This window comes from Chionomys nivalis, chromosome 15, assembly GCF_950005125.1.
Source record: "Chionomys nivalis chromosome 15, mChiNiv1.1, whole genome shotgun sequence".
Lineage (NCBI taxonomy): Eukaryota > Metazoa > Chordata > Mammalia > Rodentia > Cricetidae > Chionomys > Chionomys nivalis.
Genome location: NC_080100.1, coordinates 27,149,877 through 27,294,055, shown reverse-complemented (window position 1 = coordinate 27,294,055; position 144,179 = coordinate 27,149,877). Strand labels below are relative to the sequence as shown.

General features: G+C 41.7%; 1 protein-coding gene across 1 annotated transcript; it reads left to right on the top strand.

Moving 5' to 3' along the window:
• The first annotated feature begins 27,628 nt into the window (after positions 1 to 27,628).
• On the top strand, positions 27,629 to 139,544 carry Oxct1 (3-oxoacid CoA-transferase 1). Its single transcript, XM_057789948.1, has 17 exons — positions 27,629 to 27,889; positions 36,287 to 36,395; positions 37,735 to 37,825; positions 48,683 to 48,818; positions 51,209 to 51,358; positions 54,216 to 54,322; positions 56,945 to 57,005; positions 82,037 to 82,144; positions 83,520 to 83,634; positions 85,527 to 85,621; positions 88,178 to 88,226; positions 95,458 to 95,530; positions 96,121 to 96,196; positions 118,136 to 118,225; positions 127,269 to 127,349; positions 133,290 to 133,391; positions 137,828 to 139,544. Exons 1-17 carry the CDS (start codon positions 27,812 to 27,814, stop codon positions 137,867 to 137,869), a joined length of 1,563 nt encoding a protein of 520 aa, XP_057645931.1. The 5' UTR covers positions 27,629 to 27,811; the 3' UTR covers positions 137,870 to 139,544.
• The last annotated feature ends 4,635 nt before the right edge of the window (positions 139,545 to 144,179 follow it).

Here is a 144,179-nt window from a genome sequence, read left to right as displayed (position 1 = left end):
GTCTCACTTACCAGTGAGTAATCATCCCCTCCAGTCCTGGAGTGTCCTGACTGCTCTTTTCTCTGAGCCCACCTCACTGGGCGCCACATGTCAGTGTTCTGAGTCACATGGGCAAGTTGAAGAAAGAGAGACACTGCAGAATGAATGTAGGCTTAGCAAAAGCAGCAGGGGAGTCTGTTCTCTGGGACTAACTGGGTAGGAGTGCTGCAGCTCTTCTTAGCCTTTAGGCAAGTCAGTTCCCTCATAGCAAAATATCTGAACTAGGAGTTGTCTTAAAGAACCATTAACTAAGAAAACACCGAACCTATAAAAATTCCAGCTTTGCTGAAAATGTCTTACAACTGAGGTTATGCTAAGGTTCTAAAATCCCCAAGAAAAAGCAGCCTTATAAATCTCAGATAACGATTAACAATTATTTATAAGAGATTATTTCAAGGCCTAAGTGACCATCACTCCAGAGTAAATTCCAAGTACAATGGCCCTTTTAATTTTCCACTACAACCTGTTACATATTTATTAACTCATGAGCTATGATTGACACTGAAACTTCTGGCTTAATCCCTGCCCTCTTGCAATTTATTACTTAGTAAACTACTATAGAGATAATAACAATATACAAATGAATGTACAAATGTAGAATTGTGGAAGGATTCCTCAGGAAATGATATGAGCACCTAAATGATGATAAAATTATCCAAAGAAGAGCAATAACTGCTCAGTCAAAAGCCAATCAAGAGAGAGAAAACACAAGGTGTTGAGCATGGTGATACACACCTCTAATCCAGGTCAAATAGTCCTGAGCCTTTCTCAGGGTGAACTTTTAAGCTTAAAAACCATGTCCTCGGTTGGCACACTTCAGTTAACAAGAACAGTTAGCCAGAAGCAGAACCACAGAAGCCTAAAAGCAAGGTTAGACATGTAGAGACTATCCCAGAACTATGGACTTTGGTGGATTAGGTCTTTGTTTAGTTTTGGCAGGTGGTACGGTCCATATGTTGGCATTTCTAGCCTGATTGGTATGTCTTCCACCATGGAATCAGTCCTGCTAAGGTCTCAGAGCCATTAAGTCTGGTCTTAGTGGACAAGTCAAATCTTGGATTCATCCTGCTCGAAAGAGATGTGGTTGGTCCTAAGGACCTTTAATTTTACTGAACTGACAAATAATTGGCCATGTAGTTTAAGATGCAGCAGCCCACTCTTAACCCTATCAGAATGGAAATTAAAGGCCCAGTCAGTGCTTACAGAGTACTTAACCAGAGGGACCAAGAGAACAGTGACAAAATAAAATAAAAAGAGAACAGTGACTGGTATCAATTATCTGACTTAAAAAAAAAATATTGAGTTGAATAGCAAGGCCTTACTGAGAAAAAGGGGATTGGGAAGGAGGTGAGGCCACTTGGTATTTTAAACATGAAAGTTCAACATAAGGAATTGCAAAGTATAAAAATTAGATTGACTGTAGCCAGCCTTTCATGTTGGACTTTTCTTTGGGACCATCAGCCTCCCAATGATGACATGGAGACTTATTATAATAAAAGCTTGGCCTTTAGCTTAGGCTTGTTCCTAACTAGCTCTTATAACTTAAATTACCTGCTTTTATTAATCTACGCTCTGCCATGTGGCTTTTTAACCTCTTTTTCACTCTGTATGTCTGTCTTCCCCCTGGCATCCTCCCACCTCCCTTCTTCCCAGAGTTCTTCTCTCTCCCCGGAAGTACTGCCTATTCTCTTCTGCCTAGCTATTGACCATTCAGCTTTTTATTAAACCAATCACAACAACATATCTTTATGTACTGTAAATAAATATCCTGTAACAAATGACAGTGTATTGTTCAATAAAAATTAAGAAAGCTCTAAAGAGTAAAAGAGTCACAGGTAGAAGAACTGGCTGTACTGGTGGCACAAAAATTCCGATCTTGCTGGAGAGCTCATGTCCATAGTTCACTGGGTGGCAATAAGTCACTGGTTCACTTCAACAAAATGCTTGGAACTCTGTTTTCTGAAATTTACTTTATAGAAAAAAAAACCCTCTAAGGCAAGGGTTTTAAATCTTAATAACACTGCAGCCCTTTAAAACAGTTCCTTATGTTATGGTGATCCCAACTATAAGATTATTTTTATAATTTTGCTACTGTAATAATCGTAATGTAAATATCTGATATGCAGGGTAGCTAACATGTGATTCCTCTGAATGGGTCATTCGATGGCCCACAGGTTGAGAACCATTCCTCTAAAGCTTCTCTGTTCCTGGAGAAGTATGTCACACCAGGCTGGCTAGTGGAGAACGTCCTGGGCGACTGTGAGTTCAGGCTGGCACCTGTGCTGTATAACAATCCATAGCCCAGATAACTTGTGTTATCCTTGGTAGGAGCCTTGTACCAACAAGGATTGTATGCTTCAGGAGACTGCCAGGAAAAGGACACTAAAACCCAGCAAGGACCTTTTGCCTCCTGTAATGTCTCCCCATTTCCTTCTGTAATCAAAGTTTAGTGTCGTATCTGCTGACAAAGAAATTTTAAAGGGCACAGATATGCTTGCATAAGTAGGCCAAGAGGTTAAGTTGGAGCTGAGAGGCAGAAATCTGTGATTGCATGAAATGGAAAAAACATACAAGATACAGGAGATACCATATGCAAGAGGTCTGGAGTTGGGAAAGAGCTCAGTGCCTTGGAAGAATGAAAGAAAGCCGGGCAACATGGAGGAGAGCTGACAGGACATCTAGACATCTAGTCATTTAGAACACACGACTCCCTCTTAGCCACAGGGATGGACTCCAAAGTCACTGTGTGAGCCCCGCGTTGGCCATGGCTGTTAACTCTCCTCTGACCCTTCATTTCAATATTTAATGACCGCTGGTTTTTCATGTCATCCTAGTTGAACCCAAAGGGGGCATCAATTTATATGAACCTAAATCCAAATAGTATCTCTGCCCTTTTACTGTATGACAACCAGAAAGTGAATTAAAACTTCTAGGCCTCAGGTTCTTCATTTATAGGATGAGGGTTAAGATAAGTATCTACTCAGTGAGTTGCTATGAAGGTTAAATTAATGAACTGATGTAAGGTGCCAGTGTATTTCCCAATATATATTAACACTGTGTAAGAAAGAATAAATGGTATTTAACTCGTGGTCAATTTCAGACACTATCTATGGGGTCATATCTTCTCTTGTTATATTTCATGGCTGACAAGTTCTGTTCTTAAAAGAGTACAACTGAGCAGATCGGTTCTCTGTAAAGTAAGACCTTTTTTCTCAATGTAGTCAGCAATGCTTTTTTAGATCCATAATCAGTTCTTCTTGTGCCCACAAACACATCTAAAAATTTCACCACTTCCTTCATGCTATGGGTTTAGCAATGAAAAAAAAGTGACTAGATGTTTGCAATAGCTTGACTGAATCTCAACAGAATGTAAGAGAAAAAATACAAAGCCTGGAAAGCATAGCCCATGTGAGTCCATGTATTGTTATTAAAGCGACACTGCTAGACAATGCGAACATTAACGGATAGAGGAGTGTGGAGGGGGGAGCACGCGAGGGTGCTGAGAAAAGAACAGCAGGTGCTGTGCTGTCCTGTTCCCCTTGACTGTGGCAATAGGCATGAGACTACGAGCTCAGATTTCACAGAGCTAAATGCCCATGCAAACTGGTGACACACGAAGTTGGTAAAAACCTGCCAAATGTCCTCAGATTATATCAGTGTCAGTTTCCTGGCCAAGATATACTAATATAGTTTTTGCAATATCCTTCTTTGCAAAGGAATGAATATAATGAGATTTTTTTCTACTATTTCTTCTAAACATACACAAATCTACGGCTATTGAAAATAGCTTAACTACACAAAACAGCAAAACACTGATGCTCCCCTGGTATAATGCAGCATTTGAAATAGGTCTTGACAGATAAACGGAAGTGGAGTGTTAAGCAGAACAATACAGGAAGGTTAAGTGAAGAATATATTTAAGGAAAAAGCTGGAACTGAGTTTAGTGGAGGTCTAGGAAACAGATGGGGAAGTACTATGAAGTACAATGAGGAAAGAACATAAACTGGAGAAGCAGAAAGTGATGGCTTCAGAGCACAGGAAAAACCATTCTCCCAAGATTGATGATCTGATGTGACACTGGGTCCTTCTGTTTTAATAGGACATCATTTGTCACCATCCTCTCAGCAGCTGAATGTCTGAAAATCCCAATCTTCAGTCAACCACTAGATTAGAAACCTAACAATCTAGATGACAAGGAAACAGAGTATGGCTTATGAATTGTTCAGTACTCTGAGAAGCTAATTGTTAAATATAAACTAGAAGTTGTGGTGCAGGAAGGTGATCACAACAGTTGTTGAAGAGTTAGGTCTGGAGGGTAGGGAAGAGACATATATATGTCTGTGGAAAAGTTCATAAGGAAACATTTAAATGGCTGATATAGAGCTAATAATAGACAGAAAGAACAGGGTTATCCAGATGCCTTCTGAATCACCAGTAATTTAGAATTTAATAAACCCTAAATCATATCAAGAGTTGATCAGAGAATAACTTTTGAAAAATAATGAACATTTGACTTAGAAATTTTGTTCTCCCTAAAAATTTATAACTGCCTACCTTCTAAGCTCCCTAAAAGTGTGCCTGGCAAGGTAGCTCAAAGAAAAAGGAAAAACTTATAGTCTAGGTTCTTTCTCCATAAGTAGCTAACTTTCAGTTCCACTATTCTCAACTTGTAAGCCTTACAAAAGATATGCTAGGATGTACATAACTGGATGATGCTTTTCCTAGCCCTGGAGTTTGCTGGAGAACTTGCTCATTATCTATTCATCACCTTCGATTGACATTTGAATCAAAGAAGAGTTCCTAGATAAAATAGAGCCAAATATTTGATAGAGTCTTTGATTATGCCTTTGCTTTTATCTGTTTACTTCCCTGAATGCCATTAAAGTTTAATGCAGAGTGTTCCTAATCACTAGTTAGCCTTCTTTTTGCCTTCATGCTATCTTTCCTCACTTGGTGGTATGGACCAATATAAGGACCTCCTGATTGCCATTGCATTTGTGTAGTGCAGAGTTTACACACATTTTCAAATATCAAAACCTATTGATGCCATCTTCCCTTCCACCACTTCTCCCATGCCATTGTTTCTCAGTTCCCGAAGACCATGTTGCATCTCCTCTGGCCCTCTCTAGGGGAGTTAGTCATCTCTGGTTAAATTTAAACTCCTTAAGGAGCCCTGACATCAGTACTCTTTCAAATTTTCTAAACACCAAAATTCTCTCAGATAGCTTGTAAAACCACTTTTCCCCCTCTGTCAATAAGCATGACTGTGATTTTTTAGACCTTTCCAAAGTAAACAGTAAACTTTGCAAAAACAAAGAACAAGCCTAGATAGAGTAAAAATACGATGATTATATTGCAAAAACCCTCACATGGTACACATGCAAGCATGAAGGCAAAATACCCATATATATATATTAAAGTATTTTTTAAAAGGCAGAGCACTGGAGAATTAGATCAGCCATGAAGGACTCTTTCTGCTATTGTAGAGTACTGGGGTTCCATTTTTAGCACCCACATGGTCCTCCCAATCATCTCTACTTACAGTTCCAGGGGATCCAGTGTCCTCTTCAAGCCTTCACAAGCATCAGAAATGTATACAATACACACACACACATACATGTGGGCAAAACACTAATACATATATTTTTGTTATTTTAATTTTTATTTTTTGAGATTATAACATAATAACATAATTCTCTTTCCTACCTCCAAACCCTCTCATATACTCCCTTTTCTTTCAAAGTCATGGCCTCCATTTTTATTATTTGTTGTTGTTGGTGGTGGTGGGGTGTGTGTGTGTGTGTGTGTGTGTACTTCTAAAAACAACCTTCTCAGTCTGTTCTATTACTTGTGTATATATGTTTCCAGGTCTGATCATTTGGTATTGGATAACCAACTGGTATGCTCTTCCCTGGGGAAGACTATTTCTCTCGCTCTCAGCACTCCTAAACTGACTCTAGTGTTTTTGTGTAGGGTGAGGTCTCAGGGGCTTTCCTGCATCCACATTATCATGTCCATTGGTGCTGCCTTTGTTCAGGTCACATTTAAGCCATCATGTTGATGAGACTTTAGGGGTGTAGTGTCTGACATTCATGGGAGACACTGTGTCACAGCACATCCCCATTCCATGATCCCCGAGCTTCAGGTGCAAGGGTTGTGTTGTGGATGCATCAGTTGGAACTGGGCTCCACAGCTCTGCTTCTGTTGCAATGGTCTCTGTCTGTTGCAATAAGAAGTTTCTCTGGCCGGGCGGTGGTGGCGCACGCCTTTAATCCCAGCACTCGGGAGGCAGAGGCAGGCGGATCTCTGTGAGTTCGAGACCAGCCTGGTCTACAAGAGCTAGTTCCAGGACAGGCTCCACAACCACAGAGAAACCCTGTCTCGAAAAACCAAAAAAAAAAAAAAAAAAAAAAAAAGTTTCTCTGATGAAGGATGAGGATTACATTTATCTGTAGGTATAAGGACAGAAATTTATAATATAATTAAGGATTATGATGGTTTAACAAAGTGGCAATTGCAGGTTCTCCTCCAAGATCCATGGATTAACTATCCCTGGGTAGTTTGCTAAATTTCTGTCATGCTGAGCAGGTCTTAGGTCCAATTAGAAAGCTATTGGTAACCAACTCTATTGCATACAGTGTTACCTTCCATGCTGGTCGTTACTGTGGTTCACAGGCATCAGCTCTGGGTAGGGCTGTTGGTGGCTTCTCTCCTTTGGAAGCTTGCAGGACACCTTCTGGTACCCTGAAAGCCAGTCCTTAGGCAGGTCATTTCCAGCTTTATCCTTTAAAGGCCCTGCTTCTAACCATGTTAGCTATGATCCCAGTGCATTCATCCCTGAGTGAAGTCAGTGCTATCAGTTCAACTACTTTTCCGTAGTGCCACCTAGTGCATCAAACTGTGAACATGTGAGCCTTGTGGAGTGGCATCGTATATACATATGGCAGCAGTTATTTAGACTTAATATGGATTTATCATTTTAAATTTTCAGAGACTATAAGTTATAAAAAGTAAACTTATAATATCGATGGATTCATGAGTAGAAAAACCAGTTGCAAAGCCTGTGTCTATTAGGAGGTAAGTGTCCATGATGTGTAAGGGATTCTGTTGTAGTGAGATGAGATGCCTGTTGCTGCAGGCAGCTAGCACCTTCGAAAGTCAACTTAAATATGGAAAGTTTATTTTGGTTTATGATTTCAGACGACTCACTCCATGATTACTCAGTTCCATAGATCTGGCTTTGTTATGTTATTTATAATGGACTAAAATCAGAAACAACCTGAATGCTTTTGAGTTGATTAATGAAATCTGGCTTAATCATATACTAGAACATCACTCAGGCAAAAGAAGAAATAATGTCGCTGTACATGCTAGAAAATAGACCCTAAAATTATTATGTATGACAGAATTTAGACATAAAAGACAAGTTACGTGATTGTATTTTTGCTAAATGCCCAATTTATGTAAATCCAGGGACAAGGCATAACTAATGCTCCCTTGTGTTGGGGTAGGTGGGAATCTGGAGAGATTCCTCAAGAGCAAAAGGCACCTTTCTGAGGTGATGAGGAAGTGGTGAGGTGAAACTGTATTTACTTGTGACTTTCCTAAAAATGGTGGAAATCAATACTTGAATGAATTGCATGGTGTGTGAGTAATACTTCACTAAAACATTTTAAAACACTGTCCAAGTTGATTCCATAGCAGTTCAGGCTGTGGCTCTGATGATTCTGATAGAATTCCGCAGATATCTCAGTGCTCAGAGCAGGTTCTGAGGCTACACTTAGAATTTGTGAAGCACAGAACAGACATGTGTTAGCTAGGTATTGAGTAAGTGTTAGAAAATATAATTCCCCCCCACACACATGGGTGTGAATTTATTTAAATGCAGCCATGAATGAAAAAATAAAATAAAACAACCTTGAGAAGCTGACAGAGGAGAGATTTTGAAACTCTTTCTATGTCAGAGGATAGATTGATACAGGCCTTGGAGAGATCTGAAACAGCTCCTAGCTAGACAGAGACAAGATAAAGCTTCTGGCAGACACACAGGTAGCACACAGGGAAGATTTGGAGGTGTAAGTATAGAGAGGGAGGCTGCTGGAAAAACAGACTAGAAGGCTCGAACAAGGATATTAGCATGTGTGGAAGAGGAAGTAGGCGTGCTCAGATAAATATGTAAAAGTGAAAGTAAGCAATCACTAACGTAGCATAAAACTAACACCCCAGAATATTTCTGCCGATGAAAAAAATCCATCATTTAATCTATTAAACTTCCTGATTATGTAATTTTATGTTAATTTTGGAGATGAGAAATTATTTTAGCATACTTGGACCAGGCACAAGTCTCAGTAGCTTTTTTTATTTGTGTCGCCAATACAATGAGAAAATGAATATATCATAAATATAGTGTCAGATAGCAGCCTGAATAAATACACTTACCTTTCTTATACTTGATCCAGAAAGCACTCCCTTTGCCTTTATTGCCTACAATAACATAATCAGCTCTGGCAAATGCAATTTAATTTCCCTGCTTTAAAACAACTTTATGCTCTGTTAAGTGGTTTGAAGCCTGCCACTTCCAGCTGTACACCCTAGCCCTCAGGAATGGGATCACTACAATCTCAAATCTGCATCTATGCCCTTATCTCCTTCCACTCTTAGCTTCTTTCCCCAGGATTTCCTAACAACCGCTCCCAGCTTTTCACTGTACCCCCGGGGGCTCTTGCTCTTGTGTCCATCAGTACCTTCATTTCCTGGAATCATCCCCGGCACTGCAAACTTGACAGTTCTTTTGTGGTTCCTCTTCTCAAGGTCAGGCTTCCTTGATGCTCCTCTCACCCCATCTACCAATCTCTGGATCCTTCTCCCACCCTAGGTAAAGACACTGAATGTCTGTCTCTGCTTTAACTACCTAACCTCACTCTAAATCCTGCCACCAGTGTAACATAATCGGACATCAGGGTACACCAGAAAATGTCTCGAACCCCGAAAGGGAATCTCTGACTTTATTCCACACATCCTGTGCATGTCTCTCACAGTTACTGATCATTACCCTTTAGTTCCCTCCTGCATTTTAGCTTTCTTTATGTCGCCTGGGACACTTGTTCATTTGAACAAGCACTGTCAATTACCAGCCGACTTTTTGCCCTATGAAACCCTGCCTTCCATCCCCGGCCAATTGTCTCTTGAGAGTCATCCACTCCCCTGGTGTCAGTTGTCTTTCAGTGTCTACTCAAAGGAAAGGCTCAGAATTTTTCTTTCAACTCAGTAAACCCTTGATGGAGTCATAACTGATAGAACCACAGGAAAAGAAATTGTTATAAGCTATTAAAAGTAGCTGCTCGTCACCACAGTGGGGAAGAAATACACTCCTTTCCTGGTTTGCTTCTGAACTGGACAGAGCTATCTCTGTGAGTGAAGACTTAGATCCCAGAGTCTCACTTAGGGCTAGGCTGGGGACTTAGCTCAGTCATAGAGTACTTGCCTGGTACATACGGGTCCTGGGTTCAATACCCAGTAACCTCCAAAATACTCCAGTGTTAGATTCTCTTCTAATAATCCAACTTCTAATCCTTTCTGCTAATTCTTAAGAGGATTGGTCAGAAACTGCTAATATCTAAGAACTTTCCTAATGCTCTGACCCTTTAATACAGTTCCTCATGTTGTGGTGACCCCGGTCATAAAAATATTTTCCTTACTACTTCATAACTATATTGCTGCTACTGCTATAAATCATAATGTAAGCATCTGTTTTTTGATGGTCTTAGGTGACCCCATGAAAGGGCAGTTGGACCCCCAAAGGGGTCGGGACTCTCAGGTTGAGAACCACTGATACAAATTCTAGTCAGTTCTTCCATTCCTGTTACCCATCCCAGCACTGTCTACTACAATCTCTGTGCTAATAGAAATGGCCTGAATTTTAAATTACCAAAAGTTAATATTCTATGTGACTATCTGCAATTAGCATTTTTCACTTAATTTTTTGTACTGTTGTTTGGTAACTTTTTTAAACAAGTGAACTTCACACGTAATAAGCAATGCATCTTCATCACTCCTGCCCCTTCTTCTATGTCTGACACCTCCCCTCCGAAATTCGTGGTCTCCTCTTTGTTACTCACACATACACACTCACATACACTCACAAATACACACACACATGTACACGTGCATATTCAGCCTAGGGAATCTGTTTAATGGTGCTTTTATGTACTTTTGTCCAGGGATTTCCCCTTGAAACTGAAAAACCTGTGAGGGAGCTCTTCCCTGGAGATCTTGATTCTTCATCTCATGAGCCATTGGCCACCTGTAGCTCTTCGTCAAGGTGTGTGGCTTGCCCACATCACAGAGGACAAGAAGCAGAGAGAAAGACGGGGAGATCTGAGTCATGATTCAAATCCCCAGAATATGACCTACTTCTTCCAGCTATGTCCCATCTCCTAATGTTTCCAGAACTCTCAAAATAGCATCACAAGCTGAGGACAAACCTATTAATGCATGGTCTTTTTTGGGTGACTCATCATATTCAAACCATTACATGATTCGAGAAGAAAAAACAAAGGCTTCCAAATATGCTGGATGAATAACTGCACCCAATACACAGGGACCTGGGCCTCTTGTCCCTCTCAACACCTGCCATTTATCTGAGCTCCCCAAGACTTTGGGGGTGGGGGAGTCAGAGTAGGAAGGAGAAGATAACTCCATCTCTACATTCCAGCTCTTTAATAAAACTTGTTTTCATCTTACCACTTCTTTGCAAATGCTAACGGTCAAGCAGCCAGACCTCTGTCCAGTAACATTCCTGGTAATGAGGCAGGCTAGTGACCAAATCCCTAACACATGGTCTTTGAGGGATATTGAAGATCCACAGCATAACAAAGGTTACCCTATTGTTCCTTCCCATGCACTGATAGACAAAGGGAATACTAATGTGCATTATGGGGCAGAGCTAATCTCCTGAAATTATTCCTGGATTCCCAAATTAAGAATAAAGCAGGTAGCAGTGCTGTGGTGGTGGCACACTCCTTTAATCCCAGCACTTGGGAGGCAGAGACAGATGGATCTCTGCAAGTTCGAGGCCAGCCTGGTCTACAGAGTGAGTTCCAGGACAGGCTCCAAAGTTGCAGAGAAACCCTGTCTCAAAAAACAAAACAGAAAAACAAAACAAAGCAAAACAAAAAACCCTAAAACAACAAAGCAAGTAGAAGTTGGTAACCAAGTAGTATTTATATTACTATGGCCAGGACACACAAGCACACACACACACACACACACACACACACAATGCCTACCTTCTTCATGAGGAAATCAGAGTTGTCTTTTGGGTTCTTAATAACATTGATAAAATAGTTTAAGAACAGACCAGAAGGATCAGTTTATTAGAGTTTGAATTAAAAAAAAAACACAACAGGCAAACTGTAAATGTTGGCAGTTGGTAGGATGAGAGAAGCAAAGAAAAGGAAATCATGTCTTCTGAATTAGGCTTCACAAAGAGAACCTGTTCAGCAATGGAAATATCAAGCACCTACATGATGGAGAGGGAGGGAGGCTTCAGAGCAAGCACGAGACAGTCCTGAGTGTAGAAGTCAGGGTTAGGCTTTGGGCTGGGGTCTGAAAGAAAATGATAGAAGGAAAAGTCAGAGTTATTTTGTTGTCGTTGTTCCCCTTTGTTTAGAATGAAGAGAAGCAGACATGCTGAGAACTGGTGCAGGCTGAAGGTGCTGTGGGCAGCTGCAGCTGAGGAGAGGCTTCTGGGAGGGCTAAACACATTATCTCATTAAGGGCTGATTAGTTCTCCCATCTTCTAGCTAGGCGGTTTACAAGCCCAGTTGAATTAACTCTTAAAGAAGACAACAGTATATAATGATCTAATTTTTGTTTGTTTTGTTTTTATTGAGCTATATATTTTTCTCCACTCTCCTCCCTTCCTCCTCTTTCCCCTTTTGCCCTCTCCCATGGTTCCCATGCTCCCAATTTATTCAGGAGATCTTGTCTTTTTCTACTTCCCATGTAGATTAGATCCATGTATGTCTCTCTTAGGGTTCTCTTTGTTGTTTAGGTTCTCTGGGATTGAGAATTGTAGGCTGGTTTTTCTTTGTTTTTTGTTTAAAAGGCACTTGTAAGTGAGTACATATGTTATTTGTCTTTCTGGGTCTGGGTTACCTCACACAATATGATGTTTTCTAGATCCACCCATTTGCCTGCAAATTTCAAGATGTCATTATTTTTTTCTGCTGTGTAGTACTCCATTGTATAAATGTACCACATTTTCCTTATCCATTCTTTAGTTGAGGGTCATTTAGGTTGTTTCCATGTTCTGGTTATGATAATGCTGCTATTAACATAGTTGAGCACATGTCCTTGTGGTACAATTGTGCATCCTTTGGGTATATACCCAAAAGTGGTATTTCTGGGTCTTGAGGTAGGTTGTCTCCTAATTTTGTGAGAAATTGCCATACTGATATCCAAAGTGGCTGTATCAGTTTGAACTCCCACCAACAAGAGAGGAGTGTTTCTTTTACCCCCCCATCCTCTCCAGCATAAGTTGTCATCAGTGTTTTTTTTGTTTGTTTGTTTGTTTTTTTATTTTTTTGGTTTTTTGAGACAGGGTTTCTCTGTGGTTTTGGAGCCTGTCCTGGAACTAGCTCTTGTAGACCAGGCTGGTCTCGAACTCACAGAGATCCGCCTGCCTCTGCCTCCCAAGTGCTGGGATTAAAGGCATGCGCCACCACCGCCCGGCTGTCATCAGTGTTTTTGATCTTGGCCATTCTTACAGGTGTAAGATAGAATCTCAGAGTTGTTTTGATTTGCATTTCTCTGATGGCTAAGGATATTGAGCATTTCCTTAAGTGTCTTTCAGCCATTTTAGATTCCTCTGTTGAGAGTTCTCTGTTTAGGTCTGTACCCCCCTTTTTTTATTGGATTATTTGTTCCTTTGATGGCCAATTTATTGAGACTTTGTATAATGTGGAGATCAATCCCTCTGTCTGATGTGGGGTTGGTGAAGATTTTTTTCCCATTCTGTAGACTGACATTTTGTCTTGTTGACCATGAATGATCTAACTTTTGGAACGAATCAGAATGTCGTATCTCTAGCTAGGGCTGGAAACAGAATCCATTCCTTCAACCAGGAAGTCCTTTTTCTTAATGGCCCTCAATAGAGCCCTGATATCGCAATCCTTTCATACAGTATTTGTAAATCCTAAGAAGGGTTACTTGTGAAGTTTACCTTTCTAGTATTACAAGGGAAACAGGAGGTGGTATACAATGTCAACCATATCTCTGGAACTTGTTTTTGTATAGTTCAAATGCATACTTCTTCAAGAGCAGTTCTGTTGTAGGGTAGACACCAGAGAAGACTGTTCGGACATGGGTTTAAGCCAATGGAAAGTCTTTATTAGCTGGCCAGTGATTACATTAGATGTTTGGGATCCCAGTGTTGCCCTGAGCCTTTCTCAAAATTCGTGTTCTGGGTTAACATCCTTCAGTTAACAAGAATAGTTAGCCAGAAGTGGAACTACAGAAGTCAGAAGGGAAGGGTATTACATTTAGAGACTTTCCCATAACTATGAACTTGATGGATCTGGTCTTTGTTTATTTTGGCAGGTGGTGTTGTCTACTTGCTGAGTTTTACAGCCTAAATGGTATTTTCATCATGGAGTCGGTTGTGCTAAGGTCTGGGGTTCTACTGAGGTCTGCAGTCCTGTCACAGTTCCTCATTTTTCTCCCATCGCACTCCTGGAAAGAAGTATTTGCTGCATTTCACAAAATTTGACTATTCTGTAACCTAATTTACATAACATAATTTGAATTTTACTATTATATATGGTATAAATCTATATTGTATATATATACATATATAATTATAGTATTTGTCCTCTTTTGAGAAATATTTTTTCTCTCAATGCTAGCTAACTCACCAAAAGCCAATATTTATAAAGCTCCCCAGCCTTTAATATCCCACACTTTGTAAAACTTTTGTTTCTACAAAGCCCTATTTCCCCAACCCCCACCCCCTACAACTCCTGGAACCTGATGGTCTGGAGCTGCCTACTCTATCCCCCTTTCCTTTGCATCAGTTTTTTTTAAGTATCTAACTATATATGCAAACCATTATTTATTTATCCATCCATACAGAAGTGAATATTTGGGGTGTACCTATATATTGACTGCTGTATATAATACTATAATAAACATGAAAGTGCAAATATCTTTTTATGACTGTTTTTGAAAATGTGTGTGTGTGTGTGTGTGTGTGTGTGTATACACCACAGTAAATGTGTGACAGTCAAAAGACAACTTGGTGGAGCTGATTCTCTCCTTTCATCATGTGGGAGTGCACTCAGCTCAGCAGGCTTGGTGGCAAGAGCCTCTATACACAGATACGTCTCCTTTGCCTCTATACACAGACCGTCTCCTTTGCCTCTATACACAGACCGTCTCCTTTGCCTCTATACACAGACACGTCTCCTTTGCCTCTATACACAGACACGTCTCCTTTGCCTCTATACACAGACCGTCTCCTTTGCCTCTATACACAGACACGTCTCCTTTGCCTCTATACACAGACACGTCTCCTTTGCCTCTATACACAGACACGTCTCCTTTGCCTCTATACACAGACACGTCTCCTTTGCCCCCAAATACTTGTCTTTGAAAGAAGAACTTTTAGATCAAAGCTATATATCTAGTGATCTAAAGTTATGTGTAAGCATTTGAGAAACTATTCGGTTTAGATCTTACCTCTCCCCTCATTTTTAGATGTCCCTTTTCAGTTCTTATGTGACACTATATAAATACAGTTGTTTTTGTTATATAATAGAATTTGAATCCTGACTGTTATGTTTATCTTAGACATTTCTGCACACATTTTTTACTTCTTTATGTGGCAAAATAGGGTCTCAGGATTCCAATACTCATAAGGGACTCTGACCTGGATTATACTGGGCAGCTATGGTAATATATACAGAACATGATATGGAAGTAAATACAGGCCATTATACCACCTTGTGTTGTTGTAGGCATTAATAGTTGTCTTGGAACATAACCAGTGGGAGGTGGTTGCCAGCCTTTACCCATGGTTTTACTTTTTTCCTCATGAAAAAGAGTAGGTCAGTTATGTGTTTTCAAATGGGAGTAGGAAATAACAATGAAAAAAGCAGAGGAAACTGTGTAAGAAAATAAAGAAGTATAAAATAATGTATAACTCATTGAATGACTGTTGAGTTCCTGTTCTGTAGTGGAAGGTTATCTGTGGGGAAAGGGCAGTTAGCGGTCCTGGATCCAGACATGAACTATCCGAGAGGAGAAAGGCCGAGAGCATGGTGGTCAGCAGAAGGAGAATGCATGTGGGGATAATCATTACGTTCACATCATGGTTAGGGAAGAAAAGCCCCATCTAGAGAGGTAAGCTGAGTGGCACAGATTAAGGCTCATGGCTTGTGTTAGGATAGAGAAAAGGGCAACTCAAATCAGCAAAACCGAAATATGCTGAGCATCTGCTCTAAACTCAGTGTTAACCCCATGACACAATGAACAACAACAAATATAAAAGTCAACAATGACATTCTTGAAAAGATCATAATCCAGGTGACAAAAGGCCCTGAGAGCTTGGTGTAAAGGATTATTATTATTTTTTTTTTTTGGAAGTGAACTCTGGTGTAATTAGTCAAGATTCATGGAGGCATGGTATGTGATATTGGTCCTAAAAGAGCAGGAGCTTGCTCAGTTGATAAAGGCAACGTCATTAGTAAAGATTCCATGTCATAAAGTCTCTGTTATGGACAAGAAGCAGAAAGGCTGATTAGTTAAAGCCATTGTGTTCAAAGATATGTTATAGTAAGAGTGATCCTTTTCAAATAAATTCAAACAGAACTTCAACATATAAGATGATAATTTTTAGAGTAAATTCATGACATTCTTTTAGTTGAAGAACATTTTCCTGTTGTAAATGGAACCATTAAGAATAACAAATCTGATAATTATTGCAACTACTGGTTTATATCCAGTGGCTTATTATTACTATCTTTGTGTTCGGCTATATAATGTCAACAAAGTTCTGATCATACTACAGCTTGCCCTGGACTCTTAGTACCTGCTTTAAGTAAAAAATCTTCATTAGTCAACAGCTACATATATCAGTGCCCCATGTTGCTATATATAAATGTCAAATAAGAAGCAGTCACATTGAAATAAGCCTCTGAAACTATATATAGTGCATTATCATGGTCTTTTTTAATATTTATTTACTTATTTATTATGTATACAATATTCTGTCTGTGTGTATGTCTGCAGGCCAGAAGAGGGCAATAGACCTCATTACAGATGGTTGTGAGCCACCATGTGGCTGCCGGGAATTGAACTCAGGACCTTTGGAAGAGTAGGCAATGCTCTTAACCACTGAGCCATCTCTCCAGCCCCTATCATGCCCATGGTCTTTTAAAAAACTTTTTATTGATTCTTTGTGAATTTCACATCATGCACCCCAATTCCACTCATCTCCCTGTCCCTCCATATCTGCCCTCTGCCCTTGCAACTTTCCCCCACCCTAAAAAACAAAACAATAAAAGATTTTTTAAAAATCTCGCCCAGAAAGCTGTAGTATGTCCCCGTATGCCACACAGTAGACCCCTTGCCCAAACAGCTTTACTGGCAAATGTTCATCCTGATGAATCAATCATTGCTCTGGCTTAAGGCATCTGGCTTCTGACACCATCAGTTCTGGATCCTGCTGGGACAGGACTCCTCTCAGATATCCTATTCTGTGTCATGGAGATCCTGCCGCTTTGCATCTGCAGGCCCGGTCCTTCCATGCACTCCAGCAGGTCATACATAGATAGGGTAGATGCTGGGGCAGGCCAACTCAAAGCCCTGGATCTGGGCCTGAGTGTTAGCTGACTTGGTCAGCGGGCCCGCTCTTCTGCAACGGTGCAACAAGGTCGGCTTTTCTGTTTTGTCCAGGTGAGGGGTGGGGCCGGCTCTCCTGCCTGTGGCGGCTGGCAAGGGAACTCCACCAGAGTTCCGCCATGCTATAACCAGCAAAGGGCAGGGAGGGGTCAACTCTCTCACACCACCCTGGCAAGGGGTGGAACCAGCTCTCCCACATCCATGCCACCAGGGCCAGCTCTCCCACACTGCCCAGGAGAGGGTAGAACCACCTCTCCAGGTATCAAGTCCTCAGGGCTGGCTCACTTGTGTCCATGCCACCAGGGCCAGCTCTACTATGATGCCCAGATGAAGTGTGGGGCCCTGCTCTCCCAAGTCCTGTAGCTGGCAAGGGGCAGAGTTTTCTCTCCGGCTCTCAGGGCCAGCTCTCCTGCTAGCAACAGGTGAGGTGTGGAGAGGGGTGGAGCTGGCCCTGCCAGCTGGCTTTGGCACTCCACTCAGGAGAGCTGGCTCCACCCCTCCCCTGGGCAGGGTGGGAGAGCTAGCCTTAAGGAATTAAGAAAGGAGAAAAGCAACTGAAAAGGGCATAGGGGTTGAAAAATAGCTCGATGATTAAGAGCACTGGTTGTTCTTCCAAATGACCCAGGTTCAATTCCTAGTACATGGCAGCTCACAACTCTAGTTCAGGGATCTTAGTCAGATCCTAGAGGATCTGACACCCTCTCTGGCCTTTTTGGGTATTGTATGCACATGGTGCACAGCCACTGGCAAGACATCCCCCATACACACAATAAATAACAAATGCATAAAAATAAAATATTTTAGGCTGGGTGGTGGTGGCGCACGCCTTTAATCCCAGCACTCGGGAGGCAGAGGCAGACGGATCTCTGTGAGTTCGAGACCAGCCTGGTCTACAGAGCTAGTTCCAGGACAGGAACCAAAAGCTATGGAGAAACCCTGTCTCGAAAAATCAAAAAAATAAAATAAAATATTTCAAGAAGCAACTTAAGGGAGAAAGGGTTTATTTTGGCTCACAGTTTGAAAGTTAAGCTCATTATAGCAAGAAAGATCATGGCAGCCGGTCACATTGTCTCCGCAGTCTGGAAGGAAAGAACTTTGAATGCATGCGCTTAGCTAGCTTTCTCTTTTTCATTTTTTTTGCAGTCTAGGGCCCAACCCCAGGGAATGATGGCATCTCATTTTAATATAGGTCTTCTCTCCTTAATTAGCCCAGTCAAGCAGGTGCTCACTAGACTGCCCAGAGGCTGGTATCCTGGATGATTCTCCACCCTATCAAGTCAATAAACAGCATTAAATGTCACAGGCAGTATGTATGCCTGGTCAGAGCATTCATTATACACAAAAGTATTATACACACCAATTCAAACAAGCCAATATTCAGAGAGCTAAGAGATAAAACAGGGCATACAAATAGACAGCTCTAAGTATGATGTTTTAGTTTCGAACACAGAAATTGAGATGATAGAAAAACTATCCTGGTGTCTCTTTCCAGACTGTACAATGCTTATCATTAATATGCTAAAAAAAAAAAAAAGATACATCACAACTGAGTATACAAGTGACTTAGGTTGTAGTTGCTATAATAGTTAAGATAAAAAATTCCATTTCAAATGTCAAGCAGTAGCTCTGTTGAGTCCTTGGAATTAGATGGTCTTTTATAGCTGCACACTCTTTTGGGGAGGTACACTGTATTTTATTTAAGCATATCTTTTAAATGTTTTTAATTGAAATGGGATAACATCACTTTCCCGCCCTCCCTTTCCTCCTTCTAGGCCCTCCCAGCTACCCTCATTAGAACCCCTGCTCAAATGACTATTATTGTTACAGACATGCAGTCATTAGCTGCTTGTAGTTGTATTTCAGGGGTGTGACCCAGAGAAAATTCCCCCCTCCATGTTAACAGGTTCGATGATATCACCATTGTTCTGGTCTTGCTTATGCAGACATTTCTTGTAGGGCCCATGGGTCTACCCCACTTCTGGGGTTCATCTTGAGGACAGTTTCTGGTCAGCCAGCTAAAACATCCTGTTTGTTTCTGTGCTCCCTATGCCCCGCCTGGTGATTAGCTGTAGGGCCTTGTTTACTCCTCTTGGGTGTGGCAATTTCCCACCTGCCTGAGGGGAATTCCTTGTGCAGCAGCTATATTTAAGGGTTTTCCCAAGGTTTTCCTCTCGAATGATCCAAGTCTCTTGTGTGATCTTTCAATCTCCAGGCCCTTGCCCGGCTCGTGCACAGTACAGTGACTTGGTACGCGAACTGTACCGAGAGGGTAACACAGACGCAGGTGTTACAATTGGAGACACCGCTGGAATATCAGGAATTACAATTTCTAGGAGATACCGTTTTGTGTAATTCCTAAAACTCATTGCCTAATTAAAGTCTCAAAGTCCGTGCCTAGTTTTCCTAAGAGTATTATAGGTTTCGCTCTTACTTTAGGCTTTTGATCCAATGTGAATTAATTATTATACCCTTGACAACTTGAGGGTCAGGGGACACCAACCCTCCTTGCTGTAGAAAATCAGCATTTAACTTTTGGCTCCCAAAATACTGCTAATAGCCTGCTCTTGTCCCAATTATCAAGTAGTTCTACTGTATGTATTTTGTGCACAATATGTACGGTTAAAAATAAACGAAGCCCACACTTCTAACTGACCACCTTCCCAGAGATGACAGCATGGAACAGTGTGGGGCATTGCAGATGTTCAGCCGAACAGGTTGTAAAATGATCACACCAGTGTAACACACTGTAAATCGCAGGTGTCAATCTTCTGCCATCACGACTCAACACAGCATCTGTGCATCTGCTCACATTTTCAAGGGCTGGAAGAGCGGAACTGCTGCACGCGGCAGTCTCTAAGTAGCTGCACGCTTTAAATCTGGCTCCGACCAGATGCTCGACTTTACCTTTGATATGGGAAATAAATCTGAAGCAGAGTAGGAGGACTGAAGCAAAGCTTCAAGCGGTGAAGTGGGGTGAGCAGCACTGACAGAAACAGACAGCTGTCTATCTCAGAATTGAAAGCAGGATGCTATTTTTATGAGACTGCTGGAGTAGCCTACGGTCTGGTGGTTTTACAGTTATGTTTCTCTTTAAAACAAAAGATTTCTTCATTTTTACTTTGTGTGTATGAATGTTTTACTTACATGTATGGAAGTGTACTTTGTGCATGCCTGGTGCCTGTGAAGGTCAGAAGAGAGTACAATATTCCCTGGAAATGGAGTTATAGAGAAATATAAGCTTCCATGAGGGTGATGGGATCCAAACCTAGGTCCTCTGGAAGAGTAGCAAGTGCTCTTAATTGCTGAGCCACCTCTCCAGCTGCCACAGTTACTGTTTTCCAAGAAATATCTTCACCTTGTAAGATAAAGGTCAGTAACCAGCTCATCCTTGGGGTCTCTGAGACATTGAGCCACTACTTTGATCACAGACTTTTTCCTGCCTCTTGTGTCCATCACAGTACCTGTGAAGAGCTCTTGAAATATTTTAGGAAAGATTTTAAAAACACGGGGTATGTGCATTTGAAATGTGTCTTGCAAGAACGCTTAAATGAAAAAAAGAAGCAATGTTTACCTGGCAGGGATTCACAATAATCTATATGAATGAAACAGACGGAAACCCGGAAATAACAGGTTTAGGCAGACTGGAGACCTGGGGTCAAATCCAAGGACATCTCGGCAAGTGGGAGACACAAGGGTAGCAGTAATTAATATCAGAAAGCACAGAGTCTGAATCCTGCCTGATGTTTCCCAGAGTGTGAGGAAAGAGGAAACATCAGGTATGGTCTAAATATGTACTCTGTACACTTCTTTACCTTGTAAGTTAATCACAAATGTGGGGTGTGGCCTTTCACAAAGTGATTAAGTCATGAAGGTGGCGTCCTTATGAAATGGGACTGTTGCTAGTATAGAAACTATAACATAGCTTTCTGCTGTAAGGATTTAAAGAGGGTAAACGAGACTGCATAAGAAACCTGCTATAAGAAAAAAATAACATTAAACCCACCCAGCAGTTTATTTGAACAAAGAGTCATTACGAGGCAGCATTCTGAGTGACTAGTGTTTCAGGGAGCTCTACTCACTAACATGGGCAGTCATTAAGGAAAACAAAAAGAAATCCCTGATTAATCACAACTCAGTATTTGCCTTTGCGGGGGGGGGGGGCATGGTATCACGAGTTATTTGCTTCATAGGAAAGCGGCCAGCTCAGCCTAGGATTGGCTGAAGCACAACTGTTAAGATCGGCTGCCATTCAGCTGTTTGTTATAGGAATATATTCTTAAATTAGGTTGCAGTTTTCTGCACAGGAATGCAAAGCACAGAATCAGTAGTCATTCAGAGTCTTAGGCTCTCTAGCATCCAGAGCTGTGTGAGACAAATTTCTATTTACATTACATAGGATAAGATATACTGTTGTTGCAAAAGTATGGACAGACGGCACTGAGACATAAATCCACAAGGTATAGGTTTTATCGCCCCTCCAGTATAAATAGACGCTGGTTGGTATATTCTCACATATCTCAGCAATTTGCACAGGTATCGTTAGCTATTACACCACAGGGGCTACACGTTTAGGGAACTACAGTGTTGAGATGGCTTTGCACTCAATCCGCCTGCTTAGAATTCACACGTGTCTTGGTTTGTCTGTTGTCAGTTTCTGTGTGAGTTCATCATATAAAATTCAAAGGTACGTGTAATTTGGAATAAAAACGTGTGTATAAGAGGAAGGTCAAGAAAGACCATTCATTTGCATGTCTCCAAGAAGTGTGAACTTTTGTTCCTCAAAGGCATGGGGGAGGATGTATGTACTAGCTACCTTTTATTGTTGTGCTAAAATACCAAGGCAATTTACGAAAGGAAGAAGCGTTTATTTTGGCATGTGGTTCCAGGGGCATGAGAGTCTGTTGTGTGGAGAGGCACGGCAGCGAGTACCCGGCAGCAGGAACAGGAAGGAGAGCTATCACATCTTAACCACAGCATGAAATGAATCAGAGAGCATGGTGGAAGTAGAAAGGGCTACATCCTCTCAAATCTTGTCCCATGTAACAAACTTCCTCCAATAAGACCACACCTCCTAAACCTCCCCAAACAACGCTACCAACGCTACCACCTGGGGAAACAAGTGTTCAAATTCCTTTGTTAATGGGGAATGTTTCTCATTTAAACCACCACATTCCACTCCTCCAGAAACTCAGGACCACACTGTAACACAAAATGTACTTAATATAATTTCAGAATCCCCCATTGCCTCTCACAGCCTCAAGAGTATTTAAAACTCAAAAGTTCAAAGTCTCTTCTGAGACTCAAGGGATGCCATCTCTTAATTGTAAACCTTATAAAATCAAAACACAAATTACTTACATTTAATGTATAATAACGCAGAATACACACTACTCTTCCAAATGGGAATTCTGTAACAAGATCAGAACTCAGCAGGGCAAACACAGTATCCTGTGGTCCCACATCTGACAATAAGGGCTTAGTTGCCTCTATTCCTTGATTTTGCTCCCTATAATATACACCTTTCTCCTGGACTAGTTCCATCCGCTATATGTAGTTCTCCCCTGGCTATGGAATCACCAAAATGTTGGTATCTTTGCTGCAATTTAACCTTCACTTTCGTAGCTTAATGCAATGCATCTAAGAGCCTCTTGCCTTCCCAAAGCCCTCATGCTGGGACGCCTCTCCCATAGCTTTCCTGGCCTCAGTAGCTCTCTGAAGCCATGGAAGAATTCATGACCCTTTCAGCCTTGCCTCTTCTATGTGTCTAAGACAGCACCATGTTGAGAAACCTGTTAAGTCTGGCTAAAACCTGGAATGGATCCTGCCTGGGGAGTCACATTAGGAGCTGCCTCGTTTGCTGTTGCCTTCCAAAAGCAAAATATCATAGGCCCGTTCATTTCAGAATCTGGGAGCTTAGCTGGGTGGGGCCTCACCCTGTTCCAGGGCAGATTAGGCCTCTCCTTAATGGTGCTTAACTCCTTACCAAAGTAGCCTCTGTGGGGCATGCCTTGGCTGTAACATTCTGAATGCTCTGTGTCTTGCCAAACGGTATTATTTTGTTTTTTTCTATCTGACTTGTTCTCTTTCATTGTACACCTGAAGAAACATTAGCAATAAAAACCAAGCCACAGTCTCAACTTAATGTAGTTCTGAATTTCTCTTCACCATAGAAATTAATCTGTCACTTTTAAATTTAGCCTCAGCCAAATTCTTAGGATAAAAACAGAAGGTGGTCAGATCCTTTGTCCAAACATCACAACAATGGCTTCCAGCCCAATCGCTCATATTCTTTCCCTCTGAAACCTCTGGAGCTGGGTCTCCACAGTCCTCATTGCTCTCTGTCTTTCAGGCCTTATTAGGATCACCCAATTAAAGTGTCCATCTGCTTTTCTAGTCCAGACTTCCACAGCCTTCCACATTCCTCCTCAAAGCAATGTGATCAAGTGCTTCACAGCAACAGCCTACTCTCTGGTGCCAGATTCTGTGTTAGTCACTTATCTGTTGCTGTAACCAAAAACATGATCAAAAGAACTTGTTTTGGCTTATAGTTCCAGAGGAATAAAAGTCAATTACGACAGCTTCTTCCTCCCATTGAAGAGGCTGAGGATGAAGTTGGGTGCATTAGATTGCTGGGGTTTTCTGTTTTACTTTTTTTTCTTTTTTGAGACAGGGTTTCTCTATAGCTTTGGTGCCTGTCCTGGAAGACCAGGCTGGCCTCGAACTCACAGAGATCTGCCTGCCTTTGCCTTCCCAGTGCTGGGATTAAAGGCATGTGCTGCCACCACCCCGTTCCTGAAGTTTTCTTAGTCCCTTAACATGCCTCTCATTTTTATCCCTGGGAGCGAGCTATTTCTGACTGTGTAGCTTATATATTTTCATTTTCTTCTGTGAAAAATAAAATAGGGAAAAACCCATTTTTTGTTTGCAGGGAGGGGGTTTCAAGACAGGCTTTCTTTGTGTAGCTCTGGCTGTCCTTGAACTCACTCTGGAGATCAGGCTGACTTCATACTTAGAGATAGTTGCCTACCTCTGCCTCCCTGAGTGCTGGGGTTAAAGGCATACGCCACCACTGCTCAGCAGAATCCAATTCCTTTTAATGTTTTAGTTAAACAAAACCAAGTAAAAAGTATTGATTCAAGGGAACTATGAGAACATCAAGCAGGGCTGGAGAGATGGCTCAGAGGTTAAGAGCACTGGCTGCTCTTCCAGAGGTCCTGAGTTCAATTCCCAGCGACCACATGGTGGCTCACAACCATCTGTGCTGAGATCTGGCGCCCTCCTCTGGCGTGTGGGCATATATTGAGGCAGAATGTTGTATACATAATAAATAAATCTATTTTTTTTTTTTTTTTTTGGTTTTTCGAGACAGGGTTTCTCTGTGGTTTTGGAGCCTGTCCTGGAACTAGCTCTTGTAGACCAGGCTGGTCTCGAACTCACAGAGATCCACCTGCCTCTGCCTCCCAAGTGCTGGGATTAAAGGCGTGCGCCACCACCGCCCGGCATAATAAATAAATCTTTTAAAAAAAAGAGAACATCAAGCTAACAAAATAGACAAATCAAGGCATAATGATTTACAAAATGAACCAATACTTAGGTTTGCAAATTTATATGTAACTTCAGAGGATTTTGTTTTTATGTTTTCTTACTTGAGGACACAAGTGTTTAGAAGACTTTTTTCTTTATTGCTAAAGGTTCATTACGTAAAATGAGGCACTTATGCACTTTTGTAGCTGCTTCACACCACATAGATAAAACTCCCACTACTAGTTAAGCCAGTCAGACAACATTTGAGAACCAGTCTTCAGAAGCCCTTCATTTTCCTCCTGGAGGAAGAGGCTGCTAACTAGGGAACGGTGTCTTATCTTTCTGTAAAAGGAGGAGCTGTCACGCTGCATTTCAGGAGAAGTCAAATGAAATCTCTCAGGCAGAAACACGGTGCCTACAATCTAACTCGCAATCCAAAAGACTGCACTTACCTGGTGGAAGACCCCTCAACCCACAACCTCAGAACACGAATTTTCCTGTTAGCTGTGTGGGACCTTTTATTTAAAGTCTTTCCAGTCTTTAAGAATGTAAAAGTTAAGTGGTACGATATTTCGTAGGAAAAACTTCATGGAGTGGAATATTTGTCATAAACTGCCTTTAGAGTACTGGCCCTGCTACCACAGGCCTATAATCCTAGCTACTTGGGAGGCTGAGGCAGAAGGGTCAGGAGTTCAAGTCCAGCCCTGGACTACAAGGTACATTTAAGGCTCAGCTGGGCAATTTAAAAATAGAGCAGGGGATATATTTCAGTGCTCGTGCAGGGGGTCTTAGGTTCAGTCGCCAGTACCCATCCCCACACAAAGGCAAGAGGGAAATGTTCCTACTAATTAGAAACTTAAAAGAATCAGGATTTTTATAAGCAACTAAAATTAAAATGGCTTTTGCAGAATCAGGAAAAAGATTTGTACAAAATCAATATTCCTTTCATGTTGAATTGATGGCCTACACATTGTTGAGAAGGTGAAAAATGAAGCCGTGGAGTTATCAAAAACATAGCACTCTGTCTTCTGACTCTGCAGCAGGGACACTGATTTTTTTGTTTTGTTTTTGGTTTTTTTTGCCCCCAGGAACAGAAGTTCCACAGAATTACAAGATTTAGAATACCTTTCTTCCTCAGCTAGGAGCAACAAAATGAGTCTAGCCAGCCAGGAATGAGTCAGATGACTACACACACATAGTTGCCAGTGGTTTTGTTATTTTTTCCTTTTCACGTGGCCCTGGAAGGGCAAAAGTGGAGAAGCAACTGCAGCACTAGGTTTTGTTCCTTCTATAAACGGCAATACAACAGCTGCCGCAGCTGTGTTAGGGCTACTCATGGACCCTCATCTTAACATCTGAACTCATCACAACCCCGCGCTCACTAGAATGTGCCTGAAAATACATCCAGGATTACCTTGTTAACGTCTCCCATGGAACTGGATAGTTTAACTTGATATTTTATTTCCATATTAAAACCAAAATATTTGCTGGGTGGAGATGGCACACGTCTTTAATCCCAGCGCTCGGGATGCAGAAGCAGGTGGATCTCTGTGAGTTCGAGGCCAGCCTTGTCTACACAGCTAGTGCCAGGACAGACTCCAAAGTGTCACAGAAAAACCAAAATCAAACAAACAAAACAAACAAACAAACAAACATAATATTTACAGGAGAAATTTTGAGTTAAAAGGATGCTGAGCTAGTAGCTTTTATGGACAGATTTGTTTTGTGCACATGTAAATGCATGTGTACACACACATGCCACCATACGTGTGAGGTTAGAGGATGGCTTGAAGGAGTTGGTTCTCCCCTGGCACCATGTGACACGTGAATCCCAGGGGTCAAATGAGGTCACTAAGCCTGGAGACAAGTGCTCTTATCATCTCACCTGGCCATAGAAAGATTTCAGTTAAACCAGATTGTTCATCCTTTACTGCCTAGTGTACTTTCTAAGGAAGTTAGAGTGTCATTTAATTTTCTCATGGGTTTCACATTATCTCAAAAGTAAATCCGTCTTTCAGGACGTGGGCAGCTTTTTAACTCAATAAAAAGTTGTACTGGGCTTCCTGGTGGTTTCTTTCTTTCTTTCTTTCTTTCTTTCTTTCTTTCTTTCTTTCTTTCTTTCTTTCTTTCTTTCTTTCTTCTCCTCCTCCTCCTCCTCCTCCTCCTCCTCCTCCTCCTCCTCCTCCTCCTCCTCCTCCTCCTCCTCCTCCTCCTCCTCCTCTAACATGTGTATAGAAGGTTCTGAAGAAATCGAATTTGTTCAGGTCCTCTGGGTGCCAGTCAAAAGATAAGGCTCGAGCCAGGCAGGATTGCGTGCATACACACACCCTTGGATAGGCTGACGCAAAAGAGGTGTGTGTGGGGGCAGCCTGAGCCACATATATCGGGTTTCAGTGGGATGCTTCCTTAAACAAAACTTCCAAAAGTTAATCCAACACCGAAACTGACGAACATTTAGTGCCTAGCATTTGTGTGCTCCTTGTGTTCCAGAAGCCTCGCCTGGCTTTGCTCATACAAAACTATGACAGGCAGGGCATTGCAAGGTGAGGTGACTTATGCAACGCGGCTAAGGACAAGGCAGACACTTCTGTGTTTGTACCTGCTGTCTAATCTCTGGGATTGTTGGGACGCCGGCGCCAGGAAAATCCTGGAACACAAACTAGGCTGATGGGGGAACAAGGGCCCAGTTCTAATTTTGTCCCTCTGTCGGTTAGGAGGGTCACATCTCTTGAGGGTCACTCAGAACGCTGCTGGTTTTCTGAGGAATTTAAGGCCAAAGCCAGACTTAGCGTGGTGGTGGTGCTTGAGGAATGTTAGGGATATGAGCTGTCTAGACCTGGGAGAAAATCTTAATCCGTGACCCTTTGTACCTGTACACATTGCCGAGGCTGACGGAAAAGTAACAAGTTCAGCAAGAGACCCTCCAGTCCCCTTCAAACCTGGAACCCTGGTCCACCGCAAGCGTGGTGCTAGGGGCTTGCACACACTAGCGCCTCCTCCAGCCTAAGGTGGCGCGGCGGTGGCAGCGGAGGCGCCCGCAGATAACCCCGGCACATCCGGCCTGGGGATCTTCCCCGGGGACTCGCACTGCCAGTGGCGCGCTCCCACTCGGAGCCGTGGGCCCCTCCCAGTCTCGCTCCTTGACAAGCCAGCAGCCTGCAAGGGGCGGCACCGCTCCGAGGTCCCGAGGACGTCACGGACGGGCGGTCGAGCCTCCAGCCCGCCCCCCGGCTCGCCTTCCCTTCCCTCCAGAGCCGGTGACGCCGCCGCGGCCCCGGCAACCTGCGCTCGCACACACTCCCGCGCGCTCCGCTCCTCCACCTCCTCCCGCGCCCGGGTCCGAAGATGGCGGCTCTCAAACTCCTGTCCTCCGGCCTTCGGCTCTGCACCTCCGGCCGCAGCTCGCGGGGCGCCTGGCACAAGGTAAATCGAATGGGAACAGGAAGGCCACGCGCGGGAAAAGCGCGGACGAGCCGCGAGCGGCGCGCGCGTCCTCTGCCCTGCCCATCCCTTCCACCTCCAGCCGGGGACCGGGCATCTGCAGCGCCGTGACCCGGGCTCGGAGACTGTGGGGGTTTCAGGCTCGCCCACGACACGTCTGTCTGTCTGTTTGTCCGTCTGTTGACTTTGCTTCTTCCATCCGTTTCCCCTATGGGGCGAGATGAAGGCAAGCAGGGCGTGCAGCGCTGGAGAAGTGGTCGGGGCTCTGTGCAGCGCTGCTGCGACTTGGGGGCTGCCCGCGCCCCTGGGGCTCGCCTCCCCCACCCACTTCCCCGCCTACGCCCTTGGGAAGGGTCCCCGTGGCGGCCTCCGCCCTAGACACGGAGCCGAGCGGGGAAGGGAGGCGCACCGAGGCTTGCGCCCCACCTGAGGGAGCTGCAGGCGTCGGCGCCGGCTGAGGCCCAGAACCCCCGACCGGGTTAACCGCTACTGGCTCAAGTTCACCGCCAAGTGGGCGGATGCTGTGTGCGGCGGGGACGGACTGCCGCTCCATCCTCCCCTTCCCTATATGGCGGTAGAAAGGGGAACCCGGACTGGAGCGCTCCGTCACGGGGCGCCTAGCCTGCCAAGCAGTTGGAAGTGGATGGAGGACTGGCTGTGCTCCGCTGCAGTCTGCTAACGCCGCCCTTGCTTACTTGGTGACCCCCAGATCCAGATTAGAGACATGCAATTTTCAAAGTCCTTAAAAAAATACCTTGAGCAATTGCACTCCCACAGCTCCCCGGAGCTAGTACCCAGAGATGCCCTCCTAGTGCATCAGCGGGTGGTGGGTGGTTTTGCTGGTGTACTATCTTTTCTGTAAGCCCACATTCAGGTTGGGTTTCAGTGTGGAGCCAAGGAACTGAGTGGTGGACAAAAATTCAGCTCTAGGAAAGTGGCTTCACTGCGGTGGGTTCAGTTTGCTCAGGAACCTCTTCTTTGAACAAGAACACCAAGTGTTTTATTTGGTGATGTTTCAGATCGTAGCTCTGAGCTGAAGAGTGCATTGCGCAGGGCACATTCTTGCACACCATGTGTATACTCTGAACCCCTTTCTTTCCCTGTTGCTCATTTTCTTGCTGGAGAAGTCATCAAGTTTCTCCCACATGTCCTAGGGAATGCTTCAGAACTGAAGTATTGCATTATTAAATTCCTCATAGGCGGCATTTTGGTAATTGCATATAGATTTAGATAAATAAGACATTAAGAGAGAATTTGACCTTCTGCAAGTGATGGAGCAGAAGCCAAAACCAGGACACAGGGATGTCCTTGGACCAAGGTCAAAAACATTCTTTTGGTAGAACACGTTTGTCTGAGTATAATTTATTCACCTCTAGCCTACCCTACTTTCAATATAATCATTAAACCATTTCCCAAGCCAGCAAACCTCCAGGTGGATGAGCTATAATTATGGGTTTTTCTGTCTCTGATTAAAAGTTCGTGGCAGGGTTCAAAGTTAGGCTGTCTGGAGTATTCTCCCAGCTCCTGCATTGGTCTTGAGGCGTAGCCCTTGGCACCCCAACTCTGTTGAATTGTATTACTTGTGTACTTGTGTAACTTTGGGACCTTGTTATAGGCCGGTTCTTTGTCTCCCTCAACATCACACACTGCTCCGTCAAAGAATACTCGTTTAATATGTGTACGAGATACCTGCGGGTAGCTTAAGTAACCTTGAACGTTTTCCAGCTAAAATATGGCCAACAGGTAAACCGAGATAGTTATTAAAAATGCTTTAATGTTTTTGTTTTGGGAAGCAGGATCTTGCTATGAGGCCTAGGAAGACTTTTGCTTCAGCTTGCAGAATGCTGCAATTACAGGTGTATTTACCATGTATTATTTACCATGTATTTACCAGGTATTATTTACCATGTCTGGCTTTAAAAAAGGAAAAAGAAGTGTTTCTTTCTTTCTTTCTTTCTTTCTTTCTTTCTTTCTTTCTTTCTTTCTTTCTTTCTTTCTTTCTTTCTTTCTTTCTTTCTATCCCCCGCCCCAGAGTGAGCAAGTTCATTGTCTGAAACTTTAGCATGACTCAGGGTTGCCTGGAGACTTTTAAATCTGATTGCTGTGCCACCTCCAAGGTTTCTGATTTGGAAGGCACTAAGTGGACCCATGCACCCAGACCATGGATCGATTCCTCTTGGCAGAGATGCCACACTCTTCGTGCCAACTCGTATGCTCCCATTCACCTTTTCCTCCTAACTGGTTTTCTTTGCCTCTTTCCATGACTTCTCTTCCCCAGTTCTGTTTGCCAAACTTCTACACGAAGGTAGGCAACGACCTGTGTCACAATTTCTTCAACAGCACCGAGGTGACAACTTTACCTCTTGGGTGTATAGTTCTCTATCATGAAGGTAATGCTTACATATATTTTTAAAAGTGTGTTTGGGGCCAGCGAGACGGATTGGCAGACAATGGCGCTTCATTAAGTCTGATAACCCATCTTTGATCTCTAGGACTTACACGGTAGATGAGGGAACCGGAAGTTGTCCTCTCGCCTCCTCAGGGACACTGTGACACATCCCTTCCCTACCCAGATACAAACGTAAAGAACACAGTCAAAACTAAAGCGTACTTTAAAAATGTGTTTGGTGTATTTTCATCCCAAAGTGTAATTTCACTAAATTCTCAACTGCTAGGTGACAAGGGAAAGAGATGTCGGGGAAAGAAGTAACAGTGTCAGTGAACAGCTAGGAAGGAAGTCATGAGATGAAGTTTAGGTTCAGCCGTGGAGTAAGTAAGACTCCAGAGGTTAGGCCCAAGGACGTGATGAAGGTCAACATAGAGAGGATGAAGGGAGAAACGTTAAACAGAGAAGTATTTTCCACTCTTAAGGATTTTGTTTCTTTCATTAAAGTACCTAATCATTATGTTCCTCCTCCCTTAATACCAAAAATTAGTATCACAACAAAATGGGGTTCTGCTGAAGGTAGGAGAGTAGAAAATAAGGTACTTTGTCACGAGAAGCTTATCCCCAGAGTAAGTCCCCCACATTCCCTTAGGTACTGTGTGCAAACGCGAAAGTCGTTTATGTCTTTATTTGGCACTGATGCACGAGCTTTTTTTCCCCCCAGGAATGATCTCATGAAGCCCAGGCTAGCCTCAAACACTGTGTAACCAAGGCTGACCTTCAATTCTGATCCTTTGGCTTCTAGTGCTGGGGTTGCCTGTGTCCTGCTGGGGCTCTCCAGGGCGTGTTCAGGCCGTGCTGAGCAAGCCCTCCACTACCGAGTTTTTTGTTTTTTTTTTTTTTGTTTGTTTGTTTTTTTGTTTTTGTTATTTGAGACAGGGTTTCTCTGTAGCTTTGGAGCCTGTCCTGGAACTCCCTTTGTAGACCAGGCTGGCCTTGAACTCAGAGAGATCCCGCCTGCCTCCGCCTCCCGAGTGCTGGGATTAAAGGCGTGTGCCACCACCGCCCGGCAAGTTTGTTTTTTCAAAACATCATTTAGGATATAGACTATATTGGAAGGAAGAGGCTAACTAGGTAGCTTAAATAGCCTCTTTAGACTTGCCTACTGAGGAGAAAAGGTAGATGTTATCAGAGATACACTTTTCCCCCAGTAGACTAATCTTAGGGGGTGACTGCCAGTGACCTGGGTATTTCTTGACTCTCAGAGATACAGTGTGAACGGGGGAGCAGGGGTGAAACGGGTGAAGAGGGCAAAGTCAAAAGCCTCCAGTAAGGGGCTGTCTTTGCAGACCCTAAGGTGCTTCCTGGGCTTTGGGTTTTGAAGATTCTCTGTGGTACAGTTAGCCACGGGCATCGGGTTTCCTCAGTGCCCCACTGACTGCACCAGTTCCTGGCTTGCCAAGTCATTTCCGATTTTGCAGACCGGCAAACAGGATTGCTAATGAGATTAATGTATGGCTGGATAGTAGTGTGTGTTTGCCGTCCCAGCTGCTTGGGATTGACGCAGGAGGATTGCTTAAGGATAGACTTTGAGACTAGCCAGACCCACAGAGTGAGGTATTGTCAAGGAGAAGAAAGAATGAAAGGAATGGACAAGTGAAGGAAAGGAAAAGTAATTATAAGCTAAGACCCGTGCTTTGAAAATCTTAAAGAAATAGTACACGGATTAATTTTTTGCAACATTAATTGTAACATGATGGTCATGTTACACATTTTCTGTATGAAATCATTGGTTAGGGAGAGGGCAGGCAGGGAGTGGTGAGGTTAAAAATTAAACTGCAATAAATGACAGCCTGGTTTTACTGTCTTAGCTGGGAATAGAAAACAGGTGTCACTTCCCAAAGGTGGATGACATCCCTAGGAATTTCCTGTAGTCTGACAGAGGGCTTCTTTTCTAACTGTATCTTGGGAGACAATGGACAGTTTTCATCTTTAGACACTGTGCAAGTTCCTCACCTGGCTTTGACCAAAAGTAGCACCTCTCTACAAAGGCACAGTCAGTGGTTAAATGATTCTGACAAATTCGTTCAGTCCTGGTTGAACTGGAATTTGACACAAGGGTACTTTTGACCCCAGGAGTATATGGCACGTTAGATCATACTGTCTCCCAAAATTGGTGGCTAATTTTCTGACACCAAAAAAATGATTTATTAAAAGTTGATTTCTTGGAACTAGCTCTGGTGGCGCATGCCTTTAATCCCAGCACTCGGGAGGCAGAAGCAGGTGGATCTCTGTGAGTTCGAGGCCAGCCCGGTCTACAAGAGCTAGTTCTAGGACAGGCTCCAAAGCTACAGAGAAACCCTGTCTTGAAAAACCACAAAAAGTTGATTTCTTAGTAAATGGTACATAAATATTAAATGCTAATAAAGCATACATTGACAAATATTAATTCATATGAATAATGAAAAAATCAAATGCTTATGAAGTTCTTTATGATTTAAGGCTCATATTACATTCCCTGGAAATATGTTACTTTAGTGTTTGTTTTTAAGATTTTACTTTTATGTATGTCTCTGTATGTCCTCATGAGTTTGTATGCACCACATGCATGCATGTGTTCCTGCTGAGCATCCCTTGGAACTACAATGACAGACTTTGGATCCCTCAGAACTACAGTGACAGACTAGACAGTTGTGAGCGCCACCTGATGGTCTCATGAACATACTATCTGCAAGCCATCTCTCCAGCCTACCTTACTGAATTTTGAATTTTGGTTGTATGGGTACATTCATATAACTTCCCACATCAGTTTGAACCCAGGGTCCTTTGCTTACTAGGAAAGCATTTTGCTACTGAACTTCATCTCTAGAACCACTTCCACCTTTTCTAAAATATTTCTGACAGGTTTCTTTCCTTTCTCTTTTTCCTTCTTTTCTTTCTTTCTTTTTTTTCAGAGTGGGAAAAGCTGCTGCGTAATTAGTGCTGATGGTAATTAGTGCTGTGACGATACTAATTATCAGCCCCTACAAAGGGATGGGGTTTGTGCCCTGTGGCTCTGTGCTTTGAAGGCTTTTGGGGTACACAGGGGAACTGAATCTTCCTTCTGCAGGCTCTCTGTGGAATTCTACGGAGAAGCATTTCAAGGTGACCTCACCTTTCAGCCTGTCTGGGTGTAGATGAATTCTTTCATTTTCTTCTGGATCCTGCTGAGGCCTGGACTCTTTATTCTGAGACAGAGATAAAGACAGCAGAGTTACACATTACAGAACAGGACTCTCATAAAGATTTGTTGTGTGTAAATAACAAGGCAGGCAGAGCAATAGAGGATTTCTAGAAAATACATTGTGGTGGAAGGACCATGTGACAGGAAGCTAGGGCCCAAGACTGCCACTCAGTCTTTACCAAAGCTTTGAGTACATTGCATCCACAAGTTTAGTGTGGAATACTCTTATGTCCTACATATTCAATCTATGAAACTTTTGGGGTTTTTTAAAAAGATTTTTTTAAAATTGTGTTTGTGTGTGTATGTGTCTGTGTGTATTTATGTCAGCATAGGCTAGAAGCATCATATCCTCTGGAGCTGGAGTTACAAGCAGTGTGAGCTGCCCAACATTGGTTCTTGGCAAGAGCAGCAGATGCTCTTACCCATTAAGCCCCCTCTCTAGCCCTCTGGTCTTGTTTTTTGAGACTGAATCGTATGCTGTTTGTTTCCCAGGCTAACCTGTAACTTGTTACGTAGTTCAGGGAAGCAATCATTCTGCGTCAGCCTCCTCTGTGCTGGAATTACAGGGCCAGCATGTGTGTATTCAATCTTTCATTTTATTTCTGAGACCCAAACCAACTCCACCCCCCCTATCGTGTGTGTGTGTGTGTGTGTGTGTGTTTAAAACAGAAGCAAATAAAACCTTACTTGTGAGAACAGGAAAGGAAGAAACTTCTTTGTGGTTAAGTCCTTCAGAGTCCTTGTCCTTCCCTCTGCTTGTGTCCCAGGCTTTGGGCAGTGCTCAAGCTCCTCACCTGACCATGACCAAAATAGAAACGTAAAGGGACAAAAGTCATGTGACCATGTGTGTCACCTCAACCTTTTTAGCACGCATTCGACTTTCTCTGTGTGGACTCTTTACATATCTTTTGTGCTAATTGACAGGTACTTAAAAAAATGAAAATGTTTTCTGGAGGAAAGAAAGAATGCTAGTTCTTGACCACCTCAGGTTGTAGCTGTCTGCAGTTCTGTCGGGGAGTCGAGTGGGTGTGTCTTTCTAGCCAGGCTTGTTAAAATGGCAGTATATCAGGGTTCAGCTGTTATTCTCCCCACTTCCTCTTTCTTCGGGTTAAACACATAATGGAAATAAAGCGTGGCGTTGTTAATATGGGCCATTAGTTACCATAGAATCGATTGCCTCCTTTTCCCTTGCCCATATTGTGGATGGAGCCTACAAGGCAATAACTCACAACGGGTTTCATGAATGATCGCTGGATGACTCATTTGAGGCCCATATCGCTCACTATAACAGACACCTCAGACTGGGTACTTAAAAAAGAAGTTCATATAGCTTGTAGTTAGATGGAGACCCACAGCCCACAGTTTGGTGACTGTATCTGGCGAGAGCATTGTGCTGCTTTACAACACTGCAGAGGAGCCGAGGGACAAGCGGCTGTGCAGGATAGGCAGCCTCACTTAGGAAAAGCCCGGCTTTGACAGCCAGCAGTTCAGTGCAGCAAGAGCAGAAACTTGCTGGCTCCTGCAGGAAGGAAGCCGGTAGCATTCATGCCTCTACACAGGCTCACACTCCTCCATGGAAGTCCTACCACTTCTCAACAGTGTTGACACGGGGACCCAGGTCTGATGTGGACTGTGGAGGTGACAAACCCTCTACAGACCGTAGTGTGCCCAGGTAGTTCTCCTCCCTGTAGTGTTAGTTTGCCGCTTTGCCTTCAGCTTCTGGGATAGCGGCACAGGGGAGTGAGCCCTCTGGCGTGCTGCTCCTCCCTTGTCTCCTTAGAGTTCTCCCAGCACTTAGGACTGACCACACTGTACTTCCCCAGAGAGCCGTAGTCCTACCATAGTGTGGATTAGATAAATGGCACAGAACTTGGTGCAGGTAGGTTCTCAGTATTTATCAGATGGGTGACTGAGGACACTAATATTGTGGATTTATATCGCAGTATATGATGCCAGTTCTCTACTTTTTTAAAAAACATTTTCTTTTGATTTTTTTTTTTTTTTTTTTTTTTTTGTAGCTTTGGAGCCTGTCCTAGAACTCTCTCTGTAGACCAGGCTGTCCTTGAACTCACAGAGATCCACCTTCCTCTGCCTCCCAAGTGCTGGGGTTAAAAGGTGTACGCCACCACTGCCTGGCAAGTTATCTATTTTTATTCTTTTGGGTGGTGGTTGTGTGACCCAGCTGGACCTTCCGCCATGTAATAGAAGATGTAGATCACAAGGGACCCTGGTGAGAACCTGTCAGTAGGGCATGTCCATCCTGTCAAAGATAAACCATTTAATGCCCAGTTCGTTACAGATAGAATTGTATCAGAGAAGCAAAGTAAAATGGCATTACAGAGGTTAGAAAGTGAAGGAGTTGGGAAAATATTGGTCAAAGGACACTACATTTCAGCTTGATCAGAGAAGTAACTTAGGAAATGTGTTATATGCCTGGTGATGAGCAGTAGCGGTAGCCATCCTGGAAAACTCTGGAGCAGTTGTGAAATATTCTTACCACAAAGAGTGATGTGAAGTGATGCCCTGTTAGAAAGGTCCAGTTAGTCATTTTGTAACGTCTACGCGTATCAGAATGTGATGCTATATACCGTAAACATATTATGTTTGTTAATTAAAAATACAAAGATGCTAAAAGGATTAATGAAGTTATCACATGGAGATACACATATATGCACACACACATGTATCTACATGTATATGGAATCATTTCTTTCTTGTGCAAAGTGAAGCTGCAAATGATCGTTCACTGGAAATGTTTTTAACGTTCCAGGGGTGTGTCCGCTACTTTTCTGTCAGTACCCGTCGCCACACCAAATTTTACACAGATCCAGTGGAAGCTGTCAAAGATATTCCTAATGGTGCAACCTTGCTGGTTGGCGGTAAGTAAAGGGACGCCGGCTTTCCTTTTGAGGGTCTTGTGACAAAGCTATAGAGATTCAAAGCCCCAGTTCTTCTGTCATTTACTTCTTACTCACTCACTGTCCTTCCCATGGCACGCATGACACTCTGTTCCAGTCTCTTCCAGAGAGATGCTGCTGCACGTTTCCTTTCCGTTTTCTCCTGATTTTACCCGAGAAGCTGGAGGTTCATGTGCTAGTGTCTTATCGGGAGCTGAGATGGATCCCTGAATCCCTGGGAATGCTGGTGAACTTGAAACACATGCCTCATCTTGTCAGTTACTCTAGGCCAGTGGCTTTCAGCCTATGGGTTGTGACCCTTTTACAGGGGTCACCTAAGAACATTGGAAACCACAGATATTGACATTATGATTCATAACAGTATTAAAATTGCAGTTATGAAGTAGCAATGAAATCATTTTGTGGCTGAGGTCACAACAACATGAGGAACTGTATTAAAGGGTCGCAGCATTAGGAAGGTTGAGAACCATTGCTCCAGTCACTCTGTACTGCTCCCTATTTGTTGAGCTGAAGAACATAGGGTCTCTCTGTCATTGAGCCCCCCACCCCCAATTCTGTTTCTGCTACTTCTTTGGGATGTCTTTTGTAATCACTGCCTCAGACTTAATTACACTTAACTTCCTGATCCTTATACATAAAATCAAGACTTATTTTACGGTTGGTCATTGTTTATTCATTCAAATTGAGAAGTTATTGAATGTCCATCTTAAATCCTACACTCTTGGAATAACTTTAAAGATCTATGAAGCTGGGCGGTGGTGGCGTACGCCTTTAATCCCAGCACTTGGGAGGCAGAGGCAGGTGGATCTCTGTGAGTTCGAGACCAGCCCGGTCTACAAGAGCTAGTTCCAAGACAGGCTCCAAAACCACAGAGAAACCCTGTCTCGAAAAACCAAAAAAATAAAGATCTATGAAATGAAAGTTATTAGCTTAGGGTTCTAGTTCTATGAAATACACTAACTCAGATGTATAAAAATGTGTGCTTAAATAAACAACTGGGTATGGTTTGTATTATGAAGAGGGATAATAGTACACATGTCATATACAAACTGATTACATTTGGCCTTAACTTGTTCAAAGCCTTGACAATGGTGTCTGGTGATATGTAATGGTTTGAAACTTTGAGATCTGGTAATATGTCTGATGGCTCTTTAGTGAACTGATAAGGTATAGTTGTGTATTTTGCTTATTATGTTTAACAAAATGTTTTGTGACTTTTCTCTTTTATTGAGAATAACAACATATGTATCTTGAAAGAGCATTACCTCTGCACAGATGGTTTCCCTGTTGGGTTTTGTAGGTTTTGGGCTGTGTGGAATCCCAGAAAATCTTATAGGCGCTTTATTGAAGACGGGAGTGAAGGATCTAACTGCAGTCAGCAACAATGCGGGGTGAGTGGATCTCTGAAATGATTAGCTAGAAAGAAATGCTAGTTTAAAAATTACCTGTTACCTGAAAAGTTCATCAGTTTCACAAGTGGTCAGCCCTAAGCATGTGTATACCCAAGGAACACCAAATGGACTCAGTAGGATCTCTCTCTCTCTCCCTCTCTCTCTCATCTATCTATGTATCTGTAACAGTCAGAAGAAGAGGTCATAAATACAAGGGGGAGGGGAAGGGAGAAGTTGGATGGGGGTGTTGGTAGAAATAACCTAAATAGTGTATTCATGTACAAAATTATCAAAGCATATACAAAATTCTATCAGTGAAATGAAATTTGCCTCCATTTATAAGAGTAATCTATTCAGTCATCAGAAGAGAGTGGCAAAGTGGATATGGTGGCACATGCTTGCAATCCCGTCACTGAGTAGTTTGGAGAGGAGAATACATTCAGTACCAGCATGATCTATGTGCCAAGCAGTGAGACTCCCCTCTCACAAAACAGAAAAGTTGATCATAAGGTCAAGAATGGAAGTTCATAGTTTTGTTTTTGTTTCTTAACTTGTAGCACCTGTGATTGAACTTAGAACCCTGGGCATGCTAGGCAAGTGTTCTACCTCTGGGGCTATATCCCAACCTTCTTTCTCACTAAACCTCCCAGCCTAGTCCTGGACTTTCTCTGTATCCTAGGGAGCTTGGATTAAAGAGATCTATAATTAATGAGTTTTCTGACTCAGCCTCCGAAGTAGGTGGAATTGCAGGCCTGTGCCATCAGGCCCAACCAAGTTACTCTTTGATGCCATGTTTCATAATCATAAGTAAAGATGCTTCGTTTTGCCTTGCCTTAAATAAATAATGGCTTATATCTTTATCTGATTTACTTTCATTTTTTTAAAAAATGTAAAATATATGTAAAACAATTGTAAAGAAAGTCAGAATAAAAAAGTTTAAAGATGGTCTTTTATGCTCTTTGGTATTATAGGCCATTAGGAATAAAGCAAGTCAGACATCAATTTGAAATCCATTTCAAGTTTTTTCTTTTGATTTTATCATTCCTCCAGATGCTATAGATAGAAATATATAGACCATCAAAGATGTCGCTGGTCTTGATGGGATGTGAAGGACATGCTATTACTTTAGCAGTAGGATTGTAGGACAAAGTGGTCATAATAAGCCATTGTTTTAAAAAGGCATGTGCATGTTGGTACATGTAGTGATGTCAGAAAAAGCTATTTGTATGCAAAGCAGTAAGTCATTGTCACCCTTTCAACATATGGATGAAGACTTTAAGAATCTTAAGATGTTTTGAATTAGCAAGCTGGCTTATTACAGGCTTTGAGAATAAACAGCGCAGATTATCTTGGAAGAGAGTGATGGAAAGAGATCATTATTTTATGTAAGGACTGTCAAAGTCTCTCAAAAATGCTTACCTTGTGTTTCGTGACACTTTTCATGGGGAGGTGTGAACAAATGTCTCCTCCGTTCAGGTAGGGGAGTGATGATGGACGAGAGTGATGATACCACTGACATCTAGCTTGATGAACCGGAGAGTTTATTGGAGTTACTTACAGGAATATGGTAGGGGTTACTTCAGAGCATAGACCATTCAAAGGCAGCTGTATCCACAACAGCACATTGCAGTGTAGGTTGGAGCCCTGGAGTGCTCTCCCTAACTTGCAGAGAGCCCTTCAGGTTGGAGAATCTTCTCAACAGTCCTTACTAATATAACCTTGGGGTGGGAGGAGCCGAGTGAACCTGGTAAATTTCAGGAACTCCTTGAGACTTGTGAGGTTTTTCTTCTCTCTCTCTCTCTCTCTCTCTCTCTCTCTCTCCCTCCCTCCCTCCCTCCCTCCCTCCCTCCCTCCCTCCCTCCCTCCCTCTCTCTCTCTCTCTCTCTCTCTCTCTCTCCCTTTTTGTTTATTTCCTGGGCCTTAATAGGTCTCTTTAAAACTTTCTTCATTTTAATGAACTTCCTTCCAGCAGGAAGTCTTTCAGTCCGGAGAAGGTTACTATGTAACACTTTTGTATGACGTATTAAGTGTTAGCCTTGATGAGATAAAGGCTGCTTTAGGATCACTCTTTTGAATATTTGATATTGTTGATTAAAAGGTTGAAAAAGCTGAGAATTCATTGATTTTTGATGAACTTAATGTGAAACTGGTGTGAACCAAAGCTTTCACAGTAAACTGTATGTCAACCATTTAACTCCAGAGCCAAAAGAAAAATGGATGTATTATGATATACATGCTACTTTCTTCCGGACAAGTATTTTGAGTTATAGATGTAAAAGAACAGGATCTAGAGGACTCCTTGCTTATATGTGGACGCTTCATACTATTAGATAATTCTTAAGTATGTGTACTTCTGATTTCTTGTACATCATACTAGTTTGGTACAGGATAATTGAAGGTGCAGTGAGTAGTCCCTCACTTGAAATAAACATTCTAGTTGTGTGCCAGTGTCTTCAAACCTAGAATTAAATGCAAGTGGACTTTGTGCTGTGCCCTGTTCCTTTTCTATTTTTATAGCTACAGCTCTGGTGACTTCACTGAGCCGATACTGGCCGTGCTGTCTTGACTGTGAGCATTCTGTAGGGTTTAGTTATTTGGCAGATGAGGGACGGTCCAGATCTTCCATGGTCGTGGTCTCAGGCCTGTTCACCCTTACCCCTGTCAATAGGGTCAGCTCTGCTCTGCTGCCCAGGCGCTCACAACCAAAATTATACAAGCTCTTCTTCTTCTTCTTCTTCTTCTTCTTCTTCTTCTTCTTCTTCTTCTTCTTCTTCTTCTTCTTCTTCTTCTGCTTCTGCTTCTGCTTCTGCTTCTGCTTCTGCTTCTGCTTCTGCTTCTGCTTCTGCTTCTGCTTCTTCTTCTTCTTCTTCTTCTTCTTCTTCTTCTTCTTCCTCTTCCTCCTCCTCCTCCTCCTCCTCCTCCTCCTCCTCCTCCTCCTCCTCCTCCTCCTCCTCCTCCTCCTCCTCCTCCTCCTCCTCCTCCTCCTCCTCCTCCTCCTCCTCCTCCTCTTCTTCTTCTTCTTCTTCTTCTTCTTCTTCTTCTTCTTCTTCTTCTTCTTCTTCTTCTTCAAGACTGGGTTTCACTGTGTAGTTCTGGCTGTTCTAGAACTCGCTCTGTAGACCAGGCTGGCACTGAACTCAGAGATCCACCTGCCTCTGCCTCCTGAGTGCTCAGATCAAAGGTGCCACCACGTCTGTCTTCAAGAATTTAAATTTCAGATTCAGAAATGAAATATTTTCAGAAGGTAGATGCCTTTTGTGCAATATCCATTTTGGTTTACATCTCTATAGATTACTGGCTTTAGAGTTTTTTTATTATTATTTTATAAATAATACCATTCAAAATTTCCACTTCCTTCCTCCCACTTCCCTCCCCCACTCACCCTTTCCCCTCCTTCTCCAGTCCTAAGAGAGGGCTGGGTACCCTGCACTGTGGGAAGTCCAAGGCCTTCCCCCCTCCATCCAGGCTTAGGAAGGTATGCATATAAATAGAATAGGATCCCAAAAAGCCAGTACATGCAGTAGAGACAAATCCCAGTGCCATTATCATTGGCTTCTCAGTCTGCCCCAATTGTCAGCCACATTCAGATGGTCCAGTTTGATCCGCATGCTCACTCAGTCTCAGTCCAGCTGGATTTGGTGAGATCCCATTATATCAGGCACACTGTCTCAGTGGGTGGACCAACCCCTTGTGGTCCTGACTTCCTTGCTCATATTCTCCCTACTTCTGCTCTTCAACTGGACCTTGGGAGTTCTGATGTGGCTCTCTGTCTCTATTTCCATCTGTCACCAGATGAAGGTTCTATGGTGATATTCATTCTGACTATGGGACAAAGCTAGTTCAGGCACCCTTTCCTCCACTGCCCAGGGTCCTAGCTGGGGACATTCCCGTGACACCTGGGAATCTCTCTAGAGCCAAGTCTCTTATCAACCCCAAAATGGCTCCTGAGTGAGATAACCCAGACCCAAAAATATGAATATGGTATGTACTCACTCATTAGTGGATTCTAGCCATAAACGAAGTACCTTGAGCCTATAGTTTGCGATCCTAGAGATGCTAAGTAATGAGGTGAAACCAAAGAAAAACATATGTAGATCCTCCTGGAAATTGGAAGCAGACAAGATTGCCCAGCAAAAGTTGGGAGCAGGGGGGTGGAGGGAAGGGAAGAGGGGGAGAGAAAAGGGGAAAGGGGAGGGTTGGGGAAAGCTTGAGGGAGTGGGATGGTTGAGATGGAGGAAGGACAAATATGGGAGCAGGGAAGAAGATAGCTTTAGAGTTCTTTTAACCACTGAAATGTCTGAAGTCCTATGAAATCCAGAATTTTCTTTCTTGAGGCTGGAGAAATGTTGGCTTCTGATGGCAAGCAGTGCCTCCTGATGGAGAGTCCATCAGCATCACCTTCAGTATCCAGGGGCACAGAGGCTCTTCCATACTCATTTCCCTGTTAGAAATGGGGTGCTCCCCATTTGCCAATGGTCCACATCTTCAGTCTTTGTATCTGAGCTCCTAGGTGACAGGGATGTAGTGTACTCATTGTTTTTATCATCAGGGATGTTACTGTTATGTCAGACAAATGTATTTGATGAGTTTATGAATTAGAGACACTATAGAAAGACATGCATGCTCTCGTTGTAAGCTATCCAGTAGAGTTTTCAAGGCCTAAGCATGAACTCTTTATCTGGCCCAGTTGTTGAGAATCTTAGGCATTGCCTGGTTGCTATGCCAGGAGACAACCAGCCTAAAACAAAGCAAAGGCCAAATACATAGTCAGCCCCAGAGCCAAGATCAACAAATACAGAAGGTCATCTTTAAATAGGGCCAAGTTAAAATGTGTAATGTGTTGCAAAAATAAACAGAGAGGTCTGAAAGAGTGGTCAGAAAAATTTCCAAGTCAATGAATGACCGGCTATGTTCTGGTTGTTGGAATGGACTCTGTAGGCTTGGAGGAAGCTTTGGATATTTAAATCCACAAAAACAGATGGGCTGTATCCACCTTCATGGGCTGGTTTATGGTTATGATTTTGTTAGTCATAGCTCTGGATATTATCACTGGTAATTGAGCACTCTTCCAAAGGGACTCCTTTAAAAGGACTGATTATAGCTGAAGGAAGACAACATGACCGTTAAATAACCCTGGAGATAAAAACAGGGGCGCCATTGCTGCTGGCCCTCACACGGGGGGCCACCAGTGTTTAGAAGTTTTGTATATAGAAGGGAAGAGAGCCTGAGAACTGCCCAAGCAGAAGTCAGGAGAGCGCCTGTTCAAGGCGTAGGCTGGATGCCAGACAGACTGGAAGCTAAGTGGATCCAGAGGGACAGGTGGGGACTAATGAGTGATTGTGTTGCTCGGCTTTGACTGTTGCTGTCAACCCGACACCACCTAGAATTACCTGGGGAGAATCTTATTTGTTTGTTTGTTTGTTTGTTTGTTTCCCGAGTCAGGATTTCTCTATATAGTCCTGGCTGTACTAGAACTCAGGCTGGCTTGAAACTCAGAGATCCGCCTGCCTTTGCCTCCTGAGTGCTGCGATTAAAGGTGTGCACCGACCACCACCCAGCCTGGGAAGAGAATCTTAATGAGGAATTATCTAGATCAGTTTGACCTAGGGGCATATCTTTGAGGGATTGTTTTGATTGGATGAAAGCACAGCCCATGGTGGTGGTACCACTTTCTAGGCAGGGGGGTCCTGAAGCATGTAGAGAAGAGAGCTAGCCGAGAGCCAGCAAGGGTCCGTGCATTTACTCCTTTCTGCCCTTGTCTGGGGATGTGTGGCTATGATGATTCAATTTCCTGTTTGGCCTTTCCTGTGGTAATGGAATTATGAACCGTATGAATGCTTATTCCCCCTCAAAGTTGCATTTTGTCGGGCTATTTAATCGCAGCGATAGAAATGAACCTAGAATAGTTCATTCCTGTTAGAGAAGTTATGGCTGGGAGAGGCCAATGGAATGCAGCAGTAGATTCTTTTAGCAAGTGCTCACCAAGCATTTCTGCAGTCCCCTTTGGTGCCATCTGGTGGACAGGTGCTTAGGATGTAGAAGTGAAAGAAAAAAGCCAAAACCACCACTACCACCACCACCACCACCAAAAATAGCAGCAGGGTAAGAGCCCTTGCCACAGACCTTCTGTTCTATTTGGGAAAGACAGACAATAGCCAGTCAGCATAAAAGTGGGTATATTTTCTAACACCTTAGAAAGTTTTGTGGCATGAGAGAAAGAAAAAGAGCAAGCAAGACGCTTGGGACCCTCTGAGTAGAGCGGTGGCTGTAGCAATCAGTGCGGTGGTCAGAGTGGCATTGAGATAACATCGAGCCCACGCGAAGAAAGTAGGCTGGGCCAGGAGTCATGCAGAGAAGAGATTCAGAGACAGCAGAAAGCCAGTGTGCAGGCCCTTAGGGGAACATTCCTGGCGTGGCTAGGGGAGACAGAGAGCAATAGAGAGTTAGAGAAGTGCGCAAAGAAGGTTCTGGAAGGAATGACGCCAGAGACATAAAAAGCATGCAGATAGATAGCCTCGCAGCCTGCTCTGGAGCTCTGTGCTTTATTCTGAATAAATAATACTTCTCCAGGGCTTTGAGTAGAGCAGGATCCTGTTCTGCTTCCATGTTTTATGTGGTTCTCTTTGGCTGCCATGCTCAAGGCGCACTGTAGGGACAGAAGCAGACAAGGGTCCTCCTGTGCCCAGTGCCCAGGTAATGATGGTGCAGGACAGAGGAGGGAGTGAGGAATGGCTTGGTTCTTAAACAGGTTGTGGGGTCAGGATGTCTTGATAGGCTTGGTAGGGAGGGGTTAAGTATTGAGCAGAGTTTTGCATTCCCTAGGTTTGTTCTGCCCATCTCTAAGGAGGGAGCGGCTCTCAGGCATGCCAGGGCAGGCTGAAAGAGAAGCTAAGCTTGGAGGAGAATTGATAACCTGACGTGGGACCTGGGCCTTAGGGGCAGTGAAAGTGAGGGAAAAGAGAAGGAGGAGGAGGAAGGAGAAAGAAAACAGGAGGGAAGGGAAGACGGAAAGCATTTCTTTCTAGAAAGCCGGCATCTTTGGTAATCGGGAGACCTCTAGTGGACAAGTGTGTTATTAACCTTTAAGGCCGTTTCCTCTTTCACTTAAAGTAGTTTTCAAAGTAGGATACCATCTGGGCAGTAGTTGACTTACTGTGTTCCAGACTTAGCTGAAGACTAGATAGATGAGAAGCCTCAGACTTGCGGACTTCCCTCTGTGTCTGAAGCTAGGTGAAGTTGACCTCGTGTGTGAACTCACTGACAGATTTTATTAGAGCCCATTAAAGGGAAACTGCTCCACGTGGGAAAAGTACATGTTTACTAGCCTTTAATTTTCTTTTGGAAGAAAGATACTGTCTTAGTCAGGGTTTCTGTTGCTCTGAAGAGACACGATCAGCACCGTAACTCTTATATAGGAGTTTAATTGAGGTGGCAGCTTACAGTTTCAGAGGATTAGTCCATTACCGTCATGGTGGGACATGGAGGTGCCGGCAGACATGGTGCTGGAGCTGATAGTACAGGCAACAGGAAGTAGACTGAGTGCCACACTGAGTGAAGCTTGAGCGAAGGAGACTTCAAAGTCTGCCCCATAGTGACACGCTTCCTCCAACAAGGCCACAGCTTCTTCAACAAAACCTCCTAATAGCGCCACTCCATTTTCCTTCAAACCACCACAGATACTAAATATAAATGACATAGATACTCGTATGCCTCTGGTGGGTAAGAAGCAAAGATTATTGAATAATAGACAGTTTTTTTGTTATCTATATACCTTGAGGGATACGGTGTGCAGGATGCCATGGGAAGGGGAGGTGAGAGGCTTTGAATTAGGAGGGAACCATGTGAGCTGGAATGAGCACTGATAAGGTTGGGAACAGAGAGTGGTTTGTCACACAGGCTACCATACTTAACACCTTTGCTTGTCAAAACATGTGGGATGTCTCTAGTGGCTCTTAGATCCATTTCCCCCAGCTCACTCTTCTGTTAGGTTCCACTGTGAAAGCTGAAATTGTGCAGGGTTTGTGTCTGCATCAGGGTAACACGTCTTATGATGCACCATCTCCCCAGTGCTCTAGATTTACCCTCTCTTCTCTATTCCTGTGGTCTCCACCTGAGTTCAGATGCTCACCATTGTTGGACTGTGTCAAGCCTTTTAATTCACACCCCCCCTTCCTGAGTTCATTATCTAGCCTGTTACCTGTCAGCTGAAGCATCTCCTGTCCTTCAGGGTGAAGTCCTTCAAGGCAGATCACGATCAGGTCCTCCTCCTACTTCTGCCTCCAGTGCACAGCCCATTTGCTCTGAGGAGGATACCTCAGGATCTCCATTTCTTAGTGTGTTTTCCAGCTCTGTTTTTCTTTTGCTTTCATCTACTTTTCGCCTTCTGTATTACACTCTCCCTTCACCTAGACTCTCTCTTCCCTCTTTCTTTGTCAACAGGCGGATCCTTAATCTTCTGTGTTCTCATCACATATTATACAGACACCACTTAGCACATCTTGCTGTGCTAATTACAGGCTCACACTTATTTCCTCTAACCTCTCAGAACTACACAGGGCCCAGGGCCAGGCCTTCTCAAGGCTCTAACCCCAGAAGCTGACATTCTGTCTCCGGGGTAGAGTAAGCATTTGGCGGTATGGGATTGTTGGATGAATGAATTGGGCAGACAACACAAGATGTGTGTGGGAGGAGCCATCAGAACACGCAAGTGATTGGCAGGGAGGAAACAAAAGATCCTATATATAGGAGGATTTCAGGGCCTTTCTTATTGGAGTTTTATCTTTTAAAACATTATTGATACGTAATATTAGAGTGGTGTAGAAAACTGACCATACACAGATGTACAGATAGGATTTTATAAGCTGCACAGCCATGTAGCCAACACCCCTGCAAAGACATGGGACAGGGTCAGGTCTCCTGAAAGATCCCTTCACAATGGCTCCGGTTACTACTCTTTTCTCCCTACCCTGATCTACAGTACGGGTACTTTGGATCTCATTCAGCAGTCCCATCAAAGTCTGAAGCTCTTGTAACTTCTGTGTAGAGCTTCTTTCATTCAACATTCAGTCTGAGATTTGTCCATGGTGGCTAGTGGTTGTCCAGCAAGCAGTCTCATTGCTGTATCTTATTGTCTGGATAAACTATAACTTATCTGTTCTGTGGATGGGCATTTGAGAAGCTTTCATTTTTTGTCATAATGGGTAATGCTATTGATGAGTATATTATATATGTCTTTTAGTGAGCATTAAATATGAATTCTTGTTTGGTGAAGACCCAAGAGTGAATTGCTGACTCAGCACCTGGATTTTTTTCAGTGTTAATAGAGCATGCTAATGGCTTTGTTATTTTTTCCCTCCTTAAAGCGATTAGTATACATTCGTCTTAGCACACAAAAAAATTCTGGTGTTTTATGTCCTTGCCTACTGACTCGGTTTTTCCTTTTAATATAATTATTCCTTTGTGTTTATTGTGTTGTCTCATTATGATCTTCTAAAACTATTTTGTCCTTAAAAGTAGTTTTATAAGCCAGGTGGTAGTGGTGGCACACGTCTTTAATCCCAGCACTTGGGAGGCAGAGGCAGGCGGAACTCTGTGAGTTCAAGCCCAGCCTGGTCTACAGAACAAGTTCTAGGTCAGCCAGGGCTACACAGAGAAACTCTGTCTCAAAAACAGCAACAACATAACAACAACAACAACAACAAAATAGTTTTATAAAGCCAAGCCTGTATCCTATCACTTGGAAAGCTGAGGCAGGAGGATCTTGAGTTCCAGGCCAACTTAGATTACGCAGTGAGACTGTTCCAGACAGATAAATCAACCTACAAACAAAGTTTATTGTTTCTCTCTAGTTGGGTAAAGAGCTTCCAAAACCTTTGAGCAGGGAGAGATAAGCTGATGGAAAAGGGACAAGCTTTCATTCAGTAGTTAACCTATGAATTGTGTTAAAAATGCAGCTGCATTTTTCTATGAAAATATGATAGAAACAAAGAAGAAATGCATACACGTGGAGATTTTTAATCTAGAAAAAGTCAATAGTGCTTGCATCATTTCTAAGAATAAACTGAGTCCTCATTTTAAATTATTAAACCATATATGTATGTATTGTAACTAATAAAGGATTCATTTTGCTGCCTGAAGTCCTTTCGTTTGAGGGGATTAAGGACATTCAAGTATACAAATATCGTTAAGGAAAATGTCTGTGATACAGGAAAAAAATGCTCTTAGAATTATGTATAACTTGGGTTCCTAGTTCAATGAATGTGCTCATCTTTGTCTTAATACAGGAATGGTCCCTTCTGTTTGAATACAGAGAGCCTCTGTACTGGAGTGTTTGGGGATGCTTCAAAGCACAAAGCATAGAGCAGGAGCCAGGCCACCACGCTTAGCATCTATCCCAAGATCACCTTGCAGTAGTAAAGAGAACAAAAAATGTGTGGACTGGAATTGTAGGCTGAACATGGGCTGGAGCTTCATTAGCTATGTCCCTTAGTCTCTGAGAGCTTGGGGGATTTGAGATAGATCTCCCTGTGTAGCCCTGGCTGACCTGAACCTCACTACATAGACCAGGCTGGCCTCAAGCCCAAAGCTCCCCCAGCCTCTGCCTTCCGAATGCTGGGATTCATGCCAGCCTTTTAAGCTTTCCTATTTCTGCCTGTAAAACAAGAAAAGACAAGCCACTTTCTGAGTTCTTGGAGTGGTGAGGGATAGAAGGAAAATGTGAACAGAATTCTTTAGAAGAGATTGTTTTCCCTCCAAATTATTGAAGTTTCACGTCTTTGAAAAACAAAACAAAAACAAAAAGTGTGCTAACAGTATTCTGTAGGTGGGCTCATGATTACCAGCTCCCTTTTTCTTTAGGGTCGACAACTTTGGCCTGGGCCTTTTACTTCGATCCAAGCAGATAAAACGCATGATCTCGTCGTACGTGGGAGAAAATGCAGAATTTGAGCGACAGTACTTATCGGGCGAGTTAGAAGTGGAGCTGACCCCTCAGGTGAGGAAATGCCTCTGCTTTTGTTTCACAGTGCCAGTCAGTGCCAGTTTATAGAAAAGTTCCTTTCTTCCTTCTTAAAGCTTTGTTGTTGTTCCAGACAGAGAGATGCTATTTCATCAAACCAAGGGAACTTGTCTTTGGGTTGCTCCTGTTGATTCTAGATGACTACTTCCTGTGACTATGGAAGATTAGGTATCGCTAAGTAGAAAATATTCACGCTGCTGGATAAAATTTTTAATATGATGCTACAGTGTATGTTGTGTCAGAAGCAAACAAAAGGACTTACAAAAATGGGATTGTCTTAAAAGCCAGTTTTAATGAATCTCAGTGCTGGAGATTTCTGAGTGGTCAAATCTTGCTGACTCAAGTCAGAAGAGTGAAGTCTGTTGGAGGGTGAAACTGTTTCATGGTGGAAGTGCTTGAGCTCGGAGCCTGAGGATTTAGGGGGACTGATGAATGTACAGCCATTTGTACAGTTCGTGCGGCAAGTCTGTACCTGGTTTCCACTTCTCCTAATCCATCCAAGGCTGCTCTCGAAGCCCTTTGGGCAAAGCAAGGCTCTACACACCCAGAGTATCGGTGCTCCGCTTTGACACACTCTGCCTTCGCTCTGCAACTGAGCGCCCCATTCTGCCCCAAGGTAATGTTGCTTCAGAACTTTGCCAAGTTGATAAGGATGGAATGCAGCCAAATCTTAGAAAAGAAAATGATCAGGTACGTGCTAGTCTAGAGAAGGCATGCATCGGGGACTGTTCTCTGTGACAGCGGCTCCACTGCGTCTCAGTCCCACCCGGTTACCCACAGCACAGGCATCTCTGCCTGTTCAAGGGCTGCGCTGGGTTTGATATGACTCAGCTTTCATTTCAAGTTTTGTGAATGAACAAATATATACATTTCTAGTTTCCTTGGGTTTCTATAAAAATCAACAAGCTAAAAATCCCTCCATAGATCGAGTAGCTCACACCACGGAAACTCATTTCTCACAGTTAAAACAGCTGGAAAGTCCAAGATCAGGAGACAGCCAATCCAGTTTCCTAGGGAGTCTTTTCCTGCCTTCTGGTGGCTGATGTCTTGCTTTGTCCTCTGGGGCACTCGGATGAGCAAAGTGAGCTTCTTGGTGTCTTTTCTTATAACAACAACGATCCTCCTAGAGCAGGGCCTATATTTAAGGGTTATTTCCATCTAAGTATCCCCTTCTACCCCTGTTACATTGAAGGTTAGTGTTTCAACTTCAATACTTTAAGGGACACACAGTCCAGACCATCCCATGCAACCTTTGCATTGTTAGTTAAGGCACTGTATCATCGAGGCTGTGTAGTTATTGAACATGAGTCTTTTCTTTTATGCATTATCTCTATTTTGTCAGAGGCCACATACATGGGGAGGAACTTTTTTAATACTTAAAATAAAAGAAGTTAGTGTTTCTTTCCTCAGCCAAGTGGCACACCTTTTCTCTCGCATCTTCCTCTGCAGCTTGATGGGAGGACACTGCTGAAGTGGCAGGGACTGGCACTCCTTTTGGGTAGGCAGGTGTTCCCAAAGGACGCTTGTCTTCATCAATATTCTCCATTTAGGTTTTTGGCCATTGGGCAGAGAAGAGTGTTTGGGAAGGGTGAGCAAAAATTTTTTAAAATGAGGGGTGTTATTATGATTCTTTTAAAAAAGATTTATTTATTTATTATGTACACACTGTTCTGTCTGCATGTATGCCTGCAGGACAGAAGAGGGCACCAGATCTCATTACAGATGGTTACGAGCCACCTTGTGGTTGCTGGGAATTGAACTCAGGACCTCTGGAAGAGCAGTAGGTGCTCTTAACTTCTAAGCCATCTCTTCAGCCCTATGATTGTTTTAATGGTTAGCATAGTATTTGTTATGTAACTCATGCTGACCTCAAACTCATGGCACTCTTCTTGTCTTAGCCTCCCAGATGTTAAAATTATAAAAATTTTTCACCCTGTGTGGCATACCTATTGCTCTTAATGATAAAATTATTTAATTTACACTTACACATATTACATGGTAAAACAAAATTTAACATTTAAAAATATATGAATAGCTACATTTACGTAATTAAATTTTAAATTTGATTTCAAAACATTAAAGTAGACATTTGTAGAATATGATGTCAAGAGACCAGTGGGTGTAGAGTCTAGAAACTGATGGCACGACTAGGCAAATGAACAGTTATATCTGAATGTGGGTCAAGAATGGAATGATTATTGTCTTTAATTGATGCGTTAGCGTGGAGTTTTCCAAGCACATACATTGATACACACTTTGGAGGTGGTGAGCCTCTCAAAGACGGGAATTACTTCTAACAGTGTCTGTATTCCCAGTCCCAGCTGCACTTTGTGAACTTTTCACAGATATTGGTTGCTTATTCGTAGGGCACGCTTGCAGAGAGGATCCGTGCCGGCGGAGCCGGAGTCCCTGCCTTCTACACCAGCACAGGATATGGGACCCTGGTACAAGAAGGAGGATCACCCATAAAATACAACAAAGATGGCAGCGTTGCCATTGCCAGCAAGCCACGAGAGGTAAGATACTCCTCACCCACGTGACTCTAAGAGACCACTTTCCTCGGGAGATTCTGTGAGGACTCATCTACTTCTCTGTTCCTGAAATACAAGGTCTGGATATTAGCCACACCTGTTGACAATAACCTTGAGACAACAGAACTCTGCTCTAAATCTAGGTGGAACCCTTGAGGTGGAAACGGACAATAACCTTGTAGAAATAGAAGTTCCAACTCTCAGCCGGGCGGTGGTGGCGTACGCCTTTAATCCCAGCACTTGGGAGGCAGAGGCAGGCGGATCTCTGTGAGTTCGAGACCAGCCTGGTCTACAAGAGCTAGTTCCAGGACAGGCTCCAAAACCACAGAGAAACCCTGTCTCGAAAAAACAAAAAACAAAAAAAACAAACAAACAAAAAAAGAAGTTCCAACTCTCCGACCTTTGCTCAGGGTGGAATGGCAGCAGCTTTCAGCAGTTAAAACTCTGACCTTCAGACAAGGTGGAAACAGGCTCACATTTTTGGGCCTCCAAAGTGCATGAATCTAGTACCTTTGTAATTTTCTGTAAAATTCAATCTCTCTCTGATCTCTCTGTCTCTCCCTCCATCCCTGCCTCCCCAATCTCTATCCTCTGGCTCTGGTTTGTCTATTGTCTCTTCACATAGCCTAGAGTTCCCTCAGTATGATAAGAAGTTAATAGAGAATTTGAGTATGAGTGTGATATGTTCTAAGTTACATCTTATAAAGATCAGTCTGACCGTGGTCGGTAAGTTTTATGGTTTTGTAGGGGCCCACGTTAGAGAGTGGGTGGCCATGCATTGATCCTGGTGGGAACAGGCATTGGCTGAGATGAGGTGCTAAAGTGGAGTTTGTGCAAACGGGTTAGAATCAGGTCAGATGTTGGTGATGGAGCCACAGCATATGACATAGAAGACAAGAACCAAGATTGCTCTTATTGTGATGGGTAAGGCACGGGGCAAGCAGAGAGCTCTGTCTGTTGGGGAAGAGATGTCCTTAAGTTCAGGAGTCTCAAGAGGAAGTGCTTGGTGACTCTGGTAGGAAATACAGGATAGGAGGCATGATATGTGGGCATCCAAACCCTTAGGACTAGACACACAGTCCCCGACCACTTTGCAAGCAGAGGGTCCTCTTTAACACTTAATAGACAGGCAGAAGAAGCACCACAGTGGAAAGTGAGAAGGAAGGCCCAGAGGAAACCCAGGGGAGCCTGGTGATTTGAAAGATAAAAGAGGGAGCAGTTGGGCCAAAGGAAGGCTAAGGACTAGAGTTAAACAATAGTGTGCAGAAATGGAGATCCTTGGCGAAATCTGATGGGAATGAATTCCAGAAGATCCTAAAGACGAAGCAGAGGCCACCGGCACCATTTGCAGCGAGCACAGGAGTAATCTTGGTAACGCTGTTGCTTCCCTCTTTGAGGTTTAAGACAGGTAACACTAGAAAACATATTTAAAAAATACTTGCGTTTTCTACGCCTCAGCCATCATCCCTGGTGGGTTTTCTGTTTGCTTTCTTTTGGGAAAGCTTTGTTCGGGAATTTTTGATGCTCTGTAGGCCAAGCTTCTCTTGATCTTCCCGCAGTCCTCTTGCCTCTGCCTCTAGTGCTGGGATTACAGGCATGTGCCACTACTTGCCTCGTCATTGATGTTCACGGTGATGACTTTTGAAAGACTCAAGCCTTTAAAATAACTTTGCATGTTGTTGCGCAACTAATCTTATATAATTTCATAGTGGTATAGTCTTCATCAGCAGTTTTCCTAGCTCATGTCTTCTAGTAAGAAACAGGGCTGTCTTTGGAGAAGCTTTCCTTTAAGAAATGCTCTGTTTGAAACTCTGTAAAAGTAAGGTTGGAACGTTGCTCAATGACAGAGAACATGATAATGTATATGAGACCTCAAGGTCAAGTCTCAGCATCTCCTCCCCGACAAAGCAAAGCAGAAAGTAACAGAACCCCACCTTTGTGTTGGAAACGCATCCAGTCCATTGTCCACTAGAGGGCGCAGTGGGAATGCAGTTTGAATTCGGCTTTCACAGGGCTGCAGTTGTGTGGGAGGAATCCAGCCCTCAATGGGATTGTTTCAATTCTGTTTAATTCCCAGAGGCGAATCTCCAAGGGGAAAAGAAAGGAAGAGCATACTGGCAAAGGAGAGTTTTGTTTTGTGCTGTCTCCCAAAAGACCGTAAACGTTTAAAACAAATTCAAAAGCATTGTGTTGTATCAGTAATGACTGAAGATGTGCAATAAGTTAAAACCAACTTTTATAAAAGCAAAAGAAGCAAGAAGTTACTATGAGTAAAGGCAAAAAACATACAGAAATCTTGTGTGAAGAAAATCTACGAAGATGTCAATAGAAGGAAGCCCACATCATGCCCACTCAAATGGGAAAATGCCAGTTCTTTTCACATTAATTTACTTTTTCTGTGATCATCGACTATCTCAACAGTAATTAAAGATCACAGATTAATGAGAAGCAATAGAGAAGCCATTTCGTGTGATGCACACATTTTTATTTGGGGAGAGGGATAGAAAGAAAGAGGGGCTGTATTCTATGTCCCCAATGTCACCAAGACACACAGTCAAATGGATATTGACACACTTTACCGCTTAGACTTGTAGGGGTTTTAGTTCCTCAGATGTACTAAACTTGCACTTGTTGTGGGACTTGTGCACAGCATTCTCTTCCTGAAGCCTCCCTGGGCTGTTCTGGGAAAGCCTTATGCTACTGATGTAGTCTCTTGAGGTCCCTCCTCCTGAGAAAGCCTCCCTCTCTGGGCTCCTAGTGTGTGCCTGTTCAGAGCACAGCACATAGCATGGTTGTGTGAGTCCTGCCCAAATGTCTGACCGCGAGTCTTGTTTCCCCGCAGGTGAGGGAGTTTAATGGGCAGCACTTCATTCTGGAGGAAGCAATCACAGGAGACTTTGCTTTGGTGAAGGCCTGGAAAGCGGACCGGGCAGGAAACGTGATTTTCAGGTACTGTGGTAGCTAAAAAACAAAACAAAACACCTCACCTCCTGTCTTGGGTAAAAAGGAAGTTATACCTCAAGTGGAGTGAGTGCCTGCCTTGGGCCCTGTGGTGCATCCTTAGCATTTAAACAAAGCTAATGTAATGGGTGTCAACAGCTCCGTGCTTTCTAAGCTATGGTAGCACAAATGAATGCCGCAGTGAGTTGCTTTCTGACCAGTTTTAAGTGGCTTAGAGTCATTCATGCACACCCGTGTATGCACTTGGGTCCCAGCGGCCCTGATGATATGCTGTATTTGTACTTGTCTGTTCCTGTTGACCGGATGGCTCGCTAAGTAATTAGATCCAGGGCCGGGATGGAACTGAGTTGACAGAGTGCTTGCCTCATGCCTATGGTATTACATTCCCAGCACGTGCAACGGAAGTTCAAAGTCATTCTCACTCCATAGGGAGTTTGAGGCTAGCTTGGGATCTGTGAGACCCCATTAAAATGAAATGGGCTAGTGGATGGGGGTGTGGAGAGAATGGGGGTGGGGTGGGAACCTGGATTGGTATTTTTAAAAAATCTAATAAGTTAAAAAAAGAAATGGATTTATGTACTCTTGTACACAGGTACATATAATTGTTTTTTTCTATCTATATTTTCATTGCAAAGAGTAGTTATTTTCTTGGCAAACATGACAGCAGCCAACGTGTATTTTTTTTTTTTTGGTTTTAATATTGCTGTTTTTATACAGTGTCTTGAAAATGTCAAAATTGCTCTGATATTTTGGGGGAAACTGGTAATAACAGTTTAGGTAAGTTCCTTTCCTGTGGGGCCAATGTCTCCCGGGAAAGCCTTCTAAAGGTTCCTTCCATCTGAAGAGCTAATTGTCTTCACAAATGCTGAGCTCTTCCTGTTTGCATTTTCTGGGTAGCCACAGGCCTCCGTGCTTTTCCTGTCTTTCGATGAACCTCTGCATATTACGCTCTCAGTAATGATAAGTGTTTAATGCCTTGGATTTGTAGGTTAGATAGTTGTGTTTTGGAAGTTGGGCCACTTTGGCTATATATGAGAGGTGAGCGACATGACCTGTTCGGTCCCACCCACTGAGAGTGTGGGGCCGATCTATTGGGAGCTCACCAAGGCCAGCTGGACTGTGACTGAAAAAGCATGGGATAAAACCAGACTCTCTGAACATGGCGGACAATGAGAGCTGACGAGAGGCCAAGGACAATGGCACGGGGTTTTGATCCTACTTCATGTTCTGGTTTTGTGGGAGCCTAGACAGTTTGGATGTTCATCTTCCTAGACCTGGATGGAGGGGGGAGGACCTTGGACTTTCCACAGGACAGGGAACCCTGACTGCTCTTGGGACTGGAGAGGGAGGAGAAGAGGAGTGGGGGGAGGGGGAGAGGGGTGGGAGGAGGGGGAGGGAAATGGGAGGTGGGGAGGAAGTGGAAAAATTTTTTTTTCAATAAAAAAAATGTTAAATAATCCTAAAATATTAAATAAAAATTAAATTAAAAAAAAGAAATCATTTTCTTCCTCATCATTTTGTTATTTGCTGCTTTAATGAAGGATTCTTTTAAAAAGTATTAGTCTTAACAAATGTAGTTTGGCCTCAATCACAGTCAGATTCTCTGCCATACTGCATTTTTTAAAATTTATTTCTGAAGGAATTAACGTGATATTAACGTTCTGATTTCCTGAGTTGTAGGCTTTTGACATGCAGCTAAATTTGGAAATCCCAGGCAAACTAACTCGCTGCCTGCGTTCTCTGACCATCGGTGTGATGTTTGTAAAGCTCTGATGCCCTGTAAATAAAAAGAATGAAGTATTATAGCAAATATCAGTTACTTCAAGTATTTGTAGAATTTCTTCCCATGCTCTGATGCCTGCCTGTGGTTTCTGAAGACTTTACTTGGGCCTGTAAGCTCCGACCGTGCGTAGGTGCTAATGGTCACTTAGTGGTGGCCCAATGAAAGCTTTCAGCCTAGTGGTCAAGCAGTCTAGACTCTCAGAATACAAATATCACTTGTAGTCACTAGGACAGCTGGTCCATACATCACACATTGTTCTCCGGAGTGATTGTTAAGTGGACTCACAGTGCCTGTGAGTGTTCATATACTCTCAGCTAGTGGAAACTTCTTATTTAGTAGGAAAGACAGTACCCTCTCCTGTGAAGCATTTGGTCCTCTATCCCTTTCTCTTTGCCTTTGTGGTAATGCAGTGGAACCCCAGGACCTGGTGCACACCGAGGAAGTGCTTCATACCCATGCTGCACCCCTAACTCTTTCTACTTTTTAAAAGTTTCTCAGTGGAATATTTAACTATGGCAGCCAAGTTTAATCTCGGTTAAAAGATTAGGAGATTTTAATTTCAGATATCTGCAAATACCCATTTTATTTTTCTGTGTAAAAGCTATTGATTGAACATGAAAAATAGCCTTTCCTTACACCTACTCTGAAAGCCATATAAATGGGATGAAATGGCCACGAGAGCTTTTAAGTTTCAAGGTGGTTGGAAGTCATGCACTCTCAGGTGCACAGATTCTTGGCAGCAACTCTTTCAGTCTGCATTTTCAAGTTGAAAGAGAGGAGTCCGTCTTTGATCTTTCTCCCTCCTCTCTCCTCCTTGTCTGATATAGGAAGAGCGCAAGAAACTTCAATTTGCCCATGTGCAAAGCTGCCGGAACCACGGTGGTGGAGGTAAGAAAAGAGGCTTGTGAGTTCATGCTGTGAAGTTTTCATTTCATCTTGTTTTATTTTTGGCGTTAGTTTTCAGGGGGACAAACAAGGAGAGTTATTTTGTTTTGTCTTAGATATGGAGAGATTCTCTTTATATAATTTAGATATGTTAGCAGCTTTCTGGTCAGCTGTGCTCACTGGAATGATGTGTTGTCTTTGGAAATACACTTGGCTTATAAAAGTCATTTGGTCTTTGAACAAAATAAGATGAAAATCTAAGATGCATGATAGACTGTCATGTCATACTGCTGAATGACAAGAAATTGTCTGAGAAATACATTGAGAAATAATTTCTGCTGCATTACAAATATCATGGAAATATTTATAACAAGGTAGGTACAATATCACTTAGTTATATGATCTTATGGGACCACCGTGTTCCACATGTAGTCAGTCATATGTGGTGCACGACTGTGCATGGCATTCTGGTAAAGTAGGAAGTCACACCACTTGGATTGATTGGCTTACTGAGTTTGATGATTGGAATTCTTTAACACGGAGTGCTGTACAAATAGCTACTGTAATAGGTTCACTCAGAGCAGCTGAATCTAGGCATTGACTAACATCATTAGGCATCGTAGCATTTGAAAGAGGCTTGGACCATTGCAGAGACATTTTAGACTTAAGGATTTGGGATAGCAATAGTTGCTTATACCATTTTGGGGTATACATATGTGAACTCCAAAGGAGACTTCAAAATGATTCTCAGCGTGGCTTTGAGATTCATCTTGAACCAACTCTTAATAGGAGTTTGGCATAGTCTTCCTTAGGGAGGACTTTGTGGGAACCTAATTTGGGACGTGGAAATGTGAATATATGTTCCTAATTTTCCACCTGATGGTCATGTTGTGTGACATCTATTATGTGACACTTGGAATCCACAGTTGGCCAAGGTGTTACTTCACGGTGACACTTCAGGAACGCTTTCTCAGAGAAAGTGAAGCACAGTGTTTCCCCAAGTGATGGGGGATGTGTCATTTTCCTTCCTGTTTTATTTTTCAGTGGTTTTGCTATATTGTGTGCCTTTAAAAACAGATCATGTGGCCCTTGTGTGTGTATCTTATTGAATCATCTTAATGACAAGACTGTGGTATGCATCTGTAGTATCAGTGAAGTTAGACTTTTTCATACTCTGACAAAACACCATGACCAAAAGCAACTTGAGGATGACAGAGGGCTTATTTTATCTCGTAGCTTATAGCCCGTCACCCAGGGAAGTCAGGACAGGAACTCGAGACAGAAACCCAGAGGAAGGAACTGAAACACAGGCCATGGAGGGATAGTATTTACTGGCTTCCTCTCCCTATGGTTTGCTCAGCTTGTTTCCTTATACAACTCAGGACCACTTGTCCAAGATGGGCCCTCAATGAATCATTAATGATGTTAAATACTCCACAGATTTGCCCAAGATTCCCTTTTTAGGTCCTGGAGATAAGAACATTGACTGCCCTTCCAGAGAACCAGGGTTTAAGTCTCAGGAGCCACATGATGACACACAATGGTCTGTAATTCCACTTCTAGGTTATCTAACGCCTTCTTCTTGCTTCCAGGTACTAAGAATGTATATGGTACACACACATATAGGCATAGCCACCCATATGCTTGAAATAATTATAATACTTTTTAAAAAAGACTTTTTTCCTAGATATGGGTTTTCGCCTAGGTTTGTGTCAAGTTGATAGAAACCAGCCAGCACAAACACAGCGAATAGCTTAACGCTAGGTTTCCCTCGCCTCTATACATCTACAAGAAACTGGCACTATCTTGGGTAGAATTCTCTTTTAATTTTTATCCTATTATAATCTGATTCTTTTCAGCAACACATATTTCTTACAGGAGCAAAAATGAACTTTTTGGTGTCCAAGAGACAGTGTAGATAGCACGAGAGGGTCCCTTTGGTTGTAAGGAGAGAGAAAGTTACTGAACTGCTGCAGCAGTTCAGTATTGAGCAGGTTGTTTCCAGGTTCTGCCTATGACAAACAAAGCTGCTATGAACATAGTTGAGCACATGTCCTTGTGGCATGACTGACCATCCTTTGGATATATTCCCCAAACTGGTATTCCTGGGTCTTGAGGAAGGTTGTTTCCAAATTTTCTGAGAAATCGCCATACTGATACTCAAAGGGGCTGTACCAGCTGGCATTCCCACCAGCAAGGCAGGAGTGCTCCCTTTCCCCCACAACCTCTCCAGCATAAGTTGTCATCAGTGGTTTTGAATTTGGCCATTCTTACAGGTGTAAGATGGAATCTCAGAGTTGTTTTGATTTGCATTTCTCTGATGGCTAAGGATGTTGAGCATTTCCTTAAGTGTCTTTCAGCCATTTTAGATTCTTCTGTTGAGAGTTCTCTGTTTAGGTCTGTACCCCATTTTTTTGTTTTATTTGTTCTTTTGATAACCAATTACTTGAGTTCTTTGTATATTTTAGAGATCAGTCCATTGTCTGATGTGGGTTAGTGAAGATCTTTTCCCATTTAGCAGGCTGCCAGAACAAGCCATCTTTGAACACATGACCTTCCTGCTTCCATCTACCAAGTGTTTGCGTTCTGTAAATTGTGACCAACACATGTTGTTCAATTATATAACAGTTCATTTACGATAAACGTTTTATACAAAAAAAAACCAACATGTGTATAAAAAAGAAGAGAAAATCAAATCGCCTTTGATATTAATTATTTCTACCATGTATAAATAACAGTGTTGCATTTGGGGATATGTTTTCTCTTTCTGTTGCGTTCTGTATATACTTACGCTATATAAAAACAAAGGGACGTACAGTGATGTGTGACTATCATCACACGTACCTTTCTGAAAGGGGGCAGCCATTTGCGTATTTCCCTGTGAAGCTGTAGCCCCATCACTCTGGCTGTGTTTGCCTGCCCCTGTGAAAGAACTGGGTGATTATTTGAGAGAAACAGTAGAAGTGGGTACATATGTTGGCACACAAGCCAGAGAGAGGTTTCTCTTTTTAGCCCAGACTGTTATTTCTGGACTTTCTCTGAGTGGGCGAAGTCTTCACAGGTTGATGAGTAAAAGCAGCCCGGAGCGACTCCTGGGTGTTGCACTGTGTGTGTGATGAGAGCAGCGGGGGCTGTCTAGTCTCCCAGGCGGGCTCTGTTGGCCCTGTCTCTGGAGGACTCTTGTCAGCCTCCCAGCCCCCCATGACACCTTCTCCCTGTCTCCTGTGTGCATAGCATGCTTACCATAAATCCGGGGAGAGCCGAGAGGGCTTCACTTCGAAGACAATGCAACCCGCATGCTCCTGTTGTCACAAAGGGTCGTCTGACTCAGCCACGGAAGGCTGCCGGTGCTGCCTGTGCCTGAAATAACCTGGCTGTTTCTGGTCTTTATTTTATTTCACTTTTCTGTTTTTGGGGTGTGTATGTGTGTCACTATGAGTAGCCTGTGTTCTGTGTGTATTTGTGTGCCTGTGTGTGTGTATGTGTGTGTGTGTCAGTGTCATTGGCTTGTGCTGTGTGTGTGTTCGTGCATGTGTGTGTGTCATTACCATTGGGCTGTGCTGAGGTTGATTTTATAAAACAAAGATTTGCACGATCCCCTTCCAACTATTTTGATTAATTTTGAGTTTTAGTTTCAATAACTATATTCATTTTCATAACTTAAATTCTTTTCTATTACCTAGTATTTATATTATGATATATTGACATAACTGAATATGAAAAAAACATTTGCATAACAAGATAATAGATATTATATTGCACACAAATATAGATAAGCCACCTGCTTGGCATACAAAAATTGAAGATTTATGAGTTATCTATTTGAAGATAAGAGCCTACTCCTTCCCTTTAACCACTGTCATGATAACTACGTGTTTTTAACCCCCCCCCTTTTAAAATCTGTGTCATAAGGAGATGTAAAAATCTGTTTTACAAAATGAAAACACAAAGTTTCTTTTGTTACATCTGCAAGAGCAAAGCTTTGGAAACCGTGACTTCATGTTCTGTATCAGTGACAGGCAAAGTCATCTCTTTTTAGGAGGTTGACTTGAGGACTTGAGGCAAAGATTAGGGGGACATCTGCCATCCACCATGTGTTGTACCTAGGTAGGGAGTACAAAAAGGTGAAGATTGCAGTGTAAACATTGTAAGGTAAAGCTTAAGATGTGTATTTTTAGTAAGGGCTCTGAACATAAGTGACTAAGCAGAGGGAGTAATGAACCCTCCTGCGCCTAAAACAGCTGCAGTAACTGTCCATCATCCTTCCTGCCCCATCCTATGTTACCCATTTTACCTTGAAACAAGTGCTAGTGATGTCTTAACACAAGTTCTCTGATGCACAGAAGTCCTGGCGCTGCTGGCACTTCTCAGGGAACGAGATATATATATATATATATATATATATATATATATATATATATATATATATATAGAGAGAGAGAGAGAGAGAGAGAGAGTGAGTTCCCTACCCTCGGGGAACCTTCATTCTGATCCAGATGGTCAGTAGGTAGAGTAAGTGAGATGGAGCGCATATAATATAATAATGTTAAATACTAATGAGAAAAGGGGTATGAAACGTAAGGAAAGAAACAGAATTCGTAATCAATGTGTTTAGTGGAAAGCCTTGTTGTGATGGTCTTTTAGCAAACAACTCAAGAAAACGAGGAAGTTAGATTTTCAGTTAATGGAGGGGCAGCTTCTGTGGGGCATGGGAGAAGTCGCATGCACAGAGCTGTGGGGAGGGCAAGTGCCCTGTGCCACCCCCATTCTGGAAGTTGGTCCTCATTATGACAATACTAAGAACCGATGGAACCTTTAAGATTTGGGGATTAGTGGAAAGCAGATTAGGTAATGGGGCATTTCCCTTAAGAGGGATTAACAGGAGTTTTATGGAGTGAATTAGTCTCTAGAATGTGGATTGCTCAAGGCTGCCATCTTGCTTTCTCTCTATGTTCATTGAGTTTGGGAACCCTCAGCAGAGGCTGTAGTGATGGGGCTACCTGGTCTTGACTTCCAGTCTCTAAAATGCTGAATGGACACATTACTTTTGTCTGTAATGGACACAGACCAGTCCTTTGCTGTAATAACAGACAGCAGAATAATACTTCATCCTGACAGTGAGACCAAGATGAGGAAGGATGTGATTTCAAGACAGGAGCATCTTGGGGTGTGTGTGTGTGTCAGTGTGAGTAGCCTGTACTCTGTGTGTATATGTGTGCCTGTGTGTGCATATATATGTGTCAGTGTCATTGACTTGTGCTGTATGTGTGTGTGTTGTGTGTGTGTTGGTAATTTAGGTGTTGTAACTTCTTGCTCCATTTAGGGAACTTGATGTTATTGTCTTAACAGAAGCGAGCAAACTGGTTCATGTTTCTCTTTCTGATAGAATGTGGGAACATGGTGGCTTTTAACCAGGTGGCTTAATGACTTGAGTGGATGGTGTGGATTTGTGATCTTCATGGAGCACACCAATTCACGCCTCAGTGTTTGAAGACTGACCATGTTCCTGCCTGTTCTAGAAAAAATGGAAATGCCTCAGGGGCAAACATAATTCCTTTCCTCTTAATTTTCTTTTATTTATTTATTTTTAATTTTATGCGTATCAATGCTTTGCCTGTATGTCTACTTATCTGTTTACTACTTGTGTGCCTGGCACCGTGTGAGGTCAAAGAGGAATCTGGTCCCCTGGAACTGGAGTTATAGATGGCTGTAAGCTGCCATGTAGGTGCTGGGCTTTGAACCCATGTCCTCTAGAAGAGGAGTCCTTATTCTTGACTGCTGAGCTATCTCCCCATCTAGCTTTTATTTGAGATCTAGAGATTACTAAGATCTTGATGCAGGATTACAAAAGCAGTGAGATTCAGTCTGTGGACCATAAAAGGGCAAAAATGGCGTAAACAGAATGACAATAGCAAAATAAAGCTGCTCTCCCCATAGGGCAAATGCTTTTAACTATGTTGAGGAATTTTTCTAGATAGATCCAGGTTCAAATATTCATGCGACACACAGGCAATAATTGCTCATACCTGTGCAGAAGTCATGCACACAAACATCTCTGACTGGCATGTGGAGACACAGTATTTGTGAGAACTTGGCTGAAATGCCAAACTTGACGTTCAGTGTGTGAATGCCCTTCAGTACACTTTAAGCATTAACCCAGTAGAGCTCCCTGTCTCAGTTAGTCAGTGAGAACAACGAGGCTGATGAAGAACCAGCCTACCCTACCACATAGTGGTGCACAGTTGTAATTTTAGCACTCAAGAGGCGCTCGTAGGACAGTTGCAAGTTTGGGGCCAGACTGAGCAACACAATGAGTTCGGGGCTAGCCTGGATGACACAGTAAGATCCTGTGTCAATAACAAATGAAAGGGAAAAAAAGCAAAGAACTGAAATAATATATCCTGATATCTTGGACCCATCTGTTTGGGCCTGGCAGTGTTGAACAAACACAAAGAGGAAAGCCGAAGAGAGATGTTTGCTATGACAAGAGGAGGGAAAAGAATCTTTCTGTCATTCAACCATGAGAACCTTCGACCTGAGAAAGAATGTCACTGACATCTTGTTTCTTTTGGCATTGATGTGGGAATGGTGGAAATCATGCATATAGTTTATTTTGCTTTTAGGCCCATTAAATTATATAATGTCTTCAACTCACATTTATTTTCTTCATAATCTTTCAGTTATTTATGCTTTATTTTCATTTTCCTTTATGAAACCTCTCTAGAAGAAGTATCTATAAATTCTGTGCTTCAAGTTTGGCCAGGTTTAAAATGCTTTGACAGAAAGTCTGCTAATATCCAACATAATTGCACTAAATGACCTGTTTTAGGGTATTGAAGTATTTAAAGACTGTTCATTTCCTTGAATTCTCATGACATATTGGCTTGGTTTAAAAAAAATGGAGACTAATGGAGATGTATTTAATGAAGACATATTCTACTTATCTAATGGTAAAATAACCTCAATAAAAATTGCTATAACATTAATAAATGTAGAATATAGACTTGGTGAATGATTGCTAGTTCCTTCTTTCCCTTTCTTTCCTTTCTTTCTTTCCTTTCTTTCCTTTCTTTCTTTCTTTCTTTCTTTCTTTCTTTCTTTCTTTCTTTTTTTGGTTTTTCGAACAGGGTTTCTCTGTAGCTCTGGGGACTTTCCTGGAACTCACTCTGTAGACCAGGCTGGCCTCAAAGTCACAGATATCCGCCTGTCTCTGCCTCTTGAGTGTTGGGATTAATTCTTTTCTCTTTTCGTGACTTGTAGATTACTAAATATAAGTCTTAACCTCATGACCACTTGCATGGAGAACAGCATACTAAAAATGAGATTCATTGATGATAAAGATATGTTAAATAAAGTGCTAATCTTGACATTTTATTTCTTGTTGCTTGGTAACAATGCAGCAACTTTGAGAGAGTTCCATTATCTCTGGCACAATGGACATGGTTGCATTGTGAGGTAGAAACACCCATTATAGCAAGTGATTTGTGTGCCATTATTCTCATAAGAGTTTAGTTCAGCTTCTTTTTGTTAGTTCAGAGTTCCTGAAAGACAAAGTCATTTTAATAATATATTGTTTTTTGATGGATTGGTGACGTTATTTTAGCTATTTTCAGCTTTTTACTTTGTAACTATTTATAATTTTCTAGGCTTTACAAATTTCTCTTTTAGGGACTTGTACATATAAATCTAGGTATTTCAATGTTATTAATAAAATATGCTTTTTCATTGGTTTTTAACAAGTATCTTTTGTCTTTGACCATGTGGAGAAGGAGGGCAGAATTCTTTGTCTTATGAGCAATGGTCAGGATGTAGCCCTTACCCCTCTCTAGTATGCACTGTTCCTATTTTAGTAACCACTTCAGGAGATCAGAAGAACAAAGCTTGTCGAGTCGTGGTTTGTTTTAAAGGAATGGCTGAATCATATTGTGTATAGCTATACTTTTCTCTGTGCTATTTTCTATGTGGTGTAATTATTATGATTTAAAACAAACTTATATAACCTGTGGCCTATTTTTGTACTACCTAAGATCCTAAAATGCTTCTTCAGTTTTAGAGGGTTATTTGAGAAAGAGGAAGAAATCTACATGTCCATGGTAATGGCGTGTAGCTCACAGGTGATTACAAAAGGCATTATTAACTGTCAGCAAGAAAATGTTTGAAGACTCTTGCTTATAGCTTAGTGTTCATTTTACAATCTGAATATATTAAACATCAGCTAGTCTTATGCCTTTCAAAGCCAATGAACTCAAATAGAATTGAGAAAAGACAATGATAGCCAGATTGAAGAGAAACTAGTATGTGATTAGCTGCAGGATTTGTAGGCTTATTTTGGGCCACTCCTCAGGAGATGATGGTTACATACATTCAGTACTTTGCTTATCCAGCTGTGGTTGTCACAGTCTATATCCTTGATACCTCTTTCATTAAATGTGACTTAACTGAGATAAAATTAGATGCCGACAGATCCATTCTCCTAGAAGTATCTTTTTTTTTTTTTTTTTTTGACTGACTTCATATTTGTAGGCCTGTTCTTGCACACAGATGGACAGTCATGAGATCAGCAACCCTGGGGTTTGGGCTGAGAACTTTTCCCCCTTGACAGGGTTCACAGGAGACTGCAGTGACTGATGGTCACAACATTTTTCGGGAACCGTGTCAACCATTCAGGATTGGCATCTTCTTGCGTGCCTGTGGTTTTCAAAGGCCCCCAAGGGCAAGTCTTCACCTGACAGCCTAGTCAGAGGGAAGAGAGGTGGATGGTGTAGTGAGACTTTGGACTGTGGTTTTCAAACTGACATTTGGACACTCATTTTTCTTTTAGTTAGAAACATGCCTGTAAAATTTATTTGGGTATTCCCCCATATTTGTGGGCATAAGAAAGCCCCTCATTAGGAAGTTAACCAGGGGATAGTAGCACGTTTTTCTCTTAAATAATAGAAAACTCTTGGACCAATTCTGTTGATAAAAATCAGCTAGTTTATAGTAGATTCACCTAGTTCCTCATTTTTGTCATAGAATGCATTCACATTTTTAATTGTTTTTGAGAATTTCAAACACAGTTGACCACAGCCTCACGTTTTTCAAGATGCCAGAAACAAACAGTCCTCATAAAGACATCCTAGATTTGGCTTGATGTTTCTGGCATCTTGAAGATCGTGAGGCTGTGGTCAACTGTGTGCCGTGGTTTAGAACATTTATATCTTGTTTGGGATGAAATTGGAGGATTATTCTTTGCTAAAACTTGCTCTTTCTGAATATAAACCTTGATTTTTGAGAAAAAGTAACATCTGTTATCTGTTTCGGGGCAAGAGCACCAAATGCATGAAGTCCTCATAAACCCACTAATGTCTTATGTTCAACTGTGGGACTCAACCCACATACACATCATAGGGACCAAAGATTCAGAACTAATTATTTCCTTGGGATGGAACCCATTGTTGCAGATAGCTGTTACCTGCAGGGAAGCAGTTTCACCCTCTCTGCCTCCTTGTTAAAGCCTTCCTTGTTGGATTTTCACAGACCCATGACACAGTATTTTGTTTTGTTTTTTAACGAGATAGTCAAATATTTGGGAGAAATAGTGAAAGATTAGAAACCAAGAATGATGATTAACTGTTAGAATGTAATGGTTTCCTGCTCTGTGGTTCCTTCCATAAAGAAACCAAGGCCCAAAGTGGGCACTCTGTAGATCCCTCTCAAATTCAGCTTTTGAACGTCAATGATCACATGGTAACTTAGCCCATTCTAGATCCAGACCACATAAGAAAGAGATGGAAATATGAAGAACTCCTAACTTATTTGTGTTTTCTGTGAAAATGAACTGGTTCATCTAAGAGGCTGCTTTAGTTACCTAAATACATGGGGAAAGTTTGCTTTGCATTATGAAAATATCCTGTTTGGTTTATAATTGGACTTTAAATTTTGGAAAAGTTTTGCTAGCCCAAGCAAAAGCTAGGGAAGAAATATTCACCATTATCAAATTCATAGGAATATACAGGTTATCTAAAAAGCTGCAGGAATAATCTGTTTAAAAGACTTTGAAAAGCCGGGCGGTGGTGGCGCACGCCTTTAATACCAGCACTTGGGAGGCAGAGGCAGGCGGATCTCTGTGAGTTCGAGGCTAGCCTGGTCTATAAGAGCTAGTTCTGGGAAAGGAACCAAAGCTACAGAGAAACCTTGTCTCGAAAAACCAAAAAAAAAAAGACTTTGAAAATTTTGGGTTTAATGCAAATTTCTCTCAACTTAGAAGTGATGAAACTCATTCATTTTGAGAACTGGGTTTTCAGAAGTTGAATTAAAGTCTTTCAGAGTAAAGGAAGCATTAAATAGAAACCTCAATGGAATAATATAATCTCAGACATTACTACACAAAGAAATATTTTGGTGCTTTTTAAATAGAGTTTTACATTTTTAAATTTTTATTTATTTGCTGTTTAAGACAGGGTCTCTCTCCTGGCTGTCCTGGAACTCACTATGTTGATCAGGCTGGTCTCAAACTCACAGAGATCTTCCTGATTCTGTCTCCTGAGTGCAGGGATTAAAGCCATGTGTCACCATGTCTGGCCAGGGGTTTAAAATATTTTAACCTTCATTTTTATTTTATGTGTATGGGTGTTTTGTCTTCATGTATGTCTGTGCATCACATGCATTCATTGCCTACAGAGGCCAGAAGAATACATCCAATCCCCAGGAACTGAGTTAGAGACATTTGTGAGCTGTCATATGGGCGCTGGGCTATTGAGCCTAGGTTGTCTGGAAGAACAGCATCCTTAACTGCTAAGCCATCATTCCAACCCATTTATAGGGTTTAAAAATGATTTTATTGAGAATTTCATACATGCATCTGTGTGTTTTGATCAAAAGTATCCTCCAATTCCTCTGCTTCAATTCCTTTCCTGGCTGCCCTGCCACGTTTCCCTCCCAACATCATGTAATCTGTTTTTAAATTCACCGAGTCCACTTAGTGCTGCCAGTATGTGCACGGGTATAGGGATACCTACTAGGAATCAGGTAGTTTCTTGGCCCACATCACTGAAGAAAATTGATTCTTTGTCCCCCAGAAGCTATCACAAGCCAAAAGATTCCCAGCTAGGAGTAGGACATTTTGAGCCCCCTCCATCCATGTTGGAATTCTGGCTGGCTTGGTCTTGCACAGGTCTCAGACATGTGGTCACAGCCAATGTGAATTCATGTGTGCAGCAGCCTTGCCAGGTCTAGCAAGTATTGTTTTATTGTGAGCATCCGTTCCTTCTGCCCTGCAGCCTTCCCACAATTCTCCCTTAATGATCTCCGAGCCTGGGGGAGAAGGCTGTACCACAGTGGATCCTGCTACAGTTTCTTATTCTCTCAGAGCTGACCAGTTCAAGGTTTATGTATTACTCACCATCCATTGCAAAAAGAAGCTTTTCTGATGGGAGTTGAAAGATGCACTTGTGGGAATAGAAATAAGAACTTGGGGAATGGTTTATTGCTATGATCATTTGGCAGAATAATAGATTAGGTTCTCCCCTAGGGTTCATGGCCTAGCCAGCCACGTTTTTTTTTTTTTTTTTTTTTTTTTGCCAGTTAACTGTACCAGACATGAATTTCATATTGTGGAGCATCTCTCAAATCAAAGAAGAAACTAGATGATTACTCCTATAATATTTATTATTACACCAGTGGGCTTATCTTCTCAGTCCATGTTATTGTAGCATGCAGAGAGTGAGACCACTGGTTCCTTTTTTCCTGGTTGGTGTGTACGTAGCATGTTTGAACACCGTGAAAGCTAGCTAGTAGGGATGAAGCTGCCAGGTCATTGTCAGTTTGTTTTCTTCATGTCTTGTGACTTAAGTCTATGTTGTCTATAGCAATAGGGCCTTGTCATCAAGCTCTGGAGAGATGAAAGGCAATGATAATAGCCTACACAGTTTTGGGGTGGGGAACCTATTGGATCTCATTGACTAACAACGTACTGATGTTTTTCTGTCACAGTGATTTTGACATCTAAATGTTTGTACTCAAAGGTGCTTATTTTTCTTCTTTTTCGTTCATATTTTTCATGTGCAAGGTAACATTTTATGTAAAAATTGATGGAGACTGGGTTTTTAAAGGAGGTAAAATAATGGAGTGGGATTTTTTTCATTATGAAAGTTATCTTCGTAGCACAGGAAGGTCAGTAAAGCTCTAAGTATCCTGTATTCAGCTAACATGCATTCTGCTCTGCACCGTGGGGTAGACACCGTAAGTGAGGAATTTTCAACAGTGGCAATAGCTAGTTATAGCCTAATAACAATAAACGTAACAATGGCAAACACAGCACCAGCAAGGCCGTTTATACCGTGCACTTTAGCACAGAGTCCTTGAAGTCACTTTGTTTTTTTTTTTTTTTTTTTTTTTTTTTGGTTTTTCGAGACAGGGTTTCTCTGTGGTTTTGGAGCCTGTCCTGGAACTAGCTCTTGTAGACCAGGCTGGTCTCGAACTCACAGACATCCGCCTGCCTCTGCCTCCCAAGTGCTGGGATTAAAGGCGTGCGCCACCACCACCCGGCTTGAAGTCACTTTTTAAAACAACCTGCTGAGGTACATATTATAAACTCTTGTTTTATAGAAGGAAGAAATGGGGATAAGGAAAAGCTTTAAAGTAAAAGAATATAAGTCAGGGAGAGGGAGTGCTCACACTTATACACGCTTTTGTATTTTGTATTTTTTTCTTTCTGTTTTCTTTTGCTTTCTTCCAAAGCTTCTTTAATCACAAGCAGAGGATGGCAAGTGTGTTTTCTGGCAAAGATTTTACCTCATTACACTTTTTAGTTTTAATACTTTTGTATCATTTGTTGTAAGAAGGTTTCTGTTTTGCCCGGTCCCACAATAACACACAGAAACTATATTATTTGCAATGCTGTTTGGCCAATAGATTAAGCATATTTCTGGACAACTCATATCTTAAGTTAATCCATCTCCATTAATTTGTGTATCACCACAAGGCTGTGGCTTGCCGGGTAAAGTTCCAATGTCTGTCTTTGGAACTACATGGCTTCTCTTGACTCAAACTTCTTTTTTCCCAGCATTCAGTTTAGTTTCCTCCGCCTACCTATATTCTGCCCTGTGCAGGCCTAAGACAGTTTCTTTATTAACCAATGATATTCACAGCATACAGAGGGGAATCCCACATCAATCATTTTCTTTCTTATTAGCAGAGTCGTAGAACTTTTCCTAACTGAATTTTTTTCAGTTAATTAAATGCACCTTCAGGATAATGTTGAAACTGTCATAAACACAAAATTAAAAGTCACCCAGTTATGTTAACTTTTAAAATATATAAAATAATATCATCTCCTAAAAACTGTGAGATGAAAGCCTTTTTGCTTAGAAAACTAGATTTTTCCCTTACATGAAAAATAAGGTTTATAACATTTAAATAGTAGTTTACATTCAAGATTGAAGTTTCAGCAATCTGTGTAGCAACTTTTCATTATGATTAATCTTTATAAAAACAAGCACTTCTACTTTGGGGTCTAGCATCCCAAGAAGTTGGAAGAGAACATTCACCATAATCACTAAAAGAAATAGTTGATAAAAGAACAACCAACAATTCACCGTGATTCCTTTAGAGAGTTGAATTCACAGGACAAACCACTGCTCTCAAATGAGGAGACAGACAGTACCAGAGTCCTGAACAGAAGCCTCCCTTAAAACCATCCTTGGGATCAGAGAAGCTGAACTGCAGTGATGTTGGAGGGTCATGTCAACAAGTCAAGAGCTACCAACACCAGGGTGGCCCATTCTTAGAAGAGACCATACATTTTTTGAGTTTGAACTCTTGGGTCCCTCCTTGTGTTTCTGTGAAGAGAAGGAAAAGTAACTATTTTAATATATATCCATTATTCTGTTCATAACCAAGTCTGTGTTCTCTTACAGGTCAGGGTGGGAAGAAGTGTATACATTCTGTTTTAAAGGCATTTCTGTCTGTAAAAGAGACATATTCACTGTCTTAGACCACAGACCATGACAACAGAAGATAGGACTGACCTGTAAACTTGACGTTAGTAATTGGATGGTGTGCTGGATAGTTTTATGTCAACTTGACACAAGTTAAAGTGATCTGAGAAGAGGGACACTCAAGAAAATGCCTCCATATGATTGAGTTGTAGGCAGGCCTATGATTGATGGGGGAGGGCCTGGCTCATTGTGGGTGGTGCCATCCCTGGGCTGGTGATCCTGGGTTCTTTAAGAAAGCAGGCTGAGCATACGACATGGTAATGGTAGCTCTTGCTATTGGATCAGTAGCTCTTCTGGGCTGAGAGTTTGGGATACTAATCCTACAGGAGCCCTCTTCATGTTTTGGTCCTACTGTTGTAAATGTTCAAATATGGTGGAAGTTAGGGTAGCATCCTAGTTGTTTTTTACAATTTCTCATGACTCAAAGGTCTAAAAACATTAATTGAGGATGGAATAGAATTAGTGTGGAGAATATACTGCCTGAAGCCAAGGAACCTTAGGGGACAGTAGGTCATCAGTGTTTTGGCTGAATTTTGTTAATTCCCCTTTAGACACATCATTTTCTTTAATAAAATTAATACTTATGTATATATATTTCAACATATAAAGCACTAAATCCGTTTTGCAGTCTCCACAATCTTCCCCAAAGAAAGATATACTGTTACAGTAAAATATATATTAACAAATTTTTATTTAATTTTCATATTTACTATTTTTTCTGATGTTTTTAATTAACCCTCTCTTCCGTTGTGTGTATGTGTGTGTATACGTTTTAAAAAGTTCTGACAAATATATGCTGCTAATTCTTATCTGTAGAAGCAATACCCTCGGTGACATGTAAAAGTATAATTTTGAGTTCTGCTTGACAACATGAATATGATATTTTAAGCGTGTTTTTGATAATTTGTTAGGTAAAAATACTGTCTTGTAGCTTTAACTTTGTACCTTTGATGACAAGCGAAGGTGATTACTAGTCATGAGCTTGCTTGTTTCTATGTCTTTCATGAATTCATGTATAGAGTACTATTATATGGCTTGATCTTGTGCAGGCAACCTCGCCATGTCAAGTCTGGAAGACAGAGTTTCACAGCACTCCTTACCATCCTCTGGTTCTTCCTTTCTGCTCTTTTTTCCCTATGATGTTCTCTGAACCTTTGTGGGCAAAGGGACATATAAATGTCCCCTGTCCCCTCTATCGCCAAGCACGTCCCATTACTTGTCCTCAGTTGCTGGATTCTTTGAGCCTCCAGTTGCCAGGCTTCTTGAGCCTCCATACTCCCCTAGTCATTGCTAGGCCTCCTTATTCTCCAGGAAAAGGTGAGTGAGCTATCCACCCATTCCCCATATGCAGGACAATCAGATGCAATAGGAAGTCGAGTCAAGCAGCAACTCAGTTTATTACTGTGAGTGTCAGCTTATGTAGCTTAAGTGACATGGTGTGATATGGGGGTACCTCTATCCAATGAGAGGCAGCCAAACCCACCCTCTGGCTGGAGGGGTGTCTACCTAAATTTTGCTGTCTTATACTCACTCAAATTCGAGCCAGGCTTTTTTTTTTCCTACAAGCTTCGAAGTACTCGAGCCAGGCTTTTTTTCTGTCCTACAGGTCTTGAGGAACAGGCCCTGAGATAATATTGGCCCAACACTCAGTGCATTGCCTAGTTAAGGCTCTGTGCTTTGACTGATGCCCACTGGTACAAGCTTCTCTGACCAATGCCAACAGCTGCACAGTGCATGGTATAAGCATAAGGCTTTAGAAGGAAGCTTAATAATATGACCATTTGGCAAAACAATCCTAAGCTCCTCCTGTTGCTCATGGGATTTTGACCCGGTTTGCTCAGTACTATGAACTCCCTCCAGTAGAGCTTGCCTCAATGAGAAAGCAGTTGGTTACCCCCATGCTCTTGCTGCAGCTATACCACTATTGCCCTTTGGCAATGCAGAGCTGTAGTACTCAGGATCCAGCCTGGGTAAGACCATTCATGTCTTTTCCTACTCCTAGTAGCCTCCACATCAACTTACAGCACCATGAACGCACTCGACCCGGGGCCCAGTGTTTTTGAGTATCCCACTCAGATGAGAAATTGTTTCAGAGGAAGAATGATAAGGTTCTGGAGTGTGGTTGGCGTACATGTCCAAGACACTCAGAGTTTGAACTTGGCGTCCTGGAGGACTTCCTGTCTGCCTGACCCCTGGGAGGAACTTTGCTGTCTATAGGTAGGAAGTTCACTGGGGTTGGAAGAGAGCGTTGTGAACCTCCAGCAGTCTCCCAGTTACTGAAGTAAATGTGGAGGCAGATGGCCATAGCCGGCAGCTCTTCCTGCAGTCTGTTCCCTAAATAAAATGCCAGTCAAATGCTCTGTTGAGTCCCTATTTTGAGTCAGCTCTTGAAATCTCATGGTCCTAATTTCTCACATAGTCATCCGGTTGTAAGTGAGAATGTAGATTCTCTTCACACAAAGAAAAGATGGGCCAGAGGGTATTATTTTTAATATGACTTAATGGTTTTGTATTCTTTACCTATTATATCCTCTGAAATGGTTATTGAATAAGTACAGGGTGGCTGGCATAAACCAAGCAGGCTCTTAAAAAACCATCTTGCTGCAAAAGTGATAAAAATTCCATTTCCTCTTTTAGTTAACTAACAACTTCTGGCCTACTTATCAGTTCATTTCGTGTTTGTGTTGAGAATGTAGCTTGAGATTTTCAAGTCACTCCCACTAAAAATAATACTGGCTTTCCTCACTCCTGCCAGAGACCTTGTCAAAAATGTTATTTTTTCCCCCCACTTCAAATATAGATCAACTCTACAAATACTGAAGCGATAATTAGGGCTTATGCAAGATTGTTTAGTATTTTAAATTAACTTTTTTTTAAGGGGCTAATCTCTAGGGTGTGTGCTGTTATTGTTCATGAATATCTCTGAATGAAGAAAGCGTTTTCAGTCACGGCTTTCATAAATGATTTTAGCATGAAATATGTGAGAGGAAAAACAGAAACATTTGTCATGGAGCTCTCTAGTGCTGGTGGTTGTGTCTTCTAAGCCCATTTGTGTACACCACTCTTGTAGTTTGAGCGTGCTGCACATGGCAACCTACTAAAATTAGAATATGTTCAAATATACCAGTGGCCTGTTACTAGTCCTCTAGAAGAATCCAGCTATATAGCCAAAAATTGATAAGAGTAAGGGACGTTAATTGCCACAATTTTAATTTTTCTTCCTAGAGAGAATCCACAGTAATGCTCTAGTGGCATTAGCTGAGGTGAACTTGTGAATTTTTTCAAGAATAAAGGAAATTACTTTTTTTGTTGTTCAAGTGATCAGTTGTCACTTCTAACACTCTTTCCAAAATTAGGTTCATTATTGCATATAATTAAACATTCTGAACCTTTTCTTCTGACCCCATCCCGTTCCTACATATCCTGATCCTGAAATCTTTCTCAAATAGCACCTTCCCACGTTTCACCGAAAGCTTCCAACTCTTTTGGACCCCGTGCCTTCGCTGCCTAGAACGTCTTCTCTGTTCTTTTCATGGCACCCTTTCTGTCCTGTCTGTGGAACTCTCCCCTGTCGTAGCAATCCTTGCTGCTGTATGCTATGATTACCTGCCTGTTTGTCTTTGCCATGAACGTCTTGGGAATCTCCTATGACCTTGTCATAATGTGGCTCTGTATTGCTGGTATGTGGCATGATGCGTGGCATATAATAGACGTTCATTAAGTGATATTTGAGTCTCTGAGGCAGATATTTTGCAATATAAGCACTTTTTTTCCAAGCTTAGAAATGCTATGTCCATTCTGCTTGGTTGACATCATTATCATGCCTTGGTGTAAGGAAGGAAAAATGTTTTTATCAGTGATTCTTTCTGTCGGCTTTATAGTTGAGGCCATTGCCGGGTCCTGCACTGTGACGTAATAACACGCTCCCAGCTGTTCTGAAATTCCCTTGTTACTGTGACCAGCTTTCTCTGACTTCTCTGGGATCATTTACTTTCAGGTGTGCTGTTTAACGGGCCGGAAGAGATAGTGTATCTTTTTTTAGAGGACTTTAATGTTAGTTAATGGGCTATGTAAAGGGCTACTATGGATTGGTGGCACATAGTCTGCCCTTGTGAGCGCAACAGCCTTGTTAGTCGGGAGAAAATTGGTGAGCCAAGTACTGAGAGTGGGAGGGGGATAGACTGTGTGACACGGAATTAAAATCATGTGTCACATTTAGCAGCATGTGCTCAGTGATAGGGAACAGACTGATCCAGCATGCCAGTGACCCAGAGTAATTAAAAAGACACTGTCCAATAATGTGTGCCCTCTCTGGACTTGTTTACAGAATATTCTGGAAATAAGGCAAACGTACAACATGGGAGAGAGAGGTGGAAAGATTGTTAGGCATCGTTTACACTTTGACGTCTGCATTTTAGAGATTGACCTTCAGTGGTTTACATAAGAACACAGTCTTAGATGGTCTTGAGGCAAGAATCTAACCCTACATCTGTATTCCCTTTGTAGCAGTCTATTGTCTTTTTTTCTCATCATAGAAGTCATTAAAATGCATAGCATAAGGACCGTGCTGACAAAGTTTTCTCTTACAATTGATACCATTTACTTTTGTTGTTTGTTAGTTGCTTGGTTCTCAGGCTAGCCTGGGATACACAGTGTAGCTCGGAGGGCCACCACCTCTGTCAGTCCTTCTATCTCAGGTTCTCAAGTGCTGGGGTTATGAGTGGGTCTCACCACATCGGATTTACCTGTATCAACCAGCCACGTCTACTTTTCTTTAGTGGGGAAATGAGAGGGAAGAAAGGACAGGGAGGAATGTTGTAGTTATATATTATAATCTAAATTCTCTTTTCAAAAGATCATGATTTAACTTCACTATCCTTCAACTTTCAGGGATGAGGTGCACGTATCAAGTAGACCCTGAGTGGACCTTGCTTTCCCCACTGATACCTATGTGCTGTGATTGCTTATTGTAAAAACCTGGCACTAAACAATGAATGCTGGGAAAGCTCATTGGATGGATGGATCTTCTGTTTATACGAAGAGATAGACAGCTTGGTCCTAATGCTCAAGTCACAGAGGAGAATGTGATGAGTGTGTTTCTATTTCTCTGGGGCGCAATGATACGGTTTCTTGAAACCAACCTCTGGGGAAGAAAAGGGGCATTTTGTTCTGAGATTTGCTGACTTTTGTATTTTGTTGCTACCTCACACTCATGGGGAAAACCAAATACAACATTTTAATTTTCGAGCAGAAATGAGCAGAGCTGCCCTTGCCGCTCCATAGAAATGAGCGGAGAACATTTAGGAGAGGAGGGGATGATGGAAGCTCTGCTTTCCTGAGCCTGCTAAGTGGTGTGAAATTCAGGGATTATTGACTCATTCACAAACTGAATGCAAGTCACACTCTCTGTTAGATTTAGCAACATTAACTGTGTTCTGGAAATGTCAGCACTTAACCCCATTCCACTGTGTAGTTGGTGCATTCCGTTTTGTTCTTGGATTATAAAAAGCTCCACGGATGATTAACAGCCCCAGTGGGAAGGGAACGTCTTACAGAATAACCTTGGAGAGGTTTGGCGTTTACCTTCCAAGTTTTATTTGTCAACATCACGAGTCTGTGGCTGTGAAATCCCCCGGGTTTTAATCTGCCTGTTTTCTCAACTCTCCTCACTGAGAACTGTTCTTGATTTCGCTCTATTAATTATGCCTTGTCTGCCTGACTTTCCTGGAGTGTGTGATAATGGTGTAATTTCTTCTTACTATTAGCAACTAGTGTTTTGAATAAAAATGTTAGAAATATTTTATTTTTTGGTTAGATGGACTCCATTTAATTATTTGTCTGGATCTCTTAAAGACTTAATGAAGTTTTTATTTAGAAAATGAAATGGCAAGTAAAAGTTGGAAATTCGGGAATGTAGTTTACAAAGTATGAAAGCATATAATTAATTATAAAATCATACATTTAGTGCAGACTGGCATTTTTTTGTTGTCAGTCAACTTATAAACTGAATAGCAGAATAGGCCAAGCTAGACTGTTTGAACTTGTTAGTAGAGGTGATGAAGATAAAAAATAATGCTTATAAACTATTTTTGCATTAAAAACCAATTATTCCAAATTGCAAAGAAGAGCTATTGGGGGTTTTTCATGTTTATGTTCTTACCTTTTGGGGGTAATAGGTCCTACTGATTAGGCTATAAGCTATAGTTTTAGTAGATTGAGTTATTTAGAACTGGCTATGTAAATCAGATTGAACTTGAACTCAGAGAGCCACCTGCTGCTGCATCCTGAGTGCTGAGAATAAAGGTGGGTGCCACCACAGCCACTTTTATTTTTAAAATGTTTAAAAAACGGTTTATTTTTATGCATACGGTTATTTTGCATATATGTATGTCTGTGCCCCATGTGCGTGTGGAGGCCAGAAAAGGCATCAGATCCTCTAGAACTGGAGTCACGAGTTGCCATGAGGGAGCCCCCAGCCCTTCTGACTGCTGAGCCATCTCTCTCCAGCATTCTGCTATTTGGAGTTGTTCGTCATCTCTCTTCCCATCAGAGCAAGTGTCCCGACTGTTTCCTCCCTTGCTGAATCTTATCCATGCTTAGGACTTCTTGGTCTATGGTGAGTGTACCTGACTCACATTTCCCCACTAAATCTATGGAGCTCCCACTTAAAGGGCTACGCTTATAAAGTAGGGACAGCGCAAGGCAAAGAGAATAAACCTTTAAAAAACAAAGTTCAAATCAATAATGATTATCATTTTCTAGCCTCGATTTCCCTGCTAACGACTGAACAAAGACAGGTACTAATTAGAGAAACGTCAAGTGTCTGGATTGTAAGCTGTACCAGATGGTGCTGTGTAAGAACTATTCATAGTGCCAGGGAGAAGGTTGGGTTGTTCTTAGCTACTGTTCTTCTATCTTGAGCTTGTCCAAGGATGCTTACATTTGCCGTCTTCCCCCAGTCCTTTGATTTTGCCCTGATACTGCCAGGGGATGCCTTTGCCTTTGCCATCTTTACTGAGGGCTCCGTGGGAGCTCGTTTCCTTCTTTGTTGTCAGGTTTCCTTTCTTGCCTGTGTTATAACTTGATCACATTGGGCTTTTAAATCACCCCGCTGGTTCTTTCTTGGTGTGTCTCAAGATCATGCAAAACTGGAACCATCTTCAGCCCTGCGCACAGACACCATACAGATATTTTCTGCCTCTGCTGTTTTGTTGTCATTGAACCCCTCATAGATTGTTTGAAAACAGATTTTCTCCTTTGGGTTTGTACTTTAAATATTTGCTACCAACTCTGAGGAAGCTTTGTTTGTATAGAAGTGTTCAGCACAGAGGTGTGTTGGGATGGCTGTTACAAGAACCACACATGCATTTCCTACAATACGGAAATTAGCACTACACAGTGTGGAACTGATCATGTTGAACTGAATGGCTGCTTTTTAAAATGCTAAAACTAGGGCACGTTTGTTGTGTTTGTTGTGAAAGTTATAATTGCCCTTAGTCATGAAACTTTGTCTTGATTTCATAAGTTTAGAAGAAACTAATTGGTGGAACCAGAAGAGTCAATAGTTATTGTTTACTCTTGAGATTTCCAGTTTAAGTAAGGACAACTCTCTCTTTTCCTTTTCTTCATCATTTTTCTTGATCTTGCTGAAGAGTAAGTTAGGCAGACACATTAGGAAGCTGATAGTGTAATTCCAGCAAGAGATCTGAAGGCCAGACTGACTGCAGTCAGGTTAGGTATGGGAGAGAATCCACAAGAAGCTCGCTTATCAAGATAACAGGGAAAAGGCTCCTGTATTTATTTCCTGGTGTTGTAATTGATTTTTATACCTTTACTATTTCGTATTACCATGTGTCTGTGAACTCTCTCACCAGCCTCATTTCTTATATTTCCTGGTTTGGGTAACTGTCTATTTAGTGTCTCTTCCAGCTTTGTAGTCCATAACATTTGTGAGGATCTGGGAGTGGAATTCGGTGGCAGAATGTGTGCATAGCATTTGTGAGGCCCTGGGCAATGTACCCAAATTCCAACTTTTTTTTAGGCTTCTCCCCTTAAAAGGGAAACAAAAATACCTTTCACAAAGCTGAGATACAAGTTAGTCAGGAAAGTGCTTGCTTGTAATCCTGAGGACCTAGGATCAAGCTCAGTTTCCACAAGCCTATTTAAACATCACCCCCTACCCAACCCAGCCCACCTGCCCAGTTGAATGTTTGTAATTCCAACCTTGGGAGGCAAAGACAAGCAGATTACTGGAACTTGTTGACCAGCTAGCTTAGCTACCTGGTCACACAGAGGTCAGTGAGACTCTGTTTCAAAAAAGGAGGTGGGAAATGCCTAAGGAATGGCACCCAAGGCTGGCCTCTGGCTTCTGCAAGCAGCCCCCTCCCACAGAAATAACTTGCACAGCTACCCAGAGAGAGGATGTATTAGCATTTCACTGTGCTTCTGCTTTTCCTACATCTAAATATAGTTGTGCTGAAAGAAAATGTTAAATTACCCTGGATTGATTAGTACAATATGCCAGTGTCTAAATATCTACCATTTTTGTAATTAATATGTTTATCAAGAAAGAAAAAAGGAAAATGGTGTAGTTGCATTGAAGCATATATATTTGCTTGTAAAAAATCTTCTCTTTTTATGAAACATTAAATTATGAAATGCTATTCAATATTACCAAGGAAACAAATAATTTCTGTTTACTGTGTTAAGACCCATGGTATTTGTTTTTACCAATTCCCTACTGTTGAACATTGATGTTGTTTCTGACTTTATAATGAATTCTGTGATTGATATTTTCTTGAATAATAAGCCTTCATGTATACAGAGGATAAGTAGAGTAGAAACACATTTTTGAAGTCAAGAATTTCATTGAAGGCTCAAATAGAAAACAAGGTAAAGTTATGAATGAGCTGTAGAGACTCAAAGTTGCAACCTGGTTCAGACATAGGAACAATGCCTAACTGCTCAGAACTGCTTCCGGCTCCCTTTAGCTTGATCCCCACATTGTAGAAAAAGTTCGGGGGCGGGGACTGGGAAAAGCTAAGTTAGTCAAGCGCCTTCTGTATACCACGAGGGCCGGAGTTTGGATCCCCAGGAACCACATAAAAATGTCAATCGTGGGAGCACACATTTGTGTACCCTGGGTCCCTGGAGCTTGTGGGCCAGTCAGCCTAGCCAAAGTCATGAGTTATAGGTTCAGTGAAGAATCTTGTCCAACAAACAAACAAACAAACAAACAAGGGAGGAGACTGAGAATGACATCATTGGCAGTTTCTGGCCTGCACATACAAATGCATATATGTGCATGGTAACTTGCACTCATGCATGCTCACTCCCTCACAAACATGTACATACACCACATACACAGAGAGGAGAGAAGAGGAAAGGAGGAGAGGAGAGGGGGGGAGATTATAAATGATAATTATGAATGATACCATGGGTGTGGTGGGGAAGACAAGAGTATAGGGCAAGAAGGCCTCTTGTCATCCCCTATAGAAGGACACCCTACCCCCAGTCCTCTGTCCTTGCTTGTTCCCAAGTTCATCTCCAAACTCTAACTCAACTTGGATGCCACATGATTCTTCCCTAGCGCTGTCATTTCTGCAGGTCTCTCTCTCTCTATCTATCTATCTATCTATCTATCTATCTATCTATCTATCTATATATATATATATATATATCAAAAAGGTAAGTTCTCACCTAGTGTTCTGGTCTTGTCTGGGGGCATTGTGTAGCAACCGAACATCTCCTGTAATCCGTGTTCCTCCTCTGTGACAGGAACCTGGAGAGATATAGGATGACAGAATGCCATAGTGAGGTCGGAACTCCACAGGCTTCTGGGTAGTCTCTTTAATGTTTTAGATGGCAGATTCGGAATAACTCTGCTTGTTTAAAAACATCAGCTCATTTAAGCAAATAAATATTTGCTTTAGGCATCGTTTGGGAGTCCTGTCACTATAATAAAAGATTTGGTAATTACCTCATGAAGAGAAAAGGATTATTTTGGGCTAATGGCTTTGAATTACTCTTTCATGATCAGACATGCCTTTGGGACCTCTGGTGGGAGCTAGATAGTAGTCCTGGGGGCTGGATAATGGAACAGCCTGCTTGCTTCACTGTGGTCAGAGAGCAGAATGCACAGATGAAGGGGCCATAGTTCAGAAAAGTTAACCTCCCCTAAGCGACCCGAGGATGCCTCCAATCTTTTCGTATAAAGTATGGGAAACATCAAGCCCTGGCAAGTAAAAATCCAGTAAGCTCATTGTGCATGTGTCATGAGAAAGCTAATTCTTTAGCCAAAATTAGCTTTAACCAGAACTCAATGTTAAGATTAGTTTTCCTTGACTCTTTGTCATTTTTAGTTCATTTATGTCTCAGGAAAAAAAAGAATCCAAAAATAGCAGATTAACTTGGGGACATTTTATATTATATCAAAATGCCTGTGAATGACTCTGATTTGAATTAATTTTGCTATTTCTAGTTATTACTTAATAAGTCCTTCTTGAAATTTCCATATTAAAATCAATTATCCATCTTTGAGGGAAATTATTTAAATGATTACATCTCTGTCACGATTCTGAACAACAGGAATAATTAAAAATGGCTTTGACGGGCGTCCACATCTATATTTAAAAATCTCTTCTATTGACCACACAGATGTTGTCACAGATTTTTGTCTTTGACGTGATAAATTTCTCCCTAATTTTAAGGAGTGTGCTTTTGAACTTTGCATTGCTGAGCTGCAGTTAATGAAAGTCCAAGCAGCTGCCCTGGTAAATCTGATGAATTTGTAACCAGACCTCTTTTGGAAAAGGCTAAGATCCGTCACTTTATGTCTTGAATATTGCATTCAGATGTGTCGATTTTGGGTTCTTCTCAGTGTGTGTTTAAAAGGTATGGTATACAGTGCATGCTCTTTTATAGATACACTTGCGTATTATTTATACCATATTCACAAGTGAGATATGAATTTTTATATGCTTTACTTTTAAAAACATACACATGTTCATTCTAAGCTATGAGTGTCTTAACATTTTTTTTTCTGTTTTTCTCTAGGTTGAAGAAATTGTAGACATTGGATCATTCGCCCCAGAGGATATCCACATTCCGAAGATTTACGTACACCGCCTTATAAAGGGAGAAAAATATGAGAAAAGAATTGAGGTACTTTACAGAGCATTTTTTGCCAGTCTATTTGAATCTGGTTACCAGTGTTACTCCTAAGTAGGAGCCTCTGGTGTGTCCATCGGGAAGGAAACTACTATACTTCTGCCCAGCGTAACAGTATCTCCACATCTTGTGATTTTCTAGGCTGTCATATCTGCCAGGATTTTGTAATGGTTACTATTTATGATTCCTGATTTTGGATAGCTATCTTCGAGGGTAGAGGTGACTAATCAGGTCTTGGGTGGCTTTGCCACTCTGAAGTCTTAATGCTTGCTTAGAAATATCCATCCTGAAATAGTTCTGTACTTTTATGAAATAAAGAAAGAGTTAGTTTTTAATTAGCCTTGAGCTATGGGCAGATGTGTCACGAAAGTATCCAGGGGTTGGGAACTAGGAGCACTGGGTCTTCTCCACAATGACTGAACTGCGAGGTCTCAGTTGATGCCAAGATTCAAAAAGTTCTAGGGATTAGCACCACAATAGATATATAGCAGTGGATGTTGGGAATCAGAGCAAAATGCAGTATGCAACCCCAGGCTGCTATCAGATGCCCTGAGAGCTAGGATGGGAGATTTACAAACATACCAATCTATTAGTGTGTTTCTGAGTTTTTTGTTTTTTTTTGTTTTTTTTTTTTTTGGATTTTCAGGACAGGGTTTCTCTGTAGCTTTTTTGGTTCCTGTCGTGGAACTAGCTCTTGTAGACCAGGCTGGCCTCGAACTCCCAGAGATCCGCCTGCCTCTGCCTCCCGAGTGCTGGGATTAAAGGCGTGCGCCACCACCGCCTGGCTTAAAACAGTTTCTGAGTTTTTTTTTTTTTGGATTTTCGTATTAGTGTGTTTAAGGAGATTTAGTCATGGAAACAGTTCTCTGACTGTTTCCAGTATTCCTGTGACATACACATAGCAAAGCCTGTCTAGACTCTGTAGGTGGAAATCGGCAATTGGCCTCAGGATCACCTGGTAAGCACATTCTGGCCGTCTCAGGAAACAGATGCCCAGGGCCTATGTCTTTTCTTTTATTCAGGCTCGGTTTGTTAACACCTGAGGAGAATTCAGCTGTCAAGTCGTAGGTAGAAGAGTGCAGCAGTCAGAATGGCAATGACAAGGGGATTGTTTGTTTCACAGTGCAAGCTGGTCTGCCTTCCCCTTCAAACAAATCTAACTGACCTGCTTTATTTGCTTCCTAAAGAATGGTCTCTGTCATGAAATATTACTCATGCATTCTTTTTAAAAGATGCTTCATTATATTGTAGACTTGCCTCCTACTGGGAACAAGTGCTATTTTTTTTCCTGCCAGTTTTTATGTTGAAGCAACGAGAAATTTGAAAGCAGATCTTAAACGTGAATAATTTGTTTCTACTTACTTTGAAGCGTTTATCACTCCGAAAGGAAGGCGATGGAAAAGGCAAATCTGGTAAACACGGAGACGATGTCAGGGAACGGATCATCAAGAGAGCGGCTCTTGAGTTTGAGGACGGCATGTATGGTATCCTTTGTCAGTCTGAGCGCCACCAAATATGCAGTCTTTGATTCTCCATCATCAGCAGGCTATTAGGCCTGTGAGTAATGATTCTTGTTTAGTTCACTTTAACTTTTTTTCATTGATATTTATTGAGCTCTACATTTTTCTCTGCTCCCCTCCCTGCCTCTTCCCTTCCCCCTTCAACCCTCCCCCAAGGTCCCCATGCTCCCAATTTGCTCAGGAGATCTTGTCTTTTTCTACTTTCTACTTCCCATGTAGATTATATTGATGTAAGTCTCTCTTAGTGTCTGCATTGTTGGCTAAGTTCTCCGGGATTGTGGTTCGTAGGCTGGCTTTCTTTGCTTTATGTTTAAAAACCACCTAGTTCATTTTAACTTTAAAAGTAGTCAGACTTTACAGAATGGGATATGTAATCCAGGGGTAGCAAGATATGGGAAGTCAATGTTTGTGATCTATTTGCCTTCTTTGATGGCAACTAAAATACACAGTAACTGTAGACTGCACGTCCATTTTTTCTACAGTGTGACATTTAGCTTGAAGTTTGAGATGGAGCTATGTGTTACTGCAGATGGGATCTGAATCTTAGAATCCCTTTTGTAACCAGTGTTACTTATTGTCTTGGTATTCTGACATTTGGTTACTCAGTGAAACATAAAACCCCACTCCTCAGCAAGTTTCTGCTTCCTTTGAAGAAGATTGAATGAATGAGCTCTTTGGTCTGATAGTTTATAAAGGTAGTCAGTGAATGATTGAAATTCTGTACCTCCCCCCTTTTATCTTTGGCAAAAAAAATACCAGAGTGGACATAATTTGGTAGAGTCAGTGCCTGAAGTTTGAATGCATTTAAATAACAATGAGATTATTTACCATTTTGCTTATTTTCAGTACGTGTTCACAATTTTGATAATTTTCAGTGTATTAGATATTGAACTATGATGCACATGGTGTATAGTAAGAGAAATATGGAGTTTGACTCCAGTGAAGCTGTACTTACAGACCTGGGGCAGACCAAAAGAGAAAATGTCCATCCTAAGAGTTTCTCTTCCCTGCTGTCTCTTGCCTGAGAGGGTTTGCCATTCCTCCTTTATTTTCATCTCTGTTCCTCTTTATTTCTTGATTTTTTTTTTTTCAACTTGCCATGGGAGAAGAGAGTATCATGTTGGCCTCCATCTTCTGTGTTGGCAAGGGAGGGGGTTCAGCCTGGACTGAATGGGTATCATCTCCCAGGCTTTCTCACCTGACTCCCCATTGATGTATAAGCAGAGACTGTCATGCTTGTTCCACATGATGACGACTCCTGGGTGCTGCTCTTCATTCACTGCTGATGTATTGCCAGTGACAGGTGTCTGTCACTCATCTCATTCATCTTCATGGTCTTTCTCTATTACCTGCCTTAGTCAGCACTAATGGTGAATAGCCATTTGTTTCCTGGTATATGTCTTACTAAAGTATTTTTTAATTTGTTTACTTTTTTCTTTGAGACAGGGTCTTTCTAAATAGCCTTGCTTGTCCTGGAAGTCACTATGTAGACCAGGCTGGCCTCAGACTCACAGAGAACCATCTGTCTCTGTCTCCTGAGTGCTGGGATTGAAGGAGTGCATCATCACACTTCTTACTAATGCATGGCTTACACTACTGTTAAAATGACTTTGGTTATCCTTTGAAGACACTCCCTTGATCTTTGTGATAAAGTGTATTAATGTTATTGAGAAGACGAGGACTAACTAGACATTTTCCTTTAGGAGGATTATCAATGACTGCCCAGAGGATATGTTCAGTTATTATATCCCTAACCATTTCTATCTCAACAAGACTCTTGTTCAGATTTATATGTGCCAAGACTTACAGCACCACCTCTGCTTTTGCTTTGCCATGCCTTAACGTCTTTCTTCCAGCTAATTTGGGTATAGGGATACCTCTTCTGGCCAGCAACTTCATCAGTCCAAATATGACTGTTCACCTTCAAAGTGAAAATGGAGTCTTGGGTTTGGTAAGATGACAAACTTTTCTTTAACTATGAACTATAGCAAATGATATTTGTAATTTACCCAATATAATTTTCCAGTGTTTTATCATCTCTCAGTAGACTTCTACTGTTACTGTGATAAAATTTTATACATTTTATACATACATGTAATATATGTATGGATAACATATGTAATAGCCACAGATACACATATGTGTAGGAATAAGTTTCTGTCTTACCAACAGCTCCTAAATAAACACACTGAGACTTATATTAATTATAAATACTTGGCCAATAGCCCAGGTTTGTTACCAGCTAAGTCTTACCTTTTCAATTAAACCATATTTTTACCTACACTTTGACATGTGGCATAGTACCTTTTCTCAGTATGTCATGTCCATCTTGCTTCTCTCTCTGCATCTGCTGGTGTTTCCTCTGACTCCACCCTTCTTCCTCCCAGTGTTCTGAGTCTGACTCTCCAGCCTAACCTTATTCTGTTCAACTATTGGCCAGTCAGCTTGTTTATTAAACCAATCACAGCGACATGTATTCATACAGTGTAAAGGACTATTCCACAAGATGGTGATTGGCTGAGCTGTCTCCTGGCTATTTTCAGAGACACACAAAACAGTGTGTCTGGATAGAGGCAGATTCCTGTTGAAGTCAAAGACTTGTACTTTAGAGGAACCTTCGAGGTTGTCTAGAATGATCAGCTTCTTCAATCTGAGGACAGAGGAAGTTAGTTTATGTGAATTATCCACATTGGACATTGAAAGGGAAATGGGCAGAGACATAAAACATTAGGTGTTAATTCAGTTTATTTATAGAATAGTTTTCAGTTCTTTGTCTGGGAGTATATTAAAAATGCATAGCCAGTATTTACTCATTCTTAACTCTTACATCTTTTCTTCCCCCCTTCCCTTTTCTGTTAGTATATGTCATTAGGTAAATGTGCTGGGCTCCATTCATTTCACTAGAGTTACTTTATAAAAATGAATACAAAATTAACTCAAGGATGTACCTCACATGTAGTAGAAAACATGTACGTGGCATGTGAAGTCCTCATTTTGATTTCCACCAAAACATTCACATATGTACGCATGTTTATATGTGCGTGCATTCTCACATACACAATTATAGTTTTTAAATATCCTACTGAGAACTGAGCAAAGGGAATATAAGGATATCCATGTGTAGGTACAGAAAGAGGTAAAGTTAAAATACAAGACTCAGACCTAAAGTGTTATATACCAAGACAAAAGAACTGCTGTTCCAAGTCTTTGTAGCCAAATAACACAAGGGTAGGTGACATTCACTCTCCTACCAGAAAGGGTTGCAGGTAGGTTTAACTGGGGCCCCTGGCTCTGTGTGGACCAAAATTGTTATTGATTTGACACAAGAAAGATCACAAACTTAAAACAGGAGGTTATTTTGTTATTGTTTTCTTTTTATTATTGAAATATATATATTTCCATACAAATACACTTTAAAAATGATGCTAATTTTTATTGAAAAATACGTTTTTACACAATATATTCAGATCATGATTTCCCTTCCCGCAAGGCTTCCTGGATCCTCCCTCCCTTCCCACTTACACAAATCCACCCCCTCTCTTTTTCTCATTAGAAAACAAACAGGCAACTAAAAACAAACAAATAAACAAACAAAAACCCAAACCAGAAGAGGACAAACAGAAAAAAAGTCAAGGAAGAAGCACAAGAAACATACAGATGTAGACACACACATACTCTCTCACACAGAGAGATCTCATGAAAACACACAATCAGAAACCGTAATATATAAGCCAAAGACCTGTAACATTTTTAAAAAAAACCTTTTGAGATGAGAACACTCCAAAAATACCACTGAGTTTGTTTTTCATTGGTCATCTATTGCTGGGAATGGGGCCTTTGCTTGAGTGCTGTTTGTATATGCAGTTAGACTCAACTGGAGCAAAACTAATTCTTCCTTTGTGAAAATTTGTCAATTGGAAATAGCTTCTGGGTTAGGGATGGGGGCTTTCATACAACATATTCTGATCTCCCTCCCCATCTCCTCCAAGATCCTCTTCACTTCCCTACTCTTCCAATTCCACACCACCTTTCTCTCTCTCTCTTTAGAAAAAAAACAGGTGAAGAACAAAACAAAACCCAACAAATATTAATGAAATAAAGGCAAAGAAAAAGTATTAGAAATGTGCACACCCATGCACACACACATGTGCATGCGAGCACGCACACACACACACACCTTGATTGTGTGATTCTTGCATGAAGTTTGTAGACACCATTGTTATGGTACAATGCCAAAAGACTGAGCATACTTGATACCTACATAGCAGGCACCAAGGAATTACTTTTCTGAAAGCAGATTGGTAATGTTAGGAATATTTCTCACCTGCCCAGTCATAATCAATATGAGAAAGAGTTGTGAAAACCAGGGATTATTTTTGGAAAAGTTTACCTCACGTCTTTGGATGTCAATGTTCTAGATCTTCAGGGAAGGTATTTAAACAGTTTCTGTGTGTGCCTGGGGGAAGTGTGACTCGGTCACTCACTGACGGTGTGCTGTGTTTGACAGGGTCCATACCCACTACAGCACGAAGCCGATGCTGACCTCATCAATGCAGGTAAACTCACTTTGTACTTTCTCAACATCTTCTTTTGCTACAAGTTTAGCTCTGTGTCAAATATCGGCAACAGTTTGAGCCCAATTCTTTGTCTTCTGGAAGGAACTCACTGTATTTATGACAAAGGAGGGAAATGACCCTTTTGGTCTTTGGGATCTCTCTCATTCGGTTTCAGATGAGATAATGGAAGAAATGCAGGTGGAGGCGCATTATAATTGCAGAGCTTTAGTGGATCGGGCAGGGTCCTGCCTGTAAACAGAGAGCACACCCTTGCATGGTGTCCTCGAGAAGAGTTCAGAGACAGGGCAATTGATAAGGGTCTGGACAGCATGAAGGAAACGCAATCCTCCAGAGCGTTATTCTACTTTATCCTTAGAGGGTGGTAGCAGGAGAGAGCCACCCAACAGAAACTGGCATGTAGATGAAAGACCATCGCCAAATTACAGGTGACCTTGGTGGGCTAATGGTATCCACTGGGGTCTCCTGCCTGGGCCTTCTACTCACCAACCCCAAGTAGAAATATGCCAGGTTTCTGTGGATTGAGAAAATGGGAGTGGGTGCACAGTTTAAGGCTGGTGCGCTGGGGATTTGTCGTAGGTGATGCTTATCATTCTGTAATGCAGATGGCATTCTCTACAGGTGGGGTTGCTTAAGTCTGCACCAGGCCACTGACGTCATGCCAAGGATGTGAACGGGACGCACACAGAGAGTTTCTTTGAGTTGGGGACTCCCACTGCATTCTCCTCTGCTCTTTAGGCCTCCACCTTACCTTTTATTACGAGCCTGCTCATTGACAGGGGCACAGAATAGATTAGCAACCCAGAGAACGAACAGCTCAGGCCTTTTGGCATCTGTCACAATGCTTGAGGTACCATTGCCGTTCTGCTGGCTTTTGGCTCATCCTTGGAAGGGAGCAGCTCTTAGGAAGCGAATTTATGTCCTAGGAGGATTTTTCAGTGCCTTTCTTTATTCACTCTGCCCCCACAGAAGTATTGTTCTTACTTTGTGTTCAAAAATAGTATGTGTAACTCTCAGAAGTAATCCGAGCTGAACATAAAGTCCAGCTGTCAAGTAGAATGATGTCTGATAATTGGGGTTTTGGGACGTTAAAATACACGTTCAGGTTGAATATTTGAATTAGCTAACACAACTCAACCCTGAAAGTCCCAGTGTGGCAACGCGGTGACATTTAACCAACGCAGTACTTGAATTGTACTGTATCCTTTAGCAATAGCTCACTGGTCTGTGAAAATATTTGCTGCTTGCTTTAATTAATTTATTATGTTAGTTGGTTATTTGCAAAATGAATAATTCCATTTCCCAAATCTCAGGCTTGGAGTTTATAAAACCCATTTTCCTTAGAAGAACGGCTAATCTTTTCAGTCACATTGTTGGGTGGGAGGGGTTCTCTACTCTATGAAGCTTCAGAGTAGCTCCGTCCCGGTAGAGCTACCCCTTTCCAAGTTCTGAAATCCCACTGTAATCTTTAAAGTGCCCAAGGTAAAACCATGAGCGTCTGAGCTCCTACTGTCTCTTGTTGGTGCTACGTGGTTTTCTGTCCATCTGCTGAACTATACCTGCTGCAAAGCCAGCTTGAGAGAGCTGCAGACGGCAGCAGGTAGGAGCGAGGAGAACCTGGATGCAAGCTAGAGTGACTGGGAAATGTCTAATAATCCCCATGCATTTGCTTTTTCATTAAATGTGAACTAAGCATGCTTCCCTGTCAGTGCTGTTTTCTTATTTTAATATAACAAGTAATATTTTTAAATTGCTTTAGAAAGAGTCACCTTGTATACCATGTGGCCTGTGAAAAGCCCCTCCTAACTTCAATACTGACTGTTTTCAACAGACTCTTGGGGACATTTGACAGTGTCTGAAGACATTTTTGACTGTTAGTACGACTGGCATCTAGTAGGTAGAGGCCAGAGACACTGCCAAACATTCTGTGACTAGAACAGCCTCCCAGAAGGTCACCCTGCTTTGGAGGGCTCTACCACTCCTGGAGAGCCACAGGCCTGCACACGGAAGTACAGGCAGCTCAACACTGGATGTCTACTGGGCTCTCTCCTCTTAGGACCATCCTCCTTCTGGTAGCCTTTGCGCTTACTGTGTGCTCACCAGATTCTCCCCTTCATTTTTACCCCATCTCACTCATAATTACCACCAAAATGTATTATGTTAGTCCTTCACATTTTGGCCCATTTGATCACTTCCAATCCCTCCACAGGACAAGAATGTCCCCTCCCCAGAACCTGCAACACATTGAGTGTCTTTCTCGTAAGCACCCATTATTTTGTCTTGTAACTATTTCTCTTTCTTGCTCAATTATAAACTGTTTTTCCCCCTTAGGGTATTAGTTTTTTAAGTCTCTGTATTCATAGTGTCAGCGTGACCAGTGACTCTTAGATCTCAGCCCCTACTAATTCAGTACGGAATTAGAAACTGGGGGAGCTGGAGGCAGCAGCAGTCTGCATATGTAGATGCTCTCCATCTGGGTCTTCTGGGAATTCATGTTTGAGAACCAGTGTATAGAGAAGTTGAATTTTGTTTGTAGCTTTGTTCAGTGTTCTTAATAGTTACTTACTCACTATTGAATTATGCACCAAAGACCTGAATAAGGATAAAATTAATGCACTCTCTTGACAAAATCATATGAAAAGATTTAGGTGTACACACAGAGAAGTTATTTGTTTAAAATTGTCACACATGTATTAATGCATTCAGATGACTTTATCCTCACTCTCCTTTTATTGCTTTCATCCTTATTTATCCCCTCATTGCCCGCTCCCCCCCATTCCAGATTCCTGACTTTTACTTCATGATCCATTTACTTTAACCATGGCCATCTGTGTGACCACTGGTTTGGGACTATCCATTGGGACCAGTTGGGGTCAGCAGTAGGTATACAACTGAAGGCAGGTGCTCTCTTTCTCCCTGAATCTCTTAGGAGCAAACAGTTCAGTGAAGAGGCTCGGCCTTGGTGATCCCCCTCCTCCATTGGTACCTGACTGTTAGCAGGGCCATTCTTGTTCAGACTTAGTAGAGGAGCCTGTAGATACTGTGAGTTCATGATTACAATGGCTGTGCCTTGTCTGTGGGCTATTTTATCACAACCCTTCTTCCTTTCCTCCAGCTTTTATCTTCTTTCTGCCCGCTCTTCTGCAGCATCCTGGAGCCTTAGAAGGGATGTTATATGGCTTGTCTAGGGCTCAGCTCTCAGCTGTCACTTGTTCTCAGCACCTTGTGATCTAGGAGTGTCCGTATTTACTGCCGTTCACTAGAGAGAAGTTTAGGGTCACATTTGTTGGCTTCTGTCTATTGTGTAGAGTGGGTGCTTGCAAAGGGTCCAAGAATGGAGCAAAACAAAGCTAAAACTGGAAACTTGGTCTTTCACCTGACGCTGTCAAGTGGGCTGGATGTCTGGACAGGGTTTTGGATCGGTGGCAAGGCTATTATTCTTTACATCGATTTATTATAGTTACTGACCAAATCCTGAATGTTGCATTAGAAAATTGTGAATTCAACATAGTATACTTAGGTACTGGATTCATTTAGATGTTGGATGTTTAAAAATAATAGCACCCAAAAGTAGAACCAGCATATAATCTAGTAAGTCTGTTTTGGGGTGCATTGCCAAAAGGAATAAAATCAGCAAATCGCAGAGACATCTTTCCATACTGTGTTTATTAGAATACTGTTTACCAAGCCTATAAAATGGAAATAGGCTGAGTTTTTTTTTAATCAGCTAATCAATGGATAATAAAACACATAGTAGAATACTATTAAATAGTTGAAAAACGATGATCTTTTGTCATTTGAGACCATGTGGACTATGCTAAGCAAAATGGATCAGGCGTAGAAAGACGTCATGCACATTGTCAGGCATATGTGGAGCCAAAGAAAAGTCAGTCTCCTGGAAGTTGAGGCTAGAATGGTGGTGACCAGAGCAGGCAGAACGCAGAGCTGAGGAAGGCTTCCCAGTGGGCAGGAAGTTATGACTAGATAATAGGGTTTCTCACGTGCTGTTGCACAGTAGGGTAACCATAGTTATCAAGGACCTACTGTATGTTTCAAAAAGCTGAAAGGGGTTTCATGTTTTTCTAATCGAGAAAGAGTTAGCTTTAGAGGAAAGGCAGAAGTGTTGCTTCTGATTTGAAAATTCACAGTATGTATAAACCCATAAACACGTAATTTTTTGAGACTATAATATAATCACATTTCTTATCCCTTCTCTTTCCCTCCTTCAAACCTTTTAATTGGTGTGTGTGTGTGTGTGTATTCCTAAACATAAAAATACAACTTGCTTAGTCTGAATAGTTCTGCTCACATGTACATTTTCAATGCTGATCTTTGGATTGGATAGCCATTTGGAATGCTTACAGCAATTACGAATGAGTAAAAGTCAGACTAACAAAGTGGCTCATGGGTAGAGGTGCTTAGGGACAGGCCTGACCTGAGTTCAATGCGAGTCCTGAGATTTATATTCCGACCTCACACACATCCACATATACTCAGTCAGAAGAAATAACATAAGCAAAAATGTGGGAAGGTCACTACTTCCAAAGAATATAACACTGCCTTAGAAGACGCATACACACACTGGAAATAAATAGAATAAATAAGTAAAAACATGGGCAGTTGACTCTGCTTCAGAAAAAATGTAATTTATAAGAGTGCCTCGGAAGAGGCCTGGATACTTTTCTGTGAGGGATGTTCTCGCGACTTTAAATACGGCTTGTGCAGTTCAGAGAGAGCCAGAACACTCCCCACTGGTCTCAGATTTTCCTACAAAATGCTAATAATAGTAACAAAATTATTATTATTATTAATTTAAAAGAACCACCTCCCGTATGTCATCAGTGGAGAATGTCTTTTGGAAATCACTGTGACTTAACACTCAGAAGACACAAAGACTTGGGATGTTTGTGTTCTTTCATGTCCTGGACAGTTTTCCTCCATGACTCTCCACCCCACAGAAGTGGCGAGGATCTGATTGGGCCAGAAGAAGCATTTGGATGAGGTCTGGCTGTAGTGTGTATGTCCGAAAGCTTAGAGCTCTTGAAGACTGGTTGGAAGACTTACTGTGTGAGCCAGTTTGTGGTCCTGTGAAGTTGTCCTTGGAGGGAAAGCCGCTCTTACCCTGAGTGGTCTGGAGGGTGTAGCACTCACGATTGTAATGCCAGCTTCTGTCGCAAAGCTTCTGCTCTGCGCCCCGCTCTGGCGGAGGACTTCACATGCATTATCTCACTTAATCCTCCACATCTTGTGTGCTGTCTAAAAGCCACTTCTAACCACACCAGAAAGTGGTTCCCAAAAAGTTTCAGGTTTGTGGTACTTTGGAAGAAGAGAAAACATTTCCATTATTTAGAATCAAACTCCCTTGGGCAATGAGTATTTCAGTATGATATAAATAGGCCTACTAACCCCCCCCCCACCCCATCCTTGAGCTGAAGTTAAGGATATTGACAAAGGTCTTAGCTTTCAGCAGTCCTTGGGAAGCCAGCCAGGGTAGCTGTAGCTGTGGTGCACAGCTTGGGGTGGCCAGTCGCCTTCCGGTGCTGCGGCATCTGAGAATGTTTCCTGCATTCTGGCCTCTCAAGTGTAGCTTTCCTTCCTCTCCTTAGCTACCTTCCTGCGATGGAGCAGAGCAGGGAGTTCTCTGGGACATTTGACTTACTTCAGTCAGATGGCGTCTGAGCGTTTTACCAGTGGAGACCATATGATGTTCTGAAAGCAGGAAGAGACAGAATGTAGATCCCACAAGACGGGCAGCTTGGCTCTGACCAAGGCACTGGTAGTTAGCTAGTGTGCTAACCGGATAAACATGGAGGTTTTATTTATATAGCTATCTTTAATTTTTAAAACAGAGTCTCCCTCAGTCTGTAATCCTGGCTAGGGTGGAATTCCCTGTGTAGATGGTGTGATCCTTCTGCCTCAGACTCCCGGGATTACAGGCCTGTGCTGCCACACCGAGCTAAATGTGAAGTGTTTTTTTTTTTTTTTTTAACTATGCGTCCTAATTTAGAAGTCTTAACAAGAGAATCTCTTAGAAATTAGTATTAAATGTGTTCAGAAGTGTTCTCTGATTTCATGAAAGTATGTGATTGAAGGAGCTCACAGCTTAAAGGGGCTGGAGAAGAAAGATTGATATGTGTATGTACTTGCATGTGAGGAGAGGGGCGTCAGGCTTAATGATAATAAGGAATTAGGTTTTTACACATTTTCATCTATTTCTATTTTAGGTTTTCTCCCCACAATTATTAGGGCATAGTTGGTGTCTTAGGGTCTCTGTTGCTGACCATGACAAAAGTAACTTGGGGAGGGAAGGGCTTGTTCAGCGGTTTATGCTTGCCCATCACACTTCATCATCAAAGAAATTTAGGACAGGAAATCAAGCAGGACAGGAACCTGGAGACAGGAACTGATGTAGAGGCTGTGGAGGAATGCTGCTTACTCGCTTGCTCCTCTTGGCTTGCTCAGTCTGCTTTCTTAGGGAACCCAGATTAGCCCAGGGATGGCACCACCCACCATAGGCTGGGCCCTCACGCATCAATCTTAAAAAAAGTGCACCACAGGCTTGCCTACCACTAGATCTTATGGAGGTATTTTCTCAATTGAGACTTCCCCCTTGTCGGTGATTCTACCCTGTGTCAATTTGACATAGAATTAGCCAACACGGTTGGCAAAAGAAAGTAGCATGTATTCAGCGTTTAACATTTGGTGTGTTGATTTGATATGTGTGCACATAGTGAAATGACTGACATAATCAAATTAATGACCGTTCATCACCTCACAGCTGCCATCTGTGGGTTCCTTTCAAAATCTATTTTACGTGTGCAGTGTGGCATTGCTGCCTATAGCCACTATGTGCAGTACAGGTCCTTGGCAACCTTTAGTCTTTAACTGCAGATTGTCAGCGTCGAAAGCTGCAAAGCTGAAGGGCATTGTCTAGACAGCAGAGGATCTTTTGCCCATAGAGAATTTCTGAGCAGCAATCCTGTAAGTGTTGGTTCTTATTACTTTGCAGGAACAAAAATCTAAACAACATTAGAGGTAAAATACATCTCTTCTCAGTGTGGACACTTGCTACCCCACATGCAAATGCATTTTGGTTGGATTGTAGTATCTTCCAGAAGCAGAGGTGGTACAGACCTCTGTCCATCATGATGATCTCAGAGATCTAATAGTTCTCCCCCTCCCCTTTCCTTTTTTCTTTTGTGTGTGTTTTTAGGAAAGGAAACGGTTACTGTTCTCCCAGGAGCCTCTTTCTTCTCCAGCGATGAGTCATTCGCCATGATTAGAGGGTATGTAATAGCGTAGCCCCTCTCTGTAGTCACATGGTGTGGAGTGGGCTGAGTCATCCCCTGAGCAAGCCTCTGCAGCGCAGTCCCCTTTCCCACCATCCCATTAAACGATCACGGTTTGTTCAGCTGCAGAAAGCTGTGAAATTATTCCCACTGAGGGTTGGGCATGGAAATACCCACCCCACTACTTTGAAAAGACCCCCTACATGGAATCTGCCTCTTTGTGCCAGCTTGACTGGAATAACATTATAAGGTATTCCCAACATTTCCTTCAAACTGTGGGCTCACTTTTCAGCTATGGTTTATCTTCGAAATAAGTCACATTCTCCCTCACTAGAGGAAACGAACTTCACTGTGCACACCTGTGTTTAGTTTGTGTTTGAGACAATATAAGCTATAATTTTTAAAAAAGAACTCTTAATGGTACTTCTTTGCACCAGCTTGGCACTGATCTATTTAGAAATCAATTGCAGGGAGTGGGAAAATAGATGTATTTTGGAGCTTAAGATTATTTTAATTGCTGATGCTTTCAAGCAAAGGGGACATAAAGCATGTGAGGTTTGCTTTATACTTCTTTCTTTCTTTCCCAGGGGACATGTCAATCTCACAATGTTAGGAGCAATGCAGGTTTCTAAATATGGTGACCTGGCCAACTGGATGATACCTGTAAGTAGACATTTTTCCTTCTTGTGAATTATATTGTCTTCGAATACTTTTGAAACACGAAGAAAAACCCTCAAATTGCTATGAAAGTACAATATAATTATTAAAAATGAATAAATATATTCTCTTCTTGGTAGGATTGATTTCTTTTTTTAAAAAACTTTATTTTATATACATTGGTGTGAAGGTGTCAGATCTCCTGGAATTGGAGCTACAGACAGCAGCGAACTGCCATGTGGATGCTGGGAATTGAACCTGGGTCCTCTGGAAGAGCAACCAGTGCTCTTAACCGCTGAGCCATCTCTGAAGCCCCTGATTTCTTTTTTAAGATACAATTTTACTCTTAGCCCAGGCTGGCCCTGAATTCATAGCATGGCTCTAGCCTCGTAAATGCTGGAACTACGGATATGAACTGCCATACTTAACTCAAATTTAGTTTAGCAGTCCTAAGAAGTGCTCAGTGTTTTCTATGTCTTTGAGACTAGTGACCAGAAATGTCACAGAAGGCTTTTTCCTTAGAGAAACAGAGTTAGAAGATTGAGAAACTAGGTTGGTTATAATCTCATGAATATAAAAACTGACAAACACCTATTACAAGCAAGATTTATAACTAGAAACAAGGAACAATTTTGTTGATTATATATTAATTCTATTTTTCTTATGTAGAGTGATTAAAAAGCCTTTCTTGATTGGTTATGTGACTCCTTAATCATGTTGTCTTCTGTTAGGGAATTCAAAGTCTGTGGATTGAAAGTCTGTGGTAGTTAAATAGGCTTGTAAAGGCAGCTGGTTGGTTTTCATTTAATGATGCAAATCAAGAGGAAGTCTCAGGATTAGTTTTGGAAAAAGGCTTACAGGATTTCTTTCCTTTGGTTTTGGCCGTGATAAGGCTGTTACTGTGAGATTACGTTAGGGGAGCAGCAGCGGACATATCCCCCTGGGTATAAGCGTACTGTGGCTGCTGGCTCGGGTGGGTGTGTATGTGTGTGTAAGGTAAGGGTGTGTGTTTCTGTGTTTCTCTGTAATAACAGCTGAAAGGTGTCCTGTTAAGTAACTAACATTGGTGTTCTATGATAGTTTATTTTGATATCTCTTAGTTGTATTTCAAAGAAAAATTTGAACATGGTGGATTTACATAATTGATAGCTCTGTTAGAAAGTATGGTTGGTGTTAGGTTAGCCTTGTTGAGCTACTGCTACCCGCAACACTAAAGTTTAATAATAATTAAAGCTCTGGTTCTCCAATTTAATGCATACTGGAATCATCTCAAAGGTTAAGAAATATTGAGGCTTGGGCTGGAGAGATGGCTTCATGGTTAAGAGCACTTGCTGCTCTTCCAGAGGACCTGGGTTTGGTCTCTAGCCCCTGTAGTTTTTGCTCCAGGGGATCTGACACCCTCTTCTGGCCTCCACGGTCCATGCACACATGTGGCATACACCAACACAGACATTCACATAAGTAAAAATCAAAATAATCTTCAAAAAATTGAGGCCAATTTTGCCTCCAGCCAATCTTTTAATTTAATTCATTGGTGACATAGCCCTGGAATGGGGTGGCTTAAAGCAACCTGAGTGATTATAGTGTTGGAAATTTGGAAATAAGCACATTAAATAATTATCACCATTTGTCATTAAAATGTAGGGGAAAATACTGTGGGTCCATATAGTAAGAATTCTTAGCAGATTTGTGGTTATATCGTTTTTCGATTGTGAAAAGATCAGTTATTCAAAGTCAGGTGTAGGGATAGTGATGGCAACTTTTGGAGGCCCAGAAATAATCATGGAGGATGTCCCGTCTACCATTCAGAGAGTCGCATTGACAAGTAACGGTATGTATTCGTGTAGGAAATCAAAATGTGTGTCCACCTTCACATTTTATAAAAAGGCAATGTGGAGGTAGGAGAAGGCACTTAGAAAAACAAGTGTTGGGTTTTATACTGACAATATCAGTAGTCGAGATATAACTCTGAGCATATCACTTAAGATTTTTTGCATTAAAGCATTTTCATTTTGATCCAAAAAAAAAAAAATGGAAGTTTGAGACTAGAGTCTGGTTCTCCTGACTTAGTAGTTAAGGGGTGGGGGGAACCATAAAAACAAACAACAACAACAAAAAAAAAAACCCGTGGAGAGATAAATCCTAGTTGAAATCTGTTGTCACGTTGGAGCAGTGTAACTTGATCAGTTTTCTGCCTTTGTTTTTCTGTAAAATAGGAATGATGTAATGGCAGCTGCTTTCTAGGCCTGTCTAAAGGAAAAAGAAATACCGGGTAAATTTCACAGAGCTTGACTCAGTTCAAGGTGATCAAATGGGCTCTTATCCTGACAGGCTAAGGAGACGATCCTAGCAGAGAAGTTGGAGTGCTGACAGGGAAGGAGTAACAGCCTCGGCTCCAGTAAGGAGGAGCAGTGAGCCTTGCTGTTCCTCTGTTTATCCACACTGCATTCTGAAAGGTTGGAAGTTGGTACTCACAGCGCTTCTGGGTGGAGCCTGTTCAGCAGGAGCCTGCCTTAGGAGGGCTTGGGCATCTGTAAACAAAGTCCGGACATGTGTGATCTGTTTTTGCTCTACTTTAGCATGCAATGAGACTGGAGGGCTTTTTTTTGTTTTTGTTTCTTTTCTTTTACTGCAAGCTATACATAATAGATTCTCATTTTAAAGAACTTGCCAGTGTGGGCCGTATTGTTATCTCCCTAAACTTGCTGTGAGTGATTAAAACATCAATGTGTGTTACTTTATACCTTTCTTCATATAGATTTGGAGCTCGTGAGTTCCAAAGGAGAGGGCCTGTTGGGATGTTGATGGGGAACTCTGGATCATCATGAAATGACATTTGGTGACCTGAGAAACTGAGCGTGGAAAGTGTTCCTTGGTCTGGTTCCACGTGTTTGGTAATGGAAGGCGGCAGCAGCATCTGTGGTTGTTGGCATTAGTTTTTTTGTTTTGGAAGCTGACAACCACTCCTTGACTTCTTTGCATGCGATGCACAGTGCATATTGTTTTCTTCTGTGACATGGTAGTAAAGACCAAAGCGTTTAGTTTTGAAATCAGTCTGAGCTTCAGATCTACCCCTTACAAATGATACAAGCTGCAACACATGTTTTCATTAGGAATGAGTGGTGGCGAGTCTAGAAAGCACTAATGCTCTCCATGAATGAGGCTCTTATTTCCATCTTCATCAATGCTGTGTCACACGGTATTAAAGAGAGATCTGCCTACAACCGGACTGACTGAACAAGACATCGCCACGGGAACCAGTAGAACCTGCTTAACCTAGGTTTATATTCAAGGGCCAAGCTTGAAATGCTTTCAGATGCATTTCTTGCTTTTGTTGGTCTTAGAATAGTTGTATTCTGCCCTTTCTGTGTAGTTTCAGTAAGCAATCTAATTCTGCTTGTCTCAAACATTTATGCTGATTTATACAGTTTAGATACATTTTTATTACAAAATCTGACAGTCAAGAAGCTGGAAAGTTGAGCTTTATTACATCATTTTTCATTGGCTTTATCTTTCCACTAAGTGTAATAATCTTTCATTGGCTATATAAGTCTTGAGCTCTCGGTACGAAGGCGTCCGCATCAATCATTACTGTGTCAGAATATAATAAATGTTGAGGCCATAAGACAAGAAGATGGTGTGGATGCTATTTGTCTCATCCTTTAATACCTTCTTAGTATGCAGCGCTGCTCTCGTGCACACAGATTTTTAACACTTCTGTTCTGAGTCGCCGAAAACGGAAACGTTGACAACAATAGCTCACTCCTTCCTAGTTCCTGACCAGCATGGTGATGGTGAAACCCCAGATGAGCTAAGAAAACACGGAAAGATGTGCACCTGACGGAATCTACACTTGGGTCTGCTCTGGTGCCTTTCTAATAGTTATTTTTGGAAAACAGCTGGCATAGATTATTGACTTATGAAGGAACACAGATGTGGATGATCATCTAGGAGAGCTGTTGTTGAAAGCATAAAATAGCTACCCAAAGAGCAGGGCTGTCTAGCGAGAGTGGTACTGGAGACAGGCCCTTGTGGTGCCCGTGGAAACACGAACAAATTAAGGAAGAGGAAAAATGGGCATTTTGATATAGTTTTCCCCTCCTGTTTTTCAGTCTTTGTGCATTTGAGAAACATAGGCCTAAATTCACTTTGAACATATATATGCACTCTCTGTGACAATTAGCAACTTGATGTTTGCAACAAGAGCACACACAACATAGGGTGTGATTGTAGTGGCACAGGCTGATGGTGGGTTTCTTCCTTGATCATCCTCTACTTTCTGAGGCAGGGTTTCTTGCTGAAATTAGAGGTTGCTGTTCCTACTGGTCTAGCTAGCTAGTATGCCTTGGGTATCCTGTCTTTGTCTTGCCATGGCTGGGATTAGAGACAGGCCACCACTCTCTGAACTCTGGTCCCAACATTTGTATGAATAGTACTTTATCCATCAAGTCATCATGCCAGACCTTTAAGTTACTTATTATAGCTCTTTACTTGGATACCATGTCTGTTTATATAAACATAATTTTATCTGCGGGTGTCTGGAAAATAGTATGTTGAAAAAAATGTTTCTTACTTGCATTCAATGTGATTTGGGTGAAAGCTCTTCTAGAAGTACTTTTAAGAATTTGATCAAGTACTTTGTGTCTCTTCTGGTGTGAGAGGGCAAACTCCTTGCATAGAGGGAATTCTGTTCCTCTGCCTCCCTCCATCTCTCTCTCTCTCTCTCACATTCACTCACTTCCCTCTTCTTTTTATGTAGAGAAACTGAGCGATGGATGTGATGTTTGCAATAATATGTTTGGCTAATGATGCATTCCTGTGACTGCAGTAGCTCCTTCTCATTAAACAGCCCACTAAAAAGGAGAAGGAGCATTAGAAATGATAGATGAGACCTCCTAGGACACTCATTATTAGTAATATGACAGCTAATGGTGCTGCTGGGAAGGCTTAGCAGGGAAGGGAACCACAGGGCTGATGGCAGTGCGACCCTGCAGCTACAGGCTAATGATTGCTGAACACTAAATTTTATTAAATCACTGAATTCGACATTTCCACTTGGCGAAATTGTCACTTTTGACTTTAATCTTTTGGCTTAGAGATCATCTTGATCAACACTTTAAGTTTAGATAAAGTGGTATTTATACATGGAAACACGTAGCTATAAAATATCCATATTTCTTCCAGATTTTTTTTCATATAGGAATTTGTTTATAGATCACAATTCTCTTATCCCACCTGCCAGTAAGGAATTAAGAAATTCATTCTTTAATGTGCAGTTACAGAACGACAGAAAAACCTGAATGTAGAGCCATGAAGTGGCTGAACCCATGTTTGAAAACTAGTTCTTACCTATTCGATTCCTTGAGCTCATTCATTCTGGTGCTGATGCACTTAGCATTATGGGAGGAAGAACTCAGTGTGTCTTCCCTATACACAGAACCCACCATCTGCTTTTAAGTATATTGGGAAGTATCTCTCTATTTCTGAAGTTACTTAACCTTTCTAGACCGCACTCTTTTTTCTAACGTGTGATGGAGAAAATATTATTTATTCAGCTGATTTCACTGGATCATCCCAAAAACAAAAGAAAAACTGCATAAAAAGTGAAATTCGTTTCATTGGACAACTCCTTCTAGGCATGAGTTTGCCCTGAGTGTGATTGATATACCCAGTATTGCTCCATTGGCGAAAACTGGTTTTCCCTTTCCCAGCAGCTTATCAACTGTAAATAGCTTCTAGGTTAGCAGTAGAACTGTGTGTTCATTTCCTCTACTCTGTGAGAACCCACGAAAGTTTATTTACCAATTCATTAAGAGGCGCAATGAAAAGACAAACTCCCGAATACAGAACCAAGCAGACGCTGCTGCTGACCCAGCTGCCTTCCTCCAGCGGTTCTACCCAAGGGTCAAGAGTACCAACCACATGCTGCTTCTTCACCACTTGCTCCAGCTCCGACCACACCAAGAGAGCAAGCATGCGAAGCCTTTCTCAGTTTTATCTGGTCATGTACTCAGGGAAAACCACACCTATAGGATGGGTCACCCTGAGATGTCATTGGCTATTCGGATGTAACTCCCACAGATCTTGTGGGTGCTGTCATAGTCTCTCTGAGTTCATATGTGTATCAGTTCTCTTGTGCCTGGAAGATGTTTCTTTGATCTCATCTACTACACCCAGCACCTACAATTTCTCTACATCCTCTTCTGTGTAGATACCTGAGACTTGAGGAGAGGAGTTTGGTAAAGACATTCTATTTAGGACTGAGTGCTCCAAAGTTTCTCACTCTTTAGTGTTTTGTTTATTGTGGGTCTCTGTGTTAATTACTCTCTAATGTAAATATAAGCTTTTGTGGTGATGGTTGAGTGCTGCTCTGATTTTTAGGTATGTATTAGGAGCTCTGTTCCTTTAGCAGAATAATAGTAATAGGTTTTCCTTTAGGGCCCGTGACCTAACTAGTCTCAGGCTCCTAGCCACTTTACAGGGCCATATGTGGATTCGATTACATGGTGTAGGCCTTACATCCCATCTAAAAGTGGCTGGTTACTTCCCTAACATCTGTACCACTATTGCTCTGGTATATCTTTCAGGCAGGTTGATGTTGTAGGTTACAGGGCTTGTAGCTGGGTGATGTTGATGATTACATTTCTCTTCCAGTAGTTTTGATTTGTATTTCTGTGATGGCTAAGCATGTTGAACATTTTAAAAAGTATTTCTCAGGTATTTGTGTTTCGTTTTTTGAGACCTCTTGGTTTAGTTCTATACCCAAGTTTTAATTGGGTTATTTCTTTTCTTGATTTTTCAGGATTTTTCTTTTAGTTTATGTATTCTAGTTACTAACCATTTATCAGATATATAACTGAAAATCCTGAATATTATTCAGAATTTTCTAAGTTGTTCTGTTTTGTTTTTTTGTGTGTGTGTGTTTTTCCTTGTGAAGTTAATTATTGATTTTTTAATTTTGTGCATTGAGTCTGTAGATTCTTTTTGGTAGGATAAATGTTTTCACAAAATTAATCCTACCAGTCTCTACCTTCAGGTGTCTTAGTCAATTTTTTTCCTCTGTCTTAAAGATTTTGTTATACAAGTTTTCCATTTGCTTGGTTAGAATTATTCCAGGACATACATATATACATGCATACATATGTATATGTATGAGGCTTTTGTGCCTGTTTCCCTGACTTCTTTGTCAATCCTTTTGTCATTTGTATATAAGTAATTTTTTTGTGTGTGTTAATTTTGTACCCTACTACTTTGCTGAAAGTGTTTATTAGCTGTAGAAGTTTGTGGGCATTTTTAGAGAGTTTCATATATAAAATCATATAATCTGCCAATAAGAACACTATGCCTTTTCTCTTTTCTATTTGTATCTCCATGTTCTCCTTCAGTTGTCTTATTGGTCTGGCTAAGATTTCAAGGATGTGGAGAGAGTGGACATCCTTTTCTTGTTCCTAACTTTTTTTTTTTTTTTTTTTTTTGGTTTTTCGAGACAGGGTTTCTCTGTAGCTTTGGTGCCCGTCCCGGAACTAGCTCTTATAGACCAGGCTGGCCTCGAACTCCCAGAGATCCGCCTGTCTCTGCCTCCCGAGTGCTGGGATTAAAGGCGTGCGCCACCACCGCCCGGCTTCTTGTTCCTAACTTTTAAAGTAAATACCTTTCATAAGATTTTAAAAGTTTATGTCTAGTCCTCTTGCTTGAGAATTTAAAAATTGCATGGCAGATAAGTTTTATCCTGCATTTTAATCTTCTGATCATACCTTTTCATCATTGATTTGATAATATAATTTAAGTTGATTGATGTTAAATTATTTTTACTCTTTCAAAAGTCAGATTTTCAAGGTAGATGAGGTACTTTTATGTTTGATGACCTTATATTTTAATACCTTGTGTAATATTTTTGTTAAAGCATATTTCAGAAATCATCCACTTCTTTTGGATTTTCAGTTTTCTAACAGTGCATGGTATTCTTGTATAATTTAGTTTTCTCAAAAACTAATTGTATTTGTCATTTATTCTCATCTGGTTTTTCACTGTATGTCTTTTAATTAAGTTTGTAAATTGTTTTTATACTTATCATTATACTCTGATTTTTCTTCAGAGTGTGTAAATCTTCTGCCTTTTAAACTAGGAAACATCTGACTTGGTAATTTTGTTCTTTCCTTTGGTTAATTCCCTTTCCTTCTGTGGCACTAGCTCTTGATTTGAAAGCTGAATGATTGCTTTATCTACCGTACTTTTAATTATAAATTATAAGTTCATTTAAGTTTCCCCTGCTTTCCTGAGCGTGACTAATTATATTCCATAAGCCATGACGTACATTTCCCAGTTTTGTTACTTTCTGGATGATTTTTAATGGGCTTTGCTTTCTTTTAGAAAAGCTTCCTTCCTAATTTCAAATATTTGGGGACTTCTTCCTCTTATCCTCTTTTGGAATTTATTAGATGTCCTTGGCGGTCAAGTTCATGATTGATTTTGCATGAAAATTAGATGAACTCATATGTGACTTAGCCTGATGTTTTCTGTGCTCAGATTCCTCATTAGTTCTCACAGACAGTGGTTTAGTCCAGGGCAGATAAAGATAGAAATTGTGACCTGAATTTTAGCTTTGACTCTGCTGCAAACAAACTGTGAGTTTATAGCAGTGCGGCAGTGCACAGACTTCTAGCTGGGCTGGAGAAAACGCATCGTGTGATTTGGTCAGTATGGTAGCTGCTGAGCACTTGCAATTTGACTGTATACTAAAGATCTGAATTTTTAGTAATATAAAATCCAGGTTGGTACAACCACAGTGACTATCGTATCTGATATCTAATCTGTAAAATTAAGTCTTAAATTTAATAAATTTTAATAGACTTTAACTCTAAAATCTTAATTTTATCAACCTGCTAGTTTATATATTTCTAAAGGGATTTTGATATAATAGAAAATCAGAATAGTTAGGAAAAACAATCATTAAGATGTGGTAAAATGTCAGAATTTTTGTGTACTGCTCAAACTTCTAGCATATTGAGAATCAGAATTTATCCACATTCCATAGCTGAGCTTATGGTAATCCAAGGATTTGGCAATGTGGAATCATTTCAGTATAGGCCAATCTCTGAAAGTCAACTCAGAGATAAAAATCACACTATTCATGTTATAATTATTGTTTTATTTTTATAGCAAAGGTTAGAAAACTCTAACATCTATCACATGCTCTTTTCATATGAGCTTTTGGTTAAAAAACAATCATAACTCAAATTACAGATTACATAGAAACTCATGAAAATAACTTCACACTTAAACTCGTGGAAAACGACGAAAGTTATACAGCAGAAAAGACGAGGCGCTGTCTGTAGAAAGGGTTCCTTGGTCGCTCCCAGCTTGCTTTACTTCTGTGTTCAGATCGGTGTGAAAGGGCTTCTAGCACGCAGTCAGGCACATGCGACCGTGTGGATGAGAAGGACCCAGGAGCAATGCTAGGCCAGATCACAACTCTTTGCAAGGCTGGAGATAGCAGTTACTTTATTTGAACATAGACTGTGATGTCATAAAAATTTAAAACCATCGAGAGTTCCATTTGACTTTACATTGTGTAAGGCAAGCAAAATGAACATTGAGGTTTCAAAGCATCTCTCATTCCTTCTCTCTTCGGACCTTTTTACGATCTGGCTAAATTGCCAGATTTTATACATGTTTCTCTATTTTCCTCCCTAAGACAGAGTGCCAGTGTGGCAGGGATTTTCTGCATACAGTTTTTAAAAATATTTTTGTATCCAATAAAGTCAGGATTGTTCATATAACCACTTGAAACTCAAACAAATCTTTAACAACCCTTCAACTATCGAGAACTATTAATGAATAAGATCATGTATATTTAGGTTATCCAAATTAAGCTAAATATGCACCAATTTCCAGAGTCAGTTTTGGGTGAAACACCTGGTTCCTATTTTGTTACAATTATACATGTATAGAGCATGAACTTGGGTTCCCTATAACAGTTTTTGACATGGTTTAGCTCTTTGCTGTCTGTTTGGCTTATTGCAATGTGGGACATTTCCGAGTAATCAGAAACTGACAATGTAGTCCATAAATAAAACAGAAATAGCTCCCTTGAAAAGACACCATTTATACATTTGTCTTTTCTTTTTAAAAACTTTTTTAGAAGTGGACTCTGGCACTGACAGATTTTGTCAGCTAGCATGTTACCTCTCTGAACATTACTGTTGCTCATGAGTATTGTTTTGGAGGAAATTGAATTTTCATAAGTCACAACTTCCAGGGTGGTGGAAGAAGCGTGGTTTGTTTATAGGGACGTTGGAAAGTTTTATAATTTGCGTCCTGAAGAATCTAACTTTATTTTTAGAAATTGTCCAAACTGAAGCTATGTAGGACATTTCCAGGCTCACAGTCTGCCTCTTAATTAAATTAATTAACACCATCCAACAGATTAGAAACAATAAGAAAGGAAAATAATGCAGTCAGTTCAACCTAATGGGTATTTTAGGATAGGAAACATCTTCTGTGGGGATTCAATTACTTCTCTCTGGACATGGAAAAAGTTGCATCCCATTCTTTTTTCTCTGACTTGTTTTATAACTTTAGGTAATTGAATTAACTTTTCCATGTTTTTGTTTTTAATAAAGGAGTATAAGTAACCCATTTTTATTTATTTTTATGATTACAATATAATTATAACATTCCTCCTTCCCTAATAAGGAATTACCTTTATAAGATGAAGTTTATTAAACAATGTACAGTATGAATGAAAGAAATCATAACAAAGGAGAGAAGCAGTTCATTGTACAACAAAGGTCCAGTTGCATTCATATTATTTTAATGCAGATCAGACTGTGGTTCATCGTAGAGGTCTTGATTGCTACGCCTGGTATCACAGAGGCTTTCTTAGACATTTAAGATGCCTAGCATTAGGACAATCAAAAGGGCAATGTTTGGATGGCAAAATTTATTATTACAAAAATGAAAAACAAACAAACAAAGCTAGAGCCCATATTTGCAGTTCTAACAATTATCTGTTTATTTTTAAATAGTGGTAGCCATTCTAATGTTAAATGTTGGGTTCTGTAATGGAATAAAGTCTAATTATTGCCAGAGAACAGATTTTATCTTAATAGAAAGTGTCATAAATTTACTTATTCTTAGAGTTAGATTTTCTAAAGCCATCAGAAGAATCATCAGTGAGGGAAATTTGAGCACCAAATCTTTTTTTATTATTAGTTTCAGTTTGATAGAAAAACAGCTTCCTAGAGAGGAAAATTTGAGCATCGAATCTCTGTTTTATTTTCAGTTTGATAGAAAAACAGCCACAAAAGGAGCAAATAACGAATGGAATTATATTTTTTAAGAAATTAAAAATTATTAGAATAATTCTAGATGTACAGAAAAGCATCAGATATAGAATAGAGTTTATCCCATTATTACAGTCCTGTACTGGCACGGCTTGTGCCGTATTTGTCAGCACTGAGAAATACATATTGACATATTTCTGTTACATGTATGTCTATGTATGGACTCCATGTTTTTCTTCTCCAGTAATGCCCTCTTTCTGTTCAAGATCCAGTTCAGGGTAGTATATTATATTTTTCTTATGCAATTTTAATAGACTAGTTTGGAGATGTAAATGTCCCAGAATGGTCATTGATTATTCTCTAGTGTTATCTAGTACATGACAATTTCTGTCATTCCTCATTTTTCATGACTTTGCCTGTTTTGAGAAGTATTGACCAGGTGCCCGGATAATTTTCTCTGAGGGGATCAGGTAGGGAAAGTTTGATTCATGAGTGCTAAATTACTATTAGATTGGAGTGAGAATTTCTTATGCTACTCATGGAACCATGACTCTGTATAGCACTATTACACTATATACACAGAAAGGCTTCTAAAAGTTTTTGTACTAAAAGATAAATGTTTGAGAAGATAGATGTGCTTGAACCGATTTAAACATTATGTGATATGTACATGTATTTAAATACCGTGTTCCTCCATTGATATGTTTAACTTTATTGTGTTTAGTTTTGTTTGGTGGCAGGGTCTTGCTACATGGTCCTCACTTGTCTGTAACTCGGTGTGTAGACAAGGTTGACCGCAAACTTGAAGTCTTCCTCTGCCTGAGATTATAATGCTGAGATCATTGTCGTGTGCTACCATGCTCATATTACATTGATGTTCTTAACCAGTTAAAAATAAGTTTCGCTGGTAAAAGAGACAATGCTGGATAGGAAAAAAAAAATGTCCTTCTCGGATTTAGAAGTGAATGGCATCACATGTCACATTCTATCCATTGTCACTTGGTTTTCCAGGTTTGTTCACAATTAAATACTGGTTCTCCTTTTCCCTTTTCCTTAGAATACAGCTTTATTCTCTGAAAGTAGTTCTGTGCATTTATCCCCTTTCAAAGATCAAAGAAGTACTACCTTTTGAAGGGAAGGTGTAATAGTAAGAAAAATTGCTTGGAATTTTGATTTTTAGTTTCATCATTTGTTGACGAGAAGTCCTTTCTGTCTATGCCTGAGATTAGGCTGGTTAAGTGACTCAGGGTTCAGAGCCATGATGAGATGGACCCAGTTCATTAGAACTGTCACTCACTGTACTCCCTTGAGAGGGAAGACTAGGGCTGGACACCCAGTATAGTTACCAATGATAGTGATTTAATCAATGATGCCTACATAGTGAGATTTTCCCAAAAGCTCTAGATAATGGAGTCTGAGATTTATGGATATAGAAAACAGTCCTGAGGGTGGTATACCCAACACAGAGGCCCTACACTCTGTACTTTGGTGCCTTGTTCTGGGCATCTCTTTCATCTGGTTGGTCTTTTGGTCTATCCTTTGTAACAAACAGCCAGCAGTCAGATGCCTCCCAGGATTCAGGGACCTGTTTTAGTCAACTGCTAAACCCAAGAGGAGGTTGTAGGAGCTGCTGACCTGATAAGTGATCAGAAATGTTGAGAGTTAATATTTACAATTGTCTTTGGAGGTATGAGGTCACTCTTCTGGGACTGAGTCCCGTGGACCCACACTAACACCAGATGTTTAAAGTCAGGATTGTATTGAACTGGTGAGCACACCGCAGGCATCAGACTTGGAGGTGGAGGGTTTTTGCTGTGAAGAAAAGTTTGACACATCTGTTGTCAGAAGTACTGAGGATAAACAGGAAGTGCTGTATGCTTTCTTAAACAGTTGTTCTAGAGAGAAAATGTTTCTTATTTCCTATCATCATTTGATTCATTCGATACATTCCAGTGCTACTTATTTTCTTGCTCTAAGTCTAGCCATCCTCCCTGGGAGATCTTTTGGTATGCCTCATGCTTAGATCTCTTTGGAAAACTCCCATTTTTATCATTTTTAATTGAATGCTTCTCACATTCTGGCATTACAGAAGATGCTCATCTCACTGCAAAGTAATTCTTTCTTCAAGTGGTCTGCTGTCTCTTCTTGAAAAGCTGGTATTTAAAAACCAAGATGTGGGTACTAGCTGTGCTTGCTACTGTGGGATGGTCACTGTTCCCAGCCTTTCAGTTCACAGACCTGTATGAGTCCCCACTGCCTCACATAAAGTGTTTTGAAAAATAAAAACAACTTTCCATTTTCAACCTAGTTACTGAGGAGGGGAAAAAGAAAACAAAGCACACAGCTCCTTCTCAAATGTTCGTGTCTCTAATTAATTTCAAAGCAATCCTCTGAACCAGTCTTGGTATTTGGAAAGATCCTTATTGCCACCTCATTGTGTGTAGTTTGAAGAAGAGCCAGCTTTAGTTTACAGCAACACTCTTGGTTCCAAAGTCTACAAGTGAGACTTGATTTTCAAAGGTGGCCATTGCCTGTGACGTCAGGACCCCTGGCCCTTCCTGAATCTACTCTGGTCTTCCATAGTCCTAGTTTTGCAGCAGGGCCACAGTTGTGGTTTGGTGAAACTCCGGGAGCTCAGGCTTCACACTGGGAGTCTGCCTGCAGTGGTACTCAGGTGGCCTGTGGTTCTGTGATTCCCCACGTCCCAGTCACCAGAGTTAGATCTCCTCTCAGGCAAGATTCACTCTTCACAGAGAAAGAGTTGCACCTGGAGTAAAAACAAGGCTTTCTGACTAAGCCGGAGTGAGACCAGTTGGCCATGAATGTTCATAACCAACTACGCCCAGCTGGTTCCTCTCAGTCTTCCCACTGGGCATCAGCTGAGGTGTCAACAGAGTACTTATAATTAATGTAGATGCAAATGATGTTGTAGTCTTTCACCCAAACCTTTACTTGCTTAATAGAGAACCCATATTTAGTGACTACAGCATGCTCTTTCATAATTTCTGTTAGTGGGCTTAAAAAAAAAAAAAAACCTTTAAAATTATCTTCTACCCTGCTTTTTTTTTTAATCCTTTATGCTGTGGATAAAAACCCTGTTGCTAGCTTCCCCGTATTCTTCGGTAATGTTCTTTCAGTCATCGTGCCTCTCGTTGTAAAAGTTCCATCCAGCTGTCAGAAATGGCAGTGTAATTACAATAATTCTGTAATGTGCTCTTCAAAGCTTTGCAGATGGTGGGAGGTGATGGCGAGGCAAGTGTGCCTCTGCCATGGCTCAGGTTCTCACGTCCTGAATCAGAAAAGAACATTTCTGAGACTGGCTATTTCAGATTGCAAAAGACATCCATAACTTAATATTCCATGTCAATGAGTTGTTCAAGAGACCGATGTCCTTTTATGTGCATACCCATAAAAATGTTTGTTTTATTCTACCTGTTGTTTTGTAGGGATTATCCAGGGACTTCCTAGAAGAGACGTAAGCCCTTGAAATAGCTGTGTGATGGTTAATGAGGCCTTTTAACCCCTAGAATGTGTAGTTGAACCCAACCCACAGAATCTGTGTGTTTGTATGTCATAGTTGGTCATATGTGGATGATTTCATATGATTCTAGCAATTCTCCCTTGGTGATCGAGAAAAAGTAATCCTTGGAATTTTAAATATGGTGCTGGTACCTATTTTTGTTTCTGTTTAATGAATGACTCTGGAACTTATTTATATTATCACAGTGCTTAGTTGTTCTAAATAGAAACACCTCATACATCTATTCTGAAACCCTTGCTCAAGTTCCTCCTCCCGATGCCTTTCTTTGAAGGTGGCCAAGCCAAGGAGGTAAACATAAGGCAGCTCAAGCGATGTTTATTTTCATCTCGCCGTGTTGTGATTAGACTCGGTGACAACTGAAGTCACAGCTTTGAGCACAGCGAGAAATACCAGTCTTTTTCTTGGACTGCCCATTTTGTTAGTCCAGAAAATAGATGAGACCGCCCATTTGTGACTTCGTGGCGAAGAAGCTAACCTCTATAATGGGCTTCCTTTGTAATGGCATCACCAAAGGAACACAGTCTCACATCCATTGTACCTTAGGAACAGAAGATACATTCTTCACTTAAGAAGAGTGCATTAACTCTCTATAGTCAGCTGTGTTTAATGGCCTTGATATAACTGATGACAGTTAATGTTAGATGTATTGGTTTTTTTTTTCCCTTGGAGTGATGTTTCATAAGAACACTGTAGAAGCACTCTTGGATGGTATCTACTCTTTTATGGTAGGCGAGATTCATTGTAGTTAATAATAGGACCCAAACTCACTTTTCATATATGAAGTTAGTTGAATTCTTTAGGATTCAAGCCTGTTACATTTTTGCCATGTTCTAGTCTACATAGCCCGTTGTTATGGATTACCCCATAATAAATCAATAAAGATTCTGACCATGGTTTTAAAAGGCATCTTTCATTTACAGTAGGAATTGTTTATTAGGCTCACTTGAAACAAACAGTATCTTAAAGAAATAATGTAGTTTTGCCTCTATAGTTTTTGTTATAAAGTGATATAAGCAGTTTCTATAGAGAATACATCTTCAGAAATTTGGCCTAGAACTATAGAATATACATGGCTGTAAAATTTTCTGTGTATCTAGAATATCTTAAAGTTGATACACGGTACTTGTTCTATAATTCTATCAATTAATTAAATTTTAATTTCATTTTACATTCCAATCACAGTTCTTCCTCCCAGCCCTCCTCCCACCATTCCTCACCCCCCCCCCCAGCTCCCAGTCTAACCCCCATCCATTCCTGCCAAACCGTAAGGGCTTCCATGGGGAGTCAACAAAACCTGGCCCATTAAGTTGAGGGAGGACCAAGCCTCCCCCCAACCCCCACATTAAGACTGAGCATGGCATCCCACCATATGTAATTGGCTCCAACAAGCTAGCTCATATCCCAGGAATAGATCCTGATCCTACTAAAAGGGGTCCCTCAGATAGACAGACCAAGCTACACAACTGTCTCCCAAGTACACAACTCTTAATCTGACCATCATACTAAGATGGTTGGGGCAAAGGATGCTAAGGAACCTAAGAGCCCCTGAAGGGGCCTGAAGAACCAGGTCAGGCTTGATGCATGGGAACTTAGAGTGGGTAGTTTCAAGTGGTTGGTGGGACACACTGTGAAATGCCTTGGGGATGTAAACTCCGAAGCTGCCTCCCAAAGCAGACAACTGCCAGAGAGCTCATTGAGTCCAATTGTCACTGCAAAGGCAGGGACTGGGAAGGAGCCAAGTTTAGACTCTGAGGGTTAAATCCAGAGGAGCCCCAGGGCAGGTTGTAGCTGACAAGACAGGTCCATGCAAGAACAAGAATAAAAGTGTTTATTAAAAGGAAATGCCAAGTTTATTACATTTTGCTTTTGCAAAGGCCACTTTGTGATGGATAACTGATATTTATGATGCATAAGCAATTTTACCTACCTAGCAATAGAGAATTTAATTATATATCCAGTCCCCAACTAGTCTATTTACATGATCAATTCACCTGTCCTGGGAAACAGAATTAAATCTGTGAGAGGAAAGTTGTTGTCTTCCTAGGCTTTGAAAACTAGGTGTAATGCAAGAAGGAAAGCGCTCTGCTGGAACCTTGTTGTAAACCAAGGCAAACTGGAAATCCTCCTTGTCCCTAAAGAAAAGCAGTTATAACCTGTTTTCTTTGGGTTTCAACAAATGTTATTATTTAACCATCTTAGTTTGCCTCCTGCTCTTTAGCTGGGAGCATGCTAAGGAGAACTTTGCTTCCCTTGGGCATTGTTTAATAACAGGGAAGACAGAAATAAAGAGGCTTATATTTGGACTGAGGTGGGTACTTCGTGTTCTGGTGTTTAATACTGAGCAGCAAGTGCCAGTTTTATTAATAAATCGCACCACAGCCATCCTTCCCTTGCTCCTCCAGTGAGTTCTCATTTCCTACTGTGGCACATGCCACCACTTAAAAGCGCTATAAATTGTTTCTGGATATGATTAAATGACTTCTCACTTCAGACCAGAATACTGAAAAGTAACAAATCTAGAGCTGATGCGTTGCTATTTATGTCCTAATGAAAAAGATGGTGTCATGAATAATTTTCAGCATGTTTTGTGTTTTATTTAAAGCATATATTTTTGCAGTACTCTCAAGAATATTCAAACCCCTTGTAAAGTCATCACAAATTGCACGATCATGTTCAGAGCTTGACTTACTATTTCTTTTTACATATAGCTGAACATTTGTAGTTTGATGCATTACTAATGTTAATGTTAATACCTTAGGAGTTTTACTTTTTAAAAAAATTCTAACTTTAATAGATAGAAACAAAGCAGATGAAATACATTTAAAATATTGACTCATAATTAAAGTCTATATTCTAGATTTGCATTGAAAATTCTAATGGTCTTTTATTTCTGATTTCTGCCGCGGTGCTTGTATAACAGAGGCTGGGTGAGGAGTTATAGATTAAGGATCATAGTTAGAGCATTATCATTTTAGAACTGTTGTGTGGCTGTGGTGATGGAGATACCACAAATTTTAGCTCATTTTATTGCATTCTTTTCATGCATGATATCAGGGTCAGCCTTTAAATGAAAAATGATGAGATTGCTATAAGCTGAACATCCAGCAATCATCTCCCCATTATGCTACATGGGACCCATTCCAGATCTAAAGTTGGACCATTCAAGAAATATGTGTTTGCTGATGAGAGTTTTAAAGAGGCCAGACTTGGTGTCACGCTGCCCGGTGCGCAACTCGTGCCCCAAACCTCTTCTGCATTATAGGCCTATTTTTCTACAAGTGACAACTTTCTCTCACAACTTATTTAAAGGTGTATTTTTAGTTCCTTAATTCCCTTTTTTTTCTCAGCCTTTTGTTTTGCATGTTGAATAGGATATTGAGTTGCGGAGGAAGATGAGTGTGGAAGTTGAATTCCTTTTCAGCTGCTCTCTCAATAAATCCACTCTATACACTTGTTCACTCTCTTCTTTCAGTCATTCACAGAGAAAGAATCTTGTGCCTTCTTAAATGTCAAGTGATGTGCTGGGCGTTTGGGTAGAGCAGTGAGTTATGGAGTCCAGCATAGTGTCTGGAAGGGTCATCTTCCTCTTGCCTCCGAGGAGCTTTGCTGGTCCCCTTCCGTTTGTTCCATTATATAACTGACTCTAGTTCCACCTTGAATTCTTTGCTATCCATGTACCTTGGTCACCACATCATTGAATTAGTTACACCAGCCGCTGTGTCAAGTACATCTTCCAGTTTCAGTGATCTGGCGCCCAAAACATTCACTCTCCGTTGATGATGAATAGTGGAATGTGGTTCTAAGTAAGTGTGCTTTGTTATACACAGCTGTGCAGGGACCCCGAATGAAGAGAGCCCATCTATATTCACCTTGCCTTCCCAAGTCCATACTGTAGAAGGTAAAGGCACATGAAGAATACATACAAGAATTGTTGTGGGCCAGCACCTAGACGTCACAAATATTGCCTCTCTTTTCTCCCATTGTCTGGAATTCAGGGGCATTGCTAGTCTTCGCTGCGGTAGCCAGTGGCTGGGTCTCAAATGAAGGCTGCTAAGCTGAGTTAAAGGGTGATGATGAGTATGCCTTAGACAACTGCTTTTCTTTGTTTCATGCTAGATAGAATCACTTGTCTTTCTTCAGTAATTGATTCTGTTTCAAAAACCTTTTGGGAGTTCAGATGGGAGGAAACATCTGTTTTTCTTTCTCCGATGTGTGGAGCATACTAAAGGAGAAGAAAACCAGATACCTGAAAGGTTTGCTGTTACTACTAGATATACTTTGGTCTAAGAGACCTGCTCTACTGGTGAATACGTTCTTTGAAATCCCCTTTTAGCAACATTGCTGTCTCCCCTTCCTTCCATCCCTTCTGCAGGCACACTTACCAGGTGCATCCTCAGTGTTCTGCCACAACTTGAACATGCCTGTGCCGGCCTAATTCCCTCATCCAGTTATTTATGGGTTAGGGGAAAAGGAGCCAGTAGGGAGGGAAGGACAAAGCTGAAAAATCCCTGTAATAACAGAATTACATACTGAAAGGACTCAGCGAAAGGTCACTTAGCTGCATCTTGGGGATAAGGGAGAAGTGCGGAATGCCGCTTTCAAAGAAAGAAAGCTTGCTTGACCTAAAATGACTCTTGGTTACTCTCCTTTAACTAGACAATGAACATTTAAAAGAAAGGACCCTGTTTTTGATGAGTTCTAGTGTAGTATTAAGTTTACTTCAGTTGAGCTGCCTGCCTGACAACGCACATGAATATCTTTGTAAATGTTTTTGCCATACATTTCCATACATTGTCTTACGCAGGGTTTACCACAGCTCTGTGACAAAGATGCACCGTCTTATTTTAGTCTTATAGATACTGAACTCGAATTCTGAGAGGTTTGATGTTTTGCCTGTGTCACACAGAGGTTGACAGAATCGACGCAGGTGTTCTGTTCCAATCTTGGACGTTTTGCACTTTTGGAAGCAGGCGCTCAAGTGTTAGGAATAGTGCTGTGAAATTTCTAGCCTGTGCTTCCCAGGGGCTGGAGAGCATCAAATCACTTAACTGAGCAATGGAGGGCTTCATATATAGCAAGCGTGTAGAGTGAGGGTTCTTTCTAATAGAGGCAAACAGGTGGCTTTTCTACAATTGTTTAAAATGCTATGTTTCTGCCAGCTCGGTGTTTCGTACCCGTGAGGTTCTAAGTATTTAACTAATTGAAGCGATTTCAAACATGTGCATCTGGTTTAGTTAAATTGGGCAAGTTGCCTGTTAGAGGCTGTCATAAGTTTTTAAATCTTTGTAATCATTGTGTCTCAAAATTTGCCTGTGGTGTATTCTAACCCAGGATTTTTTTTTTTTTTTTTTTTTTTTTTTTTTTTTTTGGTTTTTCGAGACAGGGTTTCTCTGTGGTTTTGGAGCCTGTCCTGGAACTAGCTCTTGTAGACCAGGCTGGTCTTGAACTCACAGAGATCTGCCTGCCTCTGCCTCCCAAGTGCTGGGATTAAAGGCGTGCGCCACCACCGCCCGGCTTTTGTTTTTTTAATTTAAGGAATTTATAGCACATTAACTGGATTTCAGTTTTCTGTTTCTGTCTGTAACTTTCTCATCTTTATTGAGCTGTGAAGATACTGGTGTTTTCTATAGATGTGCAATAACCTGATGGTCAGTCTGTTAAAGTTCTGGCTGACGAAGGGTCACAGCGTTGACTGGAGAAGTTAACATTGCACATCTCCACGTGGATATTCTGCATTGTTTCCAACTTCCCTGTCTGACCCCAACTGAGCCTGCATCCTCCACGTGCCTCTGCCCTCTACTGTTGCCAGCTGCTACCCATCTCCTTGGTGGCAGGCTCTAAGCCACAAAGTAGCCAGCTGCTTCCTCCTTCTTTACGTGCTGTTCATCTAATTCATGCCGGCATCATGCTGCGTTTGCCTCCGAGATGTCTCTGGAGTCATGGATTTGAGGTCCTGCTTTAAACCCAGGTGCCCTTCATAATCTCTTCAGAGCTCTGAGATTATTGGAGAGTACTTACTGACAAGTGAGCAAGAGGACTGGGCTTAAAAATAAATAACGTGTTTCAACGTTAGGGGTCCTGTCTTCACAGAGCTGTGGGAGGATTGATTTCATCATCTTTGGAAACACCTGTGTTTTCCAAAACTCTGTATCCAGGAGACCGAGCAGGCAGGCAGTGGGAATCTCTGCATGTGCATGGCACCTAGAAGGCGGTGGATCAATGAATAATGAATGAAGATGAAGGGGTGGGTGGGTAGGGACAGATCAGTGATGGCGAAACGGTTCTGAATGCAGCTTCTGGCTTCTGGTTTTGCTCGACTGGAATGTGGTTTTCCTTTCGTTCGCACTTTCTTTTCCAGGCGCAAGATGAAAGCCCAGAGCTTGAGAGGTAGACAGGCAGAACCACCTTCATTATTAGTCACTGTTGGAGAGTGTCTTTGGTGCCTCAACCTGCTAATATGAATCTGTGGGGAACCCAGCGTGCCTTAGAAAGTGTCTTGATGGAAAAGTCAGTAACAGCAAGTACCTGTTTAAGAGAAGGAAGTGGAGGTCATAGGTGTCAGGTTTCAATCAAATATTTTTGCAAGAATTCTACAGAGGTTCTGATCTTGGTTTCTTATTCACTGATTGTTTCACTGCCAATAAGTTGTCAACAAAATTGTATTAGTAACCCTTAGTCGTTACGTGAGGTTATAATATTCATCCTGGGAGCTGGCAAGATGGCTTAGCAGCAGGTTCAGCGCCTGCAGCCCAAGCCTGACAGGCTGGGTTTGATCCTGAGAATCTCTGAAAATGTGGTAGGGAGAGAACCAGCTCAGCAGTTGCTCTTTAACTTGTACGTGCACGCCATGCGCATTTGCCTCTGAGTCATTCCACACATACACACAATAACAATAACCGCATCAGCGGCAATAATAAATGTATTTTAAAAAGTCATTCTGAACTTCATCCTCTGACCATAGGCTAACAGAATAACAAAAGGTTCCAAAGCTTCAGGAACTGAATAGTGATGACCAGTAAGTTTTTCCTCAGTGGCTTGTTCTGGCAAGTTAACGGATAGTTCCTCTGTGATGGATATAAACGGTTACATGGCTACTCATTTTCTGTTTCTGTTTTACAGGGGAAAATGGTCAAAGGAATGGGAGGAGCCATGGATTTAGTGTCCAGTTCCAAAACCAAGGTGGTGGTCACCATGGAGCATTCTGCAAAGGTAACACGCTGTTTCCTCACAGTTCCAAAGACTCGCAGGCCACTGAGCTACAGTGCGCCCTGCCGTTTAGCTGGGGGTTTTAGTTTTCTCTGGCTTACTGAAGGTGATTCCACTTACATTTTAGTGGGAAAGAACATAGAAAGGTAGTAATTCAATACCTGGACAGATGCTTGTTCAACTTTGAGGGAATCCGTTATCAGGGAATTCTTTAAATGTTCCTCTCGCATGTGCATGCAAAGTAAAGGCTTTAACTGTCTCTGAGGTCAGTGAGAAGATGCTGAGGCAGGTGTATGGTTCCTGATCTAAGGTGGTTATAATTATTGCTCACCGTGTCTTCATGAGGAGCCCAATAGAATGTCGGTCTTAACAGCAGTGCTTTTCAAGTGGACAGTGTGGACTCTCACCAAGGCGGTGGTGTCCTTGGCAGAACATATGAGAGAATGATGACCATGGTGATGGCAAGCGTCCTCACTCTGAAAAGCATGTTTTTAACAAATTATCAGATAGTTATGGAGTGCCTCCTAGATGCTGGGCAATCACAGCTTGGAATTGCCAATGTTCCCCACATAAGCCAAAACCACTGATCTAAGGGAGTTCGTTTTTACTCTTCCTTTCCCCTTTCTTCCTATATATAATAAAAGCAGCTAACATTTATTGAGCTTTAACTGCATGCCAGTCATTTCGGTGTGTTTGTGTGTGCATGCCCATGAAGCTGATAATAGGTCCCTTATTTTTTTATTACATTTATTTAGTTTTTTATTCCTTGTGTGTGTGTGTCCATGCATGCACACCTGCATCCACTTGCCACGACATGTAGATGGAGGCGAGAAGCCAACTCTCAGGCCTTGGTTTAGGTTCTGGTGATTAAGTTCAGGCTGTGAGCCTTGAAAGCAACCATCTTTACCCACTGGCCCATCTCTGGGGCCTCTAATAATGGTTTTTCCCTTCCTCCCTCCCTGTCTCCCTTTCTCCCTCCCGTTTGTGTTTTGGTTTTGGAAGCACAGGTTTAGAGTAGTGAGGTCCTTCACTGCAGGGCCCAGTCTTCTAACAAATGGAGCTGTTATTACTATTTGCTTACCTCTTAACCTCTTTTCTGCTCCGAACCCATTGATCTGAGGATTTGTGAAGTTACTATTGGGTGGTCACTTGGTTTGGCCTGCGGTTTTGCTTTGTTAATCCTGCGAGGCTCACTAATCTGAGTGGAATGGTGGTGTGCACGCCGGGCTTCATTTAGTGACGCACCACCCGATAAGAGCATGGCGCTGGATTTGCACTTCACTTGCCGGCTGTGGGAGTTCTTTTGCTGATGTGTGCTGCTGTGATTGCTGCCCTCGTAAAAACTGCCCTACGTGTAAATTTGCACAGGTTGTTTGTGTAAACAGTGAGCAGTGGGGCATGAAGGTGGGATAATAGAAACGGAATCAACACAGGTGACTTCCGTGATATGCCTTGCATGGCATCCAAAATGCTCATTCCAGAGGCAGAAGAACACGAAGCGTCAAATCAAATCTAAGTCCTCTCTGGAACGCAACGTCTATTTGGAGGAAACTCCGTCCAGCTTCCCTTTGGTTCTTTCTTTAATGTTGATGCATAGGCAATGAAGTCTGCCTTATTGTGTATTATTTTTATGTTATGCATTCATTTCAAAACATTAAGCCTGTGTTTAGCAAATTTGCTCTCTCTCTCTCTCTCTCTCTCTCGCTCTCTCTCCCTCTCCCTCCCCCCCCCCTCTCTCTCTCTCCCCTCACCAAAGTCATTTCTTCTCCTCAGCTGGAATTCTGACAGAGGAACAGAAATGGTTCTTCAGACTTGTAGCTGGCTGAATCCCCAGTAAAGCTTGCCGCAGAAGCCAGATCGTGTGTTTTCCCTTCCCCCTTTCTTCTTTTCTTGTGAGAAATGGGGTTGTTTCACACTTGAATTGGAGTGTTTTCCACAGATACTTTCATTCAAACAAAACAACAGAAAATCTACTTGTGATTATTTTTTTCTTCAAAAGATTAGAGGGGAGGGTTTCTTTGTTAGACAGTTTCATAGCCTGGAACTTACCCTGTAGCCAAAGCTGGTTTCACACTCATGGAGATCTTCCTGCCTCAGAGTACTGGGGCTGCAGGCATGAGCCACCATACACAGGTGTGATTATAATAATCATAAGGGACTCTCCACACATAAGAGATAACCTTCAAATACTAATAGAGGGAGCATCTGTCCTTGTGTGTCACCTGTGGTCCTGGGTGTATGATTCTATTGGGGCTACTACTCTGGGCTCACTGTGAATGGCACTGTGTGCACACCACGACTTTCTCCCAGAATCCTTTACTTGGGTGAAGGCTGGAAAGGGGCAGGTGGGGGTTTTCCATCCCCACAGCTAGCTACCTGTCCTTCCAGGCAGCCAAGTGAACTAACCCCGCAGGTGTATGGATTCAGGGTGCAGAGCTCGCAAAGGGATTCCAACATGAGAGAAAGGCGTGATCTCGTGTTCTGTGTTCTTGAGTGGTGCTTTTGTTTCCACCAGGGTCTGGACCACACTGGGTTTTCGAGTGTGGCTTTTCTTTTCACTTGCTCACCTGTAGGGTTACGGTGCATCGGTACATTGGCTGACCTTTAAAGCCTGCTTTTATTGTTTTAATAAGAGCGAAGGAAACGTTGCAAAACTGGCTGCCTGCTGCGGCAGCTCCTGAGTGACTTCTGGTCCTCTGGCAACCTCTGGAGCCAACAGCAGGTGCGAGCACCAGACTGGGATGTGGTTTTGGTTGGGGCTGAGATACAGTGGGATCTCGCTGTATAGATGGGGCTTTCGTGCTGTCCTTCCATCTTTCTTCATTTTTGAAAGGAGAATATGTTTTAAAAATTAGCTCATGGAGAATTCCTTACAAGCACACCTTTCTTCCTTTCACCTTGTAACCTAGTTCATCTTCTGCCTCTTAAAACTGGAAAGAGAAGCGGGGAGAGTTAGCTGGGGGTGTGCCTAGCATTGCACAGACTTAGTCTCACTTTCTCAGAGACCCTCTGAATAAGTCCAGAATGGGGGCAAGCCACTGCAGGAAGGTGGCAGGGGTGGGAGTTTGATTCCATCCGTGCCAGCCCATGTCCGTCTTTCTCTCACAGGCAGCCTGCCCACAGCCCTCCTCTGCCCCTTCTTACCCAGATTCACCCTTTCAGGTGTCAGAGAGACTCCTTTGCATCCCTTTTCTCTGGCCATAGCTCCCTTTGCTTTGGTGGGAAAGCTATCAGGAAAGAGTTTGAAAGAAAACAACCTGAGAAAGCGATTTCTCCAGTTTTATTTCCTCAGGTTTTGGGTTACAGCCTTTCCCCACCGGGTACTTACTAGCCTGGGGGCAGTTTTTGTGACTTCTTCTGTATGCCACTATGCTGGGATCAGTGCTACTTGAACATTTGTGATTTCTGGACTGCTAAAGTTATAATTTTAAAGATACATCCAGTTATGGTATGCCGCCCTTGTCTTCATTCTGTCTATTTGCTAAAGGCCTTAAAAGTTGGGCTGAGTTACATCACTTGGATCCACCGATGTCTGGTTCCTGCCCACTTTGTGAGTTCCCAACAGGATGTGGAGCTCCACCTCTGATTCTGTGGGTCTTACATCTTCTCTGCCATTCTTGGGTACTAGTTAAAACGTTGTTTGTTGTGCCAACCTTGTTTTTCACTCAGTGGTTTCTGAAAGCCTTTGTCTCCAACTGGAATTCTCTGGTGAGCTCTAGAATTGTTTTTCTAATTCCTGTTAGAGGATTCTTCCTGGATGTCCCAGAGCCCCCTCAGCCACAATATACTCATAAATGAAATTGTCTCCCTTTTCCCTTAAATAGCCTTATCCTCTTTATGGCCCAGCTAGGGAAATGATAATCTCTCTACCCCTCACCCCTACCTGAATGATCACCATCGTCCTCACCCGTACCTGAACCATTGCCATGGTCCTCGCCCCTACTTGAATCATCGCCATGGTCCTCACCCCTCACCCCTACCTGAACCATCACCACTGCAATTTGTGAGTGGGGAGAAATTTTCCTACTTATTCCTGGACTCTGCTATCCAGATGCTAACAGTCACAGGATTTGACCTTTACAGAGATAGTGAAAGTCTGGCCATGGTGATCATCCCGTTGAAGAAAGGGTACTTCTATCCTAAGACTTCAATCCTGACGCTTCTTCACAGGGACATGGCTTGCCATATCCATTGTCTCAGTAGGCTACTCACTTCTTTGAGAGTGTCCCTGTGACCACAAACTGTTACTTCATCGACAGATAAAGATTGATAATAACAGCAAAATTATTTGTGCCAGCTGTTTCCACTGGTGCTCTGGAGACTGTTAGGATCCACTGAGGAGATACGAGAAAGGCCAAAATGTCCTATGAGGATAAACTTGGTGAGAGCAAATTCTTTCTGGCCTTTCTGGTCTGGTACTTGGTGTACCTGATTTTCTTTGTTTAGCCAATCCATTTTTATTATACCCATATCAGTCACCATGGTGACTCGACAGTCATGTGATCAGTAACACAAACAGCATTCCTCAGTGAAGTGCATGTACATGTAGAGAATAATCCTCTTGCTTTCTTCATCAAGGTGAAGGGTGGCCAGGGAGAAGGCACGGCAAGCTGACTAACAGGCTTCTGTGATGCTGTGTTGAGGCTAAAGAGAGATCTGATATTGGCTTTCTTGTACTAAAGATTAAATATTGGAGAATATTTAACTTCAAATATTAAACCGTGAGCCCTGCGGGAGGTTATGACAGGCTTTGGCAACCAGGGAGGAGCAAGTGGAAGGTGCAGAAACTCGTTTCATTTCTCCCTTTGAAGTTCTGTGCTTCACACTACATGCCTGATATGTCTTTGCCCCATCCTTTTGCTGTTCTTCTCAAATCTTGTGATCCCCTTTCAATCACTTCTGTTAGATGAACTTTTGTTGAGCTCAGAGATACTGGAACTGTGCAAGTATATTCCTGAGAGCCAGAAAGGTGCCCCAGGCAGTCCGCAGGTACTTAGTCAATTCTGTCAGAGGTCTCTGAATCAGGTTGTAATATTCAGACAGCATGTATGGGTCACTGAGGTTTGCTTAGTGCTCTTCTCATCCCTGTAGATGCAGAGATGAATGGCGTCAGCCTTGAGCAAGCTCAGAAGCTATTAGGAATTGATAGGAGATGAACAACATACCATGGGGAGTGGGAGGAAGGAAACGTAGAGCATCCAAAAAGGCCATAATACTCTGGAGGCCCCTAGGGCACTGGAGTGGACACTGTGTCAAGGTTATTGTTCTGAAAACTAGAAAGGCTATGGCCGTTTGAATCTGAGGTGATGGGATGTAATTTGGTGTGTTTTCCCAGTAGCTGGTAGCTTGAGAATGATCAATTCCTAGAACATTCTGTTGTATGCAAAGAATGAGTCGATTACATGAGATTAAGTGCACTTTGATGTCCTAAAATGCACTTTTATATTAGCAAGAAATATTATTTAATCAGAGTTGTTCATTACTGCAAAATGTGGTTCTAGGATTTCATATACAAATCTAAAGAATTAAATAGATCTCAAGGAAGCAAGTACTAGAAAGTTCTGAGGCCCAGTTTATTGAAAAATAAAATTGTAAAGTACCTAAGGTATTGAAGAGGAGAAAGATGTCGGGGAGGTAGTTGAAAGTAATAGAGTTTGGGAATTAATAAAGGTTATGATGAAGTCTAGTGAAATCAAGAGCCCTTAGTATTAGGCAAAACCTCTTTCTGGAGTCCTGCTGGGTTGTTCAGGTCAGCACTGAGTTCCTTGCTCCAGTGATCCTCTTGCTTCAGCTTCCTACGGCATTGGGCCTGCAGGCATGGACCACTCACCTAACTTAAAATGTTTTACCTCTTATATTTTGTATCTATGCTTCTGCCTTTTCTGAACTGCCTTCTGGAGAACATGAAAAAGAATCAGAATGATGAGGATGAACTCCAAATCCCAGTTTTTGTTTTTAAGCATCAGTTCAAGCCCTCCTAGTTCAGCGCATCTTCAACACATCAGTGAGTTCTTTAGGATCAGGAAAGCAGATCAAGGCAATAGAAGATTAGCAACCCAGAGAATTTAAAGTCCAAATAAACACCTCCAGGCTCCTATTAAACGAGAATCCTGATCTTCAGTCTTCTCTAATGTTTTGCATGCTATACCGACGGTCTCTGTTAGAATTTATTTTTAATTGTTCCTGCTTTGTGACTCACCAGTGTATGCAGTTGCCGTGCTCCACTGGTGCGCAGCCCAGCGTGCTTAGGGAGAGTGCTCCATTGGGAGTCAGTCATGGTTGGGCTTGAGAGCTGACCTATTGCTGCATTGCAGTTGTGACTTTTTTTTCATCTTTTTGCATTATGTTTTTTTCTCTGTCCTTAATCTCTGTTATGTCTTAGAGCTAAATGTGAATGGATTCAGCTAGCTGTGTTGTTCTAACTGCACACGTACACCAGGTGCTGCTTTCCTAGGCGAGCCTTACAGTTTGTCCCCAAATAGGTACCATTTTTCATTGGTTTTGCAGGTCTCAGGAAATTAATTTAGGCCATTTTTTTTCTATTTCTGTGTCAGACTTCATGTAGAGACTTACAAGCTCATAACAAAATTATTGGTAGGTTATATGAATTTTAATTATAAATTGTATAAACAATTGCAATTAACATTTATTCTTACTAATGTTGGATGGCTGGATTTTGCTTAAATCTAATAATATTGTAACATAAGGCAGGCAAGAAAGTATGAACACACTGACACAGATAACGTGAAGGATCAGGTTTTGTTCAAAAGTTTTTTGGTGCAAAATCCACACCTTTCCTATCGATGCTATGTTATTCATGTAGAAAATAGTTTATAAAGGTCTCTGTTGATAGGGCACCATTAATACTGTCAGTTGAAATTCATCATTTCTCCTGAAACAGGGTTGCTTGTTCATTAAAATCCCCAAGGCTGCCTTCACTCCAAGTGCAGCTCTTTCTCAAATAATAAAAACCAAGTGAGGTCCCAGCAGGAAGTGGCCCTCAGAGGCCTACAGACTTCTCACTTTGTGTGAAGTCACAATGCGTTGTTATCTGAGCTTTATTAAATGTGAGAAAACCTGACAGCTATAGAAGTCCAGTGTTCGTCCCTAATTTCAGCTGTTAAATTTAGCTTCCGTGACATGCAGGATGTGAAATCTCACACGGGAGGTGATGGCAGAAGAGATGTGAAGGCGAGGTTCTCGGTCTACATCTGTAAATATTTTCTCACATAGCAAATCTAGAAACAACTTGGTTTTAAGGGTGTAATATTTAGCTACTTAATATGTAGTCAACACTAGTTTTTGACTAAGTTAAGGCTATAGAGTTTGTCTTTTAAAAAAACAATCCATTCATCATCCATCCATCTATCCATTCATCATCCACCCATCCATCCATCCATCTGTCCATCCATCTATCCATCCATCCATCCATCCATCCATCCATCCATCCATCCATCATTCATCCATCTATCCATCCATCATCCATCCTTTCATCCAGCATCCATCCATCTCTCCATCCATCTCTCCATCCATCCGTCCATCCATCCATCCATCCATCCATCCATCCATCATCCACCCACCCACCCATCCATCCATCCAGAAACCTTAGAAAACCTCTTATGCCTTACACTGTCTTACATGTACTGAAACCTTTTTAACTATAGGTGCATTGCAAGGTTGACAAGTTACTACAAAGAGTAAAATCATAAACTGAAATTCATTGCCTCTAAACATGTAGTTGGTTTGACACCAGTCTGGGGAGATATCTGAGCTAATTCTTAGATGGATGTTTGAGCAAGCAAAACAGGCAGATAGCTGATGATGGTAGTGACATCATTGTATTTGGTGTGTTTAGATCCAAAAGAAAGCAGGGACATTTTAATGTTTTCAAGACAAGACCTGCAGTATGCTAGGCCAGCCTTCAACCTCAAAGGAGATGTTTAGTATGTTCCTAGTGCTTCATAGTATTAGTAAAAGGGAGTTGAATCATCACTGGAAGAGGTCAGAGCTGATATTCCATCTGGGCTTCTCAGAAGCACCTGGGAAACCACGTCTACATTTGGGGTTAGGATGGGTCTGGGGAAGGGATTTACTGGTTAAAACCCGACTTTTGATCACAATCTCTCTTCTGTTTTATGTTTGAAGAAAGGGAATTGTGAGTAAAAGAAATTTCAACAAGAGAAAGTTCATTTAAACCAGGTTATGTGTTTTATTAATAAGCAAACTAGAGTTCAATCTCAAGGGACAAATATGGTCACAAGAGAATGAGAATATAGCATACTGGCCGAGCAGTGGTCTCTTTTGCATGGGCATTAGGTAAGAGTAAAATCAATTCTGATGGTTGAAATTAGCAGCAAATTGTGACTGGGAGGACTGAAAATGATGGTGGGGACTTTGGGACTGCAAATGGAACTTGTAAGAGAGTTAAGTGCTCATGTACCATAAAAATAAGCCACTAGATGATCTCTAAATTGATAGCAAGGGATAAATAGCATGCTAAATATAATGTTTTCAATGTAGGAGCAAATGCATGAAAATATGGAAGAAAATTGAGGTGTTTTCCCATTGAAAATGGAAGCAAGGCATTGCTATTTTCTGTGCATCTTGTTACTTTTTTAAACAAATAAGATTAAGTCTGTTTTAGAAGGAGACTGGGTTTTAGGTTCATTTTCCATGTATACTTCCTACTCTTGACAAATAAGTATAGATGTTTTTTAAGGGGGCCATTCTTTGGGAGACAAAAATGAGAATATGAGAGTTGGAACTACACATTAGGGAGTACAAGAACTGAGGCTTGGGAGAACAGGGCTTCCCAATAAATCTCTTATGCATTTGGTTACTTGTAGGGGTCCTCCCTATGTTATTCCAGGCGTGGAAACTGACTTGAGAGAGAGGAGAGCTTGACTTTGCAAAGGCTTAGAAATAGTCTATACTTAGAAGTCAATGTCTCTGATCATTTTTGGTTTTCTTATAGTCACACCAATTCTAAGCAGGAGTTACCCTCTGAATAGTATTGTTGATGTTTTCTTGTTGTTCTTTAAAACAGGGAAATGCACATAAAATCATGGAGAAGTGTACATTACCGCTGACGGGAAAGCAATGTGTCAACCGCATTATCACAGAAAAGGTAAAGGACCTTCCTGCTTCTGGTTCCGCGCACATCAGCTCCCTCCTTATTTTATTTAGAGGCACATGTGAGGTCTAAAACCATCTTACATCAGTAGCTGGAAGATTAATTTAGTTTGTGGAAGGAGGGAATGGGAAAATGAATGTCTCTAGATGTACGCTTGCTTATATACAATTCTCAGGAATTGCACACACAAAGTGGAACTCTTGTCCTGGGTAGCTTTCTGTTTGCTCCAGGCAGACGAGAGCTTTATTGGTCCTTAAATTTGGATGCTTAAGTTATGAAGATGTGTGGCATATGTAAAGTTCAGAGTGTACGTACCTTTCCTCTCTTTCTTTCTTGTCTGACGAAAATCACAAGAATAAACTGTTGGTTTTCTATTTTAGTAAATTCACCCACAACTGAGTTTGAGTCACTTGGGTATAAGTTACAGTATAGAACCACAATGGCTCAAGACATACATTCTGTTTCTTCCATGGCTTCTGGCCTTTCTCTGATGTGGACTTCAGAGCATACCCACAACTTCTGTGCCTCTGTATTTTGTTTCATAAATGGAAACCTTTGGCCAGTTGTACAGTTAAAGACTGCTCGTTTTGGAGAAGTATTCCAGACAGCTGCCCACAGCCAGGTTCTTCTCCCAGATTGGAACTTGGGATGTGAGAATGGCATGAGCCCTGTAAATCATCTGGGAAGGAGTTTTTCTTGATGAAGCCACGGAACAGAATTGCCTGTTTGGGTTTTCTTCCCCTTCTCAGTGATGCCTCTCTTCTTTTGACCAGAGCTATATGACAGTCATATGTCACAGTGTCTGGCTCCCTAGCCTTCTTTACAGGTTGGGAAGAAACATCCCAAAGCATGCTCTAAAGTAGGTTACATATATAACACTTCCCAGAAGCTGTGCTTTCAAGGAAGGTTCCATCTGGTCGGGTATTCCTAAGACCTTGTGGAATTCCATAAATGTGCTGTATGGAGAGCAAGTGCATCAAAGTCCTTGTTATTCCTGAATCTCTCTAAACTATGGACAGGGCCTGTTGAGAAAAGCCATTGCTTTGCAGTTAAGATGGAGTCATCCTCAATCCCGATTTCTTTAATACAGTGGTAATGCTAACCAGGGATCTTCCAGTACTGGTCCCCAATTGGATGCCCCTCCTTCTTCCCTAGTAAATCTTCTCCCTGCTGCCCTGCCCTTGGCCTTCCAGGTCTTCTCCCTACAGAGCCTCCTACTCCTCCTTCTGCTCTCTTCTATTTCCCCCATCCTGGAAGCCTAGCTACAGTTTCCACCTGTATCACAAAGGGGCTTCTCAACCTCTTAGTGCACAGCAATAGCATCCTCATAGTGGTCCACTGTCCCCACCATTCACTCGAGCGCTTTCCATCTGATACTTGCATTTCCCTAATATAACTTTCATGGGTGCTAAAGCTTAATGCCATTTCGAGCCTCTTTTATACTTACTTTTTCTGTTCTTGTTGTTTCATTCATTTGATAAACTATTCTTTGGAAAACCTTCTCTGAACCAGACTGTTTCTAACAATGACTTACAAAAAGAAGGAGGAGGTTATCATCATTCATTGAAAGATACATTCCATAGCATTAGACAGCAGGCATCCAGCATCTCCAGCAGTCAGAATAACAGACTCCATAGAAATCACAATGTGTGATTTATATATACCAGATGCCATGCTGGGAACCCATGTGGTAGCCCGGTAGGAGTACCAAGGACTACTATTGGGTGGCATCATACAATGCATTTCCCAAGTCACACCTTTTATAGTTACGTCTTTCTGACTTAAGACTCTCCTGCCTCAGCAATATTAAAATTCTAGGAACTTTGTTGCATTCTCCCTGGACCACAAGCTTCTGGGACTACACATGCTCCACCCCTCCCTGCAATGTTTCATCCATCCATCCATACATACATACATCCATACATCCATACATCCACTGCTTCCTGTTTGCTTAGCACAAGAGGGTAGCTGTATTCTAAATACAACAGAAAATCCAGTGAGGGGTCAGCTCAAGGAGGGATGTGAATGCTCTCCTAAAAATGGGCTTCTTATTAGGAGAGGGATGGGGAACCCTTCAGCGATCTTTTCATTAATTAGGAAACTATTTTGCATTTGCATTAGTCAGAGCACTATAACTTTGGGTTTTTTTTTAATAAACAAAGAGGAAGAGAAATCTAATTGAAAGGGTCCACCAATGGTCTAGGTAAGAAACACGAAAGGTCCCAAATCACAACCCAGAGAGCTATTCTAAAGAGATTTAGGAGATTGGACTCACCTGGTTTGATGAGTGGAGCACAGCTAGTGAGGAAGGTGAGGCCTGCATTTTCTAACAAGAGAGAATGTCTGAGCTGCTGTGTCCCGGCAAAAATCAAGAAAGGAAGAAGAGTAGGGGGCAGGAAAGAAAGAGGTTTAGTTTGACACCTTCAATTTTATGTTCCGGGGATTTTAAAAAAGACAAAGGGAGATCTGAGTTCAAAAGAGCAGTCACTACTGGTGTAAGCATGTGACCGCAATCAGCATGAACTGCAGGTGACGCTGTCGGAAAGGAAAGTCAAGGCAGCTAATCTGAATCTTTGGGCATCTCAAGCTGAATGTTTACCTCTGTGAGTCATGCAGAGCAGGTGCTCCTTTGTGGATGCTGGATGAGTGGATGAGGATGCAGTGCTCCATAGACACTGCTGGATGTGTGGATGGGGATGCAGTGCTCCATAGATGCCGCTGGATGAGTGGATGAGGGTGCAGTGCTCCATAGACACTGCTGGGTGAGTGGATGAGGGTGCAGTGCTCCATAGACACTGCTGGGTGAGTGGATGAGGGTGCAGTGCTCCATAGACACTGCTGGGTGAGTGGATAAGGGTGCAGTGCTCCATAGACACTGCTGGATGTGTGGATGGGGATGCAGTGCTCCATAGATGCTGCTGGATGGGTAGGTGAGGGTGCAGTGCTCCATGGATACTGCTGGATGAGTAGGTGAGGGTGCAGTGTTCCATAGATGCTGCTGGATGGGTAGGTGAGGGTGCAGTGCTCCATAGATGCTGTGGATGAGTGGATGAGGGTGCAGTGCTCTATGGATACTCCTGGGTGAGTAGGTGAGGGTGCAGTGTTCCATAGATGCTACTGGATGGGTAGGTGAGGGTGCAGTGCTCCATGGATACTGCTGGATGAGTAGGTGAGGGTGCAGTGCTATTAAAGGCAATGGCAGTTAAGGAACCAGAATTCCATAATCAGCACTGAGGAAAATTCCATTAGGTTGCCCTTTGAAAGCAATTATAATTGTTTCCTGGTGTATGGATTAGGTTATAAAAGTTAGCTTCCCCATCAGCACCTGGCTGTAATTAACTATCGGATCCATAATGTAGCCTTTATGGCGGTAATAAAGTAATTAAATTACTTACCTGTAAGACAAGGTAGTTTCAGTATCATTTTTGATTAGCCGTTAACAATTTAACTTTTAGATTTTCCTCTCCATTTGTATCAAACTTTTGTTTGCGCCTTAGACTACCAAATGAAACCTAATTCCTCTTAAATCATCGTTTCAGTAGAATCAGCCATGTTGTCAAACAAACAAGGAAAGTAAGCATCCCTTGTCCTGTGCTGTTCTCCCTGGAGGGAAAGTATAAACCGACTGGAGACAGTAATTATCTTAGGCCTTTGCGTTGGCTTAGGCACTCTGCTAAGGAATAATACCACACCTATACTGTGGCCCAGACATGTTGCAGAGAATGTATTATCTTCCTATATGTGTCCCGTACCACAGCCTTAGGGAGGCTTTTTTTTTTTTAATTCTTTTTTAATTAAAATTTCCACCTGCTCCCCGTTTCCCATTTCCCTCCCCTCCTCCCAAATATTGCCCTCCCCCCACTTCCCTCCCGCTATCCCCACTCCTCTTCTCCTCCCCCCACTCCATTCCCCCTCCCTCTCGATACTGAAGAGCAGTCCAAATTCCCTGCCCTGCGGGAAGACCAAGGTCCTTCTATCTACGTCCAGAAAGGTGAGCGTCCAAACAGGCTAAGCTCCCACAAAGCCAGTTCATGTATTAGGATCGAAACCTAGTGCCATTGTCCTTGGCTTCTCATCAGTCTTCATTGACCGCCATGCTCAGAGAGTCCGGAATCAACCCATGCTTATTCAGTCCCAGACCAGCGGCCTTGGTGGGCTCCCAATAAATCAGTTCCACTGTCACAGTGAGTGGGTGCATCCCTCGTGGTCCTGATTTTTTGCTCATGTTCTCCCTCCTTCTGCTCCTCATTTGGACCTTAAGAGCTCAGACCGTTGCTCCAAATTGAGACTCTGTCTCTACCTCGATCCATCGCCAGATGAAGGTTCTAAGGTGATATGCAAGATATTCATCAGTATAGGATAGGGTCATTTCAGGTTCCCTCTCCTTAGTTGCCCAAGGTACCAGCTGGGGACATATTCCTGGACACCTGCGAACCCCTCAAGAGTCAAGTCTCTTGCCAACCCTAAGATGGCTCCCTTAGATAGGATATATACTTCGCTGCTCCCGTATCCATCCTTCCTATATCCCAACCATCCCAATCCCCCGAGCTCCTCCCATCCTCCCCTTCTCTTATTTCTCATCCCATTTCCCCTTTGCCCCATGCCACCTCACCCGCAAGTTCCCAGTTTTTGCCCTGGAATCTTGTCTACTTCCCTTAGGGAGGCTTTTGTGTGCTCTCTGATCACAGTTGTAAAGACAAGTTCCCCCAGACCACTTAGCTGCGAGGTTTTGAGCTGTGTGTGTGACAAGCCAGCTCAAAAGCCAGTGTTCTTCCCCCTGCGTGTTGCCTTCTCGCTTGCGCTGTATTTAAGCATGACAGTTTAGGGTTTGACATCAAAGGTGTTTGAATGTAAAGACAGAAGACTACAAATAATAGATAAATTTAAGTCCATGGAAGAAAACCTGGGAAACATAACCTTTAAGTCTGAGAAAGGAAACTCCCTATGAGAGCTCACAGAGGAAGCCATGTTGCCGCACAGAGACCTTGTAGAGCAGGGTTTGAAGCCCCGGAGGAGCATCTGGGTCTCATAGTTAAAGCTTGTTTTTTTTGTTGTTTGTTTTTTGTTTGTTTTTTTTGTTTTGTTTTGTTTTGTTATTACCAGCACATAATCTTCCCCAAGAAGTAAATACCCTAGAATGAGATGGCCCAGAAACCATCTCAGAAGATTTCTGAAGAAGTCTCAAGTAGAAAGCTGTGTTGAAGGCTTTGTAGTTCTTTCCCAAGTCAGGTGATGCAATGGTGGTACCATCACGAGCTGGTACAATGGCTGTGATGTTGGAGATGGATTGTTCAGGCGGAGGTCGGCATTCCTGTCTGCCTTAGACACTACCACGGCCATTAGAACTCCTCACCAAAAGGCTGTGGGTTCTCATGCCCTCCTTTGGGGTCCCATGTGTTTCCTTGGGAATTTAAAGGTTGAAGAGCTTTACCAGAAAGAATTTGAACAGCTACTTAGTTAGGCTGGCTGGCCTTTCAGGGCCAGGGAAGCTTTTAGTATATAATTACTCTTGGGCACTACGGTGTCTCCTTTTGTCTCCTGCAATCGTTTACGAAGCAGCATTTTCCCAACATCCTTATCCTTTCTCTTTCCAGCTCTACCCTGCCTCATTCCCACTCTGTTCATTCCTTTCCCTCTTCAGATTGTTGGTCACCTCTCTGGTCAATGCGTTAGAGCTAACAAATGGAAGACAGCTTAAAAAAACAAAACTCAAAACTTATTACAATGCTAGAAGATGCCAATGTAGTCACCAAATAGTGACTGGTTAAGGATCTGGCATTATTTATAATAGTTATAGTGGACATTTTTTTCATTGTTGGTTTTCAGTCTTTGGTCATGGATTTATCTCTCTTCTAGGAACTTGAATGCCCCTCTATCTTTGTGTGACAGTTTTCATGACGAAAGTGGTCATTGTCATTTTCTTGACTTCCACAGGCTGTGTTTGACGTGGACAAGAAGAACGGGCTGACATTGATTGAGCTCTGGGAAGGCCTGACTGTCGACGACATAAAGAAGAGCACCGGCTGTGACTTCGCAGTAAGTGTTTCCGTGAACGGCGCCAGCCTTTTGCGCTGGATCACAGCCTACGTGAAGAAATGGTTATGGGACACAAACCATCCGTTTCTGAGCATCTAAGGGGCTGATCTGAGCAGGAGTAGGAAATGGGGCCTCCTGTGAGAGCTGCTGGAATAGTCAGTGTGTGAGTTAGGCCAGGGCTGCCGGGTGTGGGGTGGGAGCAGGAGGACACACCAGGAGCTACCGGGGACAGAGGACAAGCTCCCCATCATCTGCCCTGCGTGAAGTTCTGGGAATCATCTGTTCTTTGTCATGTTGGGCTAATCATGATGTGAGCCCCTTGTGGAAAAGTAATACTTGCTCACTCTTACACCCACCTGACGAGGGCATTTCCCTTGCGTCACCTCTGCGTCTTTACGCCCATCCGCCGTATTATAATGTAACAAGTGCAGGAAAATAATAGTGTACAGAAAACTCAGGAGTGAGAAACCCAGGAAATCTAAAGGAAGGATTTCTATTAAAATTTTTGTTGTTACACTTATTTATTTATACTTTAAAATTGTATTTATTTATTTATTGTGTGTGTGTGTGTGTAGAGGTGCTTATTATAAATCTTCAGTCACCTTCCTGTTGGGGTTGACAGATAGATGCAATTAACTTAAAGTTAACCAAGGTAAATGGAATATATATGTCTCTAAAATAATAAGTGACAGAACCCATTTACTAATTATAGTGAAATATAATGAGATAAAGTTAGAAAAATGCATTTAACAAACATTGTTTGACACGGTGTTCATAGATTTCATATTTAACTTCCAGTGCACACAGGTTTGTTTGTACCTACAAGTGCATAGCAAATTTCCTTGAAAGGCCTTTGTTGTATAATTCATTGTGTACATAGTAACCACTCCTGCTACTGTACCGTGGTCTTTTGTTTACTAACCTTTTCTGAATTTCCCTTTGGAAAAAAAGCAGTCTCCCAGCAATACCTTGCTTGAAAAGCAAATTTTAATTAGCTTTCTCGTCACCTCGGGGGAAGGAAGGGGATTTGTTTCTACTTGAACTCTTTAGGATTTCGTACTCCAGTGAAACAAGCAAACAGTGCTTGATCAGCCGTTCTTTCTTCTTGTTTTGTTTTCCCTCCGTGTGGAATAGGAACCCTCTGTCAGGTAACACCTTCAGAGATCTGCAGAAATTTCAGTTTCTGCTGCAAATGAATACACAGCACAAGACCCTCATTATCTAGCTATTTGTCCTTCATGTGGGTGATTCAGAAAGAAATTGGCTGTTTTTGTTATATACTCACATGGGGGGCGGGTGAGTGTACTACCTTGCTAGTTGTCCTATGTTCGTAGGTTTGAAAATGTCCCCATGGTCCTTCTTGTATTTCTGTATCATCCCTTCCTTTTACTATCACTACACTGATATGGAAATTCATTTAAGAGGTATATTTTGATGTTTTAACTTGTGTATGCATTGTATACAAGTCAGGATCAACATTCCTATCCTCAAGTATTTCTTTGTGATGGAAACATTTAAAATCCTTTCCACCAGTGTCAGTACATATGTGCATACTGCTGTTATAAATACAGGTAGTCACGCCAGTGCACAGCAGCATATCACATGTTCTAACAATAACTCGGTACTCAGCAGTCACTCTAGCTCATCCCTCTCTCCCTTCTCCTCCCAACCTCTGGGAGCCACCATTCTACTGGGACCTTCTGTGACTTCCTACTTTCTCTATTCTACATGCAAGTGAGATCATGCAATACTCATTTTAATGTGCTGCCTTGCTTATTTCATTTAAAACATTGACTTCCAGTTTCATGGGTGTTGCCACAAAATTCAGTCATTCATTTTTTTATTAATAGTATTCTGTCATGCATGAATACCATTTTCTATATCAGTTCATTAGGTGGTAAGCAAACAGATTGCTTCTCTTTCTTGGCCCTTATGAATAGGGAATGTAGTTGTATCATTGCTGTAATGGTCTTATCATCCTTGTAGTTAGATTGCTAGATCGTATGCTGATTCCATTTTTAATTTCTGAGAAAATCTTATACTGTTGTTCAGTATAAGATGTACAATGACTTTGCTATTCTGTTTCTATCAAATGTCCCTGCCTTATCCTTGCCAGCACTTGCTCCTTTGTGATTTTACACTTGGTCTTAGCAGAAAGACCAAGAGCAATAATATCTCTGTTTCTTTGATAATAGCTAATCTAACTGGGTTGAACTAGCATCTCATCGTGACATTGATTTTTTTTTAATGATTAATAATTTTGTATATAACCTGTTGGCTTTTTGTATATTTTGCTTTTATGTCTATTTAGATATATTGTCCACTTTTTTGTTTGTTTGTATGTGTGTTTGTTTTGAGACAGGGTTTCTCTGTGTAGCCCTGGCTGGCCTAAAACTCACTCTGTAGACCTGGCTGGCCTCGAATTCAGCGATCTACCTGCTTCTGCTTCCTGAATGCTAGGATTGAAGATGTGGTATTCCCTACACCCAGCCATGTTGCCCACTTTTAACTGTATTGAGAAATGTTTTTGCTGTTGAGTTGTTTGGATTCCATATATGATTCCATATGAATTCTGGATATTGACTTTTTGTCATGGGTGTGTTAATTGTCGATCCTTTGTGAGGGCATGCGTTGGAGGCTTGTCCCTTGTGCATTGTTCTCTCTCTGCTTGTTCCTCTACTCTGAAGCTTCTTTTTTGTTTTCTTCTGGTAATTTTATAGTTTCAGAGTCTTGTACTTTGTGATTGACAGATGGGGAAGAGGGGGTCCGATCCAGTTTTTCCCATGGACATCCAGGCCTCACAGTACCATGTATAAGAAACCTAGTCTTTCCTCGGTGTTTTCAGTCTTGCAGCATTGTTAGTGCGTTTGTCAGAAACAAGTGACTTTAGATGACTGGCCTTTATCCTTTCCCCCAGGTCTATGTCTGTCTTCATAAAAACACCATGCTGTTTCAGTTGCCATAGATTTACAGTACATAAAATCACCACGCTATTTCAGTTTTCATAGATTCGCAGTATATTTTAACTCAAATATTGTAATGCTTCCTATTTTGCCCTTGTAGCTCAAAATGCCCTTGATTATTCAAGTATTTTTGTGGTTCCATTTAAATTACAGTATTGCTTCTGGTTCTATGAAGAAGGTGACTGGTATTTTGAATAAGAACTCCATAGCTAGAGATGGCTCGGTGGTTAAAAACGCTTGCTGCTCTTGAGTAGGACCTAGCTTCAGTTTTATACCCACATACATGGTGGCTCTCCAGTGTCTGTAACTCCAGTTCCAGAGGATCCAGTGTCCTCTTCTGGCCTCCACAAGCATCACACACACATGATGCACATATATGCATGCAGGGAAAACACTCATGCACATTTTTAAAAATAAAGAATCACATTAGATCTATAGATTACATTGAATAGTGTATACATTTTAACTATATTTGTTCTTCCAATCCATGAGCATAAGATAGCCTTCTATCTTTTTATCACCTCCAGTTTCTTTAGGGCATTATAGTATTCATCCATGCTTGGACATTTGGGTGACCTCTACCTCTTCGGCACTGTGAATATTGCTGTTACAGACCCTAGTATAAAGTATTTCTTTGACATCCTGTTCTGAAATATTTTGGACCTAACCCCAGAAGTAGGGTGACTGGGCCATATGCAAACTCCATTTTTAATTCTGTGAGGAACTCCCATGCCCTTCCACAATAGCTGCACCACTTTGGCTTCTAACCACCAGTTCTCAGGGCTTTCCTTTGCATTTCTCTTACAATCACTGGCTTACAGAATTGTTTGTGTATTGGCCATCTGAGTACCTACTTTGTGACATCATGACCCAATATTTTCACAACCAAGGAGTCTTGTTCACTTCTCTCTCCTTGTGCTCACAGTTTGAAAGAAGGCTCATCCCAAATATTTACCAAATAATAATTTACTTGGGCTACTCACCAAGGGCCACACTTCCAAAGAAAAATGACTCCCCTTTCTCTCACAGCCGTTAGTTGCCAGTAGTTGTTCGGCTAGGTGTGTAGCTTCATGAGTCCCTCTCCCAACCGTGTGGGAGTGTAACTGACTTGACCTCCTGCACTATTGCTTTTCATTGTGTCCATACTTGTATTAGTCATTGTGCGCTTCATGGGCCAAAGTGGGGAGGGGGAGTGATTTCCTGCCACCTTAAAGTCCGCTATCTCTGCAATGTCATTTGCAGTGCATGTTAAGTTAAATTGGTTAGTTATTTCTTATTTCTTTGCTGATGAACATCTGAGTTATATAAAGTAGGATTTCCTTACTCTGTATCTGTTGACCACGTTTGAAACTTACTATTTCCTTCAGTCTTTATTTCTTAATTTAAAAAAATTAAATTAAAAATAAACTGGAACCGTACTTGAACATCCTGTGGTAGAGTAAACTTTGATCTTTTCTTTCTCTCTTTCACCAGGTGTCACCAAAACTCATGCCAATGCAGCAGATCTCAACTTGAAATGTGGAGAGGACGTTTGTCCCAGGATGCTAAGATTTCCTCTTGAACACATAGGATTTAATTAAAAGGATGTCAGTAATCAAAATTATATATTTAACAAGAAGTTTCGACTAGTTTTCTTCTAGTATTTCTGGGTGCGTGCAGCTGTAGACTGTTCCCTTGAGTGTGTTCTAATGTTTCCACAAAAAACAATTAGGGAAACATTTCACTGTGGTCTTCTTTCATAGTACTAAGAAGGTTGTCTTTGCCATTGGTGCTCACATTGAATGGATGTTCATCTTTTATGCTGTATATACTAAACCGTGACATAGCAGTCCTGAGAAAAAGTTTTCATGTGAATTTGTGGCTTAGGCAGAATACTTTTTGGGTGACTATATATCTTTTGCTTTCCTCTTGTATTGAAAGAAAGCTCTGATTTGGTGATTTTGCTTGCCTCTTTAAAATATCCTCCTTCCCTCCACACTTCCTATAGCCAGATAGATATCCAAAAAGGCAAACAGGAATGTCTCTGGGGAAAGTAAGCAGAGGAAAGAACAAGGCATAGATCTACCAGGGCTGGCATCCCACCAGATGTTGCCTTTAAACAACTAACCATCTACCTATATGCACTAACAGCTGAGGCTAACTACAGGAAGAGAACTAGAAACCTCCTGACATACTTGCCTATTTTCAGATACTGTGCTATACTTTGTATTCAGAAGACTTTATTTCTGTTATTGAGGCTCAGTGTTTACTTATACAACATCTCCTAAGCCAAAAAAAAAAAAAAAAAAAAAACCTGTGGGCAATTTATCATGAGTCCTAAATCAAAATAGCAGCAGTGTTTACAAAAATGATCTTCCAAGATATTTTTCTAGTAGGCTCTCCATTCTGCTTAGCAAAGATCATAAACAGTGAATGCCCTTTTTTTCTACAGAAAAAAAAGTGATATTTCATCTGCTTGAGCGAATTCACTTAGCAGAGTACTATTACTTTAGCCTTATCTGTGTAGGGGAAAAGGTGGGAGGGTCACAGATCTGAGTTGTTAGCAAATCTTTGTGTTGGGGAATGAACAGAGTGACTTGGGATTATAAGGGATGCTCCTTCCAAAGTAGCCTCAGTCCCAGACAGTTACCAGGTAGCGTCAATTCAGAAGCTCCCTCAGGATCAGATGTGTGAAAGCCTAGGCACTGAAGCCAGGCTGGACAGCTGGTGTCTGCACATTGGAATATACCGTTCTTCTGCCACTAATGATAGGGATGTATGCATGCTTTAGGTGATGGGTGTCATTGAAACTCACTTCTCAAGTATAGCCACAGCTAACCTGTACAGTATGTGAAGGGGAAGACAGGCTTCCCCCTCCCATAGTACTCCCTATGCAGTGCTGCCTTTCTGACTGGCTCCATGGTTGAAGGCATCCGCTGCCAGCACTGATAAGAAGAACCTGTCTCAGAAGGCACAAGGTCCATGAGAGTAAATATGCCTATGGTAGAGGAAACATTTGAAAATATTATTGTTGATATGGATATGTCTTCAGATGCACTTGCTTATCATTCCAGTCTGTTACTTTAAGACAAGGGGCTTCTAAGAATGCTTCCAGCATTGTCCATGCCTGAATAGATGGCTCAAGAGTCTTGTTCAAAGAGTGCCATATTTTTAAAAACCTGTTAAGTATTACAATAAAAATTACAGATTGACAGAGATAAATGTGTTGTTCTCTTTTCTCACTTGGAAATGGTGTGGTTCCACATGGGGAAACACAACAACGGCTGTTAGAATGACCACACATTAGGTCAGCAATCAAGTCATTATTGTTTCTTTTTTCAGGGAACAGGAGGTATTGATAGGAGGTCTCTATGCAGTCCCAGCTGTCCTGGAACTCACTATGTAGACAGGCTGGCCTGAACTCATGGAGTTCTGCTAGCCTCTGTTTCCTAAGTGCTGGTGGGATTAAAGGCATGTACCACCATGCCTGGCATTAACTTTTCTTTTTGCTATACCAAATAGATAAATTTAGATTCTAGGAAGAACAAAAGAAACATTACGTAAATGAATTCTGCTGTACCTTGCTCCCCATCACAGCCAATCATATCTGTGAAAATTGATTGTCAAGACTTCATATGTAAATTTTTTGCTTTATCTGACATTTTTCTTTATGGTACATTTCCATTAATCAAGTAGCATGTTGAGTTTTATTGCAGTTTTAAATGTCTTCTTGTAGTCTGTCCAGTATCTATTGCTTCTCCACTAACAGTCTTTTCTTCATGACCAGAGTCCTGGAACCAGAGACAGGTTTCTTATTTCTTTTTTTTTTTCAAGACAGGATTTCTCTGTGTAATGCCGGCTTTCCTGGAACTCGCTCTGTTAGACCAGGCTGGCCTTGAACTCACAGAGATCCGCCTGCCTCTGCCTCCTGAGTGCTGGGATTAAAGGTGTGTGCCACCATTGCCCAGCAAGGGGACATGTTTCTAAGATATCCTTCTTGATAGCTCTCCTCTGTCTACTCTGTGTCCAGGAATTGTCACGTGATATAGGCTATCAGATTATTTCTCCCATGTTCAAACACAGTGAGGGAGAAAAGAGTTTTTTTCCTCTTCTTCCCAGAATCCAGAAGAATCTGATGTGGCTTTAGCATGAGGTCCTCCCCTAAACACACACATATGCACACATACCTGCACACACACACCTGCTCTTTGTCATTGCAAAGGAAGAAGCTGACACTCAGGAACTGTGGAGGGAACTTTCTGGTTATCCTCTGGCCCTGAGTTCAGGTTGTACCTGAGCCAGTTTCCCTCCAGCTGACCCATAAACCAGCTTCCCAGTCTTCCGTTTTGTTTGCCACTTGCCACCACAATGTATATTAATTCAGCTTTTGTGGTCTTGAGTTCTGTGTGGGACCTGGAGTCTTACAGGCTTGCATAGAGTGAGCTCAACAGGCTGTGCCCTGAGTCCAGAGAACACATAAGCACAGTAGTGGGTACTAGCAGTGGGTAATAGGTTTACGTTGACTTTCCTCTTACGGTTGTGCACTCTAAAGGTATGTTATATACCAGTGACAATTAAGCAAGGGTTTAATCAGTGGATGGGTTTCTTTGGGACTGATATTACTTTTTTTATAAGCTATGTTCTGACATTTCTTAAGCTTACTTTTGTTATCATCTATCTTTAAAATGAGATTATTCTGTTTTCCATGGTGGTTCCATAAGATGAAATTAATATATTTGACTTCAAAAAATTCTTATGGTCCTTTCAAAAACACCATGCCATATTAGCTTGGTATGGAATTGATTGGCCGTATTCTGAGATTTCACTGTCTACCATGCCTGTCTGTTGGAGGCCATATTAATACCAACATCAGGATAAGCATAAACACCAATAGAGGTAATATCTTCAGGGATGTGTGGCATGCTTGAAGTCTCTTCCATCTAAAAGTTAGACGTGTCTACCTATGGAATCTTCCAGAGATATTTTGCGAATAGCCCAGCTTCTTTGAGATCTCTGAATAACTAACTGGACAGATGAAGTCCTTTGCACAATCACGTTTCATTGTGATGGCTAAAAAGGCTTGATTATGGTCACTGTGATCTTAAGTGGAGCACCCTTATGGTAGTTTGGATGTAATTGGCCCCTATAAGCTCAAAGGGAGTGGCACTATTAGAAGGGGTGGCTTTGTTGGAGTTAAGGATGGCCTTGTTGGCCGGGCGATGGTGGCGCACGCCTTTAATCCCAGCACTCGGGAGGCAGAGGCAGGCGGATCTCTGTGAGTTCGAGACCAGCCTGGTCTACAGAGCTAGTTCCAGGACAGGCTCCAAAGCCACAGAGAAACCCTGTCTCGAAAAACCAATGGTCTTGTTGGAGCACATGTGTCACTGTGGGGGAAGGCTTTGGGGTTTCCTATGTTCAACATACCACCCAGTGTCCTGTTGCCGGTGAGATGTAGGACCCCCAGCTATTTCACCAGCACCGTGTCTGTCTGCAGGTAGCCATGCTCCCTGCCATGGTGATAATAGACTGAACCTCTGAACTATAATAAGCGAGCCACCAAAATTAAATCTTTCCCTTTATAGGAATTTCCATGGTCATGGTGTCTCTTCACAGCAACAGAAACCCTAAGACAGCCCTCTTGGAAGGGACCTCAGACTACGGTATCCTGGCTGTTCTGTAGCTTGACTTGCAATATCCCAGCTGTCAGAACCGTGGGATCCTGGTGCCCATGTAGCCCGTTCTGTGTCTGGCTCACTGATCTGCAGTGCTGTGTTCCATTTGTTGCCCGCTATTCAGCTCAGGAGGAAAGTGACTGCAGAAACTCACATATAAACCCTGCTTCCCTCAGAGCCTTGCTTTTGGTTTAGCAGGAGCGGAAATAGCATCTCCCACTTTGATTGCCTGGAACTGGAAGGCCTTTATACCCTCTCCAGATATGGGCTCCAACTCACAACTTCTGCACACGATATGGGCAAGAGTAAAGAGTTGTGTTGGTTCTCAAGCAGATCTGCCAAAAAACGTGTGCGCACACACACACACACACACACACACACACACACCACTGTGCTCTCAATGTGTATACCTGTTTAACAATTCCATGGCTGTCCATCGCTGGCCTGTGATAGTTTTTGAGGCACAATTATTAAAAACTTCAGAGAGAGAAATTGGGGATTCACCCTGAAGAACCAAAAAGCAAAGCAGCCAGCCACTGTCTCCTACCTCAGCCTCAGTCTGGAATGGCAATCCTGCCTCCAGGGATCTCAGAATGAGACTGTGACTGAGAGCTGTCTCCTCCTGTTTAGTAATCATCATCCTCTCAGAGGCTGGGATTAAAGGTGTTCACCCCTGGGATTAAAGGCATGCACCACCTGGTATCAATGGCAAACTAGTGTGGCTACTGGGATTAAAGGTGTGTGTCACCACTGCCTGGTCTGTAAGGCTGACCAAGGCAGCTATTTTACTCTCTGATCTTCAGGCAAGCTTTATTTATTAAAATACAAATGAAACACCACTACAAGTTTTCTAAATATATTTACAGAATTAACCTACCAGTTGGAAACATGGTCAACAGTAAGTCAGGCTTAGATTCCCCTTGGTTAAATAGTGATGTAACGTCTCTTAGGAATATCTATGAGAAAAACGGAACCTAGAGGCTGTCACACAGCAATAAACAGTCTTGAAATGTCTATATTTGTTTAAGCATTGTATAATTTGCAAATCACCCAGAATATGTGAGGTAGCTTATTCGGTTTTCACAGTAACTTTCCAGGGAGACATTATTACTGCCACTAAAATTAACTTGATTAGCCTGTGAGAAGTAATGGCCACTAGTTCGTTAATCAAATGAGCCTTTCTAGGCTAATGTTGAATTTTGCTAAGGTAGTTAATGAGATGCAAATTAAATTCCCTGAATAGAACTAGATTTGTTGCTCTCTGGTTAAGCCATAAAATAAAGTCCACACCCTTTAAACCCAATGGGGCAAATATTTTGATTTTGTTCCCTCTGTTCCATACTACTCTTGTGCATAACCTAGTTTATGCGAAAATGGATAGATAGTTCTTAAAACAAAACCGCTAATGGCCCCATCAGGAAAATGTGTCTGCGGGTGATCCCTAATCACCCACATCTACTCACTTGAAAGGCTTTGGTTAGACAACCAGAGGTAAGAAAGCTCACAGGACCATAGCAGGAAGCATTGACAGGCTAAAGCCATTCTGAAATTCCACTTTCCAGCTGCTGTCCATTTCTCATGTTTGCAATGTACATCAGACTGATTCAGATGAATCCCCTGAGAGAAGGCTCACAGTGTCACTGTCGCTCAGAGAGGTTGACCTAACGAGGTCAATCATTCCTTCCACCAAGAGAGAAAGATTGTGTGGAATGAAGGTAGGAGCATAGCAACCCAAGACGCTGGGTGATGGGATGCTCAGCCAAGTACATATAAATGAGAAGCTTTAAGCGTTGCTCTCACATTTCTTGGAAGGTAAGGCATTGCAGATTGTAAAACACATCATACTTTTGTCTACCCTCTTATCAGTGAGAAATTATATTGTGAGAGTAGTAAGAAGTTTTAAATTTCTTGCCATTCCCAGACAGATTTACCACGTGTTCCCTCCCCACTGACAAAAGGGTCATTGATGGATGTTTGGTGTGACTGATAGAAAGAAACCCAGGCAGTTAATGGCCCAAGGAAATGGCCTGTCTAAAGGTCTGTACATTTGAAATCGAGGGCTTTCTTCATTACCAAAGAGTTGTATTTATAAAGGACAAGGTCATATTGGTGGGCTTGGAAGCCTGTCTCAGTTTCTCCTCTGAAGCTACGGGGCAGCACGGAGCCGAGAGCCC

Bases quoted from the DNA above. Each gene is read 5' to 3' on its own strand.
- Oxct1 (XM_057789948.1), top strand. From the start codon at position 27,812: ATGGCGGCTCTCAAACTCCTGTCCTCCGGCCTTCGGCTCTGCACCTCC. The intron at 48,819-51,208 runs GTGAGGAAATGC...GCTTATTCGTAG, and splicing joins AAGTGGAGCTGACCCCTCAG to GGCACGCTTGCAGAGAGGAT. The intron at 127,350-133,289 runs GTAAAGGACCTT...TGACTTCCACAG, and splicing joins ACCGCATTATCACAGAAAAG to GCTGTGTTTGACGTGGACAA.